At 41.1% G+C, this 144,179-nt stretch overlaps 7 protein-coding genes and 2 long non-coding RNA genes across 16 annotated transcripts; 5 read left to right on the top strand and 4 right to left on the bottom strand.

Moving 5' to 3' along the window:
• Nucleotides 1–13,830: 13,830 nt before the first annotated feature.
• On the bottom strand, nt 13,831–15,344 carry LOC124261775. The gene is made up of 3 exons (XR_006894422.1): nt 14,890–15,344; nt 14,209–14,290; nt 13,831–13,896 (listed from the first exon to the last, which is right to left on the bottom strand). It is a non-coding gene; the product is annotated as an uncharacterized LOC124261775 (long non-coding RNA).
• A 4,061-nt stretch (nt 15,345–19,405) lies between these two features.
• On the top strand, nt 19,406–35,506 carry LOC124261748 (carbonyl reductase [NADPH] 1-like). The gene is made up of 8 exons (XM_046696106.1): nt 19,406–19,513; nt 23,816–23,897; nt 24,978–25,156; nt 25,772–25,847; nt 29,050–29,188; nt 29,850–29,991; nt 30,247–30,310; nt 32,803–35,506. The coding sequence occupies exons 1-8, from the start codon at nt 19,487–19,489 to the stop codon at nt 32,898–32,900; spliced, it is 807 nt and encodes a 268-aa protein (XP_046552062.1). The 5' UTR covers nt 19,406–19,486; the 3' UTR covers nt 32,901–35,506.
• Nucleotides 35,507–40,987: 5,481 nt separating this feature from the next.
• LOC124261773 (cell death abnormality protein 1-like) lies at nt 40,988–42,834 on the bottom strand. The gene is made up of 3 exons (XM_046696129.1): nt 42,711–42,834; nt 42,409–42,485; nt 40,988–42,295 (listed from the first exon to the last, which is right to left on the bottom strand). The coding sequence occupies exons 2-3, from the start codon at nt 42,464–42,466 to the stop codon at nt 41,244–41,246; spliced, it is 1,110 nt and encodes a 369-aa protein (XP_046552085.1). The 5' UTR covers nt 42,467–42,485; nt 42,711–42,834; the 3' UTR covers nt 40,988–41,243.
• Nucleotides 42,835–46,985: 4,151 nt separating this feature from the next.
• Nucleotides 46,986–49,556, top strand: LOC124261774. Its single transcript, XM_046696130.1, has 3 exons — nt 46,986–47,105; nt 48,417–48,549; nt 49,159–49,556. Exons 1-3 carry the CDS (start codon nt 47,072–47,074, stop codon nt 49,334–49,336), a joined length of 345 nt encoding a protein of 114 aa, XP_046552086.1. The 5' UTR covers nt 46,986–47,071; the 3' UTR covers nt 49,337–49,556.
• A 5,959-nt stretch (nt 49,557–55,515) lies between these two features.
• Nucleotides 55,516–58,658, bottom strand: LOC124261770 (multiple epidermal growth factor-like domains protein 10). The gene is made up of 3 exons (XM_046696125.1): nt 58,437–58,658; nt 56,365–57,748; nt 55,516–55,989 (listed from the first exon to the last, which is right to left on the bottom strand). The coding sequence occupies exons 1-3, from the start codon at nt 58,437–58,439 to the stop codon at nt 55,916–55,918; spliced, it is 1,461 nt and encodes a 486-aa protein (XP_046552081.1). The 5' UTR covers nt 58,440–58,658; the 3' UTR covers nt 55,516–55,915.
• A 3,904-nt stretch (nt 58,659–62,562) lies between these two features.
• On the bottom strand, nt 62,563–64,734 carry LOC124261771 (multiple epidermal growth factor-like domains protein 10). Its single transcript, XM_046696126.1, has 3 exons — nt 64,565–64,734; nt 63,013–64,212; nt 62,563–62,814 (listed from the first exon to the last, which is right to left on the bottom strand). The coding sequence occupies exons 1-3, from the start codon at nt 64,614–64,616 to the stop codon at nt 62,738–62,740; spliced, it is 1,329 nt and encodes a 442-aa protein (XP_046552082.1). The 5' UTR covers nt 64,617–64,734; the 3' UTR covers nt 62,563–62,737.
• Nucleotides 64,735–76,347: 11,613 nt separating this feature from the next.
• LOC124261768 (scavenger receptor class F member 2-like) lies at nt 76,348–79,985 on the top strand. Its single transcript, XM_046696124.1, has 4 exons — nt 76,348–76,870; nt 77,554–77,634; nt 78,085–78,235; nt 78,447–79,985. Exons 1-4 carry the CDS (start codon nt 76,498–76,500, stop codon nt 78,769–78,771), a joined length of 930 nt encoding a protein of 309 aa, XP_046552080.1. The 5' UTR covers nt 76,348–76,497; the 3' UTR covers nt 78,772–79,985.
• A 7,311-nt stretch (nt 79,986–87,296) lies between these two features.
• Nucleotides 87,297–92,845, top strand: LOC124261750 (protein draper-like). The gene is made up of 5 exons (XM_046696108.1): nt 87,297–87,314; nt 89,289–89,362; nt 90,414–91,313; nt 91,825–92,056; nt 92,328–92,845. The coding sequence occupies exons 2-5, from the start codon at nt 89,311–89,313 to the stop codon at nt 92,659–92,661; spliced, it is 1,518 nt and encodes a 505-aa protein (XP_046552064.1). The 5' UTR covers nt 87,297–87,314; nt 89,289–89,310; the 3' UTR covers nt 92,662–92,845.
• A 4,032-nt stretch (nt 92,846–96,877) lies between these two features.
• LOC124261754 lies at nt 96,878–141,056 on the top strand. 8 transcript variants are annotated; one of them, XR_006894418.1, is made up of 5 exons: nt 96,878–96,994; nt 97,476–97,549; nt 132,839–132,890; nt 137,110–137,376; nt 138,845–141,056. It is a non-coding gene; the product is annotated as an uncharacterized LOC124261754 (long non-coding RNA). The 8 variants fall into 8 exon arrangements; XR_006894411.1 differs by lacking the exon at nt 137,110–137,376 and having other exon boundaries at nt 96,879–96,994; XR_006894413.1 differs by lacking the exon at nt 137,110–137,376 and having other exon boundaries at nt 96,879–96,994; nt 138,842–141,056.
• The last annotated feature ends 3,123 nt before the right edge of the window (nt 141,057–144,179 follow it).

The following is a 144,179-nucleotide window of genomic DNA, read 5'->3' as shown; positions in this document are numbered from 1 at the left end:
CAAATTCTAGTACTTTTGTACTTTTGTGTGCTGGTGATTAGGTGCCTGACTCTGAGGGTGCTGGTTCGAATCCCGGATGGGACTCAACCCAAAAAGTACTAGAATTTGTACTTTACTAAGAAAGTGTAATCCCAAATATAACATATGTTACATTTGACCACTTTCTAAAATGGCATTGTGTATTTCAATATAGGCTAGGACACCTGCTAGCAGAGTATCGTTATTGTTTTGCTATTGATCTGTCAGAAATTGCCGGGTTAGGCAACGTTTTTACCGTACTAATCCTGCTATGCGTGTAGAGATAGATCGTCAAGTTCTAGAGTTAGTGGACCTAGGTATATGTGAACCAGAACATGATAACCCGTGGGCCTCTCCAGTTGTAATGGTGCCCAAGAAAACTGCTAAGGGTCCGCCTCCATATCATGGAGAATGGCGATAGACTTCAGAGTTGTGAATTCATGCTCCCGCCCTGTAGTTTTCCCAATGCCAAGATTAGAAGATGTTCTCGATGTTTTAGGCACGGCACACGCAAACTATTACACAACGATTGATTTGGCTGCAGGATATTGGCAAATAGCTTTAAATGAAGAAAGTAAGCCCAAAAGTGCATTTGTGAAAGCGAGCGGAACCTATCACTTCAATCGTGTGGCCTTCGGTCTGGCCTCAGCCCCAGCATCTTTTCAAAGACTGATCAATGATGTTTTCTGAACACTCAATTGGCGTAAAACAAAGTGCTATTTGGACGATGTGTTATGTTTCTCGCCAGACTTTGAGACTCATTTAGTTGATCTAGAAGAAGTATTTCTATGTTTACGCAAGGCAAACTTGAAAGCAAAACCATCTAAGTGTCAGTTTGCTAAACAGTCAGTTTCTTATTTGGGGCACATCTTTTCAAATAAGGGTGTCCAAGTCGACCCTGAGAAAACTAGCGTGATAGCATCTTTCCCAACACCTACAAAGTCCAAAGAAGTTAAAAGTTTTTTGGGAATGGCAGGGTTTTAGCACCGCTTCATTCAAGATTTTTCCAAGATAGCATCTCCCTTACATTCATTGCTGCAAAAGGATTCTAAATTTGTTTGGACGGATGCACACGAACATTCATTTCAAACTCTCAAATCGGCTCTACTCAAACCACCAATTTTAGCATTTCTAGATTTTGACAAACCATTTATTCTATACACAGATGCTAGTGATGAGGCTATATGATATTTACTTGGTCAAAAGGATGACAGGAACAGTGATGTAGTAATTGCTTACAGTGGTCGTGCTCTGTCTAAAGCAGAGAGAAACTATGGAATCACTGAAAAAGAATGTTTAGCAGTTGTGTCAGGTATTAAACATTTCAAAGTGTATTTGACGCACGCTCCGTTTACAGTAATAACGGATCACAGAGCTCTACAGTATTTGAAGGACAATAAGGACCGCTCTGCTCGATTGAGCCGATGGTCACTTTTGTTGAGTGATTTCACTTTCACAGTTCAGTACCGACCAGGTAAAAACTTGGGTAATGCGGATTTTTTGTCACGATTGCCGTATCCGGAATGCCCAGAAGGGATGGATGACTCACTCTCTGATGTACCCTATTTGTTTGCTACTGATGTGAATTGTAAAGACAATGATATCACTCGATCGGACGATAACAGCCACTCATCGATTGTGACTGCCCCTGAGATAACGCCTACTTTGTATGTGGATGACTTACTTGTTGACCCTCTCCGTGCCAGTTCCGACCCTGTAGGAGACTGCTCCATAGCAGAGAAACAATGTGCTGACCCTGAACTACAGCCGTTGATTGATTGTTTAAAATTCCCAACATTTGCAACTGACGACAAGACCACAAGATTACTATTGTTACAAAGCCAGGATTTCATTCTTGACAATGGCATATTGTATCTTATTACCCACGTGGTCAACGTATGGGTAGTTGCATATTAATCTCGTACGTCACACGAGTGTCGTATCGCGTTGACCTGTGTCGTAACGACTTGACCTGAAATTCTAACGATTTGATTGGATAACCGATGACCTCTCAATTAGGTCACATTCTGACGTAACTATTTTTTTCATTCATAACAAACACTAGAATTCATTCATTCTACAACTTAAATGCATTGTGGGAATGTAAACATTGCGAACGTTGCCGTGTCGCTGTTTAATTGTGAGTCGAACTGAGACATTATATCTGTCGAAAAACATAAACGCAATGTTTCCACCAGTGATGTTAGCCGAATGAAGCAGCTGGAAACCAAGAAACGAGGTGCAACGGAGTAGTTTACTGTAGGAGGCTGTACGAGGCGATGACAACTGACATGCATCGTGACGTCGGTTACCATGGCAGTGACGTCATTAGTGTGACGTCATGCAAATATTGTACTACAGTACAAAACTCTTCCGCAACCTCTTTATGAAACCGGTTTCGGTTTGAAACCAAAACATAACAAAAATACGCTATTTTGTCAATTTATATGCATGTAAGACGTGGTAATAATAAAATACACACTCGGCCTCATTACATACGAACTTACGAAACTCGTGACCTTCCTATATGTTATCTGACCTCGCTTTCGCTCGGTCAGATAACATAGGAAGGACACTCGTTTCGTATAATTCGTATGTAATGAGACCTCGTGTAGTATTCTCTATATATGTATGCACCGCCAGGATCTGGGCACAGGAAATACAGGCTTATTCGTCAATTAGTGATACCCAAGTCATTAGTAAAACAGGTGTTACAATCATACCATGACAGTTTATTAGCAGGGCATGTCGGTATTGACAGAACATTCAATGCTGTTCGACAGAAATACTATTGGAGTCATATGCTGACTGCCATAAAACAGTATATTCTGTCATGTACTGCTTGTCAAATCAATAAACGTGATTTTCACAAGAGACCAGCCCCTTTGCAACCATTACCAGTTCCAGGGAAATTGTTTGACCGTGTTCAAGCTGATTTCTTAGGACCATTGCCAATCACCAAAGCAGGTCATCGGTATGTGCTTTTGTTAACTTGTGCATTTTCACGATGGAGTGTGGCTATTCCTATTTGTTCGTTGGACGCTGCAGACGTAGCCAAGACATTTTATTCCAAGTATATATGTGTTTATGGAATTCCCAGAGTGTTATTGACTGATAACGGTAGTTCATTTACCAGAAAACTTTTTAATGCGGTATGTTCTATATTGGGGATCAAGGCACTGAAAACGAGCAGTTATCACCAACAAACCAATGGAGCTTGTGAAAGACTCAATTAATTTATGTGACAGACATTACGTATGTTTATCAGTGAGAACCAAGACAATTGGGATGAGCTTCTCCCTAGTGTTATGTTTGTATATAACACTAGCCCGGCAACGCAAAGTACTGGATTTTCTCCCTATTTTCTCCTGTTTGGACAAGAATGTTCGGTACTCATTGATGTTGAACTATAGTCATTTCAATCTCCTCCATACACAATAAAGCAACGTCTTGATGTCATCATCCATCATATCGAGGTTACCAGACAGGTAGCACGTGCTAACTTACAACAAGCGCATGAGAAAGCGAAGTATTATTATGACCAAAAGACTTCAAACCCAATCTTTCAACTCGGAGATAAAGTTTGGCTCCATTCAACGGCACGTACTGTGGGTAAATGTAAAAAGCTAGGCCAAGATTTCCAAGGACCTTTTTACATTACTGATGAATTACCCCATTTTTCCTACAAATTACGTCGTTGTGATACTCACAAACTACATAAAGTGCCCGTCCACGCAAACAGGCTGGAAAAAGTTGTGAACCCCAATGATAACTTAACTGATCCCAGTCCAGCGGGGACGGCACACCAGTTGTTATGTCACAGCAGGAGGTGTCTGATACGGACGAACAAGAGACAACCCAGTCGTCCCAGCAGTTACCCCCCTCCCAGGCACAACAGCCTACTTTAGACTTGGAAGATGATGACGTTTTCATAGTGAAACGAATTCTGGCGCATAAAATCGTCAATGGAGAGAAATATTACAAAATTCATTGGGAAAATTTCACTGTACAAGAAGTTACATGGGAACCCGAATCGAATATCCCTCAAGGGTTGATTCGAAATTACATGATTCAGAAGTCATTAAAGAAAAAGAAAAGGCGCAAACGTTAATGATGTCAGTCTATTTTCACTCAGGTTTTACAGTTGGTTATCTTTATTGTTATATTTCGTTTCCTTTTCAGTTTAGGCACTGCAGATTTCATGTCTAATATTGATTTTTGCATGTGTTGTATTTCAGCATTATCACTATATGATGCTATACGGATGGTGCTAGCCCATGCTATAGATCATTCTTTACAATGTTACATGATTCAATTGTCACAAGGTTACAAGGATGTAGAATTGTGCATATATGTTGAAATGTCTATTGTCAAATTTCCAGTTGTGCATATTCAGAATACTTCGACTACATACAGTCACGTGTTGGTTGATGTTGAAGACAATATTCATATTCACTGGTTAATGACCAAACGCTGCGAAGGTTTGGGTCACGTTTCGTACTACAACTGGAAGAATATATTCCCGGGTTACTCACCAAAATGTTTGGTTCAGGTTGCACATATTCCTACTACTTCTACGGGGAAGGTTACAGGTCGCGCTGTCCATAAGGGACGTTGTACATATTTCGCGGACCATTACAAAGCGTTTTGCTACACGTGTATATACGAGAAAATGAAATCATCTACGATCTAAGGGATCTGACAATACATCACAGGGTGATACGATATGCCTACAAATACAGTGATGTTCATTGAAATACAGTGAAAGTCGATGATGCATAATGAACTACAAGTACATGACTCGAAAGGCAGTCAAGAGAATTCAGTGTTCAATGGTTATGCCGTATACAAATATGTTCCTGATGAGAACCCTTCTGATGAAACGGGTTGATCAGCATTTACTACTGTTGTTGAATGTTGTTTATTCTCACGAATACAAGTGTGAACTTACAACTACCTACATGTGACAATTGTTATCATATTTTAATAAGTCAGATTCAACTTACAGGAGAAGACGCCATATGAATGCAGTTTCACATTGATGGAAACTTTTCATTAGAATATTGATGATGTATATGATTTCATTTCAGGTTTCTATTTATGTTGATAAATCATGATCTTTGAATTTTAGAATCCAGGAGTCTCCTTCGACCAGTTTGGGTCTTGTTCACGCTGATGGCGCTTGTCAGCATCCAGAATCAAGTCAATTCTGTCCATACAGAATTACGACTTCCATGGGGAGTTGTATTTATCCATACGTCACGTATCGACATTTCACAGAATAAATGGATCCATGTATTCAAGTATAAATTGCCAGATTTGTCTGAAATGGGCAATAGACCAGATTACCAACAGTTTTGTAAATCGCATGCGTTACATTGTTATTCTGTGAATGCTATAGATGGATATATAAAGAGGCAGAACAAGAATTGCTCGAGTATTGGGACGAATGTCAGTAAAGACATTAAAATCTTAATTCTGCATATTAACGTTTTTCAAAAGGATTCACGCACGAAACGGGCAATTCTTCCATTTATCGGATCCATTAGTCGTTCACTTTTTGGTACTGCTACAGTCTCGTAGTGTTCAAGTGCAAGTTCGTCAGATGTCGTCATTTATAGCTAAAGCCAATGACCGTATTTCTTCCGCTCTTACAGGTATTGAAACGAATCATAGGGACATTTCTCAGGTCGCCGAACAGGTACAAGATGTATGAAATTTTTAACGACTATTCGACAGGAAATTGATGAAATGTATCTGGGAATACAACAATTAGTTAACCAGCGTTTGAGTCCATCTTTGCTCCCAGTTACGGAAGTAAAGAAGGCCCTACATATGATTAAAAAACGTCTCAACACAGAATATCCGTTGTTTCACGTTGCTCACAAGGATACAGGCTATTATTATCGGGAACGCACTGTTCATTGTTCTAGAACTGGAGATTCAATTTTAATTTCGCTCATTGTCCCTTTCCAAACTCATTCAACTCTCCTCGATGTATATCGAATTAATTCATTTGGCTTACCAATTAATCAGTCAAGTTCACATGTCACTCAGGTTATGAATTACCTGATTATGTGGCACTTTCGGAAACGAAAGATCAGTATATTGAATTTTCTACTAGGGATTTTCAAACATGTTTTGGTGAACACGAAAAACATTGTCCAATTATTCTTAGCCCCAAGCCAAACACTGTTCTCACCTGCGCACTTGCACTGTTTAATCAGGACCCACCAAGAATTAAATCCTTGTGTGATGTTAAATTTGAATTAAACGGGCTTCGTTCGATGGCTCTCGAAATCGAACCAGGCCTTGTTCTTCTCAATGGCATCAAAACTCTTATATTAACTTGCAAGGGTCGCACTGAGAAGCGTTCAGCTTGTCAGATTTGTATACAGTGAAGCCTCGCGTTTCTCAGCAAATTCGTCCGGATTGCGAATAGTCCGGACTACTGAATCAAGACCGAAGTTCAAGCAAGAGTTGCTTCCCTTACTATTACAAAAACGACACGAATCTGGATAAAACAAAAAAGCATTTAATGTAAAGCTTATAAAAAATTGAATAGCAAGCACAACAATAATCTATAGTCATAGCAAAAAGTCTTTCATTGTTGTTTGTGTATTTAAAATTCCTTGCCACTGTGCGTTGAAACTGGATGAATTCGACATAGACATGAGAATTCATAACTGTGAGAAAAAGTAAACAACTTCAAACTTATATATCCACCCAATCTTCTACTCTTATCGGAATTTTTCAATTCATCCGCACTGAAACCTTTCGAAACTTTACAGCCTCTTTTTGAAGATGCAGCTTTAAAAATTCCACATTTATTAATCGATGATAAAGTTTTCGGTAACATTCGACAAAAAGGACAAAAAGTTTCAAGTTGATTTACGCCTTATGTCCCAACGTATGAAAAAGGCACAAGTGATTTCGGATAATTTAATTGAAGATAGTTGGATGGATTCCCTTCCATCCTCTGCTTTGGATGGGTCCTTAACCAACCCCTATCATTTAACGGCTAGTTTTGCCGCAGGTTTGTCCCTCTTGTTATTAATAATGGTTCTAGATTTATGGTTGAGGGTTCGACGCTTATTTTTTGCATTAACGTTACTTACAGCAGGTTCCCCGACTAATGGTTTGACAAACTGGAAAGCATACCAAACAACCACCCCTCCGAACTATCCCCAACCTTCGTTTATGTCTTTGATAAAATCAACTATTTCTATGGATGTTTTCCTCATATCATATCAACAGTATTTTGGTGTTTATTTTACTTCTTCGCAAAGCAAAAAGATAATAGGTTACGTCCTTAGTTTTACATTTGACGAATTCATTTGCTTGTCGTGAGATTATTCTGTCACAATTTTATCTTTGCCCTCGTGACCTCACGTTGTCAGCTGCAAATGCCTTGACTAACTTTCGTATTCAACGTGTTTTCTTTACATATTACTTACTGTTTGATAGTCCTAACTTGCAAGTTCAAACACCAACTCAATCTATCTACGTTTCTGGGAAAATTGCTATCGGTTGGTTACAAGCGTTTCAATTAAAACGATTCCTTCAAACTACTACTGGTGTGTTTATGGTGTTACAACATTTCCTTTGCCGATCACTTGAGTCATACGGCTGGACCAAGTTATCATTTGACACTTGACAGTCTTTTGTTTCTCCGCCAGTTGCCGAAGATAACGGTTGCAGCTGGGCGTAGTGTGCAGATGACTTCAACCGTTATCTTACTAGATGCCTGTAATCATGTAAACGTCTTGAAACATTTCGGCTCGTAACAAAGAATTGATTGCAACTGTTGACACCCCTTTGTCAAATCATACCCTTCCATAGGTATATAAGACCATGATCATAACTCATTCGGCCCCGCTTTTCAAGCATCGGACTTTGGTTCATATTCGGTAACACTTTTCTTTCATCTCTATTGCACTTACATTTCTCTTGTGGAAATTTGTATCGACTACTTGGCTTATTCCCAAGTTTTCTTGGTGTTACTTTATTCAGTGTAACTGTCTTTTCTCTGTTCTATTTCCTTAGCTATTCCTTTCATCATGCAATCATTCAATGACGCAAAAATCCTCAACGCGAGCAGCGCCGGCCTCAGCAGACTAGTTTTTTGTAGATCATCTATCGGGTTTCTCTTTGTTCATATTTTCCTCAGTCCTAATTATTCACAAAAAAAATGCTATAACCTGAATATTGTTCACGGGTTGCGGGAAATAATTTGTTCACATTGCTACTGTACTAAATTGTCTCATACCGAATTCATATTTGTCATAAATCTTATTATTAGTCGTTCATTGTATCAATATATCTATGTTTAGAAATGAAAACCCAAAAACAATTCTTGTTCTATAGTCGATTTGTATCCGTGTTTCAAGGTATGCTCTCAGTCCATCATACGCGTATCTATGTTGTTCGTTCTTGTCTATTTAACCACAAAGCATTTACTGAACGTTGTGTCAAATAGATGTTAACTTTTGTAAACTATTACATGTATTACATATGTCATTCATGGTGTATATGACATTTCATCCGTATTTATTGATGCCATGTTACAGAGGTATCGAGGACTAATCATGCTACATATTGGATTCCAGTGTTATTCGACACGCAGTAAGCAGTGAAGATTGCTGTTATTGTCTACTGTGATCTGTACACAGGTTGACATTTATTTGAGCGTGTCATGTTTTAACATATACTACTGTCGTATCCGTGGTTAATGTATATTATAATACGGGAAGTGTCCTCGCCGTGGTTTAAAATTATCTCCCGTTTCCGTGGTAGAATAGTTATAGATTATCTGGCCGGACCCCGGGTGGTCATTCGGACGGGAGAACAGATATGCTCATGCTCTTGATCCCGCAGTCCAGACCGGTCCACGTTACACTCTATTATCTGGCTCTAAACTGGCTTGATACTGACGAACGTTGTGGTACGAGTGTACAGCGCTGAACATTACACCGCCCACAAAGGTTCATCATTGGCGTTCAGCACGGTGGACCTCTACGATGTTTCCCCACGCAAGCATCAGGGTCCATTGTCAGCGAAACATCAGTGCTCACTCTCGCAGTGTGCTGAACATTTCATCTTTTCACTTCGAGGCCTAAGCAAAGAACTATGCTGTGCGATACGCACAGGCCGTGTGTTCGGACATTAACAGTGTTCAGTGTAAACCGAGAACCAATCGGAATTTGACTGTGACTTTTCAAGTCGACCAGAGCCAGTATGTTCCATGGGACCAGAGACTTGTGAACTTTTTGTGAAAGGTGGTGCCATATTTGGCCATAGCAATGACATTTTAATATTTAAGATTGACTTTAATGAAGTGTTGTGCGATCAACCTCATAATAATATATGTCTGATGTATATGCTTTGTGGATTTACCCGAAGTAACATAGGATCATTTATCATTCTTTGGCATGACAGTCTTTTCATACACAGTATCTACGGTTTTCCCGAATATTTCAAAATTTTGAAAATGGTTATCATTTTCTATCAGCAATTACCGATCCTGTTTTGCTTCGATAGTATATATTGTGTTTAACTTTGAACGTATCTGACTGGAACTCATGTTTAATTCATCCGAGCTGTGGGCAGCTCTTGTCCACAGGCGGAGGATGTTATAAGGTGAAAATGCATCCCTAAAGCAGTATGAGAATTACAGCAGATTCCGTATTTCGATTACCAATATGACTCAGAACTGATTACCTTTGGCTCATGACTAAGAACGGTTATAATTAAACACATAGTGGAAACAGAAAGTCGGGAATAGGAGAAAGATAAACATTGAGATATGAACTTGGCTAAAACTGTTCGTGAGACGAAAACACGACAAGGTCGTAAAAGGAAGGTTACGAAATACATGAGTTAAAGGGCGGAGACGGAAGTAGCAAATCACTGAAAATGGGAGTCACTGAACGGTGCTGTCCGAGACCCCTCTAATTATAATACACATGAGTGAAAGGACAGATACAGTTATTAACAAATCAAAACTATATGTTGAAATATGTGATCAAGATAAGGTCAGGCTCGTCTCATTTAAAAAGGCATGTTTGGGTGCTAAAAGAGAGAGCGAGAGAGTGCAGCGAGTGCGGAGAGTACTAGCTCAACATTTCGGAAGCCAATCCACTTTACTAAATTCCCCGTAGGATACGAGTCTGCTCTGTCTTGTGTTGGAGTTGTACTTAGAGAGAAATGGACTGAGAGACAGTAAATCTATGTGAGTATAGAACTTGGTGTTACATTTACCTTTGAATGTATGTAGGCCAGTACATGAATGTGATGTAGTTAGTTAGGAGTCACGGTCGCCCGACGCCTCACTCCTTGACTGAGCATTCCTCATGGACCAAGTGAGTGCAGAGCTGGAGCTTACATTTCCCCTGACAATGTGGAACGACCATAATCAATAGGTAACTGTGGTAGGGTTTACTAGCACCCAAACGCCAGTTACGACATGGTGGAGTCTGCGGGTTTTCTTGAACAAAATGTTTAAGACGATCCCTTTCGCTGTTTTTCTTATGGTCGATCCTACACTTTTATTCCATTCCGTTGACGTTTGACCGTTGGTTCCCTTTTTCGCAGCGGGGATATGTTATCTATAGTTTTCCCTCAAGCTATTTGGAATTGTAATGCCTCGTACACACAGTGTAATCCCAAATATAACATATGTTACATTTGACCACTTTCTAAAATGGCATTGTGTATTTCATAGCTTTCGGCCGTGGGAGCCGTGCCAATTAACACTTATCAGAGGGGTACACAAAGTCCGCAGTCTAGACTACCAGTTGTCCGACTTCCATTTTGTGGAAGCCGCGGTGGCTGAGCGGTCTAGGCGTCTGACTTTGTGTGCTGGCGATTAGGTGCCTGACTCTGAGGGTGCGGGTTCGAATCCCGGATGGGACTTAACCCCAAAAGTACTAGAATCTGTACTTTACTAAGAAAGTGTAATCCCAAATATACCATATGTTATATCTCAATAACGTCTACAAGCTATAAAAGAATAAGTAGGTTATTTATTTACATACATGTTTCAAACTTTGGTTACGTGCCAGACTTCCTTCTTAAAGGTACCCCTTTCTAAGAAATCAGTCATGCCATGTTTACTTTGAAAAGGAATGCACAATGCACTTTGTCACAGTCAATATCTTAGTGTACAGGATATAGGATTGAAGCACGTAATGCACATGTATTGCTCCTCCAACATCCCGTGCTGAACCAGATCGGGTAAACCCCCCAGTATGTATCGTGATAACCGCTTAGTTCAATGGTATGTCACCGTACTACAAATCTCTCTACTAAATCAAATCTTACATTATGTAAATAAAATCATAAAAGTATAGAAACTCAACAAAATTTAATACCCGACACTCACTAAACCGAATCCCATAATGGACACTGCGTGTGCAATCTGGGGTAACAATCTGGGTTAACAATCTGGGGTAACAATCTGGGGTACATCTGGGACATTCCTGGTCGTCGTTTGCAGGCCAGGGTCCCACCCGTACAAATGACTTTCTTGCACAAGGTCCAAGTGTTGAAAATGCCCTGTTTTCGACCATGAAGTAAATTGACCAACTAAATACAAAACTATCCAACACATAAATGGCAAAGGCCCCAACTGCTGCAATCAGTAGACCAGGCCAAAATTGCAAAATTAGGATAATTTGTCCTCTTGTGAACAAACAAACCTTGCTAACTTTGTAATTACACCCCAGGGCCTCTAGAAATATATGCCAACCCAGCTGAAGTATCAATCCCTTGAGTAACAAATGGAATTTCAAAGTGATCGCTTGTTGATACAATTTCTGACTCCTCTGGAAAGGTGAGAGCCAACCATCGATGATGTTATTCAGCTTATGAAATGAGGACCTCACCTACATCTGCAGTCGCATTGTTGCTCAAGTTCATACTACCTTTAACAAAACGATTAATAAAACTCTCCTATATGGTAGTATTTTCTGGTTGTAATATGCTAACTGACTGACTGACTGAGTTTGGTTTTACGCCGCTTTTAACAATATTCCAGCAACATCACGGCGGGGGACACCTGAAATGGGCTTCACACATTGTACCCATGTGGGGATTCGAACCCGGGTCTTCGGCGTGACGAGCCAACGCTTTAATCACTAGACTACCCCACCGCCCCATAATATGCTAACCAATTTGTCAACGTCTAATAGACTTTGCAAATAATTGAAACAATTAACAATTAAAACAACAAATATATTTATTTCAACAGACAACAGAATGGACAAAAACAGTTAACTTATAACATAACTCTTAACTTCTGCAATAATCACAATTAAAATACATGTCAGCGATGATAATCTCACAAATCGTCCAATGTCCAGATGGCACAATATCGCGAACAATGTTGCTTGAATATCTATAAACAATGTAACATAACGATCTGTTTAGAATAGCTGAACTGTTTTTGTAAAGTCGAAACGGAAACTGCCACGAGTTAATAGGTCATATAATGCTAAAAGACATTTTGGGACCAATACGGCACTCCTAAACAATGACCGAAACAACTGAATATAATGAAACTTATCTTCTAGCAACGCCAAGTCATAGCGCATGCACAGATAAGTGTTAAGAAAATGCAGAAAAAATGTTTTAATTTAAATCGCGTATGCTTCACGGAATCTGCCCCCGAGGATGTATAATGTTCAGATGCTGATGGGGTACATCTACCGTCTTCAAGGGATTGTCCTCCTCTGCACCTTGTACACGCCCCCGTTGTCTGGTCGCATCTCACGCAGTTCTCGCTACATGGGTATTGACACCGAGTTCCGTACGTCAGATCTTTACACTCAAAACAGTTGCCATCTCTGTCACATGTGTGATGCAAACAGGTGTCACTGCATTTATCATCACAGTCAGGACCATGATAGCCATCAGAACACCGTGAACATTGCCCAGTGTCGCGAAGACATGACTCACACAGTGCTGGGCAAAGTCGCTGACAGTCTTCTCCAAACCAGCCATCTTTGCATTCCTTACAATGACCATGGCGGTCACAAGTGTTGTTTTTACAGTTTCCATGAATGCATCTCTTGTGGCAGTGTTTGCCATAGAAACCTGGTACACATCCATCTACACAGGAACCGTCATGACTGTAACAACGGGCAGCTGTACAGGAGGTGCTGCATGGTGTGTTGCAATGAGACCCATGTCATCCAGGTTCACAGTCCTCGAGACAAGCCTTGGTGTGACGGTCACAGTTTCTGTAACCCTCCCGGTTTTGAAAACATGTTTTAGGACACGTCTCGGTGCAGTTGGAGCCATGGTAACCAGGATGACACTGTTCACAGATTCCGGAACCTCTGTCACAGCCAGTAGTCCAACAGTGTGGACATCCCCTATCACAGTTTTGTCCGAAGAAGCCCGCTTTACAGCCCAAGAGACAGTAGCCCTTATCGTTGCATTTTCCCATCAGACAGTTGTCACATGTTGTATTACAGTAATCTCCTGTCCAGCCTGTCTCACACCCGGTGATACACTGTTTTGTTTGCTTGTTACAGGTTTGATGTTTGCAGTTGAGCGGACATGATTCGGTACAGTGTGAACCGGTCAAGCCTGGTTGACATGCTTCAGAACACGCACCTTTGTCTCGATCACAGTAGACATTCCCGCCTATCGCACTGTTGGCGCATTGAAGTGGACATGTTTGGTCGCAGTCTCGTCCGTACATCCCTGGTTGGCATCTGAAACACTGGCCAGTTTGTCTGTTACAGCCGTCTGTATGGCAGCGTCCATGACATGTAGCTGCATGTTGAGCCGTAACACCCGGGCTGATACATGACTGACATCGTAGACCACCGTTACCATGGAGACAGCCATCGGTAGAACATGAACGTTGACCTGTATGCACAAAACATTGTTTTGTTTAGGCAATACCAACACTGCCTATGTTAGCTTCTTTAAAAAGTCAACCTTGATATAATTTGATGTAGATATCGCTAAATCTTCAAAATGAGGAAGAAATATGATACCAAAGTGATCATTACTTCATTAGCATATATCTAGACACTCACATGTACATATTCATATGAGATTAGAGCGTTCCGTCTACAAGAAATAATCTGTAACATACATGTGCCCCGCGTACGAATTACAGTTCACCATGTACAACATACGTTCCCCTTGAACTCGATTGGATCAAATCACACATACCTTCCACTTTCAATGTAACCGTTGCCAGGGTTGTCACAGTCACCAAAGTTGCCCACTCAATTCGATTCATATTGTTAAGAATCTGTAAATGTATAGTGGTAGAAATAACATTTGAATGAAATGAAAGTAAATTTCATAACATCATGTTTACTTCCAGTCAGAAAAAGTCTAAACTTAATATCGAAACTTATGCACGCACAGAAGATGAATGGTACACGATTTGCAATTCTATTTCGTGAAGGATGTAAGTTCGTTGTTCAAAGAGACGGCAAAGGGCTGCACATTCCCTAATTCTTGTACGTATATAATTCTATATATACATTGTACGTTGTTTTGTTAAAATCAACTCATTGGTTTCTCTGAAGATTGAAAGTGTACTATATGATATTTCAATGGGTTGATGGTAGACCAAAATGTTGTGTTTTATGCAAAATGTCCAGTTAATGATTTTTACAAAACTGTAGTATTTGCACTCTTTCTGACTGACCACAAAGCGCATTAAACGTAAAAGCACCCATCTTTTCAGGTCCGCCATTAATGATCATTCAGCACAGACATTCGCTCTCAAGATTGTTTTCGTGTTCAGTTGTCAGTACATTGATATACTTACTTACCTTATATTTGGTCATATCATTTCTCATGCACACCTACTGGCTTGTATTCAGTAATCTATGTACATACCTGAATACTGATCGGAGACGCTCTAGACGGCTGTGCTACATACACCCAGGCATGTCGTTGTGATATGAACACGCAACATACCTGTATGTATCTGCACGCTCGTATTGCGTAACATCCAAATGCCTCCTTTTGGTTTTTCCAGTCCCCAGTACGCTTGGCTAATTTCCAAGTGTCGTGACGTGAGTATCTGGTGACCTGTGAGTGAGGCTTCACAGTGAGACACACTGATAACACCTGCTTGATATCCTTGATTTGTATACATGTATATATATAAGTACAAAATGCTTTCTCTGTAAATATCTCTTAAGTTATATCTGATGTTTTATACCTGCATACTATATAGAGTATTAGTATCTCTGATTATTACAATTGCAGTGCATGTCGTAGCATTGTGACGTCATCAAGTTCATGACGTCATAGGATTGTCAGGGCATTATACAAAATCTACTGTCAAAACGATATCTCCTAGGAGATACGTATGATCTCACACAAGCAATATCTCCTGTGGAACACAGTTTTGGATGATAAAATGTTTTATTGTGGGGTAAGTTATAACTACATGTCAGAGTTTATCAGAAATACAATCAACGTTGACGTTGCATCAAGTGAATAGAAAGTTAAAAGGGACTTTAGCAAAAATTGAGAAAATGATGAAAATGTTTTTTGGGCCATGTGTGTTCACCAAAAAGTGTTTTCGGAATTGGAGTGATATCCTAAAACAATGTGTTTAATACAAAGGTGTGTGCCACGAAGCAGTGACCCAAAATACTCTCTTACAAGCAATGTTGTGTTTAATTGGGTGGGAAGTTATAACTACATGTGAGATTATCAGAAATACAATATAACGCCGGTTTAGCATTGTTTCAGTTGTATGGTGACGAGTGAGGTCACTGGGGGGAGAGACCCATGTAGAGTAATGTAGGTCGACGACGTCTACCGTTTGTCAGATACCTACAAGCACAGGCTTAGTGATGACAAACATGCAAACACAATCAAGGCGAACCTGGATTCTGGTACGTCAAAGGGAGGTAACAACTCTGCACAGCGAACAGCTGCACCTAAGATAACTGGGCCACCCGTCCCACCCAGGCTGTCAGTGTGTATTTCCCGTATTACATATCCTTCTACAGATAAACTATATTCATGCTTCAATCTTGACAACGTGCCAATGTTCTTTCTTAAAGACACTAATCTGTGATATCTAACCCTACTTCAAATTGCAATGGGGAGACCCAGCCTGATCCTATATATTACCTCTCCTAAAACGCTCGTCAATAACTTCTGCAAGCTGTAAAAGAAAAAGTAGGTTATTTATTTGCATACATGTTTCAAACTTTGGCTACGTGCCAGACTTAAAGGCACGCCTTTCTAAGAAATCAGTCATGTCATGTTAACTTGAAACGCAATGCACAATGCACTTTGTCACAGTCGATATCTTAGTGTATAGGATATAGGATTAAAGCACGTAATGCACATGTATTGCTCGTCCAACAACCCGTGCTGAACCAGATAGGGTAAACCCCCCAGTATGTATCGCGATAACCGCTTAGTTCAATGGTATGTCACCGTACTACAAATCTCTCTACTAAATCAAATCTTACATTATGTAAATAAAATCATAAAAAGTATAGAAACTCAAGCAAATTTAATACCCGACACTCACTAAACCGAATCCCATAATGGACACTGCGTGTGCAATCTGGTGTAACAATCTGGGGTACCAATCTGGGATACCAATCTGGGTACATCTGGGACATTCCTGGTCGTCGTTTGCAGGCAAGGGTCCCACCTGTACAAAATGTGGGTAAATTGAAGGCAGTATTGCATGAGGAGTGGTGGTAACTGCCTCAGGAACGTATCTGCATGTTCACTGGTGCCATGAGGAGTGGTGGTAATTGCCTCAGGAACGTCCCGCATGTTCACTGGTGGCATGAGGAGTGGTGGTAATTGCCTCAGGAACGTATCTGCATGTTCACTGGTGACATGAGGAGTGGTGGTAATTGCCTCAGGGATCGTATCTGCATGTTCACTGGTGGCATGAGGAGTGTGGTAATTGCCCCAGGAACGTATCTGCATGTTCACTGGTGGCATGAGGAGTGGTGGTAATAGCCCCAGGAACGTATCTGCATGTTCACTGGTGACATGAGGAGTTGGTGGTAATTGCCCCAGGAACGTATCTGCATGTTCACTGGTGACATGAGGGAGTGGTGATAATTGCCCCAGGAACGTATCTGCATGTTCACTGGTGGCATGAGTGGTGGTAGTTGCCCCAGGAACGTATCTGCATGTTCACTGGTGACATGAGGAGTGGTGGTTATTGCCTCAGGAACGTATCTGCATGTTCACTGGTGGCATGAGGAGTGAGTGGTTATTGCCTCAGGAACGTATCTGCATGTTCACTGGTGCCATGAGGAGTGGTGGTAATTGCCTCAGGAACGTATCTGCATGTTCACTGGTGGCATGAGGAGTGGTGGTAATTGCCTCAGGAACGTATCTGCATGTTCACTGGTGGCATGAGGAGTGGTGGTAATTGCCTCAGGAACGTATCTGCATGTTCACTGGTGGCATGAGGAGTGGTGGTAATTGCCCCAGGAACGTATCTGCATGTTCACTGGTGGCATGAGGAGTGGTGGTAATTGCCTCAGGAACGTATCTGCATGTTCACTGGTGCCATGAGGAGTGGTGGTAATTGCCTCAGGAACGTATCTGCATGTTCACTGGTGGCATGAGGAGTGGTGGTAATTGCCTCAGGAACGTATCTGCATGTTCACTGGTGGCATGAGGAGTGGTGGTAATTGCCTCAGGAACGTATCGGCATGTTCACTGGTCCCATGGGGAGTGGTGGTAATTGCCCCAGGAACGTATCTGCATGTTCACTGGTGGCATGAGGAGTGGTGGTAATTGCCTCAGGAACGTATCTGCATGTTCACTGGTGGCATGAGGAAAAGGATCCTGTCTTCCAGACACGTGGCGGATCCATGAGACGCCTGTCTTCCAGACACGTGGCGGATCCATGAGACGCTGATGCCAAACACCTTGGTAGATTTCAAGGAGCCTGTACAGAAAACGGGACCCGGCACTATCTCAGGACAATACTTATCTAATGAACTGCTTGTCCACAAAATCAACAGTATTGGCACGTACAAAGCATACACATTAACATCTTGCCTTCATTTCGTTGTGTTTCTGTAGTTAGCTATTCAGTCTTCCTTCAGATAGTCAGGCATTACTGCCCTTGTAGAAGTATGAAATATCTCACACCTTTCTGTTCATATCACTCTTTTAAAACAAGGGGATGCTTAATAAGGTTCCACGTGCATATATAGGCAGTGTTTGCAACACTTTAATTTGCCTGCAGGCTTCAAAATCTACAGGCCCTGAATGAAATCTGCAGGCCCATTTGTTAAAGTCAAACCAATAAAGACAAAATAGACTACACTGTACGCAGTTTTACATTGTTTAATTCTGTCATTATATGGAATGACATCAAATTCCTGTTTAAAAAAATATATTGACAGATAATTTACTGAAGGCCACAAGGGCCTGCACATATTTAAAACTGCCGGTCCGATACAATAACAACTGGTGCTGGGACTCCGGGCCGGCGATTATTTCGAACGCTGTGCATACGCGATACTATCGTCTTCATGTATGATATTATAATCGTGCGTAGTGCTACTCAGACGACTAAACTGGAACATTTTTCTCGATTAGTCTCAACTATCACGGTATCAGTTTACCCACAGTTGAAACGGACCGTTGGAACAATCAACCAACGAGGTGATCCGAATGCGAGACCACACCTGTATCACACGCTAATGGGGCTCTGTTGAAACATGTTGAGCCAACAGACAGGTAACACACATTTCTGAAGGTGGTGTGGTAGCCTAATCTTTGGGCCTAGTCTCTACAAATCCAAGTATCATATTATTGAAAATCCATCGAAATTTTGTGGCTGACTGTTATGTACCCAGGTTTTGATTGGTACCCAGGTACCCAGGCAAACAAGAGGTTTTGGCGGAAGACTTCACTGGGCCAGATTCTACAAATGGCTGGAAAATATTATTGAAAATCCATCGAAAATACCAGAAATGTAGGTTACTTAAATAAGGTTTTGATTGTACGTCTTCAGGCTGTGTTAAACTTAAGATGGTTTGTATCCCATGAAGATCGACTCAGTGGTCTCTGTTATGGACCCTGCATACACTTGGTAAAAAAATTATATTAAAATTTACATTGTCTCTGATATAATTAAACAATAACTCATATTCTATTGTCATCAATTCTCCCAGTGCGTACGTACTGGTATTTCACCCTTGTAATATTTGTATGTAACCCTTATATAACACTATATAACTACTTATAGGGACAGAGATGTAACAAATGTAAGTCAAGACTCACTGGTGTAATGACGCCTCATCCACTTAGTCATATAATTTTGTATTATTACACCGTTTTCTCACCTGCCGATGTAATATGACCTTAACTACGAAACGACCTTTGAGAAATTTGTGACCCACAATCCAACTTTTCAACTCTGAATTTTGACCCTCGACGGCGTGGTGTTATTTGGTTCAGTGTCAAGAAAGTAGAGGTCATGGCCAGTATCAGGAAGGTTGCAGTGGTAAGCTCCGATAACTTTTAATACTTTAGCAAGTATCATGGATTGTTGACAGTTTCCACTCATAGAAATCAAGACCTTGTGTCACATAAATCAAGAGTATTTTGTCATTATTAGCCATGGGTGGGGTTAAGAAGCTCCGCGCAGCGATGCCGCGTCCACTGCGCTATCCATTTAGAGTAGCACGCGTCGAAGTGGAGCTGACAATAACCCGCATCTGGCATTGATCGAGATGGAAAACTTGCGTTCAAACACCCCAAAACCCAAACATGTCAGGTCATAAGAACTTCTCTAGGTCGTGTGAAGCCTCATGTTCTGAAAAAAGTCGTTTCTGCCACTTATGTTTGTTGACAGGGTTAGATTTGAGGTCGGATTATAACCTTGAGTTCGGATTATAAAGGGCCACTGATCCGGAACAATTGTCCGGGACAAGTTGTTTTTTTTCTAGTGGGTCCCCACTTATGATATCCCAGATATTTGGTGTATCCTGTCATGGATCAACAAAGATGAAATTCAGTTTCGTCTTGGAATTAATTTGAAAATAAAGTTATCGTTACGAACCCCAAATATTTCAGGTATTTTACAAACTGGAAGCTAAATATATTTCCGTCTAGTTTTTTATTATTTATAATTCTAACAAATACAAACGAATTTAAAGTTTAATTTCATGTCCCAGTGAATGAGAGTACTACGATTGAAAGTGGAGTGATTCTGTTGAATACTACAACAAATGAAACAAAACAAAATGCAGACATTCAAATAAAGATTTATTGTATAAATAATATCCTCACTAGCTATTCTCAAAATGCTCGTAGCCATACAAACTTCTTAATCCCATATGATCAAAGTTAAGAATTCTTAGGGCTACGAATGTTTCGAGAATTGCTAGCCAGGTGGCTACTTTAAATTGTTAGTTTTCTGTCTGCATTAGTAGACCTACATACCTACATACAAACACTAACTTTGACAAATCTGGAGTGCAAGATGACAGTCATCAATCAACATATTATCAGTTAAACCTTAATTGATCCATGTGTTTTTTTAACTCATGAAATGAGTCCTTTTTCTTCCAAGTGCCTATTACATAGCACGCATTATACTTGCCACATAAGACCTGAATTTATAAGGCTGATCTCAAGTAACTGCCCAAGACACGAGAAATGTCAGATGGAACCTTTGTCAGTTAATCTGAGTTACCACTGATTATGCTGGTTATGAATTCATTAACTTAGTGAATGATGACAAATGAGCAGGTGTAGGTTTATGCCACCAAGCATGGATGAGGACAAGGTAGTATTATGGTTGTACTCAGGGGTGGAAATAACTTTAAACTTGCCAGTGTACTCCGGTACAGTGGCACATGTAAAATCACTTGCCCTGAGAATTTTTCCACTATACCGTCCGTTTTCTTGTTGAGTTTTTTAAAATAAACAACATAATTAACATTGGAAAGTCAACTGGACACCGGTACAGTGTGATATACAAATTTGCTCTGACCGACAGAAAAAACACTGGACTCGGACGTCGGGCAATGGGTTATTTCCACCCCTGGTATTGTATGTTATTTAGTTGCTAAAGGGTCGCCACTGTTTTAAGCATACCGACGGAACTTCATAGTAGCATATTTAATGCATGCAAGCATTTGCTGTGTACTACAGTAAAAAATTGTAGGAACATATTCATGTAGGTGTTTTTTTTTCAAATTATAGCAATGGCAAAATGGGATTGAATACATTTACAGCTTCAAATATATCAGATTTGTGTTTTTAATATTACACGTCAATTGAGATGACATGATTAAATAACACGATTAAATATGAAGATACGAAACACTGAAATGTGATCAACATCAGATCAGTCAACACACCATCCATGCATCAGAAATCTGAAAATGCTTGTACTGCTGGGATAACACCAGGGTACAGGTGGACCTAGTGTAACCCAGGATACAGGTGGACCTAGTGTAACCCAGGATACAGGTGGACCAAGTGTAACCCAGGATACAGGTGGACCTAGTCAAACCCAGGATACAGGTGGACCTAGTCAAACCCAGGATACAGGTGGACCTAGTCAAACCCAGGATACAGGTGGACCTAGTCAAACCCAGGATACAGGTGGACCAAGTGTAACCCAGGATACAGGTGGACCTAGTGTAACCCAGGATACAGGTGGACCTAGTGTAACCCAGGATACAGGTGGACCAAGTGTAACCCAGGATACAGGTGGACCTAGTCAAACCCAGGATACAGGTGGACCTAGTCAAACCCCAGGATACAGGTGGACCAAGTGTAACCCAGGATGGGACCTAGTGTAACAAGCATACCGTGGACCAAGTGTAACCCAGGATACAGGTGGACCTAGTCAAACCCAGGATACAGGTGGACCTAGTCAAACCCAGGATACAGGTGGACCAAGTGTAACCCAGGATACAGGTGGACCTAGTGTGGCTCTGGGATACAGGTGGACCAAGTGTGGCCAGGATACAGGTGGACCCCCAGGATACAGGTGGACCTAGTGTAACCCAGGATACAGGTGGACCTAGTGTAACCCAGGATACAGGTGGACCAAGTGTAACCCAGGATACAGGTGGACCAAGTGTAACCCAGGATACAGGTGGGCCTAGTGTAACCCAGGATACAGGTGGACCAAGTCAAACCCAGGATACAGGTGGACCAAGTGTAACCCAGGATACAGGTGGACCTAGTGTAACCCAGGATACAGGTGGACCTAGTCAAACCCAGGATACAGGTGGACCTAGTCAAACCCAGGATACAGGTGGACCAAGTGTAACCCAGGATACAGGTGGACCAAGTGTAACCCAGGATACAGGTGGACCTAGTGTAACCCAGGATACAGGTGGACCAAGTGTAACCCAGGATACAGGTGGACCTAGTCAAACCCAGGATACAGGTGGACCTAGTCAAACCCAGGAGCACAGGTGGACCAAGTGTAACCCAGGATACAGGTGGACCTAGTGTAACCCAGGATACAGGTGGTGGACCAAGTGTAACTTGGGGATACAGGTGGACCAAGTGTAACCTAGATACAGGTGGACCTAGTGTAACCCAGGATACAGGTGGACCTAGTGTAACCCAGGATACAGGTGGACCAAGTGTAACCCAGGATACAGGTGGACCAAGTGTAACCCAGGATACAGGTGGGCCTAGTGTAACCCAGGATACAGGTGGACCAAGATCAAAAGCCAGGATACAGGTGGACCAAGTGCTAACCCAGGATGCAGGTGGACCTAGTGTGGCCCATAGGATACAGGTGGACCTAGTCAAAACCCAGGATACAGGTGGACCAAGTGTAACCCAGGATACAGGTGGACCAAGTGTAACCCAGGATACAGGTGGACCAAGTGTAACCCAGGATACAGGTGGACCTAGTGTAACCCAGGATACAGGTGGACCAAGTGTAACCCAGGATACAGGTGAACCCTAATCCAAACCCAGGATACAGTAGTGGACCTAGTCAAACCAAGGATACAGGTAGACCTAAACCCAGGATACAGGTGGACCAAGTGTAACCCAGGATACAGGTGGACCTAGTCAAATCCAGGATACAGGTGGACCTAAACCCAGGATACAGGTGGACCAAGTGTAACCCAGGATACAGGTGGACCTAGTCAAACCCAGGATACAGGTGGACTAAGTGTAACCCAGGATACAGGTGGACCTAAACCCAGGATACGGGGGGACCTAGTCTAACCCAGGATACAGGTGGACCTAGTCAAACCCAGGATACAGGTGGACCTAAACCCAGGATACAGGTTGACCAAGTGTAACCCAGGATACAGGTGGACCTAGTCAAACGAAGGATACAGGTGGACCTAAACCCAGGATACAGGTGGACCTAGTGTAACCCAGGGTAACCCAGGATACAGGAGGACCTAGTGTAACCCAGGGTACAGGTGGACCTAGTCTAACCCAAGGTACAGGTGGACCTAGTCTAACCCAGGGTACAGGTGGACCTAGTCAAACCCAGGGTAAAGGTGGACCTATTCTAACCCAGGGTACAGGTGAACCTAGTCTATCCCAGGGTACAGGTGGACCTCGTCAAACCCAGGATACAGGTGGACCTATTCTAACCCAAGGTACAGGTGGACCTAGTGAAACCAGGGTACCGGTGGACCTAGTCTAACCCAGGGTACAGGTGAACCTAGTCAAACCAGGGTTCAGTTGACCTATTCTAACTGGGTTACAATTGACTTTTTCGAACCTAAGACCTGAGGGTAGAGGTGGACCCAGTATAACATGGGGTACTGTGGACCTAGAATGAGGTAAGACGTGTTCTCTGTTCCAGGTGACAGGGTCCAACAAGGGCATTGGGTTTGCTGTTGTGAGAGGGCTGTGTAAAAGCTTTGATGGTGATGTCTTCCTGACAGGTAACTAGTCCAATGTATGTCATGTAGGGCTGGTTGTCGATATAACTTATAGAGATCGATAATCGTTAAGAAACTCAGTCCAGTGTTTTTTTCTGTCGGGCAAGCAAATTGGTATATCACGCTGTACCGGTGTCCAGTTGACTTTCCAACGTTAATTATGTTGTTTATTTAAAAAATGAACAGAAAAATCGGCCGGTATAGTGGAAAAATTCTCAGGGCAAGTGATTTTACATGTTCCACTGTACCGGCGTACACTAGCAATTTTAAGGTTATTTCCACCCCTGTTTGAGCAAACATGCCAGAAATGTGTGAAAAAAGTCGGCATATTTCAGATCACTGGTGAATGGTGACATTTATGCATTGGTAACCACCAAAAACAGTGTCCTGAACATAAGTTAGAAGCAGCGCATGAATAAAGACATAAATGTGTTTACTGTGTGTGTTAGTTACATCTTTGTTTCATCTCAGTAGTTATTGTACGATATTATTGATGACCATTTTATATTGACTTCTCATTAGCAATATATTTTATTAGCGAATATTTTAGCCAGCCCTCATTTCTAGTGGATTTCCATCATACCAGGCCCTGTTGTCTCCAAGAAGCCATCTTCTCTCATGGGTTCCTTATAAAGACACCAGTATCGTGGTGTGTAACCAGGATTGAAGGCTGGTGTTAAGATGTTTCATTATATTTCAAACATAGCAATGTGTTGGTGTGTGAGAGAAATATGTGGTGGTGTGTGGTCATGTGCATAGAGCTCAGGTCACAAATCAGTTGAAGTTAAGCAGCATTGGGTGTACAGGCCGTGGTGTAGAGAGTTCTTGAATGGGTGACCATGTTTGGCAGCTTGACTCCTGAGAGTTTCTAGGACTTCAAGTGTGCTTGAATGTCATACATAGATTCTGTTATTGAGGACAGTTGTCTAAGGTTGCACATTTTGAATCTCTCTATTTTTGCAAGAATCCCCAGAACATAGTTGGGAGTTCGGATCCAAATTAACTCTACTGATGAGCAAAGGTTAGTCAGCGCCATGCCGAGTTTCAAGGTTATATCCATCTTCATGTTGTTGTACCTTGCAGCTCGGGATGAAGGTCGTGGCCAGGCCGCCATTGCTGACCTAAACAAGGAAGGCCTCCAGCCCAAGTTCCATCAGCTGGACATCAATGACCGGTCAAGCATAGAGCGGCTGAAGTCCTTCCTACTGTCCACCTACGGGGGATTAGATGTTCTGGTCAACAATGCTGGAATTGCATACAGGGTAAAATAATATACTTCTGTGACAAGTCAATAAAATAAGCAGAGCGCTTTGATCTTTTGAAAATGGAATTGAGGAAGGTGCTGTAACCAAAGACTTGCAGAAAAAAGCTTTCCCCCCATTTGCAGAAGATATCTCATGCCCAGGTCACACCCTTTGGATTTTGCAAGTATGTGCTGGTGTTGCTGATGCACCTCCTCCACAAAAGGCAGCCTCTCCTTCTCAGTCCAATTTCACCTCCTCTTGACCAATCCAGAAATAAGATAGGTGCACCTTCCGTCTTGTTGACACAATTTGCAGATAATGAAGCATTTAAATTGGAAATGGAAGCTGCTTACCTTGTGTTGATTAAGTAAACTGAGATCATTCTCAGATGCTCAGTCAGAAAGTTGTTTTAGAGTTGTTTTTACACGCTTGGTTTGAGATTTGACCTGTTTGGGGAAACAGAGTGTAACAGTGACAGCATGTCGTAGGGCTAACTGGTTTAAAGTACAGCTAAAGTTACAGAATGATGATAATATGGTATGCCTTTTACTGGTTTTGAGAAATTGTACTGTTCATGTCTCGGGAGGACTGTAAATCTTTTCAGAGGATGACTGTAAATGTTTTCTATTCCAGAATGCTGACCCAGCACCGTTTGCTGAGCAAGCTGAATTTACCTGTAAAACCAACTTCTGGACAAGCACCTGGTCTGGTACATCAGACATCAGACTGTTATGCATGCATAGACAAGCACCTGGTCACATCAGACACTGGTAGATACATAGACAAGCACCTGGTCACATCAGACACTGTTAGATGCATAGACAAGCACCTGGTCACATCAGACACTGGTAGATACATAGACAAGCACCTGGTCACATCAGACACTGGTAGATACATAGACAAGCACCTGGTCACATCAGACACTGGTAGATGCATAGACAAGCACCTGGTCACATCAGACACTGGTAGATGCATTAGACAAGCACCTGGTCACATCAGACACTGGTGGATGCATTAGACAAGCACCTGGTGACATCAGACATTGTTACATGCAGTAGACAAGCACCTGGTCACATCAGACATTGTTACATGCAGTAGACAAGTACCTGGTCACATCAGACATTGGTGGATGCATTAGACAAGCACCTGGTCACATCAGACATTGTTACATGACAAGTACCTGGTCACATCAGACATTGCTTACATGCAGTACCTGGTGGTCACATCAGACATTGTTACATGCAGTAGACAAGCACCTGGTCACATCAGACATTGTTACATGCAGTAGACAAGCACCTGGTGACATCAGACACATGCAGTAGACAAGCACCTGGTCACATCAGACATTGTTACATGCAGTAGACAAGCACCTGGTCACATCAGACACTGGTGGATGCATTAGACAAGCACCTGGTCACATCAGACATTGTTACATGCATTAGACAAGCACCTGGTCACACCAGACATTGTTACATGCAGTAGACAAGCACCTGGTGACATCAGACATTGTTACATCAGACATTGCATTAGACATGCATTGTAGACAAGCACCTGGTGACATCAGACATTGTTACATGCAGTAGACAAGCACCTGGTCACATCAGACACTGGAGGATGCATTAGACAAGCACCTGGTCACATCAGACACTGTTACATGCAGTAGACAAGCACCTGGTCACATCAGACATTGTTACATGCAGTAGACAAGCACCTGGTCACATCAGACATTGGTGGATGCATTAGACAAGCACCTGGTCACATCAGACATTGTTGGATGCATTAGACAAGCACCTGGTCACATCAGACATTGTTACATGCAGTAGACAAGCACCTGGTCACATCAGACACTGTTACATGCAGTAGACAAGCACCTGGTCACATCAGACATTGTTACATGCATTAGACAAGCACCTGGTCACATCAGACATTGTTACATGCAGTAGACAAGCACCTGGTCACATCAGACATTGGTGGATGCATTAGACAAGCACCTGGTCACATCAGACACTGGTGGATGCATTAGACAAGCACCTGGTGACATCAGACATTGTTACATGCAGTAGACAAGCACCTGGTCACATCAGACATTGTTACATGCAGTAGACAAGCACCTGGTCACATCAGACATTGGTAGATGCATTAGACAAGCACCTGGTCACATCAGACATTGTTACATGCAGTAGACAAGCACCTGGTGACATCAGACATTGTTACATGCAGTAGACAAGCACCTGGTCACATCAGACATTGTTACATGCAGTAGACAAGCACCTGGTCACATCAGACACTGTTACATGCATTAGACAAGCACCTGGTCACATCAGACATTGTTACATGCATTAGACAAGCACCTGGTCACATCAGACACTGGAGGATGCATTAGACAAGCACCTGGTCACATCAGACATTGTTACATGCAGTAGACAAGCACCTGGTCACACCAGACATTGTTACATGCATTAGACAAGCACCTGGTCACACCAGACATTGTTACATGCATTAGACAAGCACCTGGTCACACCAGACACTGGTAGATGTATTAGACAAGCACCTGGTCACACCAGACACTGGTAGATGCAGTAGACAAGCACCTGGTCACACCAGACATTGTTACATGCAGTAGACAAGTACCTAGTCACATCAGGCACTGGTGGATGCATTAGACAAGTACCTAGTCACATCAGGCATTGTTACATGCAGTGCAGTAGACAAGTACCTGGTCACATCAGATACTGGTGGATGCATTAGACAGCACCTTGTCACACCAGACACTGGTAGATGCAGTAGACAAACACCTGGTGGAATCAAACACTAGTAGATACATAGACAAGTACCTGCTCACATATGACATCTGTTCTATCAGGGTGTATTCACAATGTTCTGAAGAATGTAAGTTTATTCAGTGTCATATTACTAGGTAGCCCAGCGGATAAGTGCAGTTTTTTCACTGAATTGTGCACTTTGTGTTACAAGCATGAAATTTGGCATGATTGTAGCTTATACCCTTCTTATTAAATAAAGATCGAGAGGCCTCGCAGATTTTTTATATTTTTCATAATGTTTGGGGAAAAAGTTATTTTATTGATGTGTATACTTATTTTACGGGTAGTCATGATATATATTCACTTCCGTAGACCTAACAATTAAAGATAAAAATGCATGTATAGATGGAAAATGATCAGCTATAAATTTCCTACAATTTGATATATGACTTATGAGAATTGGAGAATTTTAAAAGAAGTTATGATGAAAATAGTAGAAAAAATGATTTTTTTCACTTTTCCCCCCAAAATTATGAACAATATAAAAAATCGGCGAGGCCTCTCGATCTTTATTTAATAAGAAGGGTATAAGCTACAATCATGCCAAATTTCATGCTTGTAACACAAAGTGCACAATTTGATCACTTATCTGCTGGGCTAGTAGCATGAGTACAATATCCACCAGGCCTGAACATGGGAACTTTAGTCCACTAGTCAGTGAGGTATGAAACACTTAAAGGGTTTGTTATTTTGTGTCAACACCTTTACCAGTAGCCTAGGAAACCTGCAAGGATGGATACTGAGTATGGGGATGAGCAAGGAGAGTATGAACCATCTGGGGATCCGGGGCTACAATATACCTGGTAGTAGTGGTCAACAAAGGTCATTAAATGGTGGTTAGGTCACTTGGTTAAATACATCATACTCCAGTGTTGGTAAGGATTTGATCAGTGTTTGTTTGATCCTGACTCATGATCAAACAGCTGCAGTATTGCTGAAGGAAATTATATTCAATACATAACCTAATCCTGCCATTACTCTGGACAAGGCTGCAGGTCCAAGAGAGGTGAAACTTGGTTCTTTTCCATATGTTTACTTTACTCCTGTAATCCTGGAGGGGCATATACCTACCGTGAAACATGCTGATTATGTTTGGCAGGGTTGTTTCTGTGTCCAGCGTGCTAGCTCACACAGCTATCGATCAGTGTTCCCCTGCCGTTCAAGGTCGCTTCAAGGACCCTACCCTCACAATGGAAGGACTGGAGAAGATCATGCAAGAGTTTGTAGAGTAAGTCAGCTATGTATGTACTCAACAGTGAATCAATGGCAACAGTGGCTCTGAATATTTTCATGTTGATTATATTGTTTGTCATCGTATAGCTGGAATATTGTGGAGTGAAGCTTTAAACAACACAAATAAATAAACAATGACAACAGTAGCTCGTAATTTCTTATTGAATATATTGTATTCTTTCAGTACATAACCGAAAATGATTTTTTTGAAGACTTGATATGTGCAGCAGTTTCTGACCATAAAATCGAGCTGAAACTGTTTTCAAATATTTTTGGTTTTAGAAAGCAATATGACTAGTATGGGAGTGTTATATATGTCATAGTCATTTTAGACTTTCTGCTCTTTAAGCTGTGAATAACAATGTTTTGAAGTGACTAAGAGGATTAGAGTTTGAGGCCAACTTCCTAGAATAGAAAATAAATAAATTCTTATGAAATATCACAACCATAAACAAACTTGGTGTGAAGTCAATGACATTATGACATCAGTGTGTTATATGATAAACATGGATGATGTGGTTGTTCATTGGCAAGCCAAGTACTGGAATAAACTGACATGTTAGTCCATGTGTATGTTCCCTGTATGGCGTTACCGATATTGTGTCAGGAATAAGTTTGGTTTACAGCACTTTCAATGATGTATTGTACATTGTCAGTGCTGCGAAGGCAGGTAGACATCTTGAAGAGGGGTTTCCAAAGTCAGCGTATGGTACCTCCAAGATCGGGAAGAACTTCATGACTGTCATTCAGGATAGAGACATCAGGAAGGACCCGAGAGAGGACATTGTCATCAACTCAGTAAGTGAATTAGCAATCTCAGTATAATCAGATATATTACCTAGATGCAATACCCTCCATACATGAATGTCAGTGACAATCGATATTTTGGCCAATCTTACAGAAATCAGTGATCATTGTACTTTGTAGGCTCTCATTCACAGTATTGACAAAGGTGAGCTCTCTACCTCCTATAGAATATTACGATGATGACGACGATGATGATAATGATGATGATGATGATGATGATGATGATGTCTTTTGTCCCCTTCCCAGTGCTGTCCTGGCCATGTGCAAACAGATATGTCGAGTCATACAGGCCCAAGGAATATTGATGAAGGTGAGTTATGCAGACTTGTTGCGAGAATAAAACAATGTACAAAATACATGGCTCATCTTCCTGTGTTGATCCACACATGAATTTATACAAGGATACCATGGGCTTGTTGCCTCAGTGCTTGTGGCCCGTTCCACAAGGTGACGTAGCACTAGGATGATCGTAATGTCCATACTTTAACATAGACCTATGACTGTCGCAGCACTAGGATGATCGTAATGCCCATACTTTAACATAGATTTATGACTGTCATAGCACTACGATGATCATAATGCCCATACTTAAACATAGAAGTTATGACTGTCATAGCACTACGATGATCATAATGCCCATACTTTTACATAGATTTATGACTGTTGTAGCACTAGGATGATCATAATGCCCATACTTTAACATAGATTTATGACTGTTGTAGCACTACGATGATCATAATGCCCATACTTTAACATAGACTTATGACTGTTGTAGCACTAGGATGATCGTAATGCCCATACTTTAACATAGATTTATGACTGTTGTAGCACTACGATGATCGTAATGCCCATACTTTAACATAGATTTATGACTGTTGTTGCAGCAGTAGGATGATCATAATGCCCATACTTTAACATAGACCTATGACTGTTGTAGCACTAGCGATGATCGTAATGCCCATACTTTAACATAGATTTATGACTGTTGTAGCACTAGGATGATCGTAATGCCCATACTTTAACATAGACTTATGACTGTTGTAGCACTAGGATGATCGTAATGCCCATACTTTAACATTGACCTATGACTGTTGTAGCACTACGATGATCGTAATGCCCATGCTTTAACATAGATTTATGACTGTCGTAGCACTACGATGATTGTAATGCCCATACTTTAACATAGACTTATGACTGTCGTAGCACTACGATGATCATAATGCCCATACTTTAACATAGACTTATGACTGTTGTAGCACTAGGATGATCATAATGCCCATACTTTAACATAGACTTATGACTGTTGTAGCACTAGGATGATCGTAATGCCCATACTTTAACATAGACTTATGACTGTTGTAGCACTACGATGATCATAATGCCCATACTTTAACATAGACTTATAACTGTTGGAGCACTACGATGATTGTAATGCTCATGCTTTAACATAGATTTATGACTGTTGTAGCACTACGATGATTGTAATGCCCATACTTTAACATAGACTTATGACTGTCGCAGCACTACGATGATCATAATGCCCATACTTTTACATAGATTTATGACTGTCATAGCACTACGATGATCATAATGCCCATACTTTAACATAGAGTTATGACTGTCGTAGCACTACGATGATCATAATGCCCATACTTTAACATAGACTTATGACTGTTGTAGCACTACGATGATCGTAATGCTCATACTTTAACATAGATTTATGACTGTCGTAGCACTAGGATGATCGTAATGCCCATACTTTAACATAGATTTATGACTGTCGATCAGCACTAGGATGATCGTAATGCCCATACTTTAACATAGACTTATGACTGTCGTAGCACTATGATGATCGTAATGCCCATACTTTAACATAGACTTATGACTGTTGTAGCACTACGATGATCGTAATGCCCATACTTTAACATAGACTTATGACTGTTGTAGCACTACGATGATCGTAATGCCCATACTTTAACATAGATTTATGACTGTTGTAGCACTAGGATGATCGTAATGCCCATACTTTAACATAGATTTATGACTGTTGTAGCACTAGGATGATCGTAATGCCCATACTTTAACATAGACCTATGACTGTCGTAGCACTACGATGATCGTAATGCCCATACTTTAACATAGACTTATGACTGTTGTAGCACTATGATGATCATAATGCCCATACTTTAACATAGATTTATGACTGTCATAGCACTAGGATGATCGTAATGCCCATACTTTAACATAGATTTATGACTGTCATAGCACTACGATGATCGTAATGCCCATACTTTAACATAGAGTTATGACTGTTGTAGCACTACGATGATCATAATGCCCATACTTTAACATAGATTTATGACTGTCGTAGCACTACGATGATTGTAATGTCCATACTTTAACATATACTTATGACTGTCGTAGCACTACGATGATAATGCCCATACTTTAACATAGATTTATGACTGTCGTAGCACTACGGTGATCATTGCAATGCCCATACTTTAACATAGATTTATGACTTTCAAAGTCCTACAATGGCTTTGTGGAAAGGAGCCCACATGTAGAATACATCATGGTCCTTCAGTGCTTGTTTCCTCATCTATACCTGAGTTACCCAGTGTTTGTCTATTTTTGTGCACCTGGATGATACCCACATGATCAGTTGCAAATGTTGCTGATGTTGTGAATCACTGCTTTATGTAGATTGACAATAAACTTTGATTGACATGACTGTAATAAAATATAGTTGTCTGTTGCATTATGATGTAAGGATTCATATCCCAGACATATTTGTTCCAGGTGCTGACACCATGGTGTATCTGGCACTCTTGCCCCCAAACACCACATCCCCTAAAGGCAACTTCGTTGCAGACAGATCCATTCTGCAGTGGGGATAATTAAAGAATTTTACATGGAGAACATGTGCAGGTCTCAGTCAGTGAACCGTTGGAAAGTCTTGTAGATTTGTCTTAATTCTTATAATCCTCTAATTTTGCGTAAATTATTCACATTTGAGGAGTAGTTGGTTGTATTATTAGTTTACTTATGCAGTAAGTTCCTTATTGTCTTAGTTATGCTCATATATCCAGTGTAGCTGTTCTTGATCGTGTTTTGAAACCACCTCTGGATCAATGGGCTGCCAACAAGCCTCCAGTGAGGAAGTGTCGTCTCCACCTCTTTTTGATTATTGTGATTGACTGACTGATTGATTGTTGTTAAGCGCTGTGATATTCCAGCTATATGGCGACTGTCTGTAAATAATCGAGTCTGGACCTGACAATCCAGTGGTCAACAGCATGAGTATCGTACTACACAATTGGGATACGATGACATGTGTCAACCAAGTCAGCAAGCCTGACCACCCAATCCTGTTAGTCGCCTCTTATGACAAGCATAGGTTACTGAAGATCAATTCTAACCCTGATCTTCACAGGTCATGACTCTTTGGAACTATACTGTGATGGAAGGTGTCTCTTGGATAGTACTTTAACAGAATGGAGTTATAATGTAATCAGTGATGTGTCTTAACCTCCATTACAAACATTGCAAATCTGATACATCTGAAGTCTCCTCTCCCCAACCCGATTCTTTAGGAGACAAACTAAAGTGCATAATTTCATCAGTGTATGATTAATTCTTTGTTATATTTTTCTTGGAATGGATAATATTGAAATAAGTTCCATGTGTCTTACAATTATTTCTGGAGAGATATTGAAAACTAGTAGGCATACATTTACAAACTTAGTACACACATCCATCAAAAACTGTAGTCATGCCTTTTGCTGTTATAATGGTTTCTGACCTTTCGTTTCCAGGAATAATTGGCAGCATTTCCAAGGCAACATGTTTGACTTGATTTCGAATAAGGGCAAGGCTCTTAATCGTTTAACATGTCTGTGAACCTGTATCCACATCCGGAAAGTGCTTTATTATTTTGTTTTGATTTTACATGTAAAAACATGGTAATTACAAGTTGGAGAATGAGGATTTCATTTTGTTGACTATAACTAATAAACCGTTCAAAGTTGCTTGATGACATGTTGTATCACTGTGATGTTTCCTGGTTAGAATTAGACCCAACAAGCTATTCTGGTTTTGACTGATGACTGATGGGTCAGACTTGGTGCACCACAATAAAACATAATACATCTTCTCAGGACTCGGTTAAATTTTGTTGATTTTTTATGTTTTATTGTTATAATATTTATAATATTAAAGATATGATACTGTTAGTAATGTTCTTTTCAATGACAAGCCTGTCTGATAAAAGTTTTTATCTGTAATTCACATTGCTTGAAAGCATAGAAAGTATTTAGAATTGCTCAAGGGGTATTATTATCGTGTGTTGACAGGTGTGTTGATGTGTGTGTTGACCTGGACAAAATAATATGTCAGGAATGGCAAAGATGATGCACAAATACCTGTACTTTTGGAATGAACTTTTGATGCTTGGTGTGGTTTTGACTTGTAGTGTAGAACCAGATGTTGAGATGAAAGGCTGTTCACATACTGGACTGTTGGTCCTTGGCTATCCATATACTGTTGGTCCTTGGCTATTCATGTACTGTTTGTCCTTGGCTATCCATGTACTGTTGGTCCTTGGCTATCCTTGTACTGTTGGTCCTTGGCTATCCATGTACTGTTGGTCCTGGGCTATCCTTGTACTGTTGGTCCTTGGCTATCCTTGTACTGTTGGTCCTTGGCTATCCATGTACTGTTGGTCCTTGGCTATCCATGTACTGTTGGTCCTTTGGCTATCCTTGTACTGTTGGTCCTTGGCTATCCATGGACTGTTGGTCCTTGGCTATCCATGGACTGTTGGTCCTGGCTATCCATGGACTGTTGGTCCTGGCTATCCATGTACTGTTGGTCCTTGGCTATCCATGTACTGTTGGTCCTTGGCTATCCATGTACTATTGGTTTATTTGCATTTTATTGACAGTATTGCCTGAAAGTATTAGCTCTTGTATTCAGTGCCCAGTACCTCAGTGTTTCATTTTTAGTCAGGTTTCAGCCAGGACTCCTACCTCCACATATTTTGCTGCTGAGTTGGTCTTACCAACCATATGTAACAGATGGAAATGTTTGACATCAAGGAAACTTTACCTCCCTCGACAGCATAACAGGCTCAGATTTGAAGCTTGTGTCATACAAAATATTTCTATTTTTGCTGCAGCACAATGACTGCATACATTTTGCAGATTAAGAGTCAATGTTGAGATGTAATTCCTTGTTTCATGTTTGTCAGTTTGTCATCAATACAGAAAGCACTCATCAACCCAGACTGGAGGTCTGTTGGTGTTGGTTTGCATTCCAAACCGTTAGAGCCAGTTGAAGAAAGGAGCTGCGTTATACTTCTAAATACTCGGGATACTCTGTCAAACAGTGGGGCTCATCGTGCCAAAATATAGATTCTAAATGGTGCTACATTCTATACCTCACTCTTGAATGTATTATGTAAGTGATATGTTCCACAATAAATGTAATAAATTGAATAATATCATACCCTGACTGTTTCATATTTTCAAGAGACCGCCTCCGTGGTGTAGTGGTTAGAGCGTCCGTCAGGATAGCGTAAGGTCGCGGGTTCGATCCCCGGCCACGTCATACCAAAAGAGGTTAAATATGGTACTTTTGGTCCCTGTCTGGTACTTGGCATTAATGGGTACGTCAAGGACCGGTCGGCTTGGACTCAATATGATGTGTGTCTGAGTGGGGTATTCATGCTTCACTGCGACATGGTATCTCGTGATCAGTGAGCTAGCACTAAACAGATTGGGTCTGGGCTGAGTACAAGCATGTCACACTTACGCATGCAAGTCGTCATATGAGCGAAATATTCTTAAGTGCGACGTTAAACCCTATTTCACCTCACCCCACCTTCATATTTTCAAGGGATTGCCTCCGTGGTGTACTGGTTAGAGCGTCCGCCCGGAGAGCGGAAGGTCGCCGGGTTCGATCCCCGACCGCGTCATACCAAAAGACGTTAAAATATGGTACTTGTTGGTCCCTGCCTGGCGCTCGGCATTAATGGGTACAACAAGGACTGGTCGGCTCGGAGTCAGTATAATGTGTCTGAGTGGGGTATTCATAGCTTCACTGCGGCATGGTATCTCAGTGGGTTAGTGTGGCAGACTCAAATATATATATATGTACATAGGTTTTAGTTAGGAAGATGATATTAAGTATCAAGGTGGATGGCATTGTTTCCACTTAATGACTAAACAATAAGAACACCTGTAAGAATCTTAGTTATGTTTTATACTTTATTTTACTCTTAGTCCATAGCTCTGCATAGTAAGCCTTGTAACTCTTAGTCTAACCTCCACTAATTGTCACACTGCATGCTTTCAACACTCTTTGCTCCAGCTCCCAGTCATTTCTATTGTTTTACTAATAGGCCAAGCTGGCCACAGCTTAACTACAATGTTCAGATTTTAAACTCAGATGCCGTCTTGTACTTTTGAAGCAGACATATAGCCAGAGTCATTGGAATTTTATGACGATTTAAGATCTGTGAGTGTGATCATTCACAGAAGAATATCCATTATGATCAGCTTGGGTACAACCAGCCTGGCTGTTTAATAAATAGACCAGTAATAAACGTATCGGCCTCCCAACCCACAGCCGTTTGTATTCTGTAACGGACGCAAACAAGGCGCTGTTATATTAGCACTATAAAACCAGCTTAAGTCTGGGCTAGTACAAGCAGCCGCACATACACATACACACGCATGCACGTCGTCATATGAGCGAAATATTCTTAAGTGAGACGTTAAACCCTATTTCACCTCACCCCACCTTCATATTTTCAAGGGATTATGTTTTCTACTACGTTTTATCAGAAAGTTTACCCTCCATGTGAAATGAAAGACCTGTCGATGAACTGATTGCATTACACACTGTATTTACGAAATAGAGGATGCTCGAGATGGTTTTCGGTTCATGATACGCGCACAATGTCTAGAAGAATCACCACTGTAAATCTGGGATTCAAACCTGTGATCTCAGGGATTGGAAAACCACAGCGCAAGGAATATTTTGATTCGCTTTCTGATCATCGTACATGCCACAGGCCCACAGCAAAAAAAGAACCCCCTGCTTGGTGCTTGTCATGTCCAAAATCAATGAAACAGCCACTGTACCTAGGTGAAACATGGTATCAAATGGCTCATTTTGACATTTAATTTAGTACTGAATGTCACTCAGCAAATAATGAACTACAGTACGGTTTTGAATGTCAACCTGAATGAAGTTGAGACTCAATACCTTGTATTACGTTCTTGCTAACATGGGGCTGGGTTGTCAGACTCCCCGGACTTGCATGATTGTATGTGTTCAGACCCCAAGGGACTTGGATATATATTATCACCTATGGTTTTCCTGGTCCAATAATATTTGCAGGCTGTCCTGGACTAGCTGGACACATGCTAACCTGTCGACTGACACGACAACGAGTACAGACAGTCTGCTGTAGCCGAGTTATATAATCATTTCATTGTGAATTAGTTGTGTTTAGAACTGCTTGTTGACAGTAATCCTGGTATATCACGACCCGTGAAGATCCGGGTTAGAATTGATCTTCAGTAACCCATGCTTGTATAACTCACGAGGTGACTAACGGGATCGGGTGGTCAGGCTCTCTGACTTGGTTGACACATGTCATCGTATCCGAATTGCGTAGATCGATGCTCATTATGTTGATCACTGGATTGTCTGGTCCCGACTCGATTATTTACAAACTACTGTCATATAGCTGGAATATTGCTGAGTGCGGCGTAAAACTAAACTCGCTCAGTCACTGGTATACCAAGGCGTGTCAGTGTGACGACATTTTGATGCAGATCTCTGCACAGCGAAATGCAGCACGGGAACGACATCTGTGTCTCCCATCCTCAGCAGTTTGTAAGAACTATGCACATGTATTTTAAGTATGCCGCCATATTTCGTCTTTTGTTCAGCACGCTTGGGTGATGCATCCACAACTGCTCCTTTGTTTAAATCTGAGTCAATCTGAACAATAGTCTGCAGGCAACTCCACTACGGGCTTATTCATAAAGTCAACAACCATGACGATAGTCCGTCAGTTAACCTGTAGCAAAGTGTACCTGATGTGACCCAAGACGTGACCCCTAAATACTTCATGAGCAACACATAAAGCGGTTAGGCTATTCTTGTTTACTCGGATACGGCAGTGTGTTCAAGTGTTTACGAGTAAACTCAGAGAAAGTGGCCTTGTACCCTGATATCGGTAACAATAGATACTTTATGTAATTAGGAAGACTGTATATAGACATGTACGAAACAGCTTGGCTACCTGCCAGCTTTTCTTACATTACCAGATACCCGCAATAAATGGCTGATGGCGTGACGTGGGTTGTACACGTGAAGGGGAGGGTTATGCTTTTCGGAAACTATCAGGGTCGTCACTATTTCATAGTAATTCATGAACATGCGAACAGTTGACTCCGTCGACAGTTGTTTATAATATGTCAAGGTTTTTGCTGTAATTCATTATTTCATTGCATTACTAAATCTGCACTCGACAACTGCTTCCTTGATATCTGTATCTGTAGGCAGATTATATAGTCACCAGTACTGTCAAATATATTTTCAAGAGAACTACACTACACACGTCCTAAACTAAACATGGCTTATTCTGCTAATATCGTAAGCTTCCCATTCCCTAAACCATAGTAGACATCACATTAATTTTACGTTTTAAACTACACGTGTCGTACACTACGCGCATGTTCCGACCTACACGTCTTACACGTCCTAAACGACATGTCGTAAACTACACGCCAAAACTACATGTCGTAAACTACGCGCCCAAAACAACACATGGCCTAAACTACGCCCCCAATATTACACATGTCCTACACTACGCGCCGAAAACAATGCATGTCCTCAACTACACGCCAAAACAATACATGACCTAACCTACACGCCCAAACTACACTGTCCTAAATTGCACGCCCAATATATGCATGTCCTAAACTACGCGCCCAAATTACGTCCTAATCTAATCTGCACTCCAAAACTACACATGTCCTTAACTACACTTAATAATACTACATAATACTATACATGTCAACTACACGCCCAATGCTATACATGGCCTAAACTTCACACCCAATGCTAAACATGGCCTAAACTTCACGCCTAATACTATACATGGCCTAAACTACACGCCCAATACTATACATGTTCTAAACTACATGCCCAAAGCAATACATGTCCTAAACTACCCGCCCAAAACAATACATGCCCTAATCTACGCCCAGTACTATACATGACCTAAACTACATGCCCAAAGACACTGTCCTAAACTGCACTAAAAGCTCCACTGTCCTAAACTACCCGCCAAAGCTCCACTGTCCTAAACTATCCGTCAAAGCTCCACTGTCCTAAACTACCCGCCAAAGCTCCACTGTCCTAAACTACCCGCCCAATGCTACACATGTCCTAAACTACATGCCCAGACTACACTGTCCTAAACTACCCTCAAAGCTCCACTGTCCTTAACTACCGGCCCAAAGCTCCACTGTCCTAAACTACATGTCAGACTATACTGTCCTTAACTACCCGCCAAAGCTCCACTGTCCTTAACTACCCGCCGAATACTATACATATCCAAAACTACCCGCCCAATACTACACATGTCCTAAACTGCACGCCAAAACTCCACTGTCCTAAACTACCCGCCAAAGCTCCACTGTCCTAAACTACCCGTCAAAGCTCCACTGTCCTTAACTACCCGCCCAATGCTATACATATCCAAAACTACCCACCCAATACTACAAATGTCCTAAACTACATGCCCAGACTATACTGTCCTAAACTACCCGCCAAAGCTCCACTGTCCTTAACTACCCGCCCAATACTAAACATATCCAAAACTACCCGCCCAATACTACACATGTCCTAAACTGCGCCAAAGCTCCACTGTCTTAAACTACCCACCCAATACTATACATGTCCTAAACTACCCGCCCAAATAATACATATCCTAAACTAGCCGCCCAATGCTATGTCATGTCCTAAACGGCGCGCCCAAACGACACGTTCCTAAACCACCCACCCCAAATAATACATGACCTAAACTAACCGTCCAATACTATACATGTCCTAAACTATAAGCCCGATACTATGTCATTACCTAAACTGCACACCCAAACTCTACATGTCCTAAACTACACGCCCAAAATAATACATGTCCTAAACTACCCGCCCAATACTATACATGTTCTAAACTACGCCCAAAACAATACATGTCCTAAACTACCCGCCCAAAACAATACATGTCCTAAACTACACGCCCAAAACAATACATGTCCTAAACTACACACCCAAAACAATACATGGCCTAAACTACGTCCAAAACAATACATGCCCTAATCTATACGCCCAGTGCTATACATGGCCTAAATTACACGCCCAAACTACACTGTCCTAAACTGCACGCTTAATACTATGCAAGTCCTAAACTGCGCCCAGTACTATGCATGTCATAAACTACACGCCCAATACTATGCATGTCTTGAACGACATCACGGGCTTACAGCCCAAGTCACAGCGATCTGACCACCGGATCCACTAAACAGTCTCTTTGGGATCAACCATTATATATTCTTACATGTATTCTGTTTTCCGTTCAGTCCTTTTATTTCTCTGTACCATCAAGCAATTTTATGCATTTCAGCTCGTGTTTCTGTGCGTACGTGCGTGTGTGCGTGCATTTGTGGTCGGGCCTAATGTCAGCCCACTGAGATATCATATCGCAGTTAAACGTGGAATCCCTATTCGGACACACAGAACTCTGAGCCTACTGGTTTTATACCATGAAGCCGAGGGTCATGCACGGTACTACAAACACCATACTTAATGACGTTTGCTACGACGATCCCCGACCTTTCTTTTTCGCGGAGGACACTCCACTTACTAGACCATAGAACCAATCTTAAATTTAACAAAGAAAAAGTGATGTTCTGACATTTTATTCCAACTTGAGAGAAATATATATGAATTAAAGACCAGTCATATCATAAATATACACATGTACAAAGATTTAATGACAATTATTTTTATTTCAGATACAGAAAAATATCAACAGACCTCAGATAAACCATTGTACAGCCGAGACTCTACCAAACTTGAAATCTAGAGACACCCGATTGAAGTGCCTCACACTCAAGAGGTAAGGTCTCGGCCATAACGAATGTTCCATCACGTCGGTCCTAAGCCCGTGTGGCAATTATGTACAACACGCAACCGAGGGCTACTACTGTGTCAGAATACAGGGAGGCAGCGGAACTACTGGGTTCTGTATTCATTGCATATACACAATTTCCCTCACGATTACACGTGTCACAGTCCAACGGACAAGGCTGGTCACACTTGTCTCCATAAACGCCCTCTGGACACTGCCTACAGCGGCCTTGGTGGTCACAGTCATTGTCTTTACAAGTTATACATGTACTGTGGCAATGTTTGCCGTAATGTCCTTTTACACAGCCGTCAACACAGGAACCATCGATACTCAGACATTGAGATCTGCAGTGTGGACTGCACTTTGTCTTACAGTGGGACCCGTGCCACCCGGTCTCACAGCCTTGAGAACATCTACCACTGTCCCTGTCACAGTTCTTGTCACCACTTTGGTCTGCGTAACACTTGTCAGGGCACCTCTTGTTACAGTGGATCCCATGGTACCCAGGCTGACACTGTTCACAGACCCCAGTCTGTCTGTCACAGCCAGAAAACCAGCAATGAGGGCACGTTCGTTCACACAACTGGCCATAGAAACCTGGAGAGCAGCCATCTAGACAATAACCGTTGCTGCTGCATCTTCCACTCAGACAGTTGCTGCAGGAGTTGTTACAGAAATCTCCGTTCCAACCCGAGTCGCACCCAACCACGCATTTTGCTGTAACTATATCACATGTGTTATCCCTGCAATTGGGAGGACAACGCCCGTCACAGATTGTGTCAGTTGAGTCTCGTTGACAGGTCTTATAACACTCACCGGTGTCTTGATCGCAGTATGACAAAGCGTCCTGATGACTGGCTGAGCAACTCTGCGAACACGAGATGTCACACCGTGCCCCATAAAACCCTGGTTTACACAGGAAGCATTGTCCAGTGTTTCTGTCACATCCGTCTTTGTGACAGTTGTCCCAGCATGGAGAACTGCAGTTTCGTCCCCAACAACCAATCTCGCACGACTGGCACTTCAAAAGGCCGTTACCATGGACACAACCGTCTGTTTCACATGAACGCCCGGATTCGACTGCAACGAAAATGTGATGACAATCAGCTATGAACAGGAGGAACAGTTATACAAAATGTTAGATTTTATTATTATAAAGAATTTGAAGTACAAATCCTGACCTGCATACTTACCAAAGGATGACAATACTGCCAGCAGAGAAACAGCCACAGTCAGCAGACGGAACCACATGTCGTTCTTGATGCTTGTCCTGCAGAAAAAGAATACTTTTGAAAAACAAAACTTCATTGAATAAAAAAAACAAGGTTCATATTCATTCCAAATCGCGCTTCTTGATATAATGTAGTTTCTAAGACTATGATATGTAAGTTCATTTATCATTCGGGTTTGTATCTTTATGACATTGTTCTTGACTAACTGACAATATGTTACTAGACACGGTTATTATATCGTGTCCATGTAGAAACAGACTTACCTCTGCCTATGGGAGACACAACATAACCAAATGTCTCGTCGTCAGCGACGACTGTTACCTTCGGCTCTTCGGGCTGCAACTGCATGAACGCTTGTATGTAAGACTTTATCACGCGATACCCAGTGCTATCTGCGCATGTCCAATGTGGTTAAGAATAGCTTACACGTCATGTTACCTTTGAGCGAACACAGAACATTGCACAACCCCATCCCTGTTTACGTCACTTCTACATAAGTGAACTTTGACCCAATAGCATAGTACCTTTTTGAAAATTCAATTGTGAGATTTGCTGTGACACATTCGCTACCAGAGACAAATTGTTATTAGCTTACTCTCTATCACAATAAACACAATGTACAGGATATGACTCATGAGGGGTGCCACTGTCTGAATGGGTTTCCAGGTGTGGGTAGATTACAGCACAATCTCGGGTAATTCCAGTACCTATGAATATAAAACGCTTCAGAATGTCATTGTGGTGTCCTTTCTATACCCCTTTAATCTTATACAATTGCAATCACGAGTTAATACCGTCTTGATTACAGAGAGTCGTAATATGAACATTTTTAATGGATTCGGATGGTGGTTGAGTAAACCCGTTCTGTTTTGGGATCTACCAGCCCGCGTAACGGAAAAGCCCACGTTGGAGATCTTTCAGGGTGCACCCCTACTTTCGTTCTGCTGTGATGTCAGCCTTGTCCTATATGTTTATGGGTAAATACAGATAATATGTATTCAACTAAATGATTAATTTCAACAAACATCACCAAGTATATCAATGGGTAATGGTAATCTGGTCCTGATCCCGGGGTTGTACCCGCCATGACACGTCACTGACACGTGTACAGTAGTATGGTTCCCACTTTAGTTAATGGTTGGCATGGTCAGCGGGCAATCCTTCATAAATGATCACGTCGTATATATAGTGTAATGTATTGACTCGACATTCGCGATCATAACCTGCATGTATTGACACTCATTTATCTGATAAAAGATATTTCATGTGTCTAGTGAACTAAATATGTCTGCCACTGAGTGACGTGAAACACGGGATATTTTCATGTCACGATGTCATAATTCAGACACATGAAATATTCTATTTCTTAAGTACTCCCTGTTGTTGTTTAATTCAATTTAACATTATTATTTCGAGAAAATTCATTTAAAGGGAAACCAATTCTCCCAACTGTAAACTAGAGGCTGTTCACGGCGTTGTTCAAGCAAACAATAAGACTGATCAGCTCAAGGTCGATTCATTCGGTACACCAGCACTGAGCGAGTGAGACTGAGTGACTGTCTCTCACTGTCTTGTGTCGAGTCCACGAAAATATAACTATTCTCCAACTCAATTTTGCACACCTAATTATAAGTATTATCATTATGATAAGATACTTATAATAATTCCAACTCTTACTCTTACCAGATCCTATTTGTATTTAGTATCTGTTCTGCAATGACATATGCGGGAAATTGTTTTTTAAATATGTATATCTTGCCAAGTTCGCCTTAACCTTAACATTGAGGCAATTACTACATGCATTGCCCAAGAACATGCATGGAATCAGGACATTGCTAGAGCATTTAATTTTATTTGAAGTCTGATATGTGTTTTGTAAACGGTGCTAACTCACTTACTCACTCACTCTCCCTCTCTCTCTCACTCACTAACTCTCTCACTCACTCACTCACACACTCTTGTGTCCCCGTGGTTCATTACATCGATGTGAGCGTCAACTCGCTGTTGAATAGAACTCGTCCATTGACAGCCAGGGGAGACAACTTCTGTGCAACTATCCGCTCTCGGCGCAAGGAATGTTTTATGCCACACTTGAAACCGACTTATCTGTGTCCCATGTAGTTATATGCATAAACGTTCACCCGCAACAATACCCGACAAGAGCGATGGGTTTGTCCCTCCACGCTCACCTGCCTCGTCAGGAGTCTGGCCGGTTTCTCCGATTGGCAAAATCGAAACGAGTGAATTGGACAAAGAGCTTTAGCTTGGGCTGGAGATATATCGATGATCTGATATCGTTAAAAATGATCAAGTCAATACCCTTCCACTGGTCTAGAAATTAAACACCGTCTCATCTATTCATATTTACATCTGGGATGGTGGGATAGCCTAGTGGTTAAAGCGTTTGCTCGTCACGTTTGAAGACCCGGGTTCGATTCCCTAAATGGGTACAATGTGTGACGCCAATTTCAAGTGTCCACCGCCGTGATATTCATGGAATCTTGCTAAAAGCGGCGTCAAACCATACTCACTCGCTCATACTTAGATCTGTGCATTAACAGTTCAGAGTGTCAAACAATACACTAGGCACTATGACAAGGGGGGCGGTATCATGAAGCAAGATGTCAGCTGCTCTAGCCTGGGTGTCCACATGTTCACTAATTTGATGTACAATCAGACATGGTGTCTGTCCGTTGTTTGATATTGGTTACAGTATTCGATACATTAATAAAGATTTCAAAATGTGTTATACGGGACACGTGGCTGACTTGAACAATTTGAAGCTCCAGCGACCAAAAGGATGTCTCATTGAAATCGCTTTCTCGACATATCATCATTTTTATATATTTCACTTGCATGTGCATGTGTTTTGGACCCCGACTGAACAAACCACGCACGCCCTTTGGCGTAGTCCTAACCGACACAGGCCCTCGTGTCTTTGCGAGGATTAAAGATTAAATAAAAATTACATGAAACCCGACTCAAAATGCTTCACAGTGCAATAAATCATGAGTTATTGAAATCTACATTTATTGTCGGTGGTCATCTCAAAAATATTTTTAAAAAATCTTTAATCCTCGCAAAGGCACCATTGCCTGTCGTAACCTATGGTTTCTTATGGTACATGCTTATCATGCAGCCAACCTTTCTAACAACAGAGCTTTCTTATTTGTTTGTTTTGTTTGTTTGTCTCGTTGTAGTTACAGTTACAGTGTTACAGCTCTGTGGTGGCGAGAGTGACCACCCGATCCACCAGTGTTACAGCCCTGTGGTGGCGAGAGTGACCACCCGATCCACCAGTGTAACAACCCTGTGGTGGCGAGAGTGACCACCTGATCCACCAGTGTTACAGCTCTGTGGTGGCGAGAGTGACCACCCGATCCACCAGTGTAACAGCCCTGTGGTGGCGAGAGTGACCACCCGATCCACCAGTGTTACAGCCCTGTGGTGGCGAGAGTGACCACCCGTTCCACCAGTGTAACAGCCCTGTGGTGGCGAGAGTGACCACCCGATCCACCAGTGTAACAGCCCTGTGGTGGCGAGAGTGACCACCTGATCCACCATTGTTACACCGCCCTGTGGTGGCGAGAGAGTGACCACCTGATCCACCATTGTTACAGCCCTGTGGTGGCGAGAGACCACCCGATCCACCAGTGTTACAGCCCTGTGGTGGCGAGAGTGACCACCCGATCCACCATTGTTACAGCCCTGTGGTGGCGAGAGTGACCACCTGATCCACCAGTGTTACAGCTCTGTGGTGGCGAGAGTGACCACCCGATCCACCAGTGTTACAGCCCTGTGGTGGCGAGAGTGACCACCCGATCCACCAGTGTTACAACCCTGTGGTGGCGAGAGTGACCACCCGATCCACCAGTGTTACAGCCCTGTGGTGGCGAGTGACCACCTGATCCACCAGTGTTACAGCTCTGTGGTGGCGAGAGTGACCACCCGATCCACCAGTGTTACAGCCCTGTGGTGGCGAGAGTGACCACCCGATCCACCAGTGTTACAACCCTGTGGTGGCGAGAGTGACCACCCGATCCACCAGTGTTACAGCTCTGTGGTGGCGAGAGTGACCACCCGATCCACCAGTGTTACAACCCTGTGGTGGCGAGAGTGACCACCCGATCCACCAGTGTTACAGCTCTGTGGTGGCGAGAGTGACCACCCGATCCACCAGTGTTACAGCCCTGTGGTGGCGAGAGTGACCACCCGATCCACCAGTGTTACAGCCCTGTGGTGGCGAGAGTGACCACCCGATCCACCAGTGTTACAACCCTGTGGTGGCGAGAGTGACCACCCGATCCACCAGTGTTACAGCTCTGTGGTGGCGAGAGTGACCACCCGATCCACCAGTGTTACAGCCCTGTGGTGGCGAGAGTGACCACCTGATCCACCAGTCACCACTTTCACCGAACATTGGATAGGGAGTTTGGCTTACTCCGAAAGCAAATGAAAACTTTCAGTACTTTCCCTCTGACAGAAAGGTACATCCTGCCCTACTTGTAACGGTATATATAGTAATGAAAAACCAAACAAACAATAAACAACAACGGCATGTCAAAACATTATTTCCTCGTAACCTACTGGTCTACTGAAACAAGTTCCTGTTAAATCTGATTCCATGTGTATTGAGGACGGCAGTGACAGCATGTCAGGTACAGTATATGATGTGACATATTACACACGCGTCTATGTAGCCGAAGTTTACTTAATCTGCGCGCGAATATTTCAAGTCTTTGAAACTTACATTTAAATTCAAGTTGAAGAAACAGTATGAGCGAACAATTTCCTTTTGCATCTGTCAGTGTCGGTTGATCTATGCACACGACATCACTGTGATATGTGATGTGTTTACGTTACCATGTATCTTAGTAATACGTTATAACCTGTCTATATGTAGATATGTGTGTGAGAGACATAGATAGAGAGAGAGAGAGAGAGAGAGAGGGGAGAGAAATGAGAGAGAGACAGACAGACACAGAGAGAGGGGCAGGGAGATTGAGAAACAGACAGAAAGAGAGAGAGAGAGAGGGAGAGAGATTGACAGACACAGAGTGAGATTGAGAGAAAGAGACAGACAGAGAGAGAGGGAGGGAGAGAGAGGGAAGGGGAGAGAGGAAGGGGGAGAGAGGGAGCGGGTGAGAGAGTGGGGGTTGGGGTGGGAGGTGTTGACAGATAATGCTTTGGTACAATGGTAATTGCGACGGTTATATGCAGTGATACACCCTGGCCAAACGTCCGCGGCACGTGTTATTGCGCAGAGACAGTGGATCTGACCGAAGTAGTTGTACAAATAGTAGTAATATTGTAAATATTTCCTGATGTTATATTTTCCTTATCTTTAAAACTAAGAGCTCATCCGTCCCGGGAGATTATTGCGCATTAACTGTGCCCTCGGTGTTGCAAATAATACTGCGTACATACACATGTACACGCACACATGTCTTTAGGTTCAATGTGTAGCTTCGTTATCCACAATGTACACTGTCAATGGGCACAAGTAACCCACAGATACCCTTTGTCACAGGGAATTATAACATGTTGATGCACGCTAGCTCCAGAACAGAGTCCTGCTTTGTGATGATAGACGCTGTGACCGACAATTCCGTTTATCTAAACAATTTAATAAGTTAAACGTATATTTATACAACGAGGATGAATTATCTATGTCATGCATATTCAACAATTTTTATTTCTCCCCCACCATGCTAATATACATAAAGCGAAGAAAGAATTTTGTATCATAAAACTGTCACTTAAAAGTTCCTAATCAAACTTTCCGTCGAATATTATTGCGTACGTTACTGTAAATATATTATTTCTATGATATTTTAGAAATCATGGATTCTTTCTACACACATTGTTTTATAAAATATATTGTTATATTTGTTAGATTCCATTCACCTTAACTCGACAATGAAGGACAAGAACCATCTAACATCCAATGTTAAATCGTGTATTTTCAGCCAGTTTACCAACTTGCCAGTGTGGGGTTACTGGTGATTGTCCACAATCGTTGACCACGATGTACAGGGCTCTCCTGGTGTACATCGGTCTGTGTTTTGTAGCTGCCGCTGTCCTGGGTGTATGGGTCATCAGGTAAGATATATATTGTCTTTATTATACCTTAATAAAAACTGGTATACATTGCGTCAGACTGTATCATGAAATGACCTTCAAATATAACGATGTACGGGAAGTACTGAATTCTCTCACATGGCACGTAAGCAATCCGGGTTAGAATTAATCTTCAGCAACCCATGCTTGTCGTAAGAGGCGACTAACGGGATTGGGTGGTGAGGCTCGCTGACTTGGTTGACACATGTCATCGTATCCCATAATCGATGCCCATGCTGTTGATCACTGGATTGTCTGGTCCAGACTTGATTATTTACAGCCCGCCGCCATATAGCTGGAATATTGCTGATTGCGGCATAAAACTAAACTCACTCACTCACACATGCATGTCATTGTGTTGTAGTGCTATGTCCCAGTATTGATCTGTCTGTCAATTACCGTGTATGACGTTGTCTCGTGTGTCTCAGCTTAGTGTGAACATACAAGTAGAAAGTGACTGATTTTCTGGGTAGGTAACCAAAGTAGCTATTTTGTTTCAACAGGTTAGCATAGAAGAACCCACACATATGCCCGTTTGTAAATATACCGCAATACATCAGAAATCACTAACGATCTGAATGCATTTTTCAGAGACACCAGTTTAGCCAAGAGAATTCCATTCCTCTATCGAAAAACTGTTCGTGGAGACGCTGGGTTCGAATTAACGGATGGAGGTCGCTGTACAAGCGAGAACAACGCGCCCGAGACAGGGTTGGTTGTCTCGAATGATGCAGTAATCGAAGGAGGAAGTTCGAGCGACACAAAGTAGTGATTATCATATCTCAGTAACTGATTAGTTGCAGATCCTAGGTGGGTTATTATTCTGTTCTAGTGACACTTTTTTCAACAACGAAAATATTTAATTATAGGTAGAGCCTGTAGTGTTAAAAGCCATGATATTTTTAACCTTCTGAGATGTACAAGACATTTTATCTAATGCCAAACCGTGTATAATACGGCTTGAAGGAAATAAAATGTTTAAAAAATAAGTTAAATTTGTGTTGTTATGGGGCTTCCCCTAAGTTTTTGCCAATATTGACTGTTGTGCAGGGTTGTTCCCATTAAATACACCAGGATTCACTGTGTGGGAAGGCGATGGACATATTGTGCATGCAAAAGAATCAGGCACATGACATCGGCTATTCGAACACATTTGTAGAGGACAAACAGTCATGCACATCGGGGAAGTATTTTTGTGTATGGAAAACGAAACTTAAAACAGCTGTGTCATGTTCGATGAAATATGTTGATACAAAACAGAGGCAGAGCAGAAATAGGTATTGTCTTGATGACTGTTATATGTAAGTCCTGGTTCCTTCCTTCCCGAGACAAGCATTGTGAACTGTCCTCCGTGAGTCGGATGGAATCAGGACCAGTCGTAGTTAGCAATAAACTGTGAGAAAACATGTGCATTCATTCAAGAGCAACACGTGCATTCACCATACAACAGCATGTACATTCAGTGTACCGCATCACGTGCATTCACCATACAACAGCATGTACATTCAGTGTACCGCATCACGTGCATTCACCATACAACAGCATGTACATTCAGTGTACCGCATCACGTGCATTCACCATACAACAGCATGTACATTCAGTGTACCGCATCACGTGCATTCACCATACAACAGCATGTACATTCAGTGTACCGCATCACGTGCATTCACCATACAACAGCATGTACATTCAGTGTACCGCATCAAGAGCATTCACCATACAACAGCATGTACATTCAGTGTACCGCATCAAGAGCATTCACCATACACATGCATTCAATGTACCGCAAAAAGAACATTCAGCCAACAGCAACGAGTGCATTCACTCTACAGCATCTAATACATTCAGTATGAAGCATCGCGACATTCACCATACAACAACACGTGCATTCGGTATACAACAACACGTGCTTTCGGTCTATTCAGTATACACAACACGTACATCCAGTATACAACACCTGCATTCCGTATGCAGCAACACGAGCATTCACGCTATTGCCTCATGTGCATTCACTATACACCAACCCGTGCATTTAGTACACAGGGGGCGGTAGGGTAGCCTAGTGGTTAAAGCGTTCGCTCGTCACGCCGAAGACCCGGGTTCGATTCCCCACATGCGCACAATGTGTGAAGCCCATTTCTGGTGTCCCCCGCCGTGATATTGCTGGAATACTGCTAAAAGCGGCGTAAAACTAAACTCAGTCAGTCAGTCAGTACACAGCATCACGCGCATACTTTACAACTACACCCGCATTCTATAAGCAGCAAGTACGAGCACTCAGTATGCAACAACACATGTATTTAATTATAAAATATGATTTGACTTCACTTCAACTCGTTGTACAAATGTGCTCAGTTGGCCAAAGTCAGTGTTTGGTGTAACCCCCTAATATTAGAATAAGCAAAATCCGTCAGTACAAATTTGTTTTGCAACTTTATTATGTGACACATTCTGTCCGCAGAGAAAGACTTTTATAACGGTATGCGCAGGAGTTACAGTGTAACCTAATGTTTACAGAAATCGCTCGACACCGGATTCGATTCTCTTTCTCTTGACTTTTTCTGGTGTTCCAAGCCATATTACTGGAATGTTGTTAGAAGCGCCGTAATACATACTCGCTCACCTATAAGAAATGTCTATTGAGGAATTATAAATACATAAGCAGAAAGGATTAGTTATTGTTAGAGATCCTCTGAATAAAGTGTAATACTTTAGGACACTTTAGTCTTGTACTAACAGAGATAACCCTATTGCACGCTAATGTTTATCTTACAGATTGTGATGTTGTCTTGCATCGTGTTGAACTACCCGCAAGTTTAATATTGTCTCCATTACAGAAGTGGCATGTACATGAAACATGTTCGCTGTACAGTTCAGCCGGATTGTTTCCAGTGAACTTTATTTGTTACTATTTAAAAGTGATGACTTTTACGGCCGGGTCACAAGCAGACAATGTGAAACTTAATTATTTGTACTGCGGTGGCATCAGATGCAGTCTGGAGATAAACTTGTATCTGTCTCTACAGGAAATGTTTATAGGTCAAATACTGACCCTCTTTCCTTGCACGATATATCTCACAGAAGTTCATGCGGACGTTCTTATATTATTTTCTATGGAAATGAAATATATAGATTAATATCTCTCTGCAACTTTTAAGGGAACACTGCTACATCTGCACGGTTGCATTTATGAATTTGTTTATTAAAAACATGATGCTTTAACGCTTTCCTGTCTCACCTGTTTAATGGATACAAAGACTTTACTCTCAAACTATAGGCGTACATGCACTAGTGATGCACATTATTCAGACACGCTGACCTGGGTATCTAGTAACACGAAGGCAAACCCTTGAATATGAGCGGGAAGATGAAACCGAGTGAAGGTCGTGTTCCAGTACATGTTTATAATAGATATGCTTCTGCAACTTTGTTCGATAGTAGCTGAGAGGTAAACAAGTTTATAATGTAACTGCAACCCCCCATGTATGTACTGTTTCACTCCAATCCTTTTGCACGTAGGCACTGCATGCTGTCATTGCCACTCTATAGTATCGCTGGTATCCGTCAACTCATGGTGACCTACTTGTATGCATTCTCTGTGCACACAAATATTTCCTTGTGGTTTGGGAGGGGAGTGCGTCTAGCTATTTGTGTTGAACTTGAAGTTGACCATGTAAAACAGCATGCTCTGATCCACGTGATATATGACTGTTAGTTTCATCTAAATGCAAGTTTTAGATTGTTGTTACTGGTTAACTTACCTAACTGCTCTGTAAAATGAAACTGAGAACAACATATTATATTTCCTTCCAAACTATTTCACTGCAAGTCAACTTTAAATAGAATGTTCTTCTATGTTGTCCGAAACGCCACGAAATACTACGAGGGCGTGGTGGGTGATCCAGCGAACCTGAGGTGACGGGATCGAGCCCACCTGTGACCGGGCGTAAAAACCTTTGGAGTCAACTTTGCGTGCAGACTCTCTCAGTGTTGTCACAACCCCTAGTGTACAGTACACAACCCTGTGCACTTAAACGAAACCACGAATCCGTTGGTATATGACCAGATGGTGGCCACATGAATACGTGCAAACACCTAGTTGCGGGTACAGCAACGTGCAGTAAACTTGGACAAAATACTGTGACTACGTGTCCCAGTCCACCCAGCTGTGAATGGGTACCTCGTAAGGATGGGAAAGCCACATTAACTCGGTGCGCCTAGTGGCTGCAAGAGTTGTATGATCCCCAGGGAGTTGAGATTGATAATGCGTTGTGCCATTTGAGACTGACATCCAATGGTCGAGGGAAAAACAAAGCGCCTTTGAGCAGGTGATCTGGATATTGGCACTATATAAATATATATAAATAAAATAAATATATAAATACTACTACTCTGTAACGTGTAACTCGTCCTCCATGTTTACTATTCAACCTTCGAATTGTGTTCTACGTCTTCATCCCACAGTCGTCAAAGCAATGGAAACATGGAAGAGGGCAGGGTACTGAAGCTGATTCAAGTTGTCTCACCTGCTCATTTGTCTCGTATCAGTAATATCCTTAATATACATTTATACACAAAGAACTTAATTAAGTATTTTTGGAATGATAGGTTTTTTCAACACTTACATAAAACATCTCGTGGTGACCACGATTGAAAAAAAACCATGCGTTTTTCTGACCTGTATGATCCTTTGATTCATAAAAAACGACAAAATGATTGGAATCCATGTTGAGTTTATGATGAATAATTGCCTATTTTGAAAAAAGCACACTTATTTTCATACAAAACCATGTCTGTACAACTATGGCCCTGGAATGTTTTATGTTGAATTTATCGGTGAATGTGAACATTCAAAATGTCATTTTGCGTGTCTTACACGATTCAAGGTCAATACCGAGTGTAACCTCCTGCACTCTCCTCCTCATACCCCTCCTGGTCCTCTGAAGGGGCAGTCTACGCCATTCCTCGTGTAAAACAGCTTCCAATTGGGCCAGGTTCAGAACAGGAGGATCCCTTTGTTGCACACGACGACCAATGGCATACACGTCGTGATTCTTTTGACCACGCAACGACCACAGACCGATTTGACAGATATAATACCGTTGACACTCAAGGCTGAATTCAGTCCCGGGAACCACTGTAAATCTTTGTGCTCGTAAGACATTGTGTTTTTTGGTTTGCTAAATATAAGCGTGTTTGAAAACTTGGGTACGTGCCATCTATTCTTTATTGCAACCCTCTTACATTACATAATACATTACTGATAACTGCATTCTGTCAATATGAAATCACGAGTGAGTGTATATACCCCACTTAATCTACATTCGACAATCGCTGACGTCATGTCTGTACTAGGTGTCTCAAACTCCGATAACCCGATCTTAAATAAACTCAAGTTAAGGTTCGGTCGTTCATACATGTTCTGAATAGACTAGTGGAAAAGGCTTTATAAACATACATGCACGTATATCAACAGATATCACTTTCGACGTACACGCATGCACGCACACACACAGAGACACACACATGCAGATAAAGACAATGTGTCATACGGTACTGTGAGCAAAAAAGGCTAGTGTATTGATTATGGAGTGAAACTGTTACGTGCACAAATCGACTGCCTGCTTCTCAGACTCTGGACTTTCTAATCTCTGTGTGTGGTAGTCGTTACCGGCTGCTATATATCTACAGCACAATGTGCACGTTTAAGGAGACTATAAATTACGGTATCAAAGTTAACATTTGTAAAACATATTTGGTACATTCAAATGTCTTCCTTCATGAATGCACCATGACTGCATCATGACTGAATCATGAGTGAATGAGTGAATGAGTGAGTGAGTGAAGTAGCTGTATGAACACAGTTTACTTCAAATATATGCCCCATCAATATCCTAACAATACATACCCTAATTACCTCAAAACCCAGTGGTGTGAGTGAGTGATCCCAGATGTGGATACATTGCGAAGGGGATTCAGGGCCTCCCTTTTAGTCAGTGGTCGAGGTTCGAATCCCTGATTTCGGTCTATGACAGGCATGCCTGGACCGTACCCGTGCTCATGCTCATTCTCTTCCTGCATGAAGCCAATACGTCGTGATGGGATCACATACTGACCACAGCAGACTTAACGGTTGTTACCAAATACGTTGTATATCTCACCGAGCTGCGTGGTTAGTTTTAATATACAAACATGTAACACAAGCTCACTAGCTTGATTTTGTTCTTCTCAGACCTCGTTTTGGGACTAGAATAATTCAGGGATACATTCTCCAAATTTAGAATATTAGTAAATAAAACTTCAACCGATAACGTGATATACCCAAACTGAAGACTACCATAGTTGTGCTTTAGGGGAAAGATGTGTAATGAACGAGGAAATCTAACAGCTTACAATACAAGGCAGTGCACCATGGTGAACACTTGTATTGAAATTAGAACAGCAACAGACAGACCAGAAGATACCCTTTGACACCGATAATAATCGGTGTCAAAGGGTATCTTCTGGTCTGTCTGTGCAACAGGTAGCCACACTCTTGAGAGTGATAATATCAGTTTATAGCACATATCACGCAGTCGCCAGTTTCTGTCCTAGATTTGATTATCCCACTGACAATTACATAATGTAAATTACCTGGTGGTAACTCTTTCCCTGATCTATGAGAATAATGACAACAATTATTCCTGTGGCAAGGTTTGATGTTGGGATACTGGTCTCTCTTTTCTGCCCCATCATGCCTTATTTGCACGCTCTGGCTTGTTCTCAATGAATTATGGACCAAACAATTCAGCGGATGATAGCATGGATAGTGACGTTGTTGCGAAGATGGCTAAACACCGCCATTATCCCATGGTCTTACCAACTAGTCCTTCAGTAAACTCGTTACCTTGCATGCATTCTGGGCCTGATTTTAACCCAAATCCCAAAAGGGAAATTTATTAAACAAAGTTTTTTTTATAAAATAAATTTATTGTCATCTTTTTACATTCAGGAACAAACTTTAGAATGTCCTTATGTTTATAAAGTTATGTTTTCTCACATTGTTGTTCACAATGATTATACACACATGAAAATATATAAATACAAATTTACTCAATTTGAGGAAATTTATATGTACAGTGTTCTGACATATTTACATAAACACATCTGTACACAGTCAAACAAAATGTACAAGAATATACAATTTATACATTGATTGAATGCATATCCGTAATTAGTTACGATGCATTCGTTCTTTGTGTGGATGGTGTCATCAGAGCGGATATCAGTCACGTATGTGCTCGTACGTTGGTTCAGCTGTCAGTGTTCTGTCCAGGACCCTTCTAACTACCCCCGACGTGATTGCAGTTCAGATGTCCTGGCAGCCCACTGGACAGCGGTGATACGCCCAAACCACGATGGCAGCCACTTGAATCCAAATCCCTGTAACATGAATGCTCATTTAAAATTGGGAAACCTTTACAAGTTATCAATAAATATCATAACTTAACACAAATGGTTCAATCAAATAAAGTAAAACATGTCTTTCATCTATACTGGACAAAATAAGTTAGGGATATTGGTATTTTTATGATTGATATTTTATCAGTGTGTCAATGAATAAATAGATCATTATTCATAATTTCAAAATTTACATAGATCCCTAGCTATATTTGTCCAGTATATTATATATACACAGCTCATTATCTGTATGTCAGAAGGTAACATCATGTGAACTGTTCAAAGTTGCGTACTTCACAGATCCATTGTTTATATTTAGATATCAGAAATATATGTTTGTAGATTTGAAACTCGTACCTGATATGGGCGCTAGATGAGACGACTCACTACTTGTGAAAGGCTCAATTACATGAATCCTGTAAGTTTTACAAGTAGGACATTCTTCCTCGCAGAATCTTCCTGAGAACCCATCCCTGCATCCCTGCTTACACCTTCCATCAGTGAGGCAGTCGTGATCGAAACAGTTGCCAGGACACGTGATATTGCAGTGGGTTCCACTCCATCCATGCATACAGCCATTTATACAGGCGCCATCTGTATTACAGATCTGGGGTCTACAGTTCTGGTTGCATCGCTGACTGCATGTTGGTCCATACCAACCGTCCTTACATCCCTCTAGACATCTTCCGGTTTCCCGCTGACAAATACCCGAACTATATCGTCCTGCATAACAGTTGTTGCACATCTGATTGCAACCGTTGCCATATCTGCCCGGGGAGCATTCCTCACACCTGCCCGATGTTCTGTCGCATCCCGTACTATCACAGTGTGGACATTGCCGATCACAAAATAGACCATAGAACCCTGGTTCGCATCCATATTTACATCTTCCATCTGTATAACAGGCGCCAGTTCGACAATGGTTCGAGCAGGTTTGGTTACAGAAAGACCCTTTCCGTCCGTGCGTACAACCGTCAACGCAAGACCCGTCTTCTGGATAGCATGCGGAATTCTTACAGTTGATGCTACACTTTCTTCCACAGTGAGATCCATGTCGTCCGCGTATACATCCCTGTAAACACTTTCCGTCTTCTCGCGCACAGTGCCTGTAGCCATCCCGTTCTGTGTAACAGTAGTTACTGCATGTCATGTTACAGTTGTCGCCATGGAGACCAGGTAAGCATTGATCACATCTTCCTGAAAATCTGTCACATCCTGTGGTGTAACAGTTGGAACATTTCTGGTCACAGAACCATCCATAGTAACCAGCTTCGCATCCCTCTTTGCACTTGCCGTCGATGTGGCATATTCCTCGCAGACAATGGGCAGAGCACTTCTCACGACAGAAAGACCCCGTCCACCCATGCTCACAGCCAGCAAGACAGTCCCCATTGGTTTTGGCACAAGACGAGTGTTTGCAGTGTTGTGGACAAGGGTTCTGGCATGTGTTCCCGAAGTGTCCCTTGGGGCAGGTCTCCATACAGCTCCCCGTGGTTCTGTTGCAATAATATTGACCCTTGTAATCTGCAGGACAGTCTACTGGACACAGAGTGCTGCAGTCGTCACCATAGTAACCTGGTTTACATCTGTAACACCTGCCCGTATCTCTGTCACACCCGCCAGTGTCACAGTGGCTGCAGTGTTTGGTACACCTGTCTCCAAAGCAACCGTGTCGGCACGCTTGACAAGTTAATCCCCCCATACGGAGCGGTGCACCCATCACTACATTTGCCGGTGATTCCTGTGGAATAACATCAAGAGTGTTAGACAATTCACAATGGAATATTTCATTTTTGATAGCTTTATACTAGTAACTTAAGGTCCAAGCTTTAAATCTGGTATATTTGCATTATGCTGAAAGAAGTGAGGGAGTGAGTGAGTTTAGTTTTACGTCGCATTCAGCAATATTCCGGCGGTGTGTAAATAATCGAGTCTGGTCCAGACAATCCAGTGATCAACAACATAAGCATCGATCTTCGCAATTTAAATATGATGACATGTGTCAACCAAGTCAGCGAGCTTGACCACCCGATCCCGTTAGTTGCCTTTTACGACAAGCATGGGTTGCTGAAGACCAATCCTGACCAATTCTAACCCCGATCTTCACGGGTATTGAAGGAAGAAGTGATAATTTACTGGTGAAAGGCGATATTTCATACGATTCATATACACCATACAGCATACAGTGGTTAAAACGTTCGCTCGCCGCACCGAATCGAAGGCCCGGGCTCGATTCCCCACATCCCACATGGGTACAATATGTGAAGCCCATTTCTGGTGCCGTCCCCGTGATACTGCTGGAATATTGCTAAAAGCGGCATAATACTACAGTCACTTCAAATTGCCGCCTTACACAGCTTGAACATTGCTGCTTGCGGCGTTAACCAACAAACAAACATACACTTGAAACTGATTAAGAAACTTCTTACCATGAACACATGCGTATATCAAAGCGATGATAGTCACAATGCGACTGAGAAATCTTTCCATCTTCCAAAGATGAAACATCAATACGAGTGTTGTTTTTCAAATGTAAAGTATCGGAGAAAACACATCACCGTGTCCCAGTGTTTGGGGTGTCCGCTGGAGGGAACACTATCGCCTGGTAGATGTGCAGCTTATGCGGGCCCAGAACCGCTCACCTGGACCAGTGTACACTTTGATACTACAGGTGCTCTATATATAACTATGACTTGTCATTTTAAACACTGCTTGATTTTAAAGATCTGACTCTATGTCTGGCGGGCTGCCAACAGCACGAAGCATGCCTAAACCCGTCTTTCTGCTTTCTTTTCTGGTTTACATTTCAATACGGTGTCTCATATGTGAAATGATTGTATTTCATTTGTATTCTTAATCATTAAAATCTTTAATCTAAATGTTTTGTATCGGATAAATAATGTTGTCTGTTTTGGTAGGTGGATAGGATTATCACTCCCTGTATAAATGAAGGTCAGATTTCCTTCCATTTGTGGTAAAACTGTCAGCCGAACAATACATATTTGGATATTTTATTTAGTGAACTAACTTACTGCAAACAACCAAATTGGTGTTTTGTTGACAAATACATCTGATTCATTATGTCCATCCTGATAGGCACATGCATTTGCGTTAATGAATGGAGAAAAACGGCGTCGATGCGTGTTATAGTTTTTTAATTATTTGAATGCCGAATTTGTGCACATTGTAATATGATCTAATGCGAAGTACGGTAAGTATCGACTTAAGTGTACAGGGTTATCATGCGCCGGTCTGCTGCGCATGTCAGTCTAGCTGCACATGTCACTCTGTCATACCTATCTGTATTTTATCTACTGATTTAGTATGTACTTTACCCCATTAACACCGACTGATCACGTACTGGGGTCCAAGACAATAACGTCAAGTTCTCAATACGTTAACGGGAGATATTCCACCTTTTTCCACGTCTGTCTGCCCTGTAGGTATTCCTGAACAGCAAGGTTCCTGGTACCATGGGGATATAACGGGACCAGACGGATTGGTTGTCATTGTCAATAGACTTGTTCATGACATCAACCACCGAGTTTACCTGATTATTTTATATTTTCAGAGGTCTTAGACATTCTCCCTATGTAACGGGAATATTGTTGCCTACGTTGTAAAAATTAGTTCCACCATCCCTGAAATAACGAAACATGTAGGCAAAATAGAACCCAATAACACAATTGAACACTTATACTGTGGATAAACATGTATGGTTTACTCGTCGTATGTGTGGTACATACATGCTCGTCCCACTCTTTGTAGAGACATATATTGGATTGTATCGAGGTTTGTCAGCGAAGCGAATAGGTATTAAAAGTTTCATCATATTCTTTTGGCGTTATGGGGGTATTTGTTCCGTTAACAAGAGGACCTTTACTCGTTGATGTCTGTCTTTAACCGATGAGATCACGTGAGCATTAATTAATGTGCAAATTGAATCCAAGGGCATTTTTAGAAATTGAGATAATAACCAAGAACAACGCCATGAAAACATTACCAGGACCTACAAGGAGCCCCGATATGAACCCCCATCGAACATCTTTGGGACTATCTTGGACGCCAAGTTCGAGATGGAGATCCTTCTGCAGGAACTGAGGCACAACCCATGAGGAATGGTAGAGAAGTCCGATGCCTAGAAGACGACGCTCCCTTGCTGGTATAATAGGAGACTGGTCCATGTTAACTGTGTGAGTGGTTGTTACACCAGGTACTGATGTGATCGCTAGTGGGTTTTTATTTGACAACTAGGTGATTTAGGTTTTGGTGGAGTAGCCATGGTGAACATACTTTCCGGTATTGTGTATTCCTCTCAGATTACCAAATTGTAATATATGAGCACTTCCAACAGTCGTGTTTTTCATGCTTATATATAGTATTGAATAATGGGGATATACCAAATGTTTGTAAATCCAGTAAACTAAAGGAGATTTTCGGCGCACTTGACAATCAAAACAATTAAGTATTTAGGAATAATGAAAATACACAGAAACATATTTAAATGGTTTGCACAAAAACAAAAAGGGAAAGCCCGCTATGTTAGTGTGTACATAAACGTTATCATTAAGGTTGAGTGCTATCCCTATCTGGATAGGAACGACCAGAGCTGCATGGCTTCATTAAGGTTGAGTGCTATCCCTAGCTGGATAGGAACGACCAGAGCTGCATGGCTTCATTAAGGTTGAGTGCTATCCCTAGCTGGATAGGAACGACCAGAGCTGCATGGCTTCATTAAGGTTGAGTGCTATCCCTAGCTGGATAGGAACGACCAGAGCTGCATGGCTTCATTAAGGTTGAGGGCTATCACCATCTGGATAGGAACGACCAGAGCTGCATGGCTTCATTAAGGTTGAGGGCTATCCCTAGCTGGATAGGAACGACCAGAGCTGCATGGCTTCATTAAGGTTGAGTGCTATCCCTAGCTGGATAGGAACAACCAGAGCTGCATGGCTTCATTAAGGGTGAGTGCTATCCCTATCTGGATAGGAACGACCAGAGCTGCATGGCTTCATTAAGGTTGAGTGCTATCCCTATCTGGATAGGAACGACCAGAGCTGCATGGCTTCATTAAGGTTGAGGGCTATCCCTATCTGGATAGGAACAACCAGAGCTGCATGGCTTCATTAAGGTTGAGTGCTATCCCTATCTGGATAGGAACAACCAGAGCTGCATGGCTTCATTAAGGTTGAGTGCTATCCCTATCTGGATAGGAACAACCAGAGCTGCATGGCTTCAATAAGGTTGAGTGCTATCCCTAGCTGGATAGGAACGACCAGAGCTGCATGGCTTCATTAAGGTTGAGGGCTATCCCTATCTGGATAGGAACAACCAGAGCTGCATGGCTTCATTAAGGTTGAGTGCTATCCCTATCTGGATAGGAACAACCAGAGCTGCATGGCTTCATTAAGGTTGAGTGCTATCCCTATCTGGATAGGAACGACCAGAGCTGCATGGCTTCATTAAGGTTGAGTGCTATCCCTATCTGGATAGGAACGACCAGAGCTGCATGGCTTCATTAAGGTTGAGTGCTATCCCTATCTGGATAGGAACGACCAGAGCTGCATGGCTTCATTAAGGTTGAGGGCTATCCCTATCTGGATAGGAACGACCAGAGCTGCATGGCTTCAGGTAGACTAACGCTTAGTCTCTCAATACATAACATTTGGATAGTAACCAATAATCCCATTTAAATTGGAAAGGAGCCCCAGTGAGATGGGAGATTCAGAACATGAGGAAATCTAGACTTGCTTCATTTAGAGCTTTAGTGTTGCAGGGAGAGCTGGATGGAAGGGAAAATAATGTGGTTCAGGGACTGTGAGACAGACTAGGCTTCAGGGATAGATAGACCCCTTCCTGTTGATAGGTGTAAGTACAACGCAGATATCAATACATGTCTGTCAATAGGCCATGTGCCGTATTTGTTTGTTTAACGCCGCACTGGACACTATTCCAACTATACGAAGGTGGTCTGTAAATAATCGAACCTGGACCATACAATCCAGTGACTGGCATCATGAACACCCATCAACGCGACTAGGATTCGATGATATGCACCAACCATGAGTCTGACCACCCAGAATCGTCTCTGACGGCAATCATGGGCTGATGAAGGCCAGTTAAGTGATAAATAAATGTCTTGTCATCCGATTGCAGGGTGTTTTCGTAACTAGTGAACTTGATGATATTGACGACACATCCGTCCTTACATAGCAATATAGCAATATTAATTTACCGTATCATTAGTGTAAAGTGTTAAACCGTCTTAAGAAAATAACAAAGCTTTCTGAAAAAAAACCCCAAAACCCTCCAAACCAACTAGTAATAGAAGTGGTTCGCGGAGAGTCAAATCACAACGACCAGAACCCAAAACACAGGGAGAGTGTGATATATTTTACATGGTTTTATTGTTCATAGTTCATATTACAAAACTGTATTCATATCAAAATACTTCTGAAAATATTTACGTTGGTTTCCTTTCACATAAACCCAAAGCTACAGGTAGGTCAGTATTTTCTAATCAGCATGTACCAGTAATGACTAAAACCGAAAAACTGAGTATTAATTCGATGTAATGTATGATGATGGGAAGTGAATGTCAAGCAGTGTTCTCAAGGACATCGTCTAACCACACCCTTCCAAGTGCAGTTTAGATGCCTCGATACAACCACATGACCACGAGGTTACCCAACAGCAAGCTGACGCGGTGGGGATGTCGGGCACTGCGCTGCTAGGTAAGTAGATGACGCTGTGTGAGGGACAGCATCAACGGTAACAGTACCACAGCCACTTTCTTCTGATCAGCCGCTGCAACACAACACAATAAATCATTTTACTAATAATACGACTGAGTAACATAGATGCGACGAGGAGAATCGATATCCCATTACATCATGAAGATCAATTACGCTATGAAAGTAAATTCTCAAAAATTATGAAAAAGAAAACAAAAGCTTTGTTTTCTTGGTTCAAACAAATGAAGTCAAGGTCAAAGTGGCCCCCAACCTGATTTAAGCAGTTGTTCCGAGCAATGTATTTCGTCTTTGTCCACCTCCAGACTTCTTCTTTGTCTTTTGCAGCTTCTATCACAGTAGTCGCCTTGCCAACCAGCCAGACAGCCGTGCGTACAACTACCAGTGACTTTGTGGCAACGTTTTAGATTGTCCGGCCCTGCTTTACAGTTGGTGCTGCATGACAATTCGCACGTTTCGCCGTAAACACCCGGACCACAATCATCCGGGTTGACATGGTAACACCCTGGGTATGAACACCTCTTCGTATCGCAAGTGTCACCATGGAAACCGGGTTTACATCCATGTGTACATCTTCCATCGCCTTTGCAGATATCGTTGAGGCAGTTTGATGAGCACATTCTCTCGTTGCAGGATGACCCTTTCCAGCCATTTTGGCAGCCTTCGTAACAGGAGCCGTCACGATAACACAATGCAGTTTTACATGTAGCGCTGCACGTGAGATTACAATGTGTTCCATGCCATCCATCCTTACATCCACCTGAGCATGTTCCTGTATCGCGGTGACAATTGGTTGAGCCGTCCCGTTCAGTATAACACCCACTGTTGCATGTTTTGTCACACTTGTCCCCACAGTTGCCCGGACGACACTGGTCACATCTTCCCGACAGTCTGTCGCATCCAGAAGAGTAACAGTTGGAACATCTCTCGTTACACATCAGTCCATGGAACCCAGGCGTACAGCCATCCTTGCATGTGCCATCGGTGTTACATTTGCCTCTCAGACAGTTTGTAGGGCATTTCTTCTTGCATCGGGAGCCTCTCCAGCCACGGTGACAACCTCGGAGACAGTGTCCTGTTTGCTTGTCACAGATAGAATGTAAACAGAGGCCGGGACATTCCTGTTTACATGACTCGCCGTAATATCCCTCTGTGCATGTTTGTGAGCATCTACCTGTATGTCGGTCACAGAAAGCATGATGTTTCGTTGTAGTGTCCCAGCAATGTCCAGGACATCTGGTATCACATGCCCTGCCGTAGTAGCCAGGTTTACATCTATAGCATTCACCCGTATGTCTGTGACACTCATCCCTGTCACAGTTGCTGCAGTGCTGTGTGCACCTTTCCCCATAACATTCGCCAATACATGCTTGGCAGGTCAACCCGCCATATCGTTCCTGGCATCCATTGGAACATCGAGTGAGGTTTGAATCAGGGGTTAGTGAAGCGGCACCTGTGGAGTTCACGAAATAGACTGTGATAGGATCATAATAGGATTCAGTACTTCTGAATGATTCTAGATGTTGTAACCATGTACATCTAACTGCCCTAACCACATGACTATATACAGAATGTAGATCTGACTCATTAAATGTATAAGGAGATGAACACCCAAACGGTTTATATGAACATGAATACTTCAAATGTGAACAGTTGTATTTAGATAAATCTGATAAGTGAACATATCTTTTAAAACACATGGCATCTACAGGACAAATGTGGTGTAGTCTCACCGGGACAGACACACACAAATGTCGTCCTATTATTACAATACTTGTTCAAGATTACAGGTGATAATTCCTTACCGATGACAGTCAGATGAATAATGATGAGCAGATGGAACATATCGGGTATCATCCGTCGTTTAGGATACAACCATGAATTAATCAGTGCATGTTACAATACCCTCTACCCGCCGAAACGCGCCACCTGTCGATCTACCTGTCCTGTGTAAGTGTCGCTGAGTCAAAGTGAGATTATATTTATAGCTATGAGTTGTCAAGAACAGGTATACATGTACTGGGCTGTATCGGTAGAAGATCACATGTGTGGCTCTCTGCCAATGCTTCTGTGTATAATGTGACAATAACTACTGCACCTCGTCTCTGTAGGTTGATCTCTGAGCTGAATATCTTGCATGTAACTTACTAAATTGTATGAGGTAACTTTGTGTTTAATCCATTAAATATCTAGTATCCATTAAAATACAAAAATGTATGTCCTTACTGTTTCCATCTTTAAATAAGGCAAGAGGTGATGAAGGATATTTAGTGATGAAGATAAAAGAAGCTATGTACGTTATATAAAATATTATGCAACGGGGTGTATTTATGGTGGTGGTCACCGGTCTGATGATCTTTCAGTTCTAATTAACAACGCAGATTGTCCCAGTCCACTTTACCGTCAAGCCACGATCAGTATATCCCAGTCACAGTGAGAAGGAAAACATATTTATGCACAGACAGACCGACTGTACAATGATAAAGCAAGTTATATTATTAAAGCTGAAAGTAACCGAGGCGGCCTGGTGGCCTAGTGGTTAAAGCGTTCACTCGTCAAGTAGAGGACATGAGTAAAATGTGTGAGACCCATTCCTGGTGTGCCCCGCCGTGATATTGCTGGAATATTGTTTAAAACCACTGTAAAATTGATAACAACAAGTCAGTCCCACATATACACCTGCTGTCATCTCGAACCACCATGTCAACATCCATTAATGTTTTCTGCAATGTATTGCACATCCAAGAGACTGTGGTCCATATAATGCTGACCCTTACGAGGGTATACAAACATCATTTGTCAGCTTTACAGGCCGAAAATAATTTCCAAATATACATTGGGAAACAAACAAACCAATTGTCAGGCCATGTGTTGTCCTACGACCTAGAAATATATTACACTTGTTTGAAAGATACGCTATGACGTCATTGTGTTATGGACACGTAACATATTAACTAGTATGTTGAAGTTGATTTTGTTTTTGTAACCTGGTTTCCCCGAACCTCGAAAGATTAAGTCATTCAGTTTTGTTTTAGTTTAGAACACCTGACCCTGTTATATAGCTGGGACTTCTTCAAAGATATCGAACCTACAAATGATGTCGATGATATAACTGGAGTGAGTGAGTTTAGTTTTACGCCGATTTTAGCAATATTCCAGCAATATCACGGCGGGGAACACAGAATTGGGCTTCACACGTTGTAGCCATGTGGAGAATCGAACCTTGTCTTAGGCGTAAAGAGCGAACACTTTAACCACTAGGCTACCCCACCGCCCCCATAGAGCTGGACGTGTGGGGTAGTAGAGTGACTAAGACATATATAGTCGTGTTCTTGTTTAGACGTCTAAGGCCTTCCCCCAGCATGAAGTTGACGCGACATGGTTTAACCCGAACCATTGCTCAACGCCGCGTCACCCGTACACATTCATCATGCACAGAATGATCTGAATAGACCACCAGCCGATCAAGGAAGGTGCACATCGAGCCCTGTGTACTACTTAGAAACTGATATGATTTCCCGAGAACTGACACACAACACCCAGCGGGGTGAACACATAACCCAATAACATCACGTGATCTACCATAGCTTTGCCGCCGTTGACCTATCTACCGGTACACGACTGGTTGAGCAATGTGTGTGCCTGATAATGACAGTCAACTGTCAACAATTATTATACTTTGCATTACATGCATAATGCAATAATGGATTATGTGATTGCATTGTGATTTATAATTCATGCATAATTAGACAAGGTTGTAAAATGTTTTTTATTTTTGCAAATATCGGGTCGAACATTCTGAATCTACTCAGCCCATGACAAAGCTTTCTGTTAACGTACTGAAACCAGGATGAAGTGGCGGGGCTCACTTTCGCTTCTAGTCAGTGTCCTGCACCGATAAAGACAAGCTCGGGCCCCGGGGATGACACACTGCTCACATTGTTTGTCAACAGTTATTTGACTGTTGCGTTACCCTACATGAAGAAAACCCATGCCATGGGCAGTGGTAGAAAATACATTTGTGCGGCAGACCAGTTAATGACAGCATGAACATTCCTGAGTGTCACGAGTTAGCGAGTGAGTTTAGTTTTACGCCGCACTCAGCAATATTCCAGCTACATGGCGGCGGTCCGTAACACTATTCGAGTCTTGACCAGACAATCCAGTGATCAACAGCATGAGCATCGATCTACGCAATTCGGATGCGATGACATGTGTCAACCAAGTCAGTGAGCCTGACCACCGACTCCGTTAGTCGCCTCTTACGACAAACATGGGTTACTGAAGATCAATTCTAACCCGGATCTTCACGGGCCATGTATGCCACGAGACACAAATGGAACAAGTGTGCATGACGGGGATGTATATTTTTTTTACAACAAAATATATTTGGCAGTCTTCATTTGAACAGTAGTACACCGCATAATATGAGCACTGCCTACTAATTCTAAAAACAACAACACCAGCTTATTATATATCTATATGAGCTGATATTTAAAAGCAAATGGGGCAAACCTCTTGCTCACTGTCTCCAACTCACTGTATCTGGTCGCGATACGGAAGTCATGGTTTAACGAAGAGCATGTATCCTCACTATTTGTCATCGGTCATCATTGTACATTGGACTCGTGCAGAGAGTCCTATAATTATGGAAATGGGTTCTTTCACTTTTTTAGAAATTTGATATGTCCGAAATGTACACTTGCAGGTCCCGAACGTTAACTACTTTTAATCAGTGTAAATACACATGCAAATACATTGGGTGAGTGAGTTTAGCCGCCTTTAGCAATATTTCAGCAATATCACGTCGGAAGACACCACAAATGGGCTTCACACATTGTACCAATGTGGGGAGTCGAACCCAGGTCTTCGGCGTGACGAGCGAACGCTGTAACCGATTGGCTACCCTCCTGTATATACAGAGTGCCACATGTACATATATATGCATGTGTCCCTAAATGTATATATGTAACGGGAGCCACGTTAACCGAGTTCCATCATACACCTTTCTTAAAGCGTAATTAATAAAGAAGTGCTGTCGTGACACCATGCTTACTAAACCTAAGATCAGTAACATATACTATTTCCATTAACTTGTGATGGATCAGTGAGTGGGTTAATATTTAACGTCACATCAGCAATGTATCCGCCATATCCTGACGATTTTGATGGACCAAGTCACGAAATGAGGACAGAGGATACGTGTTGTTTTAGCCGAGCAAAGAGCTAAACATGCACTATGGTAGCAACTTAAACAAGTCTTATATGTAACTGAGACGTCGCATTGTATGATCATAAACAGCTATGAGGACCACGATAATGGCAATAGGCAAGTTTCCTCAACCCGGAAGTAAACGCGCCGCACTGTGTACCGTATATACGTGCATAAAGTATTTAAGTGTTTAGTAGCCTCAACGATCGAGCAAGCGAACACGTTGAAACTGTAGCTCATGCAAAATGTTGCATGCGCAAGTAGACAAAGAGCAAAGGTTGTGTTAATGCTTGAAAATAGACAACAGATGACTGCATTTAACAGTTATTCTTGTATCGATCTCTTGATGTTTCCAAAATACCTTCTTAAACAGGTCTACCAAAACTTTCAAAACGATAATGTGCTTTATACCTGTTCGATCAGTAACGCAAATGGTGGGGTAATACGATGTGCCATTTGAGATTGACATCCAATGATCAAGAGAAAAACAAAGCGCCTTTGAGCAGCTGAGCTGGATACTGGCGCTAAATTATTCGTTTTTAATTAGATTGAGAATGTTTAATATAAAAAGAAGAAGAGGGCACAGTTCGTCTGAAGTTGATTTGAAGAGTTGTGTGCCTTCTTGACAGGATCCTTATACCGTGTGTTCAAATCTCACATTTGTACTGGAAATCATCCTCGATAATCTCCAGGGTATGCGTTCCGATAACTCTCCACTATAACCTGGATGCATTTACGGCTCAGCCCGATGATTTTATTACCTCCCTTTGCTGGCTCCGTATTCTCACAGTAGCCAATCAGATAAGCCGCCGTTACAATCGAGCTTGCCAGTGTCAACAAAGATAGCGGTCTCAGCCGCGAAAGTTTGCCCGCAGTGCGACTCAGATTTGGGGAAAACATACAGACAATTTGTTAGGTCTGAAACCTTAAAGTAATATATGCAAGAACTCCTTCTACCTCTTTCAGAGTACCTCTGCAACAATATATTATTGTGTTGCCAAGTTTAATCGGTTAGATAATTTAAAAAACGAAAGTGAGTTGTGATTGGTACGCTGAACTTCCCAGCGTAGACACCTGATTGGATAAAAATCCAACCAAAGGAGGTAGTAAAATCATCGGGCCGAGCCGTGCGTAGATGCATCCAGGGTATAATGGAGAGTTATCGGAACGTATACCCTGGAGATTATGGAGGTAGACTGGAACTGAGCCATGGTTTCTCCGTACCATACATGCTATCAGATAAGTGATGGATGTCTGCTACCTACTGAACGTCACATTAAGCAAAATATAATCAATAAAATGTGTTGCAAGAAACCGTGTGATGATAGTTTACTTTGACACAGCTTAAAGATAATAAAATGTTACAGTCGCTAAAGCTTCTAAATAGATTATATGAAGTACACCCAGGGTGTCATTTGGACATGCTGACAGGCAAATATTCCCAATATCCTGCTTCATTAAATGGTTACTACACAGTGTTTATTTGTAGACACTACTTAAGTGGAAAACATATTATCTAAAACCTGTTCAGGTGATCTCCGTGTTCAACACTGCTCATGCAACTTGTGTTGCCAACAGTGGAAACGTTTTCCACAATATCTAAAGATCTGCAAAGATGATAATTTTCCTGTGATTTCTGTATTTCTTGTTTCGCACTGCAATCCGGAATATTCTGAACATGTCGCTTCGATCTGTAAGTGCACGAGCGCTGAACAGACAGACCTGTGGTTGATATCAAGAGCGCTGCCCGACCCCGCCGAGTTATGATGACAGGATACATGCACCAACCCATCGAACGACCGCCCGATCCGCTCAGTCGCTTCATACTACACGTTGGGCGGTGGGGTAGCCCAGTGGTTAATGCGTTTGCTGGTCAATCCGAAGATCCGGGTTCAAATCCCCACATAGGTACAATGTGTGAAGCCCATTTCTGGTGTCCCCCGCCCTGATATTGCAGGAATAGTGCTAAAAGTGGCGTAAAACACACCCACTAACTCATACGACATGTGGTGCTCTGTGGATTCACATCATGCCATGATTACACATGAGGTACATCCATATCTCATAAAACACAAGCAGGTAAAATATTTCTAATTAACTGAAAAGTTTAATCAGCTATCTGTGTCTTACATTTTTGGGGGGCAACACCGCGCTGCTTTTCACACACAAATGTTTTAGCTGAGACAAACCGAAAAATGATTTGCATATAACCTTGAGAGTAACTTAAGAAACCGAAGAAGGCAACTGAATTAATGATATCCTTGTCTAAGGCATGTATTGGGGACAGTCTGGCGTGGTAATAGCTTTGTAGAAAATTTAAAAGTGATACCCTTGGCATTTACTATGCTAAATGGGGCAGTGGGATAACCTAATGGTTAAAGCGTTGAAAACCGAAACATGAGTCTCATTAACCTATTCAGACTATGACCTACTTTTCAGCCGATCCGAATTTTCTCGTGTGAAAGTGAAAATAGACATCACAGACAACTATGGTTACACTGAATTCCATTCCTTGTTTCATAAGAAAATGATATTTACAAATGAATTTTAATTTAAACCTGTAATAACATCGTATTTCTATATTTTATGGCGAGGTGTAGGCAGCATGACCTTAACTAAGACGTCACAGACTGCCCCTGTTTGATGAGGTCGTAAAATGATCCACAATGCATCTGGCTCACTGGTTACATCTGTTATGTGTTCCTTGTGCTTATTCAATGTAGTTTTGCAACGCACAATGTGATTGATATAATATCAAGTTCGTACTAGACCGCCAAACTTTTCTAGCGACAGAGCCTCGTTTTGAGATTTCCACGATTTCCAGATTTCCGTTTGTCAGAGCTCGCTGTACGACAGAGAACGCTGCACGACGTGTTTGCAAGGATAATAAGGAGCGTAGTGTTTAGATGTATCAAATGATACTGGTTAATATTTATGTATCCACTTAAATGAATTGGTCTCAAAATTCTGGACTGGTTATTGTACTAAGTGAGCAATAGGACGGAACCCAGTCAACAGGAAACGAGACTGTTGTGTTAATCAATGGTTTGACTTGTTCGTCGCGCCGGAGATCCGGATTCAAATCCCCCACATAGGTGCATTTAGTAAAGCCCATTTCTTGTGTCCCCTGCCGTGATATTGTTGGAATATTGCTAAAAGCGGCGTAAACCCCAACTCACTCACCCATTCACTACTATGCTAAAATCTTATAGTGCTACCCCAATCTTACAGTAATACCCCAAAGATCCTTCGATACTATCCCGCTACTAACGCTGACTCCCAATCGACACCTCTTAAGCTTGTTTTTACACCCTTGATGACGTAAGCGAGACAGGGGAACAGCAAGTACCATCCTTTATGACGTCACCAGGGTATCGAACTACGGAACTTCCTCCATCCGGACAGACGCTCCAGCCACTAAACTGAGGAGGAGGTCACATTTGTAATAAATATACTCATAGAAACAAATAAGGGAACACATGAAAATATGAGTGTTCCTTTATTTAATTCCAGAATTTCACCCACAGTGCAATACATACCTAATGACGAAACCAGGAAAAGAATAAAGGAACACTTTTACTTCCATGTGATTCCTTATTTGTTTCCATGAGTATATTTCATTATTGTTAAAGTTTTCTGTACTTTATGGAAACACAACGCGTGGACATTGAATTAACGATATGTAGGACATCCTTGGCTGGAAGATAGAAGACTAGATCTGGACGAGCATCCGGATTATAAAGGTATCGTAATCCAAGGTGCCAATTTGTAAAAGTATCATTACGAATTGTATATGTATGGTACTAACGCCCCAAGGGACTAACACATCAAGCAAACAAACCTCTCTAACTCTCTACCCCCCTCTCTCTGTATATTATACACATTACACAAAACATCAGTACATCTCACGCCACGTTATGTGTATGTTACTATTATATATGGAAGCAATAATTAGTTTTAGCTGACCTACTCGGGCGCATGCCGCCCTGTTGCTAAAGGCTTACATTCTCTAGTATAAATATCTAGCGACAGTGAGCCGTGTTTACAGTGATTAAAACCATGGTTGATGCATCTCATCGCATCCCAGTTGCATAAATCAATGCTCATGCCGTCAATCACTAGAGTGCCTGGTCCTGACACGACTATTTATAGATCGCCGTCATGAAGCCTGAATATTGCTCAGTTCGGCGTTAAACTAAACAAACGTATCAGTGTTTGGTGCCCATTATTGCTACAGATCCTGTACAAGTGTGGGGCATACATTTAATTTGATTGTTGATATGTTATTGCAACATCAATATGCAGTTGCTAACTGCCCGCTGATCACAACCTTGCATGCACATTAAGATGTGCAATAAATATTCATATTTATATCAAATTTAGGTTTTTAAGTTTTAAGTTATTTTTGTCGAATCAGAATATATGCATAATATATATGATTACAGAGGCCTGGGAAATTAAGAGGAGATTTACTATTCGCTGCACCGATCATGTGATCTGTTTATCTTAACAAGTATAGATTTCCTTTACCATGTTCGAAGGCTAATCTCTTTTCTATTTCCTCAGAACCCTGGACAAATCTTAGCAGTGTCTTGTGGGCTTCCATAGAGGTAAGACGTGTTAATCGTTTTTCTTTCCTATGTTTCATCATGGTGGTTCAACCTCACAGAGAGGGATGCTATACACATATATATGACGCAAAAATATTGATAGAGTTCCATCATGGATAGATCAGAGGAAATGCCTGCTGAAGAACAGCATTGAGTCTGTCTCATTTATACATGATGTAAATATTTCTGCAGTTGGGGCATATAAGCGATCGTGAAGGTTTTCTACTATTGCCTTTTGTTCTAACAGTTCGTGAACACTTTTTCCAAGTAGAAAGCCTCGTAGTATCTTGCTGGGCACAAAGGAAGTCGAGTACTTCCTCCACAATGTGTATTTCAACTCTAGATTGATATCTTTTCAATTGCAGTGCAATATCACATTTTCTTTCTGATAAGATGTTAACCGGAAAATATACTTGTGCTCTCTGTATGCAGGAGCATATATACATGATGTCTCTCACTTATGATGTTTGCTATATTATTGCAAGCGTTGGTGATAAAGTTCATGTAAATATCTGTACCCATATAAATATACATCTTAACTCTATTTGATGTATCGGACAGTTGCCATAGCGTAGAACGTTATATGTAAACCTAGACGGTTGAACTTGTCATTTTACTGAGATATTAGCGATACAATGAATATTGCAAAAAGCAGCCTATAGACTTGTAACATGACCCCAAGTCAGGAACAATGAAGTTTGTCCACATTCAAATAGCATCGATCACCTGCGTCCGTTGAAATTGTTCACCCTATACATATGAAATACTTTAATCAATTCATGTGCATTCTGTGCGACTGTATACAATCTTAATGGTAGTCTTTTCTTAATTGTGTCCATTTTATTTCAGCAGCGAAATGTTGGTTTTCTTGGGGTGTGTATTCTGCGTCCTTACTGCAACTGTTCAAGCAGGTAATTACAACCTTCAGTTTCCATTTCCATGTTGCCAAACAGGATCATACAACCCTTCAACATTCATTATGTACCTTTCGGCAGTAATTGATTAGATGTGAGTTAGACAGAAACCTACCGTGTGTTCGGTATTTCCGTGAGTGAGGTTGTCGTGCAATTGCTTTGTCCTCGTCCCCCAAATCCCAGACACCACTGTCAAAATCATCGATTTCCATAAAACCTTTACAGTTTTGGGAATATGTAGAATTCGTGTCGCATTGTTAGTTCAACGTAAAATACGTAATACTATTATTGAAGAGCGGAGATACAGAACATAAGTGCGACTTTCAGAACATGATGCTGGATGTCATGTGTCAGATGTCTTAACAAACACCTTTATCCTTATACGGGGGCGAAATATCGCTACCTAGTTATTCTCAGGGGCGGATACAGCTTTTTGAGGAAGAGGGGGTTGTGGGTGGGGGTTGTGGGTGCACACTAATGAGAAAGAGGGGTGCACACTTCTTTTTGATGAGAGTTCCAAACGGTCATTTAATAAACTCTCAGGACAAAAGGGTCTGGGGTGCGCACCTGTGCCCCACCCCCGACCCACCCCCTCTGGATCCGCCTACTATTCTGTTTGGATAAACATCATTACTGAGAGACTTTTCTGATGTCAGTTTCTATGTTTGGGGAATTATTACTGTTCGGAATATATGCTTCCTCGTTCAACAGGTGATGACGTTGAGATGTTGTGAAGTAATTGAAATACAAAAGAAAGCAAAGCAAAGTCATTCACGCAACCTTCCTAAAGCATTAACTGTAAATTGAAATTCCTCACAAGAGCCCCTCGGAAATTACAATTTAGTGGCTCTCGGTAAGGGGTATTGTATACTAGCCACATAAAGAAACTGTGCATTGTCAAAATATTATCCCAGTTGATAAGTACGATAACAATGTCAAAGGTACATATAAACTTTAATGGAAGGATCATGAGACCATAACAAGTCGGGAGAAGTCAATCACAATGATGTCACGAGTCCACAAGCGGGACAGGGGTCAAACGACCATGTCACAAGCTCAATAACGGGTATGTCCACCATCGGCATTGAGAACAGCAGTGCATCGACGACGCATAGAGCCTATCAAACGTGCAAGGAAGGCTTGTGGGATGTCACGTCAGATTCTCTCAAGTTCTGTTGCAAGGTCAAGGACGTTATCTGGCGGATGAGGAAGACGGCGTAGACGTCGATCCATCTCGTCCCAAACATGCTCTACCGGGGAGAGATCCGGTGAATTTGCAGGCCAAGGCAGTAAGTCAACGTTGTGGTGTTGCAAGAAATCCATAGCAACCCTTACCGTATGAGGGTGGGCATTGTCCTGTTGGAATGTTAACCCAGGGCCATGACGTTGCAGAAAAGGAATTGTCACAGATCGAAGAATCCGATCCCTGTAGTCCACACCCGTTAAGTTGCCCTGACCAATCACCAAAGGAGTTCTTTGGCGTGCTGTTAGTCCACCCCAAACCATCACGGAACCACCACCAAAGCGATTCCTCTCCAAGACACAGGCCTGAGCATAACGTTCTCCCACGCGTCTTTAGGCACGTTGACGTCCATCACTATGGGAAATGTTAAACCTGGACTCATCTGTAAAAAACAACATTTCTCCACCAAAACAAGGGTCTGCGGACATGATTTCGGCGAGCTTGTCGATGACGTTGTGTCAGGATAGGCCGTATGGCGGGACGTCGTGGTCTGATCCTGTGATGACGTAAACGTTGTCGAACTGTGTTGGGGTGGATACGGCGAAGTCCTGGGATGGTTCGGGCAGTCCTCACTGCAGTCTGAAACCTGTTGCGAAGATGGGTCACCCTTATCCATCTGTCCTGTCTGGGCGTTGTTATTGCTAAAAGCGGCGTAAAACCAAACTCAGTCAGTCAGTCTTGGCGTTGTTACACGTGGACGTCCAGAACGTGGCCAATCGATGACGTCATTTGTGTTCTGGTAGTGTCTCACCAGTGCAGAAATGGTGTTCCGGTGTCAGTGGAAATGTGCAGCCACTTGTCGTTGAGACATTCCCCCACGGACCATCCCAATGGCCTCATGACGTTGTGCAGACGTGAGCCTTGGCATGCTATGCGTTTCAATAGCCGTTTAATTTTTTGAACGATCGCAAGGGCAGGGGTTGAGCTTTCCAAAGTGACAGTATTGTGTGGCATTCATTTGCTCTGTTTCTCTTTCCCGGAATGCACGTGCAACAACGTATTGCACGTCTCAAGGATGAACCCACTGACGTCACAGAACGTGTGGCACGTGCATGCATGTTGGATACATGTCACTAATCTCTGAGTTTAAATCCTTATGTGTCTACACAGGAATTTGATTTACATTTTTGTATGCACAGTTTCTTTATTAGAATACAGATGTATTTCACTTTCATTCCTGAGTAATGTGAAAAAAACCCCATTATTCTGTATGTTCATGTTTCAGAATGTGGACTAGGGTACACGGGACCGTGGTGTAAGACGAAGTGCAGTGACGGGTGTGTCGATGGTGCATGCATTCTACACAGGCACGGCGGTATTGTGTGCTCACATGGGTGTAAGGACGGATGGGCAGGGGAATCCTGTCGCACACCCTGCGCAAAGCACTGCAAACACTGCAACCGTACACAGAGCAAAGACTGTGAACAATGCCAGCATTCCTATTACGGTGAGACATGCAGTCACAAATGCGAGACGTGCGGACCAGCGGGTTGCGATAAAGATGGGATGTGTAAAGACAGACCGGCCAATTGTGACGGTGGAGTAATGTGTGGCAAGAATTGTATTAAGAAATGCCGATTTTGCAACACAGACGCAACTGCACCTGCAACCTGCAGCGTATGTCAGAGAAACTATACAGGGGACAGTTGTGACATAACTTGCCCCAACTGTCGTCGTGGGATGTGTACACGGGGACGGCTGTACCGATGGCTGCCGGTGGGGGTATTACGGAAAGTTCTGTGGCAACAAATGTAGGACCATGTGCTTGGAACCCTCTGACAACAGCGCAGAGTCAGTCAGGGACATGTGCGTCAGGGATAATGGGAGTTGTCTGAACGGTTGCAAAGATGGACATTTCGGAGAACGGTGCCAGCACAGGTGTAACACCAACTGCAGAGCCTGCCAACAGACAAGCGGACACTGCACTGGTAGATGCAACGATGGCCACTACGGCGAGAGCTGCGAACACAACTGCCGCAACTGTAAACACGACAAATGTTCCAACGATGGACTTTGCTACCAATGTCTAGATGGTTATTACGGGAAGAACTGCAACAGACAATGTGATCTTATATGCACGTCCTGTGAGAGGTACAATGGGGTCTGTCAGCCACAAAACCTGACTGGCGATGGTAAGAGGTGTTTATTGAACTTCATCTAATAACGGGGCGGTGCCGTAGCCTTGTGGTTAAAGCGTTCGCTCGTCACGCCGAAGACCCGGGTTCGATTTCCCACATGGGTACAATGCGTGAAGCCCATTTCTGGTGTCCCCCGTCGTGATATTGCCGGAATGTTGCTACAAGCGGCGTAAAACCAAACTCACTTACTCGCCCATCAAATAACCCTCGATATTGACATTTGATATTCCTCTTTCACTGACGGTGTGGAACTTTATAATTAAATCTCAAGGGCATTACCCACTGTTGTCCAGTACTCGATTCAGGAGGCGTTCATATAGATTTGGTTCCATTAACTACGGCATATAGTGTGACGTATAGTGTGTCGTATATAATAATAAAAAAATAGACTATTCATGTATCGCAGATATCCATGTGAGTGGCATGTTCAAAGAGCACAACAACGAGTTCCGGCGTCACTGTATATAAGAGAGTCAGAGAAGAGAGATTTTGGGAGTCACTGGTGAAAAGCTAATTCTAATTTGTAGATGTATGTCTTGAGTTGGCTGCTGAACGAGGAGAGATCAGTACAGAGGCGGAGATGCTCGGGAAGATTGTTTCATTCTACAGATGAACATGTCGACAGTATTTTGAAAACTTGTGGTTTAAAACTTCTAAACGTTTATTTATATTTTTAGATGGCGGCACTGTACCCAAGGTTCCACAAGTGGTCACCAGAACCCCGACACAGAGCCAGAGGACAGCAATGGATAGTTATGGTAACTTGTCTATAAATCATTTATGTAGTCGATTATTGTACATTCATTAGATTATTTACAAACATTTTGTCAGTTAAACGGATGATCAAAGTCAATGCATCATTCATAGAACTAGTATACTTAAGTAGGAATTTGACTGACTGACTGAGGTTGGTTTTACGCTGCTTTTAGCAATATTCCAGCAACATCACGGCGGTAGGAACTTGAAATTAGAAGTATTTGACAGTATGAACAAGTTACCATTTTACTTGTAAAACAAACAGCGTAATGCAAAACTGAAACATGTTTCTGTTTAAAATACGTAGCAGTTTTATGTTTGAGTTAATCAATACTCATGTTGCATTTCCAAGCTATTTATTCACCGAAACACCCATTACTACTGTAGGTTAAGCTGCATTGATCTGATCTGTTGAAGAAATAAATCTGAGGACTGTTTCGTGATTGTTGCAGGTCCTGAAATCAAGTCAGCGGAAACGAAATCGGAAGAGTCGAGGGGTCTACCATCCTTCGTGATCTGGCTGTGCGTCGCCTTGGGTGTTCTGACCGTCATCTCCCTGGCCACCATCGGCATCTGCTGCAACAGAGCAAAGAACAGGCGAAGGCATAATACAAATTTTCACCTTTTTGACACCATGCAATTGTAACCTGTATCAAACCGCCATATCCTTTTCGACTGAGACCTTCAATTAATTGAAATCCGAAGAAACATTTCTTTGAGACGCAGTAATAACAATTGTCAATGATCCAACTGTTTCAATAGATGTGAAGGCGTATCGTCATGGTAACTACACTTTAATGTTCTGTTTCCTCAGGAAGAAAAACATCGCTCTCCTGACCCGTAGTATAAGTCACAGGAATGACCCCATCCCGGAGGTGCCTTCTCCAGTAAGAACCAATGTCTTCAGTAATGACTATGATGAAATACCTGAAATGTCTGATGAATTCTCTGGTAGGAGACAAGTTTATGTCGATGAAGGTCAGAATGTTCTGAGAGTTGGAGTGGCTCACTCTGTTGTGGACACTGCCAACGTAGGCGGGATAATGACCAGGGACGGTGTGAGGACAGGAAAGGATGTTAAATACCTGTCTGTTACTGATGTTGTAACCACAGAGGGATACATTGACCTCATAGGGTGATTGATAGGCAACTGCATATACTTCAGTCATGATGTGTGGACATGATTTGCTTTTTATGTTTCCTTTCAATATCCCGCCTTCATTATTGTTTTTATATATTTTACTGTTCACGTTGTAGTTAACAATACTCCAGCTGTACAACGACGCTATACAAATCTGGATCAGGCAAAACCAGTGGTCGATGTCATGAGCACCGATCCACGTAATTAGGATACGATGCGTGCAATCAGTCCATTGACCAAACCTTAATACAGGTCGTGGGCGGCTAATATGCCTTCCCGGAATCCCCGGTGCATAAAGGCCATATTGATTTCCTTTCTGAGTTGAATTGATGGTGAGAAATAAATGCAGTCCCTGGTTTTGTGAATAAAGTAGTAAAGTCAATGTAAGTAAATGAGCATGTTTATGTTATGTCAAACTGAGAAACATTAAACACAGGTAGGGTGTTATGATATGCAAGAATCGGTTGTTGTACAGATGCAGTCCGATGTTGTTTAAATATCATATTTTGTATTAAGTAATATACGATAATGTCCATAAGTAACTGGTTCAGTATGCAGGTCTGGAGAAGATGTGCCCATGTATATAATGTAGTATTGTGTGATCTGGCCCTGATTTCTCGAAACAAACTTACGTTTTTACTCAAATTTCAAACTGAGTTTGACAACTTGAAACAGCTGTATTTTTAACTCAACTGCATTATTTACATAAACAAGCCCTAACAACTTAACATCTATCCACCAAACTCAAATGTCTACTATGTTTGAGTTTAACATCGATTTTAGTTCATTCTGGGAAATACATTTTCTCAGATTTGAGCAAAACCTCTAACTTAAGTCAAAACTCAGACTTAAGTTTATTTCGAGAAATCGGGGCCTGGACAAGCATAGCAATATATTCCAATTATCTGGTTTGCCTATGTTTTGTACATAATCTTCAACATAATTGAGTACATATCTATTGACAGGAATGTTGTTTTATTGATCTATACTATAACCTGTGCATATGCAGTCGAATTTGTTTAATGTAAGATGTGCTTATGTGCTTTATTATTATCATGATATTTTTGTAATAAACAGAGCATTTTGTAAAGTCAAATACTGCTGTCTATTTTCTCTCTTACAAAATGCCAAATACACCTGCACGGTTGAGGTTCGTGAACAGGGTGTTAGGTTAACAGGGCAATTGTGTTCTGTAGGAAATCTAGTATGACCAAACAAACCCCCCCAAAAATGGAAAAAATTAAATAAACCAATCAGAAACCCATAAATTGTCCACTTTCAAGAATTCAATATTGTCACATACACTATTGAACTGTTTGGTTTACTGAAACAAAATATTGAATAAACTTCTATAAATATTTCGTGTTCCTGTAATACTTTGCAAATTTAGGATGCTTGACATGTTATGTGAATCTTAATAATTGGAGATAACAGATGAAGCAGATATTCTCTCTATATATTCTGGGGGTGGGGTAGCCTAGTGGTTAAGGCGTTCGCTCGTCACGCCGAAAACCCAGGTTCGATTCCCCACATGGGCACAATGTGTTAAGTCCATTTCTGGTGTCCCCTGCCGTGATATTGCTGGAATATTGCTTAAAGCGGCGTAAAAGTAAACTCACTCACTCACTCTATATATTCTTCTTTCGAGAACCCAAAATTAATTTTCCAAGAGGTTGGGCGACTTGGTGTTTATAGAGTAGCACCCCAAGCCACGCCAGCATTTCCAAGAGTCCGTCGATTACCCTACATGGTGCGTCTTCTGAGGTATATCTGCACGGCCGGGGCGTGATGCCAACATCCCCACGCTCACTCACGTGTCGACAAATACAACGTGTCACAATAACGAACATTTAGATGTTGATGAATCTGTATATTACTACGTAAACAAGGATGCAAAAGAATGTGCGGCGAAGCCTTTTATGTGTCGTAGTCACAGGAAAAAAACAATGTCATATATATGCAAACTAAATCCTTCATTTTTTATCCTAAACACGTCGAACATCTTAAGAGGAGGCATAATTGTAAGGCCGTGGGTAGCAATACCAATCAACAATGACAGATTTACTGACAATAGGCACTTACAAGTTTCTGTATTTCTTTTACTCAGTTATGAGTATAATCACGTCATGGGCATAGACATAATGCTGTGTGATTCTATTCCTTTAGAACTGATTTACTTAAATTATACTTTCTCTAGTTATTCCAGTATGTCAAGGTTCATAATTTTTGTGGAGATTATAACACGGTGCCATAAAACAATGCATAGATGAACGTTGGTTTATGTCTGATAAACTATCCCCCTGTCCGACAATAGGGATGCTTAAGACGGCAAGGGACATAACTCCATATGAAACCAAAAAATATTTCATGTTTGCAGAAGATAAGTAATTATCTTGCCGTATACTCTTCACAATTCTCGATCGTACGATACTATCAGACATTAAGTATTTGTGACTGTTGATAAAAGGTGGCATGATGAAGAAGGAGCATCACTTGGAAGCTTACGTGAAATTGTACATGTAAATTAGAGAGAGAGAGAGAGAGAGGAATATACTAGGTTATCACATTCCATAATAAAAATAGTCTGGTCGACAGGAGTCATCAAGCTAAACAGAGGATTAAGAGAGCGTGCCTTTTTACCATAAAACTGACCTTATATCGGAATATATATTACATTTCGATAAAAAATGGACCTCGTCTTCAACTGCTCTATTCTTACAATATTTACAAAGTCGTTGTTCAAGAGGGGTTTTAGGCCGTGAGAAACGACCAAGTTCAATCTCCAGAGGTAAAGTTCCACATCGTAGTTTGGCCAGGATACTTCGTTGAGAACTATTGAAAATAGTGCGGGCATATGTTGATACTGATAAAGAGGTCTTAAACAGCCGGAACGTTCGTAGTTTGTTGCCGTTACAACAGCCAGTATCATCCCATAGTTGTGAATACCAGTTAGAATAATCAATATCAAACAACTTCTCTTTTATGAAAATGAAATCGATTGTAGAAATACGCAGCATGTCAACAAGAGGTAAATCCAAAGAGATCAATAATTGTAAAACTTTGTTATCCCATGACTTACGGAAGGACAATGACCAGTTGTGAATATTGCTTATAATACTATTGAGCTTAAAGATTGTAGGCGCTTCCAATAACGGACAGATTCAATACGATGTTTTGTGAGGTTAGAAAACCAACCCATCTCGCCTCTTACGGCTAAGTTCGGGGTATTACGACCTACACCCAAAAAGAAAAGACATGCCCTATTTCGGATAGCATTTATACAACTGAATTCACGTGACCCCCAAACAGCAGAGCCATACGAGAGTATTGGTTGAACTAAGTTATCATAAAGTTTGTTAAACACATCATAATGCATCCCACCAACTGCTTTGAATTTACTAATTAAGATACCCAATCCTAGATATTTATAGGGGTTACATACATCGATGTCGTCGTTGCCACAAGAAAATCTGAACTCGGTTCTTGCCATAGAAACAGGTCTATAATGAACTATTTTGGTCTTCGAAGCATTAATCTGCAAACGCCATCTTCTGCACCATTGATTGACACAGTCTAATATAGACTGTAAAGAATCTTCGTCTCCTGCAATGAGCGCAATATCATCTGCGTAAAGAAGAACACTAAGCATGAAATTGGCGTTGATCTGAATACCACAATTCAGTTGAAATTCATGTAAATTAGATTAAACATCTTTTCAACTCTTGAGCTGACATAACTTAAAGCCTATTCAACAACACCAGCTAACGTCGACTTCCGATTCTAAGGAAAGCTGGCGAAATGTAAATCAAAGCTTTTCATAAAATACAGATTCCCCGAAAAATGTTTCACCATCGGGTCACACAGATCGAGCCCGTGCCGCAATGACTGTGTATCTGAGCAGCGCGAGAGAACAGAGAAGGAATGTTATACTTTGACTGTATATGTAAGAAAAGAATCCTTCGCAAATCCTTCCCTGTATACGACATACAAATGTTACCCTTGAGTCATATAGATTTGAAAATGTATTATTTAGGAATCGGATTATTAACATTATCAATAAAGACAATCAGACATTAAATGAAAATCACATAATCAACGAGTTGTTGTAATATCCATCACGAAACAATCAAACTTGTCTGTAAATATATATAACAGTTCTGGTAACGCAAGAAAGTATGTTTAAATCTACATGTCACTTGCGTCCTCATAGTAAGTCAATTGACGTGTTTTAACTTTAACCATTTAAACGTGAAGTATTTCGTATCAGCGTGAAATCAACAATGACAATGACGTATATTTGAAACTAGTGTCAACAATAACACAGTGGTAGGGTTCTGCGCTGGTGGAAACAGAAACTGTCAAGGTCAGTGGAGTGTAATCAAGGTGTCCTGATGTTAAAACAAAACATATTGTTTATGTACCAAGTAACTGCGTCATAGAGAACGGCGACATATGTACATAACGTCAAGTCACGTCTAAAGTCTAGTACGGGTACATTTGTACAGCAATCTAAGTGTATGTAGATACGTGTGTATTGTTTAAAACATGAGTGAGTGAGTGATCTGCTTATTTATATGTCTCAGGCAAACACCCTTGAAGGATGAGGACTATTTTTATGGATATACATGTTCAACTTCTTTATTCTGTATAGGGACGTTTCGACATAGATTCTAATGTCGTTGTCAAGCAAGTGATACATGAGAAGTAATTTTGGGTGATATATATACATGAGATGTTTGGACAACAGATGAAGGATGAGGCGAAAATGAGTGTTTATAGAATAGAAGAGGCTCATAACACAGATAGTATACATGATTAAGTAGGTTGATGGAAGCCAGTGATGGAAGTACATGGTTGTATACATAAGGGATTAAGGATGTTGATTGGCAGCCAGTAGGGGGTGATGTACACAGGTGTATACATTGGTGATAAGGTACTGTTGGGAAGTCAGTAGTGATGGACACAAGGGATAATGTACAATGGTAGGGTTACATGAAAATTAATTCAGCGAGTGATGATAGGCCTTGGGGATGAAATATCCTTCATCTCCGTTGATAGATGGGGTAATCTTCTTTATATGGACAGCTTCAAGTAGTTTGCGGGTTTTGAAGTCAGTTTTGTTCCTCTCGATGATCTTGGTGGTGTTCCAACTGATGTTGTGGTTTGGATTGGCTTTCAGGTGGTCAGCTATGGCGGATTTAGAGTCTTTGTTTCTTACTGAGGCCTGGTGTTCTTTGATCCTAATGGTGACTGGTCTTGAGGTTTCACCAATGTAGGATTCGCCGCAGTCGCATGCTATCTGGTAGACGACACCTGTGGGATCTGGCGTCTTATTATTCTGTGGGATCTAAACATATTTTTATTTCGCCAAAGCAGAAATCTGGATAGGCGAACAAGCCTAGAGGCTTATATTAACGCCACTCCAGGACATTGTTCAAAATTAATAGCTGGACATAATGAAATAGTTTGACAACAAAAGAATAATACCATAACAAATATATGATTGAGTAACAAATATGTTCGTTCTGGTGTTGGTTATACCTAGCAATGAAATGGGCTGCCGCAGAAAATCACGTTATATAAAATTTGTCTTACACTGAATATATATGTTGAGGTGTTAATCACTGGAAGCGGTTACTTTTAGAAATGAACTGGTGTAATGAGTTAAGAATGCGCCGTTACCGTATAACGTAGTGTTAATATCATATTCTTGAATATAAAAATACACAGTTATTCTTAAATTTTGTTAGTTCCGACATGTAAAAAGGTATTGAATAACGTCTTGGTTATAATAACCACATGAGCACCTGGGTGTGTCCGATACATGCCGATTATATCTGTCTGCGTTTAGATCACTGCAGCCAAACTTGAGGCGACAATGAATGATTTGACAAAATCTAGTTCCAAAATTCAAATCAAAGAAATTGTGAGTTTCTGTCGTGTTTATAGCGTTAACAGCTCTATCAGGCAATGAATTCCACGTCATAATCGCGCTCGGTTAAAATGATTGAGAATATCTTCGCGTTCTACAATTAATAGTTTGAATGGAAGTACTATTTCTAAGATTATAGTTACTTTGTTCGAGTACTCTACCTGGTACAAGATCGTTCAAATAATCAGGAGTCAGACGATGATACATTTAATAGAAAGTTATGAGTTTAGAGCGATGTCGTCTTTGTTTCAGTGTGCTATGATTAGTTTCCCTGTATATGTTATCGTGACTGGAGCCACGATACGCACCGCTTATAGTTCTTAAGGCGTCTAAATGTAAATGTTCCAGTAAAATCGCCTGTTCAATCGTACAATTATCCCATATATGACAGCAGTAATCAAAAAGTGGTAAGATAAAGGAGTTGTATAAAGTATTAAGCGTTTTCCGAGATAAACGATATTTCAAACTTCTCAGACAATTGATCATTGGACTAATTTTCTTTATCATGTCATGTTATACCAAAGTGTTTATGGTTATCCACTTCTTTAATAATTTCACCATTCATTAATAAGTTTGGTCTGACATAGATTTTCGTTTTTTTGAGTGAATGTTATACTCTCAGTCCTACTAGGATTAAAGCTAACTTGCCACTTTTTAGCCCAATCTGAATTTTTTGCCAAATCATTGTTGATAATTGCGGCTGCCGCAAAAAGACGGATGTTACTATCTATACCATCCACAATGTCACTAATATAGATGATGAACAAAAGCGGTCCAAAAAACGGAACCTTGGGGCACGCCAGCTTCCACAAGTTTAATATCTGAACTGTATCCACTTATTACTACTCTCTGCATTCTACTATCTAGATAACTTTCAAACCATTCCATGAGTTCACTCCTTATACTGTAAGCATGAAGTTTATGAATAATGCCCCTATGCCAAACTCTATCAAAGACTTTACTTATATCGCAAAATACGGCTCTAATTTCCTTTCCTTTATCTACTGCATCTGCGATGTAGTTATAGAGATAAGTTAATTGATTTACTGTAGAATCGCCAGGCATAAATCCAGATTGTAAGTTTGACAGAATATTGTTATCTCTAAAGAAGTTGAAGACGTCTTTAAAAAGGCATTTTTCAAAAACCTTAGCGACACAGCTAGTTAGCGCAACTGGCCTATAGTTTGAACAGTCGTGCTCATCGCCTTTCTTATGAAGCGGGATTACCGAGGCTAGTTTCCAAGTTGAAGGGAAAGTTTTATTACGAATGGAGACGTTAAACAACTTAGCTAACAACGGCGTTAGAGAGACTGAAGATAATTTCAATACAATGTTTCCAATGCCATTTGGCCCCGTGGCTTTAGGTGTGTCTAAACTCAAAAGAATATCTCGAACATCTTCAATACTTATTGTGATTAATGATAAAAGATGATTGATTTCACGATGCTCGATATCAGGCAGATCGGCGGTTGGATCAGCAACTTGGGATTGTTCTGAGAAAAATGAGTTGGGTATATCAGCAATATCTTGTTCGTTGTCATAAACTATATTATTGCTGACAATTGATGGAAACGATGATTTAATAGAATTTGTTTTTAAATAATAACTCAACAACTCAACAACTCAACATTGCGACTAGCGGCGCCTAAAACAACTTGGAAACCCAATCGTGAGAGTTTCCCTCACGTATCTGTGTAATTAGTATTGGTTGGTTTGTTGTTTTACGCCGCACTCAACAATATTCCAGCTATATGGCTGCGGTATGTAAATAATCGAGTCTGGGCCAGACAATCCAGTAATCAACAGAATGAGCATCATTCTACGTAATTGGGATACGATGACATGTGTCAATCAAGTCAGTGAGCCTGATAACCCGATCCCGTTCGTCGCCTCTTACGACAAACATGGGCTACTGAAGGCCAATTCGAACCCGGATCTTCACGGGTCGTATAATTAGGGAAATACGGCAAGTTTAGCAGACATCCACTATGATTAACACCCTTCCTTTCCCTCCTGAAATTCACCCTCAAAATCATGTTCCATTAGTCAATCAACTTCATCAACTCCCAGGGCCACGAATGAACACTAACCAGTTGAAAGTTTAGATAATATTGTCGCTGAAAACCCCCGAGATCTTCTACACGGCAGACCCGTGAAGATCCGGGTTAGAATTGACCTTCAGTAACCCATGCTTATTGTAAGAGGCGACTAACGGGATCGGGTGACTTGATTGACACATGTATCCCAATTACGTAGATCGATGTTCATGGTGTTGATCACTGGATTGTCTGGACCAGACTGGATTATTTACAGACCGCCGCCATATAGCTGGAATATTGCTGAGTGCGGCGTAGAACTAATCGCACTCCCTCACTCACTCTACACGGCAATGGCGCACTTCCGTTTTGTAAAATGAGGAGATATGAAACATTCTACAATACAGGGTCATGTCAATAGGTCGCCAGAGGGCAAAGGATGCTTAAACTTGTCATCAGTGTCCATGACAAAGGTAAGTAGTAATTGTTTCCTTGATTGGGTCAAGGCTTGTATGTTTCTATTTCCTTCGACAAGCCTGGTTTGCCATCATTATGTTGGGAGCTGCAAGAGTGGTAAGTCACATGTGCCGTTTCTGCTGCTTGGCAATCTTTATCTGTAATTTTTTTCACCTAGAGTTTGCAAATAGAAGGAGAATGCAACCAAAGAAACTATTTTTATATGCTTCTCGTCTCTGTTATGCAGTGATGATTTGACATATAGTTGCTTATTTTTTAAATAAAGGTACTATTCTTTTGTGATGGTCACTATGCTGCTAATGCACCGTGTATCTTGAAAATTGTCAACGCGAGAGACATACTTTTTAGCAACTGTTTCAATCCTCGGTTAGTTTAATTGGTTTAATTCATAGTTAATTAAGCTGATTACCAATGGAAAATTATCAGCATGTTTTAGTCTACTTTTTGCATTGTAAAACAATTCATAATTATTTTCACCTCTGAGATGATAGAAAATAACAACTTGTCATGTTCTCCTTTGTAAGCTCGAGTTGTGATGTAAATTTTATACGCATCAATACAGTGTTATGATAATAGCGGCAAGTGTTAATGTAAATGTTATACACATCAATACAGTGTTATGTTAATAGCGGCAAGTGTTAATGTAAATGTTATACACATCAATACAGTTATATGTTAATAGCGGCAAGTGTTAATGTAAATGTTATACACATCAATACAGTTATATGTTAATAGCGGCAAGTGTTAATGTCACATGGCCTAGAGGTTAAAGCGTTCGCTCGCTATGCCGAAGACCCGGGTTCGATTCCCCATATGGGGGACAATGTGTAAAGCTCATTTCTGGTGTTCCCCGCCATGATATTGCTGGAATATTTGCAAAAAAGCGGCGTAAAACTATACTCACTCACTCACTCATGTGGCCTTGTTACCGCCAACGTAGAAAGATTGACTTAATTGTCTTAACATGACCGAGTTGTCTTACTGCTGCTTTCGGACGTTATATTCCTTCACGATGCACGTGGCAGTACTGATGATACCTCATTGCACTGATTAATTAGCTGAAGACTTGCAGACACAATTTTTGTAACTTCAAAAGACTTAGAGAAACGGCTCCTTTGCATCAGCTTTAGACCAATTATCCGATTCCATTTATTCTGACAATTAGCTTCGAAGGAAATTATGTTCTAAAGGTTAAGACAGCCATTTTATTCGTATTTTGATTGTCTGGCCTAGATTCGAATAATTTTGGGGCTCCGTTCAACAATTGTTCGTATCTTTTGCCATCTTGCAAATAGTACAGTGCCAATTTCCACAAAATGTTTATGTACAACGGTCACTTAGATCCTTTTCTATACAGTCAGAGTCAATTTCTATATATACTTGGACACTTTATAAATGGTGAGTCGTAATCCTTGTTGGTAAATGGGGTTTGGAAAGGAGTAAAACGTTCTGTTGGGTTTGGTTACTGGTAGAGATATAGTTTTGTTTTTCTTCAACAAACATGAAAAATCATCTTTCTGCAGATTTAAACAATTTCAAACTGACACACAGCTACAGTAATATCATCAAAATTTGATTTTCTAAACGGATATGTGAACTAAAGATACCACCCCTGAACTTTGTTAAGGATCCCCGTAGTTGCGAAGATGCTAGAACTCAGGAGCAATAATATATAAAATGTAGTGTATGCGTACAAAACGTCACAGTTTGCTATTGGAGATGATCATTCCTGATAGCAAATGGCTTTGCAAACCGGGTTTAATAGTTTCTGGTCTTCAACAACTTGAAAAAACCGAGTGTAGGAGAATTCGTATCTGAATAATACTAATGATTAACATTTTCTGTGCTAACTATCTTCCGATGTAACAGGCAGGATTACATTTATACTCGTACACACTAAAGCAACACAGTGGACCCGCAGTTGCCTCCCTGCTCACGATAGAGTACGCTAATACTACTATCAGGAAATAGCGAACCTGTGTGAAAGTTAGACACATTTATGAAAATAGGAACGCTGATTTCCACATTTGACAGTGATGGTCGATAACATATTGAATATTTTGGTTTCAGGTTGTCTACATTCAGCTGCACAATGTCGTTGTACTTCGCCGTATTTGGTTTCCTTGTTGCAACTGTCCATGGAGGTAACTATTACTATCAGTTTCAACATCCCATGTAATCTAGCTGGGGTAGGCATCCCCTAGCTGGGGTGAAGGTCGTGATTCAGCACAACACTCCAACACTAGGGATCTGCACCTGAGATATGAAACAACATTTATTGGTCACATTAGTGGTTTTATGGGTGGATTTGTCCTTGAAACGAAGTAACTGAATGTTGGTAAACACGGAAGTACATTACCCCATGTCATGGTGCGTTATTTGGTCATACTGGTTTCAATGTTATGGCAATAGCGTTTGGAATTAGTGTGATTATTCAATCACGAATGCACACATCGACGCTTTAGAAATTAAAGATAATTGGCAACGAAGTGTGGCTATTAGATATTTGTCCCTGAACTAATAGAAACAAGACAAAGTAACTACACAACGTTGTGACACGGAAGATGGAACAAGTGCTAATTTCCCGGAGCTCTACACCCATAGTTGCACAATGGCATATGAAAAATATGGGACATTCGGTGTCCATGATAAGGACATCGTTTTTCAAAATATTGATTGTGACTCGCGTGAGGCAATCAGTTCGGTACCGTTTATACAAGTTGCTCTTCTGCGTCGTAACCAAATTTGTCGAGACTACGTATGACCCAATTTCTCTTCAAGTATTAGATTACGGAACTCGCCGCTGATCTCACCTCCATTAATTATATCATGAATAGTACTCATGAGTTATGTCAGATCCATTAAACTATCGCGTTAGAATTCCCAGTACTGTTAATAAGGTAATTTCTGAATGTGATACCCGTGAAGGTCCGGGTTAGAATGAACCTTCAGTAACCCATGCTTGTCGTAAGAGGCGACTAACGGGATCGGGTGGTCAAGCTCGCTGGCTTGGTTGACACATGTCATCGGCTCCCAATTGCGCACATCGATGCTCATGCTGTTGATCACTGGATTGTCTGGTCCAGACTCGATTATTTACAGACAAACATTTGTTTCCTTTACACGGTATAGTATGATGTTGTACCTATATGTGGATGTAATTATTAGAAATAGAATACACGAGAGGTTGTTTAGTTTCAGGATGTCCTCCTGGATTCACGGGGTATAAATGTGACACTCAGTGTGCGCCAGGGTGCCTCAACGGAGCCTGTACTCTACAGGACCACGGAGGAATAGCATGTGCGGATGGTTGCAATGACGGCTTCTCTGGAGAATCCTGTCGTACCAAATGCCCTGGACAATGCAAACGTTGTGACAGATATCAGAGTGAACGCTGTCTGGAGTGCAACTCCGGCTATTTTGGCGACTTTTGTCAACGGAGTTGCCATACGTGTGGAGAAGCCGGGTGTGACAACGAAGGAATGTGTAAAGAACGTCCTCAGAACTGTGAAGGGGGAGTTATTTGTGGGAAGACGTGTATCCAGAAATGCCGTCTTTGCAGCCATACTGGAACTTGCAGTCAATGCCAGTCAAACTATGTAGGGGATAGTTGCCAAAAGCTGTGTTCGAACTGCCTTGGAACATGCACGCAAGCTGGTTGTTCCGGTGGTTGCAGTTGTGGATATACTGGCGACTTTTGCCAGAAACAGTGCAGCAGCAACTGCCTAGAGTCTTGTAACAACAACAGAAGTTTGTTGATGTGCGACAGTGTTGATGGAACCTGTCTAAAGGGTTGCAAAGATGGACATTTTGGAGAACGGTGCCAACACAGGTGTAACAAGAACTGTAAACAGAAGATCTGCGTTCAGGAAGGAGGCAAATGTCGCCATGGCTGTAACAGCGGGTACTATGGGGAAAGCTGTGAAAACTCCTGCACCAACTGTAAGCAGGACATGTGTACAAGAGACGGACGATGCTATGAATGTAAAAATGGTTATTACGGTCCGAACTGTGACTTAAGATGTGAGTCAATATGCACGTTGGCTTGTGAGAGGTACACTGGCGTCTGCGTGGCCCCAAACACTACCGTCGATGGTAAGACCCGCTTATCGGTGTTTATCTAATGTGTCATTTACAAATGCACCCGAGATTCCACTGTTACTGCTTAGTGCTAATATGGAGTGAGCCATTTATCAACGTATTTAGCACCACTACTCGATCTGTTGATAATCACATCGTACTTGAAATGGACCCGTGAAGGTCCGGGTAAGACTATTGATCTTCAGTAACCCATGCTTGTCGTAAGAGGCGACTAACGGGATCGGGTGGTCAGGCTCGCTGACTTGATTGACACATGTCATCGGTTTCCAATTGTGCAGATCGATGCTCATTCTGTTGATGACTGGATTGTCTGGTCCAGACTCGATTATTTACAGACCATCGCCATATAGCTGGAATATTGCTGAGTGCGGCGTAAAACTAAACTCACTCACTCCCTCGTACTTGAAATGAAATGTTTTAATGTTGAACGGCAATATATTGTTCGAATTACGTCCCCATCTGTTTCTATTTAATATCCTAATCAAAGAAATCTTTATAATTTCAGTCACTAAAAAAAACCATGGCGCTACAGGAGTGGGCCAGCTCCCCGCCGTCAGTTCCTCCACCCAGAACAGCTCCTTGTTCAATCTGGGAGAATCGAAATCTGAACCCAATGGACGTCCACACGGCATCGTGTTTTGGTCATGCATTGCCGCCGCCATCGCTGTAGCTACTGTCGTCGTCCTCACGTGCATTGGCGTGTGCCACCAAAGATTCAAGAATCGGCGTCTCCGAAGGCATAATAATAGTCCTTACCTGCTTGGCATCATATAAGACTAAAATGCATGCAAACGTTTTTTTCTCAATACGCACTTGTGTATGTATTCATACTTTATGGAATCCAAATCATGTTTGTAGTTCGAGAGGTAGAGTTGAATCCATAGAGGCGTGGACTTGTTTGTTTTCCAAATGTGTAACTGTCAGTTGGATATGGATATATATATGCCAACGAATGAAACAGACTTCATCCCGTCATGGCAATTACAGCTTCATGTTCTCTTTCCCCAGGAAGGAGGAGATGATTCCTGTGGCTCGTAAAATAAGCCAAGAAGACCCTGTCCCGGAAGTACCTTCCACGGCTAATTCATATGCCTGCCAAAATGACTACGAGGAAATACCTGAAATGTCTGATGACGTCAGCGGTTTGACACGTTTAAATATCGACGAGAGCCAGGCCGTTGTGAGAGAAGATGTCCACATTCCAAGAGAAACCAAAATGCCAAGGAAGGTTTATCTGAGAGACAATACGAGGAATTATAGGTCCAAGGATGTCCATGTGAATAAGTACCTGTCGGTTATGGACACTGCCCCCACTGATGGATACCTCGACATCATAGGCTGACTCCAGACGTATATACTAGTGGGGATCACTGAGCAGACTTTAATACTGGACACATTTCGTTACAGGCTCTACAAGTATATACCAGTAGGGCCCGATAAGTATACTTTAATACTGGACACATTTCGTTACGAACTCTACAAGTGTATATCAGTGGGCCCGATGAGCATACTTTAATACTGGACACATTTCGAGTACGGCCCGATGAGCACATTTCGTTACGAACTCTACAAGTGTATATCAGTGGGGCCCGATGAGCATACTTTAATAGTGGACACATTTCGTTATGGACTCTACAAGTATATATCAGTGGGGCCCTATGAGCATACTTTAATAGTGGACACATTTCGTTAAGGACTTCTAAACCTCCTGGTGAGGATAACTTAATTCCTGATTTTTTTAAACACTCAATGGATATAATATTACCTTATATTGAATTGTTATTTAATGTTTTGTTTGACTCTTCTTTATTTCCAGATAGCTGGAGCACAGCAATCATTATACCATTGTATAAAAAGGGTGACCCAAATGACCCTAACAACTACAGGGGAAATATCACTGCTGAGTACATTTAGCAAACTTTATACATCTGTAATTAATAATAGGCTATCGTTTTGGGCAGATTCGTAGGATAAGATTGTTGAATCACAAGCAGGATTGAGAAAGGGATACAGCACAATTGATAATATTTTTATTCTACAATCAGTTCTTCAACGATATTTATCTAGAAAAAAGGGAAAAATCTATGCGCTTCTTGTTGATTTTAAAAAAGCTTTCGATCTTGTAAATAGATCCAAATTATGGTATGTTCTTAAACGTAGAGGCGTTTCTCCCAAAATGTTTAACGCATTAACTTCTATATATAACTGTGTCAAGGGACGGGTTCGTGATAGCTCTTCATCTTTATCTCAACTATTTGATCGCCCACATGGCTTGCGTCAAGGGTGCGTTTTAAGCCCCTTGCTCTTTTCCTTCTTTATCAATGAATTAGCTTTAGAAGTTGAGTCAAGCTGTTACAATTGCAATACAGTTGCACTCTGATGTTGTACAAATATTCCTTCTGTTATTTGCTGATACTATATATGGTCTACAAAAACCTATGAATGTTCTAGAAGGCTTCTGTGAAAGTCATCAGTTATCAGTAAACTTAGAAAAAACTAAAGTTCTCTACATGTATGGATTTGGCTATCTTTGGGAGGAACAATGCGTAGTTGGTGTTAACAATTTTATGTCGGTGTTTGTATACAGACTTAAAGTATCTTATGAGCAAGATTGGCATGCAGCCCTCGATAGCAGCACTAAATATTCAACATATATTTCGTTTAAGTCATCATTTGGCTTAGAATTGTAAATCAAAGAACTCACTATTTCAAAATTCAGGGCTGCGTTTGCACAGTTTAGATGCTTTTCACACCGGCTTCGAATTGAAACTGGCAGATATGCTAATGAAACTAAATTTGATAGATTATGTCTAGTATGCAAAGAACGATACATTGAAGATAAATACCATTTTTTATTAGTATGTAATGTATACCAAGATCTAAGTTCTTTGCTTTTGCCAAAAAAATATTATTTGAATCCTACTGTACATAAATTTAGCATGTTAATGTCAGAGATAAATCCAGAAACTTTAAAAAAAATTAGCAGTGTATATATATATAAAGCTATGCGTCTTAGACAATCATTTGTACATATTGTAACATAACGGAACCGTATGTTATTGTTTATATTGTATATACTCTCTCATAGTCAATTGGAAATATAGAATGGGCCTGTGGCCTCCACTACAAGAAATAAAGATTGATTGATTGACTCTACAAGTATATACCAGTAGGGCCCGATGAACATACTTTAATAGTGGACACATGTCGTTACGGATTCTAGAAGTATATACCAGTTGTTCCCGGTGAGCGTACTTTAATAGTGGACACATTTCGTTACGGATTCTAGAAGTATATACCAGTTGTTCCCGGTGAGCGTACTTTAATAGTGGACACATTTCGTTACGGATTCTAGAAGTATATACCAGTTGTTCCCGGTGAGCGTACTTTAATAGTGGACACATTGGACATATTTTCGTCATTGACCCCAAATGTATATACCAGTGCGGCCCGCTGAGCATACCAGTGCGGCCCATATTCCGATACGGACTACAGCCGTTTAGTCCCGGGGCTACAAATGTAAATACTTAAAAAGTGAACACATTCCACCATTAACTCATTTTATACCAATGCCTAAACACATACGCACCTTAACTGTGGACAAATTCAGTTACTGACTTTACCACACACAGTGTGTTTTGTCCCACATTTTATACCAGGGAAATCAATATTGCCGAAATGTTTATACAGGATTTGTACATAGCAGAAACATTTGTTTGATTTGCTGGAAAGTTTAAACGCTCGATGTGGTGACTTCACAGTTGACAAACAAGGAAACATAATTAGGGCCACCTGGGATTCGAACTCATGGTCATATGTTTCCTTGAAGCCGTTAAATGATGGATGTTTTATCAATACTGTTGTGAATAAGGACAAAGTGTATTTGGTGCAAGGTTCCCCAAGCCTGAATGACCGGTTGTGTTAATGAGGCGGAAGTGGCCAGTGTCGAGCGTTCTGTATGTAACACTATGTAGATATCTTCTTGCCTTTATTCTGAATGTTTATTCATCTTATAAAAAAAAAAAATTTTTTGCTAATACTTGTTTACATTTGATATGCTGAATGTTCTTGTCATATTGTGCACTTTGTACATTTTGCCAATGCATTTTAATGCCATGATGATATGCCTTAAGACAGCTTGACGTCATCGCTTTTTAAAATAAAATAGAGTGAGTTATATTCGTGCTCTGTGTTGTCTGTAGACGAGTGAGGTTGGTCTCTATGCCGCTTTGAACAGTATTCAGTTATATAATGATTGGTCAGAAATACCCCTTTCCCAAACGCTATGTTTAATATCACTGGAATATACAGCGATATTTATGTTACCTTACCTGTGTTTCCATGACGCAGTGGCACACTCACTCACTCACTCACTCACACTCATACAAACACAAGGATACACACAGCCACACTCACACACATACCCAGAAACACATGCACACACATACCCACTCACATACACACAAACCCACTCAAACACATACGTTCACACACATACACACAAATACTCATACACACATACACACGTGTCGAGTGATGAATGTGTGTTCACTCTGTGTGGTGGTAGCAAGTGTAACTACATAGAGCATACATAAGCTGTGTGTCAACTTGTCAACACGGAAATACCGTTAGATTCTTTCTGGTGTTTAAAGAGGACACACAGACATATTGACACACTTGGATGTATCTGATTATTTGTTTTAGTTTGGGCAAAACTGCGCTGCTCAGCTGTAATGTGCAGTGACAAAGACTGGAAGTCAATGAAAGAAATATGGTATCCCCGTAAACTGTAGTAAGAGAGAGTTTGACAGTTCGAATCAGCTGGCTGGTTGGGTTCATCGCAGTGCACCATGCATCAGGAAGTATTTCAGTGAACCTGTAAACTGTGTGCCATGAAATATTGCAACATCATATCAACCCAGATCAAGTGTATCAAACCACACACACAGTCAGACACACAACCATGTACACCAATACACACACCCATTACATCTGCAGTGAAACAATCTGTCTATTAAACTGCACAGTCGACCATGTACCGTAATGTTGAACACGTTACTAAGGTAACCAGCCATACACACACACATGTACACAACCATGTCAAACCACACACAGACATCCACACAACCATGTACACCAAACCACACACAGAGTCAGACACACATCTATAGACACATCAAAACACACATACAGCCATACACACAACCATGTACACCAAACCACACACACAGCCATCCACACAACCATGTACACCAAACCACACACACAGCTGCACACTCCAGACACACAGTCATAGACACATCAAACCACACACACAAAACCAGACATACACCAGACACACAGCCGCACACACCAGACACAGCCATACACTCACCAAGCCAGACACACATCTTTGGTGACTCTTACCACCCTCTCCACGATAAGAGTCTCTCCTTATAAAAGCAGGTCTATTGATATATTGAAAAAAACATCAGTTGAAATGTTTAACAGGATGTCCATTTACTGATGTGTCATACAAATTACAAGCCTGTCGAATTCCTTGCCCATTGTGTCTCAACACATTTTACACATGCTGAGTGTCTGGAGCCCTGCGTCATAACATGCATAACAGCGTTACCCGCCAGAACCCGGAAACTTATACAGGCTCATGATAGCTTTCTGGCGTGAAGCTCTGGGTATGTAAATATAACTTGCTTTACATTTTAAATGGCGGAAAATGGGTCTGTAACATGTGTTTATGTTATTAATATCAATTCAAATCTTAAACTGTACGAGTTGACGTATTTTTTTCTTGGAGAAACGTGCCTCGGATACAACGAACTGAAGCTCGGTTCAGCAGTATTCGGGTTAACCGTTGTGACTGATTCTGTATAGACGAATTGTATTTATATAACACAAGCAGAACCCTTACCTTTAGGTACAGTTTAACTCAACTCCGGTATAGCCGCTTGCACATCTGTCCTTGATAGAACTGTTGTTTCAAAGTGTTTAACCTTTTTGTCAAGTTTCCCGAAGTTCTCGCTGTGTGAAGGTCTTCAATGACATATTACTGACAGGTATGAGGTTACTTGTATACAATGGGATTCCATGTACATTGCATAAGCTGGCAGTAGTGATGGTGATTTGGATTTCTAACCCACAGTTTTATATAATTAGGATCCTGACATTCCTAACGGACGTTCCTCAGCAATGGGTTAAACCGCCTGGGAGATAACCATGGCATTGACTCGGTAGGTATAATATCACATTTGCCAAATGTCTGCTTCAACACAATTACGTTTATGTTGGGAGCTATAGCTAGGAATTAGTGAGTGAGTGAGTTTAGTTTTACGCTGCACTCAGCAATATTCCAGCTATATGGTGACATAAATAATCGAGCCTGGACCAGACAATCCAGTGATCAACAGCATGAGCATCGATCTGCACAATTGGGAACCGATGACATGTGTCAACCAAGTCAGCGAGCCTGACAACCCGATCCCGTTAGTCGGCTCTTACGTCAAGCATGGGTTACTGAAGATCAATATTCTAACCCAGACCTTCACGGGTGAGCTAGGAATTAGGGCTGGGACGGGTCCAAATCTTCTACCCGGGTACCCCACCCCCTATTACCCTACCCAACCCGGATACCCGTTATGTTAATTCCTGACATAAAATTTGTAAGAAATGGCTATATATTCTTCAGCTCGGAGGTTTTTCAATATCTTAACCATGTATACTCTCCCAAAAAAGAAACGCATCATGAAAATAGCAATTTCATGTAGCAATGAAATAAAACGTGATTCATTTTACAAAAGGTTTTGCTCTGTTCATGAGTCCTATGGTGTTTATGTTTTGAAACATCGCAACAAAACGCACCATCCGTAAAATACCCGTATTTAACAGCATGATTTTCAATTTCGGCGTGTCGTGTCACAGAATACACAATTCACATGCAATGCACGTGAAAGTTGGGGATCAGATAGTCTCAATGATGGGTATAAAAGGTTGATCGCTGTCTGTTGATTATTCACTGTATTTGGAATATTGTTGACGAACGCAAAATGCCACGTCTAAGTGAAGCCAACCGTCATATCGCCATTGGTTTGCTTGAAGCTTGCCAGTCTCAGCGTGCAGTTGCCCGACGCATGACTGTTCTCCAAAGCACCATTTCACGGCTCTGGGAGCGATATCGCCGACAGAATGCGGTAGCAGATGCCCCTCGTAATGGGCGACCTCGAGCGACCACTGCGGCGCAGGATCGCTACATCCGGGTACATCACCTGCGTCATCGAACACCTACGGCGACCAGTACCGCTCGACAAATATCCGGATTGAGGAGGCTTTCTGCACAGACCGTCAGGAACAGGTTGAGAGAGGCTGGTTTACGTGCCAAAAGAAATTATTTTGGCCCTGTGTTTCGACAACAACATCGTCGACATCGAGTTCAATGGTGCACTAACGTTCAGGCCTGGAACCTACCGAATTGGCGTAGAATCTGGTTCAGTGATGAATTACGATTTCTATTGGAACGACGCGATGGAAGAATTCGGGTGTACAGACGTCGACGTGAACGTTTCGCCGACGCTTGCGTTCCCCAGGTGGACAGATTCGGCCGGGGCAGTGTTATGATGTGGGGGAGGATCACCTGCCGTAGGAGAAGTGATTTGGTGATAATCCAGGGCAACCTGACAGCTCAACGGTACTGTGACGAAATCCTACGCCCACACCTCCTTCCAATCATTGATCGCCAGAGGGAGTTGTTTCAACAGGACAATGCCAGGCCCCACACAGCACGTCGCACTAGAGACTTCCTCCAGAACCACAACATCAATGTGCTCCCCTGGCCTTCAAGATCACCGGACTTAAACCCGATCGAACATCTGTGGGATGCCCTGGACAGACGGGTGCGACGCCGTAACCCTCAGCCCCAGACACTTCAGCAACTCGCACAGGCACTACAGGCAGAGTGGGCTGCGATTGGGCAACACGAGATTCTGAGACTTATTCGTTCGATGCCGAGGCGATGCCGTGCACTTCTGGATGCCCACGGTGGTCACACGAGGTATTGACTTCAGCGCCACCACACGTCCCCATGTGACACTCAAACTGACTTTCCTCGAGTTGGTGCCAAAGACGGATAAGTCTGCATTCCCAGTGTGCAATTTCGCTATATTTCATTGACTCATAACGCCTACAAGATGTTTCAAAATAAACATACAAATACAGTTGAAATTCCTATATGCGTTTCGTTTTTGGGAGAGTATATTATATTCAAGGTAAATGTAAATAATGTCTAAATCTTCAAGACAGTACAACCTTTTAATAATGAAAGAATAACAGATTGCATTGTTTAATCTTTTAGTCACATGATCATAACGGGTCTGGGTATTGAGACGGGTACACGGGTCCAACTAATTATCCACCCGTCCCGGGTATCCGGGTTACCCGTCCCAGCCCTACTAGAAATCATTACTCAACACAGAAGCTGTCCGAAGGAGAAACACACTGTGTTGATTTCTCACTGGATTGTCTGGTCCAGACTCGATTATTTACAAACCACCGTCATATAGCTGGAATATTGCTGAGTGCGGCGTAAAACTAAACTCACTCACTCACTCACTATGTTGATTTCAAGGAAATGATTTTTAAAAATATTCATTTGTTTACTCCAGGAGTATTGCAAAAAACAATGTCAATAAGAACATAATAGAATCCCTGCACGAACGCATCTTTAAGACGAAACGATTTGATAAATTATTCTAGACCAATATATGCACACAATTAATAAAATGTAAATGCAAGCGCAAGGTTCATAAGCTGTCCTTTTTGTGTATCCAGTTCTTACTATTTTGTTTAGATGATATATGTACCGGTGGGCTTATAATAAAAGCAAAGTATTGCTTGTTTACCAAACCAGATTCTTTGAGAATAAAAATATGTTTAAACCGTATTACAAAAACATATATTATTCTTTTTTTTGACAGTAGAATCTTACACTGAGAAAAATGTTTATTTATCAGATAAACAGGTTATAAATATGAATTCTGATTAGGAACAGTTCAATGAGAAGGAAAGGGGAAAGGAATGAGGATCAAGAGGTATGGTAATTTTTCATGTGACATGGGTTGAATAGGGGGAGAGTACTCTGTATTAGATGACATCTTCCCTGCATATCACGTGCTCTGTTGATAAGTTACTGTCGCTGAACCGTGCAGTGTTTAACACTCACACGTCAGGCGTCAGTGTGTACTCTGGTATTACGCTTTGTTATATACAACCCAGAATCAGAGTCTCGTGGGAACATAAAACCTTTTGAAGTTTAAATCATGTTCCGTCCTGATCTTCTTTCAGTAGCTCTAGCCTCAGATATACATCAATTAACATATCGCGTAATCTCATACTCCCGCATATGACATGAGAAAGAATTATAATGAAACGTAAGAGCATTGCGTGACCCGGCTTAAACCGACTGTCGCCAGAAAATTTGCTCCAGTGAGTAAAGGGAGACAACCCTTGATGGTCTCTTCTCTACTATGTTTTAGAAACGCACCTGAATTGTGTCCTCAAGAAACATCCCGGTGTTGTCATTAACGAGCAGCATTATAATCACCATGGAAAGTGAATAATGTCAACCGTAAATACTGCATGGTTATTTTGTTCAAAGCGTACACGGTATATTTCTACAGATATGTTTAACGATGTTGCTACTGGTGAGGATACGGCCATATACCTGTAATATTGCTGAGACAACAAATTAATAAACAAACCAGTGAAGATGCGAGTTAGAATTGACCTAATTCTTCTCGTAAGAGACAGCTTACAGGATTGATTGGTCAGACTAGCTGATTTGGTTGACACATGTCTATGCATAGATTGATGTCCTGTGTTGATCACGTAATTGTCTGGTACAGTCTCTATCGTAAGGCAGGGAGACTGCTAGTGTTAAACAACAAACAGAAGATCGCCGTCGCGGTTTGTGCATGTTTTGCTTACGTTACAATGCATTATAATATTCATATTCCGATCATTCCAAGAATTAATTGTCCGGATACTCCGACTATCCAGCTGGAAGGTTCCGATACAGATCGTTCTCCATTTTAACTCAAGATTGACGGGTAAGATAAAAAAAGCGCTTCCATTGTGTCATCCCCTTACCAATCTCGTTAGGAATGCACATAACAATGAGCCATTCTGTACAGCCTCCCTATATATTTACTGTAAAACAATCTCAAGGACAACAGGATACCGCATTTCCTGTCTGTCAAAGGAAATTCTACCCTTTGATTAATGCATCTTTTGTAACATGCTACCCTCTGATCGTTGTGTACACATGCCCAGGTCCCAACGTTTCCATGACACTCTTTGTTCCAGTATTAAAGTCTTATCATCTGACATATTACATTCTCTTTTCGCTTAGCCACCCTTAAACGCCACAAAATACTTTGTAGCTACTCTTGCAACTTTTTTAGCCCTTTTGACACCGGGCATTCCCACAATTCAGTGACTAGTTTGTGTCCTTTACACTGAGTTATTCTACAAGGTCAACGGTTGCCTGGGGCAATGGATGTGTCCGCGTCTGTATCTTGTGTAGTACAATCTGCCGCTGTAACAAATGCTTGAATGGGTTATGTGTACTTGTGTGGGTTTGTGTGGGTGACAGTGTTTCCCTTTCATTTCATAAAGAAATCCTTTTAATAGCAGACACCGTATAAAGGAATGTTGTTTTCATTCATTTGTAACCAGCTACTCCGTGTCCCGTTTATCAGTTAAATACTGATTCATCTTTACACAGGTCTGGGTTGGGGATTAACAGGTGAAAACGAAATACTACGATCATGCAGTTATTGGGCTGTGTGTAATAACAATGCACTGGCGATAATAACACCAGTTGCATGCTTATGAAGATATACATTTGTATTTGATGACATGACGAGGAAGACTGACTCAGGGGTTGGAGGAAGACTTGGCCTCTGTTACTGGCAAACGTCTTTCTTTGGATTCCATTAGTTTCTTGAAGGTTTCTTCTTTCGTCAGTGAGTGATCATCCGAACGTGATGATTTGTCAACAAGGGTCTTGTGTTCATTTAGTTTTGTGACTATAGCGTGTCCAGAATTTCATAAGGTCTCATGCACACATCATGTAGGGTTTCTCCAGTAGCCAGATCAGCAAGAGGAGGCTGGGGATGGACTTTAAACGGGAGCTTTCTTATGGGTTTCCTCTGTTTGGAGATTTTCCACTTCCAGATGTTTTGGCTATCGATCGAGTGTGTGAGTGAATATGGTTTTACACCACTTTAAGCAATATTCCAGCCACACTACGGTAGAGGACACAGACATCGTACCTATATGGGGAGTCGAACCCTGGTATTCGGTTTGTCGAGCGAACGGTTTGCGTTAGACTGAAGGCCGTGTAACTGACATGGGGAAGTTGGGGGACATTCTGTGTCCATGGTGAGCTAGATGTTTTAATCCGGCTGCTCATGAGGTTTTCACTGTCCTGTTCCTAGAATGTTGAACATGTCATCTACTTTTTGTACCAGGATCAATGTTGAAAGTGGAGGATGTTAAAACGACCTCTTTAATTTGTCATGAACATTATTGTGAATGGTGGCGGCAAGAGGAAACCAAGGGAGGCCATGGACCTGCTCATTGATCCTGCTATTCCTTCTAAAGTTTGAGGTGGTGAAACAGGAGACTATCGATGGGGGAGTGAGTGAGTGTGTGTGTGTGCGTGCGTGCGTGTGTTCATGTGTGTGTGTGTAACTCGCGCAGTCTGTGTGTGTCTAACTTGGCAGTCTGCGTGTGTAAATTGCTGTAGCACTCGCGATCAGAGGGCTGTTCCTTGAAGTATGTCGGTGAAGATGTCTACTACATCGTTGCTTAGCATTTCTATTAGTTCGTTGATAAAAGTACTGCAGTTATTGATGATCACTTTCCTTCCTTGTGTGGCCGTAGACCGAGTCTGTGGAGAATACAATTTACGACCTTGACTGCATCTTTACAAGTTCAGATAAATCCCCTTGCTTTATGCCATGTTGGTTTATTGTTTGTTCGGTGATCAAGAAGAATAAAGCTGACTTTAGATAAACTACAGACATGTAACACCATGTTTGATATCTGCGTCACAACTGATCAACATGGTCTCAATGAGGTTTTATAGTGGTTGTAAGATCATGATCAACACCTGTGTGAATGGTTGTATAATCATTACAAATTAGGACTCGTGTACGGTTCATGTGCAAGGGATATGTACATGGCATTCGTGTTCAGGTTTCCAACTGTATGACTGATTCATTTCCTACATCTACTTTAAGCACCATGATTGATATTCGTATGCAGATTCAAAGTCACATCATGATTTATGGAAACATGCACCACACCATGATGGTATTCTGCTGATCAACATGGTGGCCTTTAGTATTGTCCGCCATTCCACCGATACCCAGCTACCTAGAGATCTATCTATCGTGAGAGTGTGTGTGTGTGTGTGAGTGTGTATACTTGTAGATGCATGTAATAGCCCCAAAGTACAATTATATGTGCTCGTGGTGTGCTAAGGATCAAACTTATTTAAAACATAATCTCGGTTCCCAAGGAATAGGCGATCTTCACTGGTGTCGCATTGCAGTTGCAGTAGGAGGCTGGCAAACCTCGGTTTGGGCGAGTCACATCAGAAGGTAGCAGAAGGTACAATGAGGAATGTAGTATAGGAATGTACCTCAGCGTCAAAGATACCGTTTGAACTAGCGATCAAAGAATGAGGCAGATCATTGGGTCAACACAGCGTGACGTTTCAAATGCTGCAGGTAAAGTGTTATCAGTAAGACGTGTGTCTGTAGTTAAGTATCCCATGTTGGCCATGAACTCTCCGTGTGAGGGAGCTGCAATATCACTGATGCCAAGGTGAGATAGTGACAACAAGGAGCTTAACTACACAGAGGTGTTACTGTACCCCACTTCTATCTCCTGGCCACACACACATGGTGATACAGCGTCTTCTGTTGCCCACCTGACATCAGTTGTTTGATCTCACTTGTTGCGTATGCTATTGGTTCGAGTATGATACTTGTATTGCACCATTGGAAGAAAGCATATGTTCGTCTTTAGAACTATACAAATGGTGTCATTATGATATTTGATATTTGCAAGAGCCTCCACTGACTGACTGACTGACTGGGCATGTGAGTGTTCAAGATGAACGCGCGTGGGCAGATACACGATCATGCAACTAAGCCGAGTGCATAATAACGCACCTCAAACTTGAATATATCATACAGTTGATCGCCCTTAATTCGAAGTGCGGGGCATTTTCGGAAACAAACCGCTTTCGGGGTTCGGTGCGACATGTGATTGAAACCTGCGAGGGGTATTGTGAAAACTCCGTGTCTCTACACTATGCATTACATCTGTCCTGCAGCGAGGGAGAGAATTGGTCCACATATTCAGCATATTATCACATCACTTTATTGTGTTTGCAACTACGCCGAAATATCACTTTAATTGTTATAAAGAAGGTGTACATGTTTACAATTATATCTCGGTTGATCATAAAAGCAAACTCTAACTGCAAATTCATACATGCGAGCATGCATGCGTGATGCATGCACAGACACGCACAGAGAGTGAGAGAGAGAGAGAGAGAGAGAGAGAGAGAGAGAGAGAGAGAGACAGAGAGAGAGAGAGGGGGTTATACTGACTGACTGAGTTTGGTTTTACGCCGCTTTTAGCAATATTCCAGCAACATCACGGCGGAGAGAGGGTTATAATTTACATAAGAACATACATGTACATGTAAAAATGTATATACAATTGATTAATACAAGAAACTTCCGCAAATGGACATACATGATTATACACAAGTTACTGCATCAGCAAAAATCAATCAATGAATAATTGTAGGAGATGTCGTCGAATAGTATATAGAAAATCGTAAGATAATTGTTTCCCATGTCTCTTGATCAACATCATCATTAAAAGCAGTTTCACCTCCAAATAGAAAAGAGAGCATATCGAGTTCATCCTGTAGTTTTTACATCAAGAATGTCAGGTCTCAAGCTAAATATCAGCACAATATTGGTAATCCTTCCTGAAATATCAACCCAGCTGAATTTAGTTTCGATGTAGGCGTTAAATTGTCAACAAAGGAAGGTATATCATTGCATGTAGCTTATAAAGACATAAAAGTTCATGAAAGTCACGGTAAACTTTGCACAACGTATTTGCTTGACCGTACCCGCGTTTGTGAGTCTTGAATATTGTTTTACGCCACACTTGCAATACCCAAGCTATATCTGGCTAATCTATAATTCATCAAGTCTGATAGTGAATATTGTTTTACGCCACACTTGCAATAACCGAGCGATCTCTTGGAAGTCTGTAATTCAACAAGTCTAATAGTGAATATTGTTATATACCACAGGTGCAATACCCAAGCGATCTCTTGGTAGTCTGTAATTCATCAAGTCTAATTGTGAATATTGTTATATACCACAGATGCAATACCCAAGCGATCTCTTGGTTGTCTGTAATTCATCAAGTCTAATTGTGAATATTGTTATATACCACAGATGCAATACCCAAGCGATCTCTTGGTAGTCTGTAATTCATCAAGTCTGATTGTGAATATTGTTATATACCACATATGCAATACCCAAGCGATCTCTTGGTAGTCTGTAATTCATCAAGGCTGATTGTGAATATTATTATATACCACAGGTGCAATACCCAAACGATCTCTTGGTTGTCTGTAATTCATCAAGGCTGATTGTGAATATTGTTATATACCACAGGTGCATTACCCAAGCGATCTCTTGGTAGTCAGTAATTCATCAAGTCTGATTGTGAATATTGTTATATACCACAGATGCAATACCCAAGCAATCTCTTGGTAGTCTGTAATTCATCAAGTCTGATTGTGAATATTGTTATATGCTACAGGTGCAATACCCAAGCAATCTCTTGGTTGTCTGTAATTCACCAAGGCTGATTGTGAATATTGTTATATACCACAGGTGCATTACCCAAGCGATCTCTTGGTAGTCAGTAATTCATCAAGTCTTATTGTGAATATTGTTATAAACCACAGATGCAATACCCAAGCGATCTCTTGGTAGTCTGTAATTCATCAAGTCTGATTGTGAATATTGTTATATGCTACAGGTGCAATACCCAAGCAATCTCTTGGTTGTCTGTAATTCACCAAGTCTAATTGTGAATATTGTTATATACCACAGATGCAATACCCAAGCGATCTCTTGGTAGTCTGTAATTCATCAAGTCTGATTGTGAATATTATTATATACCACAGATGCAATACCCAAGCGATCTCTTGGTAGTCTGTAATTCATCAAGGCTGATTGTGAATATTATTATATACCACAGGTGCAATACCCAAGCGATCTCTTGGTTGTCTGTAATTCATCAAGGCTGATTGTGAATATTGTTATATGCTACAGGTGCAATACCCAAGCGATCTCTTGGTAGTCTGTAATTCATCAAGTCTAATTGTGAAAATTGTTATATACCACAGATGCAATACCCAAGCGATCTCTTGGTTGTCTGTAATTCATCAAGTCTAATTGTGAATATTGTTATATACCACAGATGCAATACCCAAGCGATCTCTTGGTAGTCTGTAATTCATCAAGTCTAATTGACGAATGTGAATATTATTATATACCACAGGTGCAATACCCAAGCAATCTCTTGGTAGTCTGTAATTCATGAAGTCTAATTGACGAATGTGAATATTGTTATATACCACAGATGCAATACCCAAGCGATCTCTTGGTAGTCTGTAATTCATCAAGTCTGATTGTGAATATTGTTATATACCACAGGTGCAATACCCAAGCGATCTCTTGGTAGTCTGTAATTCATCAAGTCTGGTTCAAGTGCATCGGTGAAACACGATTGATTGCAAGATACGAACTCATGAAATCCAAATTGAATGGCTAATAGCAAGAGTAAGGATTCCTGTCGGAGGGAATAATGACACACAATGAGAAACTCTGGGGGATCGACAAATATACGTAATATATAAATACAAATGACGTTCATGAAACATTTTGGTCAGAAAGCATGAAACCTTTAATGAGCACTTGCTTAACTCTTGTACACACTGAAATAGTTCATGCCTTTCAAAAACGGATAGTGAAATGTAATGACATGTTGAAGAGATTCAGGTTATGCCACTGATCTCTCAACTTAGATGCACTTATATTGTACAGCTGTGTGCTTATGCTCACTTTGAGTGATGTTTTTTATAATCTGTCTTGCCATGTCATGTCACGGTCGTGTACACCTGCTTAGATATCTTCTACATAACACCGGTGTCAACATAGCCCATAAATATAATGCAGCTGGTTATTTAAGTGGAAAAACTTAAACCTGATTTAGTTTGTAAGCGGTCGTTTAACAGCTTGAGTAAATATAGAATACTAATAATAATAATAAACCAAATTTTTAAACCAAAAACAACCCAAACAGCAAGGATATTTTATCTGTCGTGTGTAAATGAATATGAACAATTGCTCGTGAACCAACCAGGAAGTAGATCTAACCTACATACCTGGCCCGCCTATGATTGGCTAGGCCATGGGAACTGCACTTCTACCCTGTCATATGCGCTCTGCTGTTTCATGGATTAAGATTGACGAAGGGGAACGGACAGAAACCGTTTTGGCGAATCGTGTTTGGTAAGTGATGATATTTTCGGGCATGAAATCACATTGTCTTCAATGCTTTTCATAAATAATGCTTGCATACAGATCAAACATTTTATTCTCTTCTTAAATACACATTTCTCTAAACGTGTTAAAATATGGTTACATGATTGTTTAAAAATAAGGTTTCGTGATTGTTTCCTAATTTTCCAATTAACATTATATCAAACTAACTGCTAGCCATTTTTCAATCACGATAGTTCAGAACGGAGAGATAGATAACATGACGATGAACACTGATTGAATGTCTTTTGTCAAAGTGCATTAACATGCATGACATTTCTCTGCATAGTAGCTAGATTCGTTTTGCATAATGCACAGCAGGGATTACACACAGGCTATTGGTTGTCTTGAACTTGAAAAACCAGATAAGTTAGGGTTTCACACACGTGGGACACGCGGTGTCAGCTGTGTTATGGCGAGTGTACGTGTTTGCTGAAGGATAGAGTATTGTGTTTCTCTCTGTTAAGTAGCATCTTGGCGTCACTATTGTTTTGTAATTAAATTCTCAATGAGGGTCGTGTATTACGTTGGACTGTGTGAATGTTTAATTTGAGCATTTTGTAGTTTTGTATTAATATATGATGAATCCTGTTGTATAGATGTTTCAGCCAACATTAATTTCCCGAGTGATCTCATGTACTGACGATCTCTTACTCCTAATGTTTGTCTACTGCATGCATCAATACACATAACAATGGCGTACTTGGTATTTACCTTGTATTAATTTTCAGACAAAGCGCATAAATTAGTGATTATCAAAAGATGTACTGAAGTACAGATATAGAAGGCGTAATCGTTTATATAATTTTCTATATTGTTCGGAGCCAAATGTTGCGTTTCATTGGCTTTCTCATCTTTGCATTTTATGATGTGACTGAAACCATGTGACCATAACGCATGGCGACATATACAGTCTCCTTCTACTAAAGTGTCTGCACATAGCATTGGCAAATACATAGCATTGCATCCACTAGGATCAATGTGATAGACAAAATGTAGTGACGACCTTATTGGAAGGCGTGGATATCAATGTTTCAGGTATATAGCGTATACCTTATTCAAAATACAAATACTACTGGCTTATCGGTGGCTTCCTGTGTAATTCCTGATGGTTTAACGGTTACTTGAGTAGCTTCCTGACCACATTTTCGTATTTTTTTAATTTCATAATGATTGCAATATCAGCAATGCTAATTTACGTATTAACGTCATCACTATTTCCATTTAGCGTCATACATTAGTGCCCCAAACGTTCATGTTCAGGTGCCTTTAATGTCATGTTTCAAAGTAATGCAAATGTTTGTTCTTTTGACGCCATAAAGAACCATGTCTGTTGGCCTGCTGACCACCCTGCTGCTCTAAGTGTGTTCAGCTGTGTCCCCATGGACCAGTTGATCTGTTCAGATTGAAACCACTCCTTTGTCCTGCTGCTTTAATTATGTCCAGCTGTGTCCCCATGGACCAGTTGATCTGTTCAGATTGAAACCACTCCTTTGTCCTGCTGCTTTAATTATGTCCAGCTGTGTCCCCATGGATCAATTGATCTGTTCAGATGGAATCCACTCCTTTGTCCTGCTGCTCTAATTGTGCCCAGTTATGTCTCCATGATCAGTTGTTCTGTTCAGATGGAATCCACTCCTTTGTCCTGCTGCTCTAATTGTGCCCAGCTGTGTCCCCATGGACCAGTTGATCTGTTCAGATGGAATCCACTCCTTTGTCCTGCTGCTCTAATTATGTCCAACTGTGTCCCCATGGATCGGTTGTTCTGTTCAGATGGAATCCACTCCTTTGTCCTGCTGCTTTAATTGTGCCCAGTTATGTCTCCATGATCAGCTGTTCTGTTCAGATGGAATCCACTCCTTTGTCCTGCTGCTCTAATTGTGCCCAGTTATGTCTCCATGATCAGTTGTTCTGTTCAGATGGAATCCACTCCTTTGTCCTGCTGCTCTAATTGTGCCCAGTTATGTCTCCATGATCAGTTGTTCTGTTCACATGGAATCCACTCCTTTGTCCTGCTGCTTTAATTATGTCCAGCTGTGTCCCCATGGATCAGTTGATCTGTTCAGATGGAATCCACTCTTTCGTCCTGCTGCTCTAATTGTGCCCAGTTATGTCTCCATGATCAGTTGTTCTGTTCAGATGGAATCCACTCCTTTGTCCTGCTGCTCTAATTGTGCCCAGTTATGTCTCCATGATCAGTTGTGCTGTTCAGATGGAATCTACTCCTTTGTCCTGCTGCTTTAATTATGTCCAGCTGTGTCCCCATGGATCAGTTGATCTGTTCAGATGGAATCCACTCCGTTGTCCTGCTGCTTTAATTATGTCCAGCTGTGTCCCCATGGATCAGTTGATCTGTTCAGATGGAATCCACTCCTTTGTCCTGCTGCTTTAATTATGTCCAGCTGTGTCCCCATGGATCAGTTGATCTGTTCAGATGGAATCCACTCCTTTGTCCTGCTGCTTTAATTATGTCCAGCTGTGTCCCCATGGATCAGTTGATCTGTTCAGATGGAATCCACTCCTTTGTTCCGAGTGTTTGTGGTTTCATTTGGGATGTTTCCCAAAACTGATGTGGCTCGGGCCACTAGTGGATACATGGGTTATACCTGCTAACTGTTGTGTTTTTGTGCAAATGAAACTCTTTTTTGCGTTTTTACAAATATAGCCGAGTCTCTCCACACCTCTAATCAAGAGAAATCAAGAGAAATTAGAACAACTAACCTTTTTTCTATTTATATTACACACTTATTTATAAGCATTATATGACAGGTATCTGTAAGGAAAGAGCGACTCAATTATGTTAAATAACCAGAATTAAAAACACTGAGACAGTGACATCCTATAAGTAGACCAAGGAGGTGCAGCATGATCAATAATCACACCATCGGGTCACGGGACGTGTGGTCAGTTAAAACAGATCGTTTATACTCAATCCTATATACAGACCGTGTGCAGCAGGGCATCTCAAGAAAGAACCGTGTAATTTACAACGTGTACTTAAACCGTGACACATCTCACAATTGACTTTGTCGGGTGTCAGTGATACCACTCACGGAGTTATACAGAAACCCTCATGTGATCAGAGATCTAGCCAGCTTAATGCACGTGACAGTCTATTGTGGTATTAATAATACACATGCGAGATATTAATAACCGCTACGAGGTTGTTGCATTATTAGTAACAGAAGGCCGGATCATGTCTGTTCGTATCTGTATTTAATAATATTTTATCCATTTGACGACGACTGTCATACTCTCCCTATATTGTGTCTTGAGTGAGTGAATGAGCTGGGTTTTACGCCGCTTTTAGCAATATTCCAGCAATATCACGGCGGGGGAAACAAGAAATGGGCTTCACACTTTATGCCCATGTGGGGTATCGTACCCGGGTTTCAGCGTGATGACCCAACGCCTTAACCACAAAGCTACCCCACCTGGCGTCAGTGTGTCTTGAGGTCTATCGACATGTGCAGCAGTAATAAAGCATGATGAATTGAAGGTTACTGCTCGTTCGTTTGTTCCTGCAGTGAAGGAAATAGCATCTGATTGCTCCTGGGTCCTCCTGTAACACCAAGTATAACGTGCATCAGTGCAGAAACAACTTTTGTATGACGTCAACAATGTTTAGGGTTTTGTTACACAGCTTAACGTGTTTCTAAATCTAGCAAAGTCACACACGCTCTCATCCGTACTCCTTTCAAAATTAATTATAGACAATTTAAAAGGGGACACATTCCATATGTTCTTAAACATTTAATGCGGTCATAGAGATCTGTGTGTCTATCGGAGTGATCTCAGATACTTATATTGTCAGTTGCCGTTTCCTGTATGGTGGAAAGTCATACTGATACGCTAATGAACAACAGCTATTTAAGGAACACCACGCGTTTAACACCTCAGCGGGAACGACTCTGCCAGATTTGGTTTGTTGTCATTCGTACAACCACGTTGACTGCTAATGTCAAGCATATAGCTGACGTTGTTCAAAACCTTTGGCGCGTCATACCACAAGACGTTAAGATCATGTGTTTTGTTACCCTGCCTTGCACTCAGTTGGATGGTTGGTTTGTAGTTCAAAGCCACACTCAGCAATACGCCAGCTGTATGGTGGCGGTCTGGATCAGCCATTCCAGTGATCAACAGCATGAGCATTTATCTACGTAAGTGGGAAACGACGACATGTGTCAACCAAGTCAGAGAGCCTGACCACCCGATTCCATTAGTCGCCTCTTACGACAATCATTGGATGCTGAAGACAAATTCTAACCCGGATCTTCACGGGTTCCTTGCGCTCGGCATAACGCGGATATTTGGGCGGGAGTTTATTTTGCACCATGACATGTTAGTGTGACGATAATGTAAAACCGGCGTCAGTCCGGACTACTACAAGCTTACGCTGTCACAAACACACGTGCACACAGCAATAATCTTGAACATAACGCTCAACTCCATTTCACATCGCCATTTAGTAAAAGGTGAATTTCATGTTTCTTATAATTCAATAATCCTACAGTTGTCAGACGTCTAGATGACTTAAGCCTAATGGTGTCTTCGTGTAAGATTGGAGCGTTGAACGACTGATGTAGATACAACATTTAAAAACGATGAAAAAGAAAATGGAGTGAAGAGGTGAGCAAACACAGATTGTCTGTAGAATTACATGCGTCGTCTCATATCGCGGCAATCAGTGTCAAGCGATACCTTTAGCGATTATGACCATGAATATTTCACACAGTTTCCGTGTATGGCTTTAAAGTACTAACTCCGCTCACGGTTCAGATGGGAGAGACCTGTGCTGGATGAAAGATAGCACATCGAGGTGATGTCAAGGGCAACCTTTGATGGGTGTGTGTGTTCAGTGTTCAACATTTTCGGACATGTGACTTTATTACGGTTGGCTTGCATCGACTTGTATCGATAGTCCAAGTGTAAATGATCGTAGTGTTTATTGCCGTGCCAAATCTGTGTGACCCTTTGTTATCGTCCTCATAAAACTGTTTCAACTTCAGGACATATTCATTCTCGCTGACAAATGTGAAGATTGAGACATTTAAGGACTCCGTTTTGGCTCTGTCTTTTTGCATGTATCCTTTCATCGTTGGCGCCCGTCAGATTGCGCTTTTTGAAAATGTCTCAACGTCCAAAACACCATTCGGTCATCTTCTTACTGCTGTATTGTGCATGCTGGGATGTCACGGGCTTTATTGCTAGCCAGCCACTAGACAGTGAGAGCTGAGATATAAGAAAAGTGGCGGCAATCGTTTTAACTTGAAATGTTCTCATGGAACTTGGTGATAAAAACGCTATAGATTGTCAGAATAAGAAAAGTACGTTAGCGAATTGTCACGTCTGAAAGGAGATCATTGCTTGAAGGTTGGTTAATTGTGTGTACTTACACGTTAGAGATACAACCGCCTTTTATTGCTAATGCAATGAAAGGTTTACTTCCCTCGGGTTTAGGCAGTGGCTAAAAATCCACTTCGGCCTTTATTGAACATATTTGGGAAGTGTAAACGGAGCACCCAATGTTGATGGTGTTTTTACTTTTGCTTGTTTAATGCTGATCCGACCTGGCGGAGTTTATTTTGACAACGAAATTGTCATGACTTGTGGGATGAATCCCCAACGGGTGGTTTATCTTTAGAACTTTAAAACTTCACCTTTAACTCAACAATGGCAACTTTGCAAAAATATTGCTTGTGGAGTCTCAATTACAAAATCCTAATCAAAACTGAACATACAAAAAGTAAGCCTTTACTCAAAGATCCGTACCTGAGCGGATTCCCGTCTTTGGGGTCAAAACGGGTTCCCAGAGTTTATCCAGTGCGCAATTTGAACGATCAGGCCGATGCCTCCTTCCGCCTGGGATGTTTTAATCGCATTAAGGCATTTTGTGTCCAATCCGTTTGGTTACCCAGTCCTCAACTTATGTCACCTTATCATTTAAGTAACAACACTGAAGATGGCTTCAGTTGTCTGCCTACGGGATTAATCCCTGTCCGACACTTTCTGTGGAATACGAGGGGCGGCAAGTGTGTTATCTCTAAAGAGAATGTTCGTCATAAAACGTGAAGACAGATTGTTCATTGTTATTTTGATTTATTTACAATGTCAAGAATAAGTCTGTTTCAAACTTTTATCAATGTCGACAAGTTATATATGTTTCTGGGATTAGCAGAAACAGCAGAAATTGTACAGGCTATCAATAACTAGATTTAAACGCAAACAAGTTAAAACATATTAGCCAAGGAACAACAAAACATGGCTTTACAAGTGGCTTAACTAAGACATTGACTTGATGTAATCTGTCAATAAAATGAAAAGTGTTTATAATATTTTATAAAGTTATTTACATAAACTGAATCACTGTATGTTCGAGTGTTGGCAATGCCAAGTACGGAGGAAAACCAAGCCGCACTCATTGCAATAAAATAAGTTGACTATCCATAGAACTTGGTTTTCCTTCATGCCATCACTGGCTTGATAACGGTTATAGTACCTACACCGAAACGTCGCACTCCATTGCAAATTGAAGTTGACTATCCATAGAACTTGGTTTTCTTCATCTATACCACTTCTAACCAATTGCGCAGATCGATGCTCATGTTGTTGATCACTGGATTGTCTGGTCTAGACGCAATTATTTACAGACCGCCGCCATATAGTTGGAATATTGCTGAGTGCGGCGTAAAACTAAACTCACTCACTCACTCTAAAATGCCTCTAAAAGAAGAATGCCAAGTACCCTGGTCGGATTCATCCTCCAGGTGTGAACAACTACTTCAATGAAAGTAATTGCATGTATGTCACGGAAGGTTTCATTCTGATGAGCGATGACGGGACAGTTTGACATAAATTTTTAGTGAATCAATGAAGTAAAATTTTATTTCTTCGTGAAAATATGAAATATACTGACATTGCAAAATAGAAATTCTCTTGAAGCATATGTCCTTGTTGAGTGGTGTCAACGATCCTAAACTGTAACTCGGTTTACGTCATGGAGTAAAGGATCATATCGCGACATCATTCGTGAGGCTAAAGTGTACTTTGAAAATACGTTATGGTAGAATGGAGATAAACGGACTTTGTTTTTAAATGATGAGTTTTGCATGAAATGATCACAGTAAATGTGACATTTGAAACCGAACGCTAAACAGACGGGATCAATTTCATGTAAAAGTCAGCGTATTTCATAACAGTGTGTTTATATCCTCATCAGTTCATCATTTTCTTCAACGTTGACAATGCCAGGTTTAGTTCTGGTATTTTAGCATTGGATCAAACTATGTAGTCAGACCGTTTATGTAGTAGTTTTTTTCTGAGCCTCCTACAGGCCTTAGCCTCTAGACTATTGAAATCACCTGACAGCATAACATCAGGTCTACATTTAACTTCCATACTATGGGCGCGGTGGGCGAGCTGGCTAAGGTGCCAGGCTAGTGATCCAGCGAGCTTGAGGTGTCGGGATCGAGCCCACCTGTGACCGGGCGTAAAAACCTTTCAGTGTTGTCACAACCCCTAGTGTACAGTACACATCCCTGAACCCACGAATCCGTTGGTATATGACCAGATGGTGGCCACATGAATACGTGCAAACCCCAAGTTGCGGGTACAGCAACGTGCAGTGAACTTGGACAAAGTACTGTGACTATGTGTCCCAGTCCACCCAGCTGTGAATGGGTACCTCGTTAGGATGAGCAGGCCACAATAACTCGGTGCGCCTAGTGGCTGCATGAGTTGTATGATCCCCAGGGAGCTGAAATTGATACCACGATGTGCCGTTGAGACTGACATACAATGATCGAGGTAAAAAATACCAGCGCCTTAAGCAAGCACTAGTTGCCTGGATATGTGCGCTATATAAATATCATACAATAATACTATGATGACTCTTCAGGGAGTACATAGGGTATTATTTCTTTCCTATCTGACTGCGTTTCTTTGTCGGCGCCATACCCGTGCGTCTTTTTTTCTCCCGACACAACAAACTGTGAAACGATGTGATACAAGTGAAATACACTTTTCCATTCTTCTGTAAATAGTTTCAATGCGCCATGAGCATACATGAGTGGGTGGCCATTGGCGCTTAACAAATATTCACGGATAATACTGTTAAATCCAACTCACTCATTCAGATGAATATAGGTTTATGTAATGCTATATATATCATCCTGGTCATCTGCCATCCATACCATGTAGTCCTTGACGAATAGACGTTTCCTGTTATAGATATGCCTTGGCAAGTTAAGACGTTTGCTAAAGTGTATAAAGACAGCATTGAATAGATCCGTATTGACGATCAATGTGAATACCTTGATCCACCGGGCAGGAAATGTATTCATGTTTTCTTCGGGGACCACACACTGCTTTGAACAGATTAAGATGTTGACGCAGGTCACCCAGTACTTGATGCACATAAAGTGCACATACATTCAGATAAAAGAGTGAGTGAGTTTAGTTTTACGTCGCTTTTATCAACATTCCAGCAATATCACACCAGAAATGGGCGTCACACATTGTTCAGAGAAAATACATTTAGTTGATATCAATGAATATGTATAACATACAGCAAATAATCATTATGGTACAATTAATATCGAATGTAGTAAAAATATTAAATGACAGATGACTCCCTACCATCACAAATATTATAGGGCCCGTAACTGGGTCACGTCACTTCACGAGACCTTACGTTGGTTAGTACTTCCGGTGACAAACAACGTTTCATACCTTTTCGAATGGTCTCATGGTAGTAATGAACCGATAATCCTTGCAGAAACAGCAATTCTTCGATCCAATCACCCCCAAAATAGCCAACTATTACGGTTGTCAACAGCTTTGACAGTCAAACATGGTTGTACACTTGGCCCGGTCTAGTAAAGTCATATTTGGCGGTCGCGAAATTTGGAACCAGAACTGGTTCTTGAATATACGCCTGTCACCGCAAATTTGGTACCGGAAGTAAGCTGGGCTCGTCTCGCATATCGCAAGTTGGCACGCGCAAAGGGAGCAGGGAACTATCTTAGTACCGGGAGTAGCGCCTCGAGAGACTTACAGGCCATATTGTACAGCATCAGGTTATATCTGAAAGTACAGACGCACCAACCATGACATAGCTGGAGACGTCAGGGTGTACATGTATGTGGGTTAACTATTTAAGTGGCAGATTCCTGGAAGTGATAGGCCGGATATGGGCGGGTATGCCATCTGAGAGAGGAACCTTGCTTTGTTCAAGCCGGCGCCTTACCCATAAATATGGCCAGACATTAAACTTTATGCTAAATGGACTTAATCCTTGAGTATATAGGTAGGACGTGTTACAATAAGAATAAAATACTGCGTATGTGACTAAAATCTTAACTCACTCTCTCATTCACCATTGGAGAAAACAAATTCCTTCAGTATTAATTATACACTGAGAGAAAGAAATAAAGGGTCACAGGAAAATGCAAGCGTTCCTTTATTTTTTTCCAGTGTTCATCACCACAGCGCTATTCAAAGCTGGTGATGAAAATAGAAAATATTAAGGAACACTTGGATTTCCCAGTGATCCTTTATTTATTTCTCTCAGTATATTTTTAGACATTAAGATGTTGAAAGCGTGTTATTCTCACGTGTGAACGGATAGTTTGGGGCGATTTTGTAAAAAGGCGTATCCCAATTTTGATACACATTCATATGCCCTCTATGTAAACATTTATTTTCAGATGTCAATGTTGTCAGCAGAGTATGGGTACTGAGTAGGGTGTGATCGAAAATGAACGCAGACCCGAATCGTAATATACTGAAAACTCAAACTAATGATCCGGTTCATAAGTATAATTAACTCGCGGCCCTCCATCTTTACTTTGTTGCCAGGCTTCTGTACACATAAATGGGCGAAACACACCCACGTTCTTATCTGTTGTCCGTGACATCTGTGTGTAGTGACGTTACATGATGTAATCTCATGGAGGGAAAGAAAGGGGTATTCCCCAATAGCGGCCCAAAAATACGTTTCGAAAGCCATGGTCGTATTGAACGCTGCTACGTGTCATCTGACTGTAGTTGTAGAAACGTGATATCGTTGATACGATTCCGTATGAAGCTATGGCTCGCGGAACAAGTAGCCGAGTCATTGTTATTTTGTAAACATAATCTGTGAGCTTTCAGCTTCTTTACATCTTAGCCCGTGATGACGCCAACGCACAAACTGTGTAAGGTGTTTCTGTGTCGATGTGTGTCTTTATGTGTTTGCTAGTTGTTTACGCCGCACTAAGCAATAACCAAGCTGAATGACGACGGTCTATAAAAGGTCGTGTCTAGACCTTACAATCCAGTGATTGACATCATAAGTATCGGTCTACGCAAATGGGGTATGACTGATAACTGAATATTAATATGTAAATGGCGGGCGCTGGGCGACATGGAAACTGGGATGTGACACAGTGGTTGGTGCACGTTTTCTGAATTATATGTAAATGAGTGAGTGAGTAAGTAAGTATGACTTTACGTCATTTTTGGTAATATTCCAGCAATATCACACCGGAAATGACGAGCGAACACTTTAACCTCTAGGCTGCCACACCGTCCTTTGTAATCTTTGTATTCGTTTTCATCACGTTTGATAACATCCGATATCGAAGGAATTGATATCTAATGGTTTATCGGCGGACATTATCATATGCATCGATGTGTATACTGTCGAAGGAACGATGTTCTTCTTTCTTTTGTATGGACATGCATGCTGATTTTGAGTTATCGAACTGTATTAGATACCTGCTATTATTAAATTCTGATCGATCGGAATGAAGCATTCTTCAAGGTGATGGAAGAATATTCGTTTAACTTCTCCCCAGGCAAGGTTCTACAGGCGTCGTGAGCAACGTTTTAGCGACACTTGTGTGACTCCACGTCCTCAGTTTAACGAGACAAGTGCGCGGGCATCACCATGGGGCAGCTCAACGTTGTTAATGGCAATTTGAAAGACGTTCTGAACCATTATTTTAATATAGTTCATAGAAAAATATAAAACCATTCCTGTCAAAAAACACAATCTAGGAATTATTGCCCGTGTCTCACATATTTATGCAAATGTATGGGCATTACTATTTGATCCGAAACAAGGTTTTGCAACTGTAATGTTTACAATCCAGACTTTGTGTTGATCGTTCGTTACAAGTATAGCTTTTCGTGCTTCTTTCCTCTGTTGAACCAAGGTTGTAGTATATTATAAACAATCGGTAGCCTATGATACTGGATATATCATTACGGCTGGAGATTAGTCAGATGGTTTGTTGTTTAACTCCGCATTGAGTAATATTCCAGCTATGTTGCGACGATCTGTAAATAATAAATTCTGGACCAAACAATCCAGTCATCGGCATCATTAGCATCGATCAACCCAAATGGGATACGATGACATGTGTCAACCAAATCAGCGAGCCTGACCACCCGATACCGTTAGTCGCCTCTTACGACAAGCATGGGTTACTGAAGACCAATTCTAACCCAGATCTTCGCGGGCGGAGTACTCTTCCCGGCAGGTGTCACTCGCGACATTTTCCCAAACCTTGACTTTGCCCCACGCTGAATCACACTCGTGGTGTGCCTTAATCCAGCCATTTGACCATATTCAGACAGCAGTGGCCTCTTACGTGGACTTTGTCTGTATCACACTCCCTGAACCGCATTGCTGTCCCCTCCTGCCGTTTCAGTTGTGCTAAGGCAGGTCTAGATATTCTCAATGGAACCTCTCATTTCAATGGGACGCCTTTAAATCAACATCTCTCTCTCTCTCTCTCTCTCTCTCTCTCTCTCTCTCTCTCACACACACACACACATATATATATATATATATATATATATATATATATATATATATATATATATATATCGAGTGACTATTAATCTTTAGTCTAACGATGGCTGTGTGAACAGACAGACCAATCCCTGGAGTGTTTTACTTTTAGCAATATTGGCGCGATATCACGGCGGGAGATACCAGAAATGAGCTTCACACAACCTACACACGTTGGGGATCGAACCCGGAATCGAATCGAGCGTAAGCTTTAACCACCAGTCTACATCATAGCCCAGAGATGAGGTTGCAAATAAAATGCACATTTGCCTGTAGATCGGAATAATGGTGCTTTTATCAAACAGAGCGTAGAGTTTTGTGTTCTATAAATATCGTATTGTTACTACTTATTCTGTCATTGATGGGCATTTTAAAAGTTGAGTTGATGAAGAATAATGACAATTATTATGGATATACAACTTCTTTATTCTGTGGAGGCGACGTTTCATCACTTGCTTGACAACGACATTAGAACCTATGTCGAAACGTCGCCTCCACACAATAAAAGAAGTTGTATATCCATAATAATTGTCATTATTCTTCTACTTATTCTTTGTTAAATTTGTTTTGCGGCTCACGGAATCTATTTGTGATATGAAGGTTACACGAAGTACGGCTTCCACGTGGACGAGAAGTAGGCCACGTAGTTCCGACACTTAAGATTAGAAGTGAATGAACAACATATTTTGACAAGAAAAGCAAGATTTATGGATGCCAACTTCTCTATTGTGAAAACACGACGTTTCGGATGCTTGCTCCTTCATCAGGCTCGATTTATCATCTGACGTAGGAGTAAGCATACACTCCGATGTCGTGTTATTGACAAAAAGATGTTGGCATCCATAAATCTTGTTTTTCTTAAGCATTCCACTTCTAAATGCCCTTCAAAGATTTGAACATATTTTGACGTTCACACGTTTCTTACGGGACTTGTTGTTATCACTGAATGACTACTTCCACATGAGATGATAAGCGGGAAAGGGATTTCTAAATACGTGTTTATAACGACACGGTAGCCGTGTCTGAATCTGTAGTCAACGTCGTGAAGATTTATTGACTTTAGAATGACTTTAGCATGGATCTCAGTATCATATTTATAACCTCCAGAGCTTCCACCGAATAAGTCCTGTGTACATATCTGAGATAAATGTTTGCCCCCTGCCTGTCCCTAACAGATCCCTTGCAGGTGTTACATATGTATGTTAACTAAACATTCAGGATCTTCGATCGCAAGGACGTTTGTCACTGATCTCCATGAGCTGATGTTTCGGTTAATAAAATTGTAATGGACAATCTTATATGTTATACACTGATTTTAATGGTTAAGGAACCTAGGCCCGTTTCAGAAAGCTATGGTAGCGCTACGACTATCGCCAATAACTCATGTATAACGGTTTAACATCACTGTGTCCCATCTGCTGCAAGGTAGAATCACTCCGATTGAATAATATGCAGATGCAGTATCACGCATTGTTGGTGTATAAGTGAAGTGGAGTATGATGTTGTATGTATTAGAATTTAAAGGTGTCATGTATCATGTGTGAATGTTATATGCATTGTTTAATATGTTGGTGTATAAGTGAAATGGTGATGTACATGCGAGTATCATGTTTCATGTATCATGTGTGAATGTTATATGCATTGTTTAATTTGTTGGTGTATAAGTGAAATGGTGATGTACATGCGAGTATCATGTTTCATGTATCACGTGTGAATGTTATATGCATTGTTTAATTTGTTGGTGTATAAGTAAAATGGTGATGTACATGCGAGTATCATGTTTCATGTATCATGTGTGAATGTTATGTGCTGTGGTACAATAAATTTCAGAACATGATGTACTATTAGTCCCCCCATTGTCAGTTAGTTAACCACGGGTGACTGCTTCACACCCTGAAACAAAGTCGGAGGCACAGCGAGGTACCCCCGTTACGGTATAGGAGGTACAATTGCTACAGGAAAAGTTACGAGATCTTAGGCTTACGAGAGCTTTGTGATGATTTTAGAAGTGTTATGCCATTTTGCAATAATTTTGTGTGACTGTAAATGCCGCTGGACGTAAATTTCTTGGACATATTATATCATTAAACCAGCGGACCCAGTTACAAACGGTTGTCTCAACACAACTGTACGTATTCTCCTGCTTGTTTGCTTCACCGCTGTGAAGATGGGGTTAGATGAAATGGGGAATGATGCAGCTATTGTAGCGACACGACATGGGTGCACGCGTGACTAGCTAGCGCTGACTGATGTCGGTTTACTGTCTACCCGACTAGATTCCATGCAGTAGTTTACAGTGACGGACACCCTGCTCAGGCACGTGTACCCGAGTCTCCAGTGTTTCCAACCCCCAGGGTAACAAAATACACTATCGGCGTAAAACTAAACTCACTCACTCCACATATTTCATCAGGACTTGATCCAAATCCTGTGTGGTTTAAACAACACTGAAATACTTGGTTTCCCCTGTGACTAAACATTGTGATTACAAAAGACCTGTAACGTATTGAATGATCAAATAACATGTGACAATAGGTTGAAAGTAAAGTTGTTTTTTGAGTCGCTGCCTATTATTAGTACAGGCTATAATGTAGAAGATTTACGACCTGACGCTAAGCCTTGGGTTTACCGCAGGTCACAAGCTTTTGTTTGTGTGAGATAATGCATAATATGAACGACCCCTCTCTGAGAATACCCGTCGATTTCTCGGGATCTGTCCTCCATTGTAATAACAAAACAGACGCTAGTATTTTTTGCGCGTGTCCTTGAGTAGCCATTCGTTCCTTTCTTCGTTATACCAGAACACTTTAGTATGTAATCTGATCCTTATCATTACGTCACCGGCTGCTCGGTAACCCGGTGCAAACATGCCGGCACTTGACCATCTTACTATTCAAACACACAACTATATGTGACTGGAATCCAATGAATGTTTCTTGTCAGCACCAATACATTCACTATATACACCACCTGACATCTTAATCTGACTGCCAACAATCATGCTGTCAACATATTTGTAGTCCTTGCTCATGAAAATATTCCATTTCATTCACCATTTCGGTTATTACTAAAAGTTGCACACGGTTTCCATGGGAAACCAGACATGAACACGCGCGAGAATATAAAGTATCCTTCCCATGCACAGGTTGCTAAGGGTGAACCTGGTAGCTAACCAGCCAATATATACACATGGAAACAAGTATCGCAACATCACATAGTTTTCATATATCAGTATGTCACCATTAACCTAAGTAAAGGAACTTACCTAAACCTCAATTGCAATGTATCGTACTATCTGGACCTATGGACCCTCAAGGACTAATTGCAGGACAAATCGAAACTCAAAAGAACGTAAAAACACGACAAAAACATTGACTCATTAGAGCTAGTCGTATGACATTAACAACTGCGGCTGTTTTGAAGATTGTGACATACAATCCTCAAGAGAACAAATGCAATACATGTTCCAATACATCACGATTTTGTACTGGAGGATCTCCCTGACCCAAAATATCCCATTATATTCCGTTGTGCATATGTTTCGTCTAACTCAAGCTCAGCCATTAATCATGATCAAAAGACACCGACCTTTGTCCGACCAGTGGACCCTATGACGTCAAATTCCAATGACGTCGATGTTGACACCAAGGTACTTGTACTGAGGTTTGCTCTGGGGATAAATGGATAAGCCGTCTGCCTCTATACTTACCGTTGTAGACGTTTTCGGGCCGTTCTGTTGGAAAAAGCGGTGACGTGGAAGCCATTTAGTTTTAACACGTTGACGCAAACTCATGAAGTCTTGTGATTCTGAAAAGGGCTGTATCGTCCCTGGGTGTTGTCGCTCCTGGTCGACCTGAACGCTTGACTTCCCTTGACGTCATTCGTTCTCTGGCCAATCATCTGACAGTCGATGGATGACAACCAACATAGCTTGCATTACCTAGCAATGACATGCCATCATTCCGTACACCAATAATTTGCATTGAACTGTTGTCAGATGCACAGGCTCCTTATCTACTTATCAACCATGACGTCAAATGGTTTTCCACGTTATCGAGCTGTAAGAACAGTTTTCAGAAACTTGGTATTTGCTTAATGACGGGTACACGTATTGCAGGTGATGCTCATCTTTTATCGAAGCAGGTGCACATCTAAAATAATTGTATGATAAAAATCATACAAACATCACTATAATATGACTACAGCTGGCTCTGTGGGGTTACAAATCATAGGTGTTGTACATATATTCAACTAGGACTGATTGGTTTTAATTAGGAAGTTTCAAACGCTCTAAACAAATCGATCTGTAATAGCAGACTAAAATACTGACAGCCGATTCTTGAATTAATAGGTCACCTTGACAGTACTGCAGTCTATGTACATGGTCAATATCACTGTTTAATATCATAATGGTAGTAGTGTATGCAACATCAACATATTTGTTGATGCCTCCGTTTGTGTAAAATACAGCAGAGATCGGTTTATTGCATTTTTATATTTGTACTTGAACGTTCTTTCAAAAGAATATGTGAATAATTCATTTAGCATGCCCCCAATACTCTGGATTGAAACCAGTTTTCTTTGCATACGGTCTGAGTGGCCTAAAGTATTACTACCAAGTACCACCTAGTATTATTTTTAATTGGTCCACATATTCAGCATATTATCACATGACTTTATTGTGTTTGCAGCTACGCCGAAATATCACTTTCATTGTTATAAAGAAGGTGTACATGTTTACAATTATATCTCGGTTGATCATAAAAGCAAACTCTAACTGCAAATAGAGAGAGAGAGAGAGAGAGAGAGATACATACGTACGTACATACATACATACATACATATTTGCATGTATGCATGCGTGCGTGCGTGCGTGCGTGCGTATGTACATACATACATACATGCATACATACATACTCGGAGCCTGGTTTTTCCAATCACTAGTAACATCAGCTGCTGTTTACTTTACAAGCAGGGGCAAATTTGGAATACATGTAGCTACGTGATTCAACACTTCACGTGAACATACTGCTCGAACCCTTGACTGAAGACAGATCAGGGTGATAAAGGTATTGCCCGTGTAACGTTACAACCTGCCATTTCCCTTTTCCTTCGGATATTCTCCGAGAATACGCTATCGTTATCTGAAAAAGAAAAAAACCCCGAAAAAACGACCATGCCTGTCTGTAAGGTTGTCGTTGTTCAACTACGACACAGTGTTTCAAATATCCGGTTCACTGCAAGGGAGACACAGTGACGGGGTTGAGGGTGAGGGCCAGGGATACTGATTGCGGCTGTGGGCGAACACGAATTTGTATTTCCCTGAGGTAAGTGGTACTAACATGTAATATAAGCCTTATCAAGCCTTTTGTCCAGTTGGAGTGTCCTGCGATGTATTCGAGGTCTCGCCCATGAGTGCTTTTGGAGAACACGTAGCGTCATCACTATTGATTAACGTAACGCCTCATATGTCGGAATATGTTAGAGTATCATCGCTCTCAGTAATGAAATGTCCGTCCATACGTTTGTGTGTTGAGTATCAATTCAGTAATTGTCATCGAATGTCCGAATATGTGGTTGAGTATCAATTCAGTTACTGAAAGAACTTTTATATGGTTGTATCAATTCAGTAACTGTCCGTACGTGTATGTTGTTGAGTATCAATTCAGTAACTGTCCGAATGTGTATGTGGTTGAGTATCAATTCAGTAATTGTCCGTACGTTTATGTGGTTGAGTATCATATGGTTGAGTATCAATTTAGTAACTGTCCGTACGTGTATGTTGTTGAGTATCAATTCAGTAACTGTCCGTACGTGTATTTGGTTGAGTATCAATTCAGTAACTGTCCGTACGTGTATGTGGTTGAGTATCAATTCAGTAACTGTCCGTACGTGTATGTGGTTGAGTATCAATTCAGTAACTGTCCGTACGTGTATGTTGTTGAGTATCAATTCAGTAACTGTCCGAATGTGTATGTGGTTGAGTATCAATTCAGTAATTGTCCAAAATGTGTATGTGGTTGAGTATCAATTCAGTAATTGTCCAAATGTGTATGTGGTTGAGTATCAACTCAGTAACTGACCGTACGTGTATGTGGTTGAGTATCAATTCAGTAACTGTCCGTACGTGTATGTGGTTGAGTATCAATTCAGTAACTGTCCGTACGTGTATGTTGTTGAGTATCAATTGAGTAACTGTCCGAATGTGTATGTGGTTGAGTATCAATTCAGTAATTGTCCAAATGTGTATGTGGTTGAGTATCAATTCAGTAACTGACCGTACGTTTATATGGTTGAGTATCAATTCAGTAACTGTCCATACGTGTATGTGGTTGAGTATCAATTCAGTAACTGTCCGTACGTGTATGTTGTTGAGTATCAATTCAGTAATTGTCCGAATGTGTATGTGGTTGAGTATCAATTCAGTAACTGTCCGTACGTGTATGTGGTTGAGTATCAATTCAGTAACTGTCCGTACGTGTATATGGTTGAGTATCAATTCAGTAACTGTCCGTACGTGTATGTGGTTGAGTATCAATTCAGTAACTGTCCGTACGTGTATGTTGTTGAGTAACTGTCCGAATGTGTATGTGGTTGAGTAGTATCAATTCAGTAATTGTCCAAATGTGTATGTGGTTGAGTATCAACTCAGTAACTGACCGTACGTTTATATGGTTGAGTATCAATTCAGTAACTGTCCGTACGTGTATGTGGTTGAGTATCAATTCAGTAACTGTCCGTACGTGTATGTGGTTGAGTATCAATTCAGTAACTGTCCGAATGTGTATGTGGTTGAGTATCAATTCAGTAACTGTCCGAATGTGTATGTGGTTGAGTATCAATTCAGTAACTGTCCGTACGTGTATGTGGTTGAGTATCAATTCAGTAACTGTCCGTACGTTTATATGGTTGAGTATCAATTCAGTAACTGTCCGTACGTGTATGTGGTTGAGTATCAATTCAGTAACTGTCCGTACGTGTATGTGGTTGAGTATCATCAATTGAGTAACTGTCAATTGTCCATGTAATGTTGAGTATCAATTCAGTAACTGTCCGTATGTGTGGTTGAGTATCAACTCAGTAACTGACCGTACGTGTATGTGGTTGAGTATCAATTCAGTAACTGTTACGTGTATGTTGAGTATCAATTCAGTAACTGTCCGTAATTGTCCAAATGTGTATGTGGTATCAACTCAGTAACTGACCGTGTGTATGTGGTTGAGTATCATTCAGTAACTGTCCGTAATTGTTCAGTAATTGTCCGAATGTGTGGTTGAGTATCAACTCAGTAACTGTCCGTAATGTTTATGTGGTTGAGTATCAATTCAGTAACTGTCCATACGTGTATGTGGTTGAGTATCAATTCAGTAACTGTCCGTACGTGTATGTTATGTTTGAGTATCAATTCAGTAATTGTCCGTACGTGTGTATGTGGTTGAGTATCAATTCAGTAACTGTCCGTACGTTTATGTGGTTGAGTATCAATTCAGTAACTGTCCGTACGTGTATGTGGTTGAGTATCAATTCAGTAACTGTCCGTACGTGTATGTGGTTGAGTATCAATTCAGTAACTGTCCGTATGTGTATGTGTATGTGTAATTTGAGTTGATCAATTCAGTAACTGTCCGTACGTTTATATGTGGTTGAGTATCAATTCAGTAACTGTCCGTACGTGTATGTGGTTGAGTATCAATTCAGTAACTGTCCGTACGTGTATGTGGTTGAGTATCAATTGAGTAACTGTCCGAATGTGTATGTGGTTGAGTATCAATTCAGTAATTGTCCAAATGTGTATGTGGTTGAGTATCAACTCAGTAACTGACCGTACGTTTATATGGTTGAGTATCAATTCAGTAACTGTCCATACGTGTATGTGGTTGAGTATCAATTCAGTAACTGTCCGTACGTGTATGTTGTTGAGTATCAATTCAGTAATTGTCCGAATGTGTATGTGGTTGAGTATCAACTCAGTAACTGACCGTACGTTTATGTGGTTGAGTATCAATTCAGTAACTGTCCGAATGTGTATGTGGTTGAGTATCAATTCAGTAATTGTCCGTACGTTTATATGGTTGAGTATCAATTTAGTAACTGTCCGTACGTGTATGTGGTTGAGTATCAATTCAGTAACTGTCCGTACGTGTATGTTGTTGAGTATCAATTCAGTAACTGTCCGAATGTGTATGTGGTTGAGTATCAATTCAGTAATTGTCCAAATGTGTATGTGGTTGAGTATCAACTCAGTAACTGACCGTACGTTTATTTGGTTGAGTTTCAATTCAGTAACTGTCCGTACGTGTATGTGGTTGAGTATCAATTCAGTAACTGTCCGTACGTGTATGTGGTTGAGTATCAATTCAGTAACTGTCCGTACGTGTATGTTGTTGAGTATCAATTCAGTAACTGTCCGTATGTGTATGTGGTTGAGTATCAATTCAGTAACTGTCCGAATGTGTATGTGGTTGAGTATCAACTCAGTAACTGACCGTACGTTTATATGGTTGAGTATCAATTCAGTAACTGTCCATACGTGTATGTGGTTGAGTATCAATTCAGTAACTGTCCGTACGTGTATGTTGTTGAGTATCAATTCAGTAATTGTCCGAATGTGTATGTGGTTGAGTATCAATTCAGTAACTGTCCGAATGTGTATGTGGTTGAGTATCAATTCAGTAATTGTCCAAATGTGTATGTGGTTGAGTATCAACTCAGTAACTGACCGTACGTTTATATGGTTGAGTATCAATTCAGTAACTGTCCATACGTGTATGTGGTTGAGTATCAATTCAGTAACTGTCCGTACGTGTATGTTGTTGAGTATCAATTCAGTAATTGTCCGAATGTGTATGTGGTTGAGTATCAACTCAGTAACTGACCGTACGTTTATGTGGTTGAGTATCAATTCAGTAACTGTCCGAATGTGTATGTGGTTGAGTATCAATTCAGTAATTGTCCGTACGTTTATATGGTTGAGTATCAATTTAGTAACTGTCCGTACGTGTATGTGGTTGAGTATCAATTCAGTAACTGTCCGTACGTGTATGTTGTTGAGTATCAATTGAGTAACTGTCCGAATGTGTATGTGGTTGAGTATCAATTCAGTAATTGTCCAAATGTGTATGTGGTTGAGTATCAACTCAGTAACTGACCGTACGTTTATTTGGTTGAGTATCAATTCAGTAACTGTCCGTACGTGTATGTGGTTGAGTATCAATTCAGTAACTGTCCGTAAGTGTATGTGGTTGAGTATCAATTCAGTAACTGTCCGTACGTGTATGTGGTTGAGTATCAATTCAGTAACTGTCCGAATGTGTATGTGGTTGAGTATCAATTCAGTAATTGTCCAAATGTGTATGTGGTTGAGTATCAACTCAGTAACTGACCGTACGTTTATATGGTTGAGTATCAATTCAGTAACTGTCCATACGTGTATGTGGTTGAGTATCAATTCAGTAACTGTCCGTACGTGTATGTTGTTGAGTATCAATTCAGTAATTGTCCGAATGTGTATGTGGTTGAGTATCAACTCAGTAACTGACCGTACGTTTATGTGGTTGAGTATCAATTCAGTAACTGTCCGAATGTGTATGTGGTTGAGTATCAATTCAGTAACTGTCCGTACGTTTATATGGTTGAGTATCAATTTAGTAACTGTCGGTACGTGTATGTGGTTGAGTATCAATTCAGTAACTGTCCATACGTGTATGTGGTTGAGTATCAATTCAGTAACTATCTGTCTGTTTATATGGTTGAGTATGAATTCAGTAACTATCCGAACTTCTATTTGGTTGAGTACCAATTCAGTAACTGACCGTACGTGTATGTGGTTGAGTATCAATTCAGTAACTGTTCGTACATGTATGTGGTTGAGTATCAGTTCAGTAACTCTCCGTACATGTATGTGGTTGAGTATCAGTTCAGTAACTATCCGGACGTGTATGTGGTTGAGTATCAATTCAGTAATTGTCCGTACGTGTATGTGGTTGAGTATCAGTTCAGTAACATGCCTGACAACATTCGGTCCGGTTCATCAGATGGCTGAGGCTCATTTCGCAGCCTGGCGTCTTTTCGTTCGTTCGGTTGGATGGTTGAGTATTACTTCAGTGATATGAAACGGGTGTGATACATGTACACACGTGTTCTCAGCCGAAGACGTTAAACGGTTATTCATGACCACCAACGATGGTATGTTTGCATGTACATGTCATCGCAAATGACTTAATAAAGGGAACATTTACATTTTGAAATGTGGTTCAGTACCTTGTGTTATGAGACAACTGAATTGCGTTTGAAGTGGTTTGGAAATGATTAATACTTCGCTTCAATGCACTCAGTAACAATTCCAAACACAATTACACAGCAAACAACATTCCTTTTCAAAAGCGCACTCAGCCTTGTGATCCGTGGAGATCTGGGTTAGAATTGGTCTTCAGTAACCCATGCTTGTCGTAAGAGGCGACAAACGGGGTCGGGTGGTCAGGCTCGCTGATTTGGTTGACACATGTCATCGTATCCCAGTTGCGTAGATCGATGTTCATGATGTTGATCACTGGATTGTCTGGTCCAGACTCGATTATTTACAGACCGCCGCCATGTAGCTGGAATATTGCTGGGTGGGGTCTTAAACAAAAAACACAAACAACAACATCCATTGGTCAGGTCTGAACCATGTGATCGTGTGTATGAATCCAGGTTTAATCTGATGGTTTTTTTGGACTTTTTAGCATCATACGCTACTGCGTTAAACCTAACTCAACTCACTCAGCTCATCCCTTTTCGGTACCTTGGTAAAATAATATTTACATTCGAATGAGCATTATAATTCAGAACGTTACTTGACGTGGTACGTTCCAGCATTGTGATAATGTACTTAGCGATATATGCTGAACCGTCGTTCCCTCGTTCGATTATGTCCAGACAAACGGAAAGCAATGATTCAAGTACGACTTTCGAAACTGATACTTATCAACCTTCCTACAGAACCAGGGCAAACAAATTGTTGATGAACACACACATTGTATCGTGTTGATTCCCTCTTTGAAACGCTAACGCTAATAAATCTCCACGTACTAAATTATGAAGTCAGCACATGAATACAATTTTACTGACACGGAATTTGATTTACAATCATAAAATGCAACACAGTGGGTCAAGTACATCACACGACCAATAAATAACAAGCCCTTTACAAACGTCAGTCACTTATGAATGTCCAGAATTTGTTCCAATAACTTGTCATGAATGACCTCGCTACATGTTACCAGTCCTTGTGTCTAGCTGGGACCAGAAACGACTCGGGACGGACATTTTGTTCTGTTTTTCGAGGGATGAATATAGTTCCAGTTACAATGTAAGACATGTTATATTTGGTAATACACATTCCATGTTAAAGGTCACATGCAACGTAAAACACAACTTTGCAGATTCTGATACCTTTCGGTATGGACTTACCGAAACAAAGCGTCAAAAATGCAAATTCAACTTATAAAGTTGAAAAATAACGCGATGAAAAAAAACGCGCGAAATCGGAGTTCAAACGTTTCGCTAATTTTCCCCCGACTTTTCTGGGGAACACGGGTTTCAACAGCTGGGCTGCGCTCATAGCACGTGCACAGTGAAATAGGTTCGCGCAACTTGGAAGCGGGCTGTCTGGTGAATACTCGGTGAAGGCTTTGGTGTGAGCTATTTTCATAATGTTTTGTTGATATCTCACAGGCGCGAGCTTTTTATATGTTATGACAGTAAATAAACTGTTAATATAATTTCATTTGTCTATTTCACCACACGTTCTTCTTAACGAGTCACTTTCTCAGTTCGATACTTAAAAGCAATGTCATTATTTAGCGTTGACACAATTTCTAGCTGTGATATAGATATGTCGATGTCACAGACAAAACTCAATGTCTTGTTTTATTGACACCTGTGTGTCTGCCTGCCTGTCTGCTAATGACAATATTCAATACACAACTGCGATCACTGACCACATGCAATTTTAACTTAACACCAATCAGGCTATACACCATAAACAAAACGCATTGATTTATGGCCCGAGTTCGGTCTCTGTCACATTATGTAATTACACAGACAGGCAGGTGTGATACTTGAACACATGACATGTTATGATGTCTGTTGATTGCAAAATGTTATACACAAAAAAATGAGCATGTATTTACAAAACCCAACATCTCTATATATACACACACAATGAGCCGTGAAGCCGGCATCTGCTAATGAACCAGCCGTTACACTTGAGTGCACACCCACCCGCTCTGACTGGGTTCGGTATCCGGCTACTTCGTTTCGAGGGAGGTAAACCCAAGTACAAAATATTGCACTTTTGATTTGCGATTATACGCTTATAATTTTGTTTATTTGTTTTTTCATAATCAGCAATGCATATTATATGTCATGAAGAAGTGATAATTGTGTTTTAATTATGTTTGATTTTTTTGGTTGCATGTGACCTTTAAGTACAGATCCTAGCACTGTTGTTGGGTTGAGTCCCATCCGAGATTCGAACCCACACAATTCCAGTTACAATCATCAGTCATTAATGTCCTATAAAGTCTCACATGTATTCATGATGCAATTAGTCGAGATGGCTCTACAGTTGCAGCGAGTTTCATTATAATCTCGGTAGCATACGAGATATTTCCTTTATATTACTTTACTAACAAGCATCAGCATCTATGCTCTTGTACACAGCAAGCGCGCCACTGTGGCGTTCTATGTTATCATGACCCCTTGATTGTTTCGATCGGTTTTAGATCGCTGTCGCATGGCAGGAACACTGCGCTAATGGTAGAGCAAGTACCCTTTGTCATCACTGATATTCAGTGGAACGATCATATAATTGTTGCCGCTGTTTTGTATTTTACATCCATTGGAATATGCTTTAACGGATAATCGAGACTGGTTATTCACTGGCATTGATGTGTTGTTTATATATATGTTCAATTGGTGTGTTTCAGGAGCCTGTTGAAAACTACAATTGGATCATAATCAACACTAATGACTCTTTTGGTTGGTATCTGAGTTACCTGTTTCTAATTTTCCTTGCTGATAATATTCATATTCATATTATTATTGTTACGACGATAAAGGCTCAATTCAGCATGAATTAGCATAGATTAGTTTAGCAAAATTCTTCCAAATGGAACCTTTTGACTGGAACGGTTTATACTCTGACAATCTGACATGGCGGTAAATCAGAAACATCCTGCCAGTTCATTGCTACGAAAGTCTAAGTTGCAACCTTTGTAGCATAACGTATTTTCCCCTTTACTTCGAATAATTTCTCTTTGCTTCGAGTATTTTCTCATTACTTCAACTTTCGTTAAAAACATGAAATTTCGGGTATTTTCTCCGATTATTTTCTCGTTGCTTCGAGTATCTTCTCGTCATTTCAAATATTTTTTGGAAATTTCGAGTATTTTCCTTGGTCGCTCGGCCATCACACCAGCATGGGAAAATAAATGTTAAATTTGGCGAGTGGATTTCTTTTCCAGAAATTGCAATTTATAATTCCACAACCTTAAAGGATTTCTAAAAAGGTTAAACACTATGCATTTTTATTACATAATGCCATTCAAACATGAATATATACCATATCTGCACCATCCATTTACGAAAAATAGTCGTAAAAATCATAAATATGGACCAAAACTAAAACCACTGTAGCCCCGCCCACTCGTATGCATATTTTGTATTTTTTGCGGTCTGCCGTCTGTGGGTGTGACGTCATACCCGAGAGTCCGCTCAGTGTGTTGACATTTCAGTAGCGAATACGCCATCGAGTTGAAAGTGACACAAAGCGCAATATTTTGAATGAAACGTTGTTGTGATTATGTATTAGAAACTGACAACTGCACTTCGAATTTTGATGATTATTCAACTGCGTAAACAACACGGATGTATCGATACATTTCCTGAGAAATTCTGTTTGACAAGAGGAAGGGCATAGATTGTTTACTGTCGTCGTGCGGATTTTGTGAACACCTCCAAGCATGGTCATCTGTGTTCGTTACACTTTTTGAAGAAGTGCTATGAAAGAGACCTAACCTTTGACGAAATATGGATACGAATAGGCAAAACTTAAACTTTACAAGAATGCTCTATATCGGTCAATCCTTTCGACATTCCATACAAACACAGAGGCCGAAATGTCAACTTGGAACTGAGACCAAGAGAGTTGCATTCCGGACGCTACATTGGTTGCAGGTGAGTGTTAAGATGTAGTTGTTTTGGAGCAACATAAACACTCCAGTAGCTAGCTATATAAAGCAATAGTTAATGAAAAAGTACGTCATAATTTGCGCTCATGTCCTATTTTCGATCAGAGGTATATTTTCACAGCCACTGTCACTGTTACTCAGTAGGGCCAAGTCATCTATTTCCCGAGACGGGTGTGTTGTGGTGTGAGTGTGTGTGGAGGAATTAAGATGGGTGTGTGCATGGACAAATGAGAACTTGCAACATATGGTTGCATTGGTGAGAGACAGCACATAATTATTAAAACATAATTAAAAATGAGTCATATCAGATAATTATCCACCAGGGACTGGTCCCCTACCGTGTAAAAATGGTATTTGAATTGTGTGTGTGCGTGTGTGTTAGGGTATGATTAAAATGTTGACTCTCACACTTTATCTCTTTAAGGCAATGTACAATAAATAAGACGAAAATGACTGCTCTGCACTGGCATAAAACTTAGGTATTTATGGACCCCTTGTAAAAACATCATGGAAGCTGTATATATAGGTAACTTTAAACCACTTTCAAAAATAGGAAACCAGGGAAATATGTTCATTCAGATAATGTATTTCTTTGTGGGTTTTGTTTTTGGCAAATGTAAAAATGCTACTTTAATGCTATTTTTTAGGATGTACATGGCAGCATTTCACATCAATGAAAACAGCCTAAATACCCTAGAAGTGACCAAGACTTGAGAACCAAAGTAGGCAATCAGCTACCCCTAGGCCTAAACCAAGAGGTCAAGCCATTGAACAAGAAACCAACAGGTGGTAAATATAATTCAGACAATCAATAATTATTTGTTGAACTGGTGCAATCCATTTTGAAAAAACCCACTGTTCCTATTGCTGCATATTTCCCCCTAACTAATGAGTCAACACTCGGTTTTGTTTGCAAAGACACTGGTTTTTAATCCTTATATCTATTTTTCCTCTCAGCATTTGTTAAGACAAAAGTACTTACTTTTTTAGTGCAGATTTCAAAGAAAATTATTATTATGGTTGCCAAAACAAAATATACTGAAATTGTGTTACAAAATGTAATTCAATGTAAAATTTATTCACAGAGTATGTGGAATTCCTACTCAGGGCCATTCTTGAGAGAAGAAAGTTTCCTTACTACAGACTTGCAGGACACAACAGCCTATTTTTCCAGGATATTCTGCTAGACACTTTCATTTATTACTAGTAAACAGGAACTGGTGAATTCTCAGACATCAAGATATAATAAAATCATGTATATGTGTCTAGGGTGTGAACTGAAACCAGTTGTGCCTGATGTCTTAAGATCTATTGTATTCGTCTGTTTGAATCCTGGGACTTGTTCAGATGGTAAATGTTTCCAAATTGCAGTCACCACTGTGTCACATGGTGTTATTGGAGATCTTGTTTTCTTAGGCTTTTACCAGTCCATCCAGTTAATTCACACGCACGTCTTTGCCTTCATGATGTTGGTGTACACACTGTATTCATTATTTTGTCATAAATAGTTTGTATGCAAATAAATTATTTGTTTTAATTTTTGTGTGCTGGTTTCTTGATTTGATTGATGGTCTTTCTTTGGGACTGATCACACTTTACACATTACTACTAGAACACAATGAAGGCTTTTCTTTTCACTAGCTGACAGTTACAGAGAAAGATAAGGATTTGTCAGTTCTATTTTTTTTTGTATGTATATTTATTTATTATATCTATTATCAGCTGTTAAGGAGGTTACAGGTCTTTATCATTTTACATTTTATGTATGTTTTGCAGATTTATATGACTAAGTATCACAACATATAACCAATGCTTTACACGTGTATGGAAATTGAAAATGTAATAAAACTGATGTTTGATTTACCATATCGATCAGAGATGATACACCGACTTCTCCGAAAACAATTCTCTACAATACAGTAGTGAGATCGAACTTATCGACTTCCGTAACGGTACATATTTCATAGGAAAGATTATCACTATACTAAAACCTTTACAGATAAATTTAATCAGAAGACACATTTTATGAAATAGAGCTGAAAATTACTCAATAACCTTCATAAATCATGAACCTCGAACGTAACTATTATAGTGTTTACCTTCCCATACAGAGGTATACCGGAAGACAGGCTCAGCACAATGATCGAACATTGCCGTTATCATGACTGCAAATTTTACCGTGACCGCGGAAAAATGAATTCAGTATCTAACCAGATTTCCATGAACGTGTGATAGGCAAGTGACTTTCATACCAGTCTGCAGTAGGTCTATTCAAAACATAGTCATATCGGGATCGTCCCACGGCTGTATGTTGTCAACTGGTGCAATCGTCGTCAGTATTCCTGTCGGTCTTGCCGCTAGAAATACTTTCAAATTGAAAAGGTATGTGATATTATCTGTATCTAGTATGCCATCCAATTCCAGGGTTGACTTCGTGGATTGATTTATTTGCTAAACTGGAAGCAGACCTCAGTAAGCGAACAGGCTCGGTACCACTGTATTTTCCGTGTGTTGATGTAGCGACTCTCGGGTATGACGTCACGGGACCACGTGACCATCTACCCCATTATCTTGCGTAATCGTGAAATGCTGTCGAGGGAGGTACGTTTTATATTCCTAATACAAGCTGTATAATGAAATATTACCGTTTTAACTGTATTTTGTGATTATTGTATATACCCAGGGGTTCATTAAGAGCGAAAATAAACAATGTGAAGAGACCTTTTTAAAAATCCTTTAAGCAGTAAGTTCATTCAAGTGGATACAAAATAAAATAGACAACCGATTAATATGATGAAAGTATGATTTATATTGTGGTAACTTATAACTGACGAAAACACATATTTTTTCAACGGCCCCTCAAAAGCAAACAAATGTGATCCTATTGAACTAATAACAAAATCATGGCCTTTCAATAATAAGGTTCTTACAGGCAACGAGCGAGCGTACCGACTGTTACCGGAATAGCAGTAAACCCTTATCACCGTTTTACTTCTTACGCACTACAGGAAAGATGTTTCAAGACTTTGGCCATGAGGTTTTGAACTGATTTTACCTATGGAGTCTCTGAATGGATCACTACAAAAGGATCAGTTCCTGGAGCAGTAGACGTAGATCATTTTGGGAACATTTTTAAACACATCAAAGAGAGGTAGCGGTTAATAAGAGAGGAAATAAACACAAGACCGAAGAAGCCTTTGTATCATCAACGCTTAGTGGGAATTTAAAAGCGGCGTGAATTTCATCACTTCATCTGTCCGGCAGGTATTCTATGGGTACAGGAACTTCATGATCAGTTGCTGAATCTATGTTTTGTTCAAATATGACCTTTGACGATTAAATACTAGCGGAAAGATGTTCTTGTGCATCAGTAACTATAAAGGAAAACAATACATTAACTCAAACCAAAGAACGATTTTGCAGCGGAACAATGTGTTGAGACAGATTCAACACATGTACACTTTATCTCTGGCTGTGAGAAAAGTGGGCTGAGTTTGCAAGTCAGGAGTGCTTTCGACCACCATAAGAAATTCCCAAGGTCGACAACGTATATAACTGCGGTCTGTAAATAGTCGAGTGGGATCAACATCATGAGCATCGATCTATCAAATGCGTTACGATGACATGTGTCAACCAGGTGGGCAGGCTTGACCACCACCAGATCACGTTAGTCGTAGCTTAGCCTTCCTGAAGACCAAGTCTCACAGGTATCATTCATTTTGTTAGGTTGCACCCTGAATGAACCCTGAATGTGTGACACATTCCCTGCTCAATTAGATGTATGCATATATAGACGGTGCAATTTCAGGTTCATCATGGTTAATTATGACAAAGTGATTGTATCTAACCAATCCATGGTAAATATATTTTGATGTGAAGTTTTATGGTACACAAAATTTCTTTCCGCTAGTATCTTTATGTGCATAGTTAAATACCTTTACCTGTGATATTTGTTTAACATGTTACTGGGTTGTGTAATGTACAGGTGAAAAGATTTGTACTATTATGCATAATGTTTGCATGGAATCAGGGGTATGGTTCTTAAAAACACAGGAACAAGGCATATCGTATAGTACGCCCTATCACTGCAGAAGCTACTGTATGTACGATGTTAATATGATATGAACATCCCCAACTTTGGAATTACTTTGTAAGATATTTATTTTGAATTAACATTTAACACGCTGATGTTATCAAAAAGGGTTCGCTGCTAAATGCATGATACATGTATGGCATACTTTGAGTGAGTGAGTGAGTATGGTTTTACGCAACTTTTAGCAATATTCCAGAAAAATCGCGGCGGGGAACACCAGAGATAGGCTTCACACATTACACTCATGTGGGGTTTCGAACCCGGGTCTTCGGCGTGACGAGCGAACGCTTTAACCACTAGCCTACCCCACCGCCCCGCATACTTTGAAGATCAATCTTTGGATATATGTTTAGATATCTGTGTTCAATTATCGCTTAACCAAGTAAACCAGTGCTCGGGTATTAATAAGTCTGAGACACGGTTCACATTAGGCCCATGACAAGATTTTCCTCTGTGGATTTGGTAAATAGTCAGTAAACAATCACTAAATCACGTAAGTGGCTGTTACATCAAAGCCTAGTGTAGGACTGCAGAATGCAACAACGGGATATATCACAGTACACGGACACTTTAATCGCTTGACAGACATCTCTTCATACACCAACCTGTATTGTTATCAAACATTTCTTGGTATGTTTTGTCTTCAGCAGGTGTTGATACTCCTTGGATGTGTTGCAGTCACGAGGCTTGTTGAGAAAACTACATCGATCAACTGTGCATCATCAACAGCACGCAACGGCATCAACAGCTATAGTACCGATTGTACATGGCCACAGAGAAGAAACTTAAGGAGTGAACTTATGAGATTCAAGAGAAATCCAACGTTCAAGGACGCACTTCTCTACAATATCCCCCAAAAGAGGGACAAGTTTAGAAAAAAACTTGAAAGAGACTTTGGGGTGCTATCGATCAGACAACCTAGGACGACATATATGTTTGATGATCCAACGAAAAGGTGCACGGGGTATTGGCACGAAGACTATTTCGACATATGTCGTAAAATGGATGTTTTGACGTACAGTAGGTGGCGATATCCGCGACGCATGCATGAATACAAATGTTGTCCAGCGCCGAAAGACCAGGGAGGCCATTGCAGGCCCGTCACCATTCCTATACACGTCCTACAGGTCATCGACAGACATTGTCCGTGCGTTGTATGGGATTTCTATTTTAAAACTGTAGGGTGTTCGTATGAACCTGATAATTCAACAAGTTTCCGGAATACGACCTAGGCTTGTGCACTCGATATAAAGACGTCTTGCCTTGTGGCTGAGCTGCTTAGTAGTAGGCCTAACAATAGTGTTTGGATGTAATTATTGGGAGCTTACAGTTGACAAGCTCAGAAGAATCGAAAGGAACGAGTTTCCAGAAGGATGTTTTTGTGTGACGTTGCTAATGACACATCTACAATGTGAACTGTTTGTCAGAGGTCGACCTAATGACTTAAAACCTCAGACTGATATATCACAATCGATATGTGAATTGTGTTTCGTTCCAACACGCTGTACCCAGCCGATACTACAGGTACAATGTGCAACAGTTGCATACCATATAACACTGCCTCACGACAACTAATATTCTACAATGTCGTGAATACTCCGATACGTTCCCTGGTAGTGCAGGAATTACGCCGACCAAACCACACGGTTATTGCTCCCCCGAAGACACTGTGGCAATATCGACCCTGATCGATGAATGGTCGAGATTTATCGTGCATGCAAACGAACTCGCAAACCAAGAACGCCGGTGTTAGGTTGTTAGGTTGATGATGGACATTTTAAGGAGCCACCTATCACTGGAATGACTATTAATTGCACTGGTTGACATAACATCTATCGTATGAGAGAAAGTTGAAGGGTATTCAAGATCGGACACATCATGTAATATATTCGTGTGCTGGCTACCTATAAGCCAAATAAACGAGAGATGCAAATCTCAGCAGGTACGGGTTCCATTGCAAGGGATGTTAAGGTCCGATAAAGTCACATGATACAATATCAATTTTACGAAAAGGTATTAGTGACACATACCTTTGTGCTAATTACCTATACCTTCGTACATAGTGGCCAATTCTTCGGGCACATCAACCATGACACCCTTCAATCATTTACTAAATCCTTGGCAAAGTGGGCACTTCGATGGCTAGAGTACACATAAGATAACCAACGAATAAAACTGTCGCTGAATTTTAATTCGCTGAATCAAATCTAACGTTATATGTCAGTTTATATCCACGTGCACATGCACACGTATGTCAGTATGCCCCAACATCAATGTGCAGCTGCACACATGCACCTCTTCACCTGCGTATTGACACTCACATTTAGGCATACACATAGATACATATTCATCAACCAAGCCCCAAACGTACACACAAACCTGTTTTTCATGATTTTGAATAAGTGCATATCGTCCCTGTGATTTTACTAATTCAAACATGCGTGCAACAATAACACAATGAATCAGGGTGTTGGTCATGGTGAACTACTTGATTACTCCAGGTAAACATTGAGTTGTATCCTGGCACATGTATTTTACCACAATGCTGTCTACACAGAGCTGCAAAGTTTTGTCAGTCATACATTCACTTTTGCAAGCATGGAGAGTATCGGTTTCGCGAAGTTCAAATATGAACGTAGACCTTGCGTTTGTGTTCATTTAAACGTTCAGTTTGTTTGTACAAACACATTGTAATTTTACTGTAACATATAGGACATCTCATTTGCAGATTGTTGCCCTCCATATAGCTGTTTCATGTTACAATGTTTTCTATCAAGTGTGTATTCCATGAAAAAGGTGAATAATTTGCCGAATAACTGTCTCATTTCATGTTATTGTTTCCAATAAAAGATGTTTAAGGAATCACATTTTTCGTTATGTGTACTTTAAGAAGTGACGTTTACCTTGAAACGGCATGTATTGAATGTTTTGCCTTCACTCTGTCTATGGAAATCTTCTTTGACCTCACAGGAGGTGAATGCTAATTTTGGACTTGTGTTTGTTTACAAGCTTAAGGATAGGCCGCTGCAAGAAAAATCTTTCACTGTCCCTATATTTTACAAGCATTCAAGATTGAAGGGATTCGTAGATGTATTGTGTATTTACTCGTGCTTGGAATTCCCAAGAATACAGTCACGTAAAAAACGTATGGACAGCTAAATTTGTCGTTAATTGGCCTAAGAGTGTCAGTTTCGCGGTCATGTGACCGACCTCTTGTCTAGTGGAAACGCAGTAGTTCATGTAAACGTTTCATTTTACAAACTAAATAATAACAAAAAACATAATTGAAAAATATTAAAAATTTAAGTTGGTATATCGGATTTGATAATTATATTCCACATGAAACCTTGATTAATGGCGAAGCAGATGTGTATATGGTTCCTGGGGCGGTGGGGTAGCCTAATGGTCAAAGCGTTCGCTCGTCACGCCGAAGACCCGGGTTCGAAACCCCACATGGGCACAATGTGTGAAGCCCATTTCTTGTGTCACCCTCCGTGATGTTGCTGGAATATTGCTAAAAGCGGCGTAAAACCAAACTCAGTCAGTCAGTCAGTATATGGTTCCTTTAAATACTTGGTTTTAGCGTTTACGCTCAATACCAGCAAAAAGTTAGAAGTCATCACACAAAATGCTTCTTCTTCTAGATCAATCAATGCTCTTTCAGTCTGGGTACAGAGCTCATGATGCCACATGTTCTCACTTCTGTTGCTCTTCAGTATGGAAAATAATATAAACGTTTGAAAGAACATTTGGAATACCACACATCGTACAAAGAATCCTCGATAACATTTGATTCGTAAATTACCCGACTGTAAAACATTTTTTTTAAAATACAGTCAGATATAACTGCCATGTTGCATGTTGCTGTAGTAAGTCCTATTCGTAAGAATATATTATCTCTTCATAGTCCTGTAAAACAGGTATCTGGGGTATGTTAAACATTGGAAGCATTACAAGCATTACACATAAACAACAAAAGAGTATAGGAATCAATATAGGTAATATCATCCTGAATGATAAGTGGTACAACTTGAATATCCTTCAAGGTGACGAAATATCATAACCCACTCACTCATGTTTCAGATTCGAATGCTGGTCATCCATTTTGTCAGTTTGGTCTGGATTAACAGTCTAACAAATGGGAAGACCTACGTCGTGAATAAACGCCTATGCAATAGGCCAAATAAAAGACATTTGCATAAAAGACTGGTAAACTTTACGAAAAGTATACCCTATCTGCTACTGTACACCATCCCCGAGGTGAGGACACGAGCGAAATGGTACAAGCAGAAAGATCGCTTTCCTGAAACGATACCCAAAACTTTTGGTTTGGTGGAAAACATCAACAGAGACTCGGAGCCTTGTGTTAAATCTATTTTGTTAGAAGTCAATAGGCTAAGATATCCTTCAAAACAAACTTTTATTCAGTGCAGGAAACGCAATAAAGAGCTTGCGGGTTCATGTAACCTGGTGAAAATACCGGTAGCAGTTCTGAGGGTTATGTACCCGTGGGATGAAGATAGAGAGTGCGTGTATGTTCCGTATGTTGAGATGAGGACTGTTGGCTGTTCTTGGCAGCCATCTGATCCCGTGCCAGTAAGTAATTACACAAAAACCCCGAAAAGATGATGCCATCAAGTCCATCACACAATGTGAGGTGTAGAATCAGACTTCAAAGTTTGGGATTGAACCATTACTATCAGGTTTGAAGTTTTACATTTTCGCTTGACAAGGAGGATGTACAGCGATATGTGAACAACAGTGTCAACCACCATTAACCATTATAGACGGACGGCAGTGGTGCTTACAGATTAAAACACGGAAATCGCCGATGTTCTCGTGTAATATTGCCGGAGCTTCCAGATACTTTTCCAAACCGTGAAAGTAACGGCAGCAGAGTATGACCATCACCTGCACCTGCTACATTGCCACAGACTTCGAGGTAGCTGCCCAACGAACTTCTCAACAAGTGTTCCAGTGCCAGCTGAGGGGATGCCTGCTCCACTTCAGACAGGCCATATGGCGCAGCGTACAACGCTTTGGTCTCCAAACCTGGTTCCACAACGTACCATCTGTGAATCTGGTTGTGAGACTGGCATCTGCTTTGCTTCTTGTACGATTGTGTGACGAGTTGTGGCTGAGTGCTCTGGACGAAGCAGATCTCGGTGATCCAGCAGTACTCAACTTCACGACAACGTGACGGAGCCGTAGGTGGAGAGTGTGGGTCGAGTCACATAGAACCACTTCAATACCAGTGGTGCCAACAACCATCCATGGTGAAGGCTGGCACAGCAAGATGAGTAAGATGGGGACATCACATCCCACTATCTTCTCATTCATAAAATGAGCAGAGTAGCACAGAGGTTATTGTTACTTAGATCACATCAGGTGGCCGTTTGCCTCCTTGTAAGAGGAAGTACCGTGCTCTTGAAGATCTGCTTGAACTGATCTCCGGCGCCAGAACCCCGGTGGAATATGTTGACCTTTGTGTTACATCTGATTAGACTGTAGATATCAATGTTAATGTGAATAAGCTTGTGTTATATAATGTTTGCGTGAAACTTGTACATATGCTTTGTTGATATTCTGAAAAGCAAATGAAACATCACTTTTCAAACCAAATGCAAAATTTTGTTCTTACAAGGTAGTGCTTTTATTATGATTGTACAGTTTTGTTAACATGTTTTTCAATCCAAATTGACAGTTATTCAAACATGCGTTTTCTGATGAAAAAGCATTTCGACCAAACGCACCTAAGAAAGCAGACGTGGTAAAAGGTTCCGTATGACATTTGTGAAAATGAAAATGCACGTGCTTATTGTGATAAACCTACCAATAAAAAGCGAGTACCAGACTCGACTGAAATCATTCTTGTGCTGACACAATCGCCATACCACGACTTGGGAGAGATCAGAGGAACCAAGCCTCGCAAAGACATGAGGGCCTGTGGCCTTGGGACCATTGCACGTGCCCACGCTGCCAGAG

This window comes from Haliotis rubra, unplaced genomic scaffold (assembly GCF_003918875.1).
Source record: "Haliotis rubra isolate DU_JTF1 unplaced genomic scaffold, ASM391887v1 Scf808, whole genome shotgun sequence".
Taxonomy (NCBI): domain Eukaryota; kingdom Metazoa; phylum Mollusca; class Gastropoda; order Lepetellida; family Haliotidae; genus Haliotis; species Haliotis rubra.
Note: the sequence above shows the minus strand (reverse complement) of the source record. Positions and strands in the feature narration are given on the sequence as shown.

What these genes read in the sequence shown, in the direction of transcription:
- LOC124261748 (XM_046696106.1), top strand. Translation starts at nt 19,487, where the DNA reads ATGGCCAGTATCAGGAAGGTTGCAGTG. An exon ending in TGGTGATGTCTTCCTGACAG is followed by an intron (nt 23,898 to 24,977) that starts GTAACTAGTCCA and finishes TGTACCTTGCAG; the next exon opens with CTCGGGATGAAGGTCGTGGC. An exon ending in ATGCTGGAATTGCATACAGG is followed by an intron (nt 25,157 to 25,771) that starts GTAAAATAATAT and finishes TTTCTATTCCAG; the next exon opens with AATGCTGACCCAGCACCGTT.
- LOC124261774 (XM_046696130.1), top strand. Translation starts at nt 47,072, where the DNA reads ATGTGTATTGAGGACGGCAGTGACAGCATGTCAG. An exon ending in CGGCAGTGACAGCATGTCAG is followed by an intron (nt 47,106 to 48,416) that starts GTACAGTATATG and finishes GTGTATTTTCAG; the next exon opens with CCAGTTTACCAACTTGCCAG. An exon ending in CTGGGTGTATGGGTCATCAG is followed by an intron (nt 48,550 to 49,158) that starts GTAAGATATATA and finishes TGCATTTTTCAG; the next exon opens with AGACACCAGTTTAGCCAAGA.
- LOC124261750 (XM_046696108.1), top strand. Translation starts at nt 89,311, where the DNA reads ATGTCGTTGTACTTCGCCGTATTTGGTTTCCTTGTTGCAACTGTCCAT. An exon ending in CCCAAACACTACCGTCGATG is followed by an intron (nt 91,314 to 91,824) that starts GTAAGACCCGCT and finishes TTATAATTTCAG; the next exon opens with TCACTAAAAAAAACCATGGC. An exon ending in AAGAATCGGCGTCTCCGAAG is followed by an intron (nt 92,057 to 92,327) that starts GCATAATAATAG and finishes CTCTTTCCCCAG; the next exon opens with GAAGGAGGAGATGATTCCTG.
- LOC124261771 (XM_046696126.1), bottom strand. Translation starts at nt 64,616, where the DNA reads ATGATACCCGATATGTTCCATCTGCTCATCATTATTCATCTGACTGTC. An exon ending in TATTCATCTGACTGTCATCG is followed by an intron (nt 64,213 to 64,564) that starts GTAAGGAATTAT and finishes TGAACTCCACAG; the next exon opens with GTGCCGCTTCACTAACCCCT. An exon ending in GGAACAACTGCTTAAATCAG is followed by an intron (nt 62,815 to 63,012) that starts GTTGGGGGCCAC and finishes GTTGTGTTGCAG; the next exon opens with CGGCTGATCAGAAGAAAGTG.
- LOC124261770 (XM_046696125.1), bottom strand. An exon ending in TCATCTAGCGCCCATATCAG is followed by an intron (nt 55,990 to 56,364) that starts GTACGAGTTTCA and finishes TTCATGTTACAG; the next exon opens with GGATTTGGATTCAAGTGGCT.
- LOC124261773 (XM_046696129.1), bottom strand. Translation starts at nt 42,466, where the DNA reads ATGTGGTTCCGTCTGCTGACTGTGGCTGTTTCTCTGCTGGCAGTATTG. An exon ending in GGCAGTATTGTCATCCTTTG is followed by an intron (nt 42,296 to 42,408) that starts GTAAGTATGCAG and finishes TTTTCGTTGCAG; the next exon opens with TCGAATCCGGGCGTTCATGT.
- LOC124261768 (XM_046696124.1), top strand. Translation starts at nt 76,498, where the DNA reads ATGTGCTTGGAACCCTCTGACAACAGCGCAGAGTCAGTCAGGGACATG. An exon ending in ACAAAACCTGACTGGCGATG is followed by an intron (nt 76,871 to 77,553) that starts GTAAGAGGTGTT and finishes TTATATTTTTAG; the next exon opens with ATGGCGGCACTGTACCCAAG. An exon ending in GACAGCAATGGATAGTTATG is followed by an intron (nt 77,635 to 78,084) that starts GTAACTTGTCTA and finishes TGATTGTTGCAG; the next exon opens with GTCCTGAAATCAAGTCAGCG.